Source organism: Mobula hypostoma, chromosome 11 (genome assembly GCF_963921235.1).
Source record: "Mobula hypostoma chromosome 11, sMobHyp1.1, whole genome shotgun sequence".
Taxonomy (NCBI): Eukaryota; Metazoa; Chordata; class Chondrichthyes; order Myliobatiformes; family Myliobatidae; genus Mobula; species Mobula hypostoma.
Window position 1 is genome coordinate 52,673,727 of NC_086107.1, and position 144,179 is coordinate 52,817,905.

The window sequence follows — 144,179 nt, forward strand, 5'->3', positions numbered from 1 at the left end:
GGAAAATGCAGGCATGCTCTCCCAGTCCAATAACCTCAGATTTGAAGACTTAATTACATTCAGGCCATCTCAGTTGGATAGCTGACACCTGAAAGAAGTACTTTATTTCAAGCTCCTTCATGGAAGGAGGTTGCCAAGGAAACAGATGAAAGATGAAACTGATAAAGAAGTGTAACATCCCACTGACATGTAGGATTCCCTGGCACATAACCTTTGTGATGGGACTGACAACCACAGTACAATTTTTGGAAGCATACAGAAATCCAACTGAAAAGGACAAAGAGGACATTCCATCTTCCAAACTACCACCCACCTGCTTCGTGATCTCCTCCTGCTGTGCCTGTAGCAAAGTCTTGTCGGTTTCACACTAACCTCACTTCAGAACCCGTAAGTAGAAGAAAGTTATGCTCCACCCCTGAGGACCAGCCTGGGGGAGACGGCACAACTTAACTTTCCATTATTACTGATGGCTCTCACCCTCACCCTCACCCCACCTCTGTAATCTCCTCAGCCTCAATCACGTCTGTCCATCATCCTAATCAATACCCTTACTGCACCCATCACCTGCCCAAATGCTCATCCAAACATCTTCCCTCCTATCAACTGTCTGACCAGCTCTATATTTTCGCCTATTAGCCCTGTTTGCAACATTTTCCTTGCCTTCCAAGATCTTCTGCCCAACCTATTCTCAGCATCAGAATAACCCAAAATCCATCTTTCAAAAATATCCTCCTGATCCTTTCCAACCATCTACCCAATAACTTTCACCTGCCTGGCACCTGCACCATCTGCACAATCCACATCTGCTCAAGACCCCCAAGTAATCTGCATGATCCTCATCATCTGACAAGTATTCCTGAATCATTTGTACAACCCAAGCCTACTTAACAACTCCCATTACCTGTGTGAAGCCCTTCCTCTGGGCTCTCTGCAGCAGACAATTGTGGAGAAAATTGTCCATTTTACCGCAAATGATACACTGGACTTCATGCAGCAGAATTTTGCAGGCCAGTGCAGTTATTGCTCTGGGGCAAACTTCGCATGTGAACTATAAACTGGGAAGCCCCATTTTAGGTGGTGAACATTGTAGTTTCTGGAATGTTTGCTGGACCTTCCTGCAGATGACACGTGGCAATTAGTGAGCAATGAGAGTTTAAATGTCAGTGGTAGCTAGGCTGCCGATGAAGTAGATGCATGATCCTGATGCTCAGCCTCTTGTGTGTCGTTGCAGTCCATTTCGGTAGTTATGTGCAGAGTATTTCCTCATTTTGCTGGCTTATACCTTGAAGATGCAGGAACAACTCTGGGAAGTTATTAATTACTTGCCACAGTACAGCTCTGGTACCACCCCTAAGATGTTAGGATTGAAAATTTAGCATTGGTAATACCACTGACTGAATCAGGGATGGGATCACTCAGCCCTGTCTACAACACACTTCTGTGGATGCTCAGTGTGGATGCAGTTCTGTTGTGGTTGACATCTGATTTCCAGGTGCATTGAGTGCTGCTCTCAACTTGCCGGCATTAGTACAGTGATATTTAACCAATTTCCCCCGGGATCAATAAAGTATGACTATGACTATGACTGTGACTATAAATCCTTCTTGTACATTTTACTGACTCTCTCAGCTCTCCAATATCTTGTTTGAACAGGCATTTTTTTTTCACAGGAATCTAAATACCAAACATATGTCACTGCTAATCCTGCTACCTATTGTCTAAGGCCCATTTTTGCACTTTGCAGTGAGTTGTTCAGCAATGCAGGGATATAGAAATTTCTTTAGAAAAACAATACTACTTTTTAAACAAAATGACCATCTTGCTAATGGACTGCATTCTTTAAGTAAGTTATTTAAGACCTTTGGTTTTCTCTCCTTTCCTTGTACTTTGCATCAGTTGCCATACATGAAGCAACATATATCATCCACTGCTTTTGCAACACACAGCCTGTTTTAGGTTCCACAATGTGGACAAATCATCAGCCTGCACTGAAGGTACTGCTCCATCCACTAGAGGGAGCTGCTCTTACACTCCCATTGGATGGAAGTGTCCCTTTGGTTGTCAACATAGAATTCAGAGTATTGCCACAGTATTGTTGCTTTAGTTAGCTGACAATAGGAATGTATCCAGTTCTACTAAGTAGCTAGTTTGTGATCTAGATGCATTTTTTTTCTTGCTCTGTGGTGCTGACACTAACCGTACTGTGATACGATAGGGTCTTTAAAGCACAATGTGCGCATTTTTAAATCCTAAAGCAAACCTTTTGGAAACTAATTAACAGGAATTGTGCTAAATAACAAGCAGCAGATATGGAGAGAGCTCCTGCTGTTGTTAATTACATTTGTTAAAGAACCCACATTTTGCAAATGACCACTAGAGGTTGAGTTAATTGGCAGCTATTTGATGCAGTATCATAGCAAAAATATAGAATTAGTCATTTTATTAGAAACAACAATGTCATTGTGCTCCTGCTTTGTACAGACTGTGAAAAGAGACATGAGTAAAGGGAACCTTTGTTTCAGAGGATGACAGACCATGTGAAAGGATGCATGGCAAACAATGAAATGGGGAACCTGCTGATCATGGTTACAGTAGGCAGAAATGATGCTCAACAAAAACGAGTCAATGCTGGCTTGGTTCATTATCTTAAGTGTACAATCTGCTCCAAAACAACATAGAAACTTTTTTTTAAGCAGGTCATTTCTAAACTGCTACAGAACCAATCATTTCTCAGGTCTATTTCTGAGAATGTTTATTATTTTCTGTTTTCCCAGATTCTCAGAACTTGATTTTATTCACTTTCGGAATCACCAAATGCGTACATAATTTTTTTAAAGTTCGCTGCCTCTGAGGTTTTGCTGGTGTATGTGGGATGAGGTAGGTGGCAGGAAGATGTGTTGGCAATGGTGGCAGGTGAAGATAGGGAACATGGATTAGGAGTAGCCACGAGTTACTTCCCTGCATCGTTCGAAGCAGATGGAGTCACAGAAGAGGAAAACATTCATCCTGCTTTGCCCCTGAAATGAGGTCAGTTAATGTATATGGATAGATGTCGAGTCAGATACAAGTTGGACTAGACAAGATTGCAGGTTTCAATTCCTGAAGTGTAATAAGGAACCGGATAGATTTTCATGACGATCTTGTGGTTCCATGGTTGCCATTACTGAAGCTAATTTCTTTGTTCCACTTACAGGTACTGAAAGTTAAATTCCTCTACTGCTGTGTTGGGGGACAAGCAGCATGGGGACACCTTTTATGTCTTGCTAAGGTGCCTTGCTAAATTGTTCTAATTTTTATTTATTTTATTTAGGGATACAAGGTGAAACAGGTTCTTCCATTCCTTCGAGCTGCACTGCCAGTAACCCACTGATTTAACCATAACCTAATCACAGGACGATTTACAATGACCAGTGAACCTACTAACAGTATGTCTTTGGACTGTGGGAGGAAACCGGACCACCCAGAAGAACCCCAAGCATTCCATGGGCAGACATACAAACTCCTTATGGTGGATGCCGGAATTGAACTCCGACGCCCCCTAGCTGCAATGGCATTGCACTAACCACTTCACTACCATGTTCTACCACCAAGTTCTTTGAGGCATTATCAAAGTATTAGTCTTCTCCTTGACCACATCCACCAAGTAGACTTGGTAACAGAGATAACACGTTGGCCAGCATTTCTCCTAGTCCAGGATTACTAAGACTCCCCAATGCCATGATATTATCACTCTAGGTTCTGATCACTGTGCTGTGGTTCCTGTTGGTGTGACTACAGTACCTGAGTGCCACTTGGCAGAGATCTGTGAGCTGTGGTTTTGAATGTGGATTCTGCCACATCTGCAAGGTTCTATTCTGCATTGGGGGGGGTGGTGGTGAAGGAGTACAGAGGTGGGGTAGGTGGTATGGGAGGAGTTGCATTCAGCCCAGCCCCAGACCAAGTGACTTTTTTTTCCACTGCTGCCACATTAATGGAACTGAAGGAAACAGTTTTTCAAATATTTCCTTTGATCAGGGTGTCTGCATTATTTTAAGTCTATTTTACTCAATTGAGTTAGCTCAGTGACTTAAGAACAAAACCAGGGTTAAAAACAAAAGAAATAAGAGCAGGAACAGGAACAGGCCTGGCAGCCCCTGGGGTCTGCTCCATCATTCAGTAAGCTCACTGCTGATCCAATCTTGTCTGAGCTGTATTTCCTGCCTGTTCCCCATAAACAATGACTCCTTCACAGTTCAAAAATCTACCTACTGCAGTTAGATAGGGGACAGGTGGAATGATTGCTTTAAATACTCTCAATGCCTTTCCTCCTTGACAAACACCTTCCATCCCAATAAACAGTAATGGCTGCAGCAAACCACATCAGCCATATCTTGACTAAAATTTAAATGTTCTCACAGCTATTTTTTATAACTGTTTTGCACAGCTTAGCAGAACACAACAATGGTGTCACAACACTGAGAACGGTCTATGAACACAATCAAGCTGAGGTCTTTGTCTCATATCTAATTAAAATGGAGTCTGCTCCATTGACATCAGATGTCTGCCAAGGCCTGTATTGGAGTTGGCAAGAGTGAAGGGGAAAAGAGCAATTTGATTCAAGGTGCTCTTCACCAGCTTTCAATTGACAATTGGATCTGTCATCAGGTCATGCTGAGATGCACACAGACTCTGAAAGGAAACTGGAATTCCAAAGCCATATTGGAATTCAAAGAAAGACAAGAAGAGAGAGAAGCGAGAATTCTTGGAGTGGCCTCATTTGTGGAGGTAAGCGTCTAACCATAGATCACCAGACTTCTTCAAGGACCTAGGGTGTGAAAAGTAATATATTAGATGAATAGCCTTGACTTACAACATAGTTATTTATTGAGATACAGCATTGAATAGGCCCTGCGAGCTGCGCTGCCCAGCAACCCCCGATTTAACCTTAGCCTAATCATGGGACAATTTAAATTAACTAATTAATGTAATAACCAGTACATCTTTGGATTGTGGGAGAAAACCAGAGCACCCAGAGAAAACCCACATGGTCACAGGGAGAATGTACAAACTCCTTACAGGCAGTGGAAGTATCAGATAAGCTTACGTGGAAAACTTAACAATTAAATAATTCCCACAAGAAATATTAAGTGGCATTCACTGGGGACACCTAATGAATACTCTACAAATAATTTTTACAGTAATCTTTCTTCACAGGTACCTACCTTTCAGCTACTACCAGACATCCAGCTCCTTCCCACTTAGATGGCATACATGCCGACCTGGAAAGCTAGCAAACTTTAGCCTACATCTATCGGTAACAAACCAAGTGCCAGCTTCGGAAAAACTGACAATTCAGTTCAGCATCCCAGGGAGTCCATAATTCTTTGGTTCACTTTTTGATCTAGGTGAACATTCATCTCCTTCATACATCATCATATGATCACAAAGATTTCAGCATTTGCCCTCTTATCTCTATCCTTCCCATGACCTGGAGTCTCAAACATTCCTTGCTGGTGAAGCGGTGATCACTTGTACTTTTCCAAATTAGTGTACTATATTCAATTCTGACAATGTGACCTCATCTATGGAGCAGAAGCCAAATTCAGATTGGGTGACTCTAGAAGAGCACCTCCATTCAGACTGTCAGGGTGACCTTGAGCTTCCAGCTGCCTGTCACTTTATATTTTCCATCCCATCCTCACACTGGCCTCAACCTCCAATGTAGCAACAAAATGCTGGAGGTTCTCTTGCAGGTAAGGCAGCATCAGTAGAGGGAAATGGACAGTTGAGAGTTTGGGCCGAGTCCTTTCATCTGGACTGATAGGTAGAGGGGAGACGGCCAAGTGGAGGGAAGGGATGGAGCAAGAGCTCTCTCTCTCTACAGTCTTTCAATCCAGGTGAAGAGTTTTGGCATGAAATGTCGACTGTCCATTTCCTTCCATAGATGTTGCCTGACCTTCCATATTCCTCTAGTGAGTTGCTCCAGACTCCAGCATCTGCTGTCTCCTGTGACTCCAAGGTCCAATGTTACTCAAGCTTACATCATTCTGTCTTCCAATCATACATGGTACATCCTTCAAACCTCAACAATGAATTCAGCTATTTCCAATAACCACCCTTTCCAGTTTGTACAGGAATTGGCCAATGCTGATGAAAAGTTCTTATGAAGAATCACTGACCTGAAACATTGACTCTGTTTCTCTTTTTGCAGGTTTTTTCCGAACTGCTCAATGTCTCCAGTAGTTTGGTCATTTTTTTATTTCTTATGAGAGGACATCTTGTACCTTGATTGTTTTTCTCTTTTCAGATCTGCTGTCTGACCTACTGCATGTCCCCAGCAGACATTATTTATTACAATCTACTAGCAACTGTAATATTGTATCTCACATTTGCAGATTTGCTTTTATTCTGTGTTCTCTTTCAGAACCTCCTATGTACATCTCTTTCAGGCTGATAGGCCGGAATTAATGAACCTCCATACCCTCTCTCAGCTGACACCACTTCCGTTCTTTAATCTTTATTGATTTCAACCCCAGCACAGATTTTGTCCTCTCCATTACCCATTCCTCTCCCCCACCAATTTCTCTTCAACTTAAAATATGCTTGATTTCTAACTTTATCTTATTTCCAGTGAAAAGTCATCAACTTGAACTTATTTGTTTCCCACTCTAAGTACCGTTTGACCTGTCGTGTTTCCAACAGTCTCTATTTCCATGTCACTTGGTATGTAAATGGCAGTTTTAATTAACTTCTTTAGGCTGCCTAGATCATTGACTAAACCTGTGTGAGTCTGCTTGCTTGCACAGGACAATGCACACAACTTTGAAAGTAACAGGTTAACTGCAAAGTTTTAACTCTGTGATACAGGAAATAAAGGAACAAAGGGCATTCATATATTGAAGTTCTCTTCCTGATAACTTTGAAGTAGAAGTTAGCTTCAATTTTAGATTTCTCAATTAGAGTTAAGATGGGGACCTGTGTGTGGAAAGTGGACATGTTATGGTGATAACAGTGCACTCATTGCTCACCCTATAATATCCTTGAAACCCTGGGACAAGGGCTTCACCTGGTAGTTCAGTCCATGTTTGTCACACAACGATTTCACTAAAGGTGCAATCTTGTAGTAGTTATGACGAGGCATCGTGGGGAAAAGACTGCAAAAGAAAAATATTTCAAAGAGAAACTTGGGTATTGTCTTTTGTAAAGAAACCTGATGACAGAAAGATACTGTGACAGGAGCCAGGATCTTATAGCCTTTCGTATGGCTCATTTCTTTTTATTATACCCTTGGGGATACTCAACAGTCTAAACTTAATCCTCTTGTCAGAATTGGACTGCTGGTGGAATTATAATTTCTGTGGTGAACTTGTTGCCCATTTTGCCCTGGTTGCCCTTCGATTGGATGGCTCATTGCTTTAAGGCAACCAATGTCCTTTATCTCAGTGCTGGACAATGGATGCAGCAAATATAGATCGGTGAAGAACAAAAGACAAGAAGGAATAACCTTAATTGCACTGAAGAGCTATTCCACCCTGCCCAACAACCTGCTCACCTGTTGGTTAAGTCAGACAACATATTCCGAGTGTGCCACTTACCAATGACAGAGTAAGGAGGCCTCAACAGAGCCTCCCATGGGCAGACCTGGGAACATTTCACTATCCAATCTCCCCAGTGTGAGGATCAACCCCAGCCAGGTGCATCACTTCAAATTAACTGCAATCTTACTGAACAGTGCAGGAGAATGGAGAGAGAGAGAGAGAGAGAGAGAGAGTGTGGTCCACTCCTGCTCTGTCCATATGTTCAGGGTCTACACTGACATAATTGGAAAGTGACATTCTCTTTTTTTGTAACTAAGCACACAAACATCTACTATGTTTGAAAGAAATCCAAAGGCCTACATGCCTAGGGGAGCCTCCATTTTGCACCATTAGTACTTAAGAAGTTACACCTAACAAAATATTTCCCAGGTCATTTTTATTTATTAACCATTGCTTAGAGGAAGTTCTGATGATTTCTTGGTGTTGCTATAGTTCATGTTGTCATATAGGCTTACATTTATCAAACGAAGCATAATTTAATGCTGTGGAGCATCTCTTGCATACCCTATAATACCCTTAAAGCCTGACAACAAAGGATACAACTGATAGCTCAGACCATGCTTGTCATACAACAACTTCACTAAAGGAGCAATCTCGTGATAATTGAGACAAGGATTCATGGGGGAAGAGACTGAGATCATGTGCATGCATAGCTGACAGGTGTCCACACTAGCTTCAGAGTGTAGGATCTCCTACATACAAACACTTAGTATTGCTGGCATTGATTTATTTGCTCAGGGTATGAAAGGAAGAGAATTTCTCCCTCAGCAACATAACTTTTCCCATTATTGGAAACACAAGTGGTGATGACATATTTCAATAAAGACAGACAGCAGGGATATGATTGGATGAGATCGGCTTTTACCCAGTTTGGATATGAAAAACTTAATGATTGAGAGACCACTTGCAAGTACGTACAATTATCGGGCTCAGAACATGTGGTAATAGAATGTATGAATCAGGAATTCATGATTTGTGTTCAGAAGGAAACAAAGAAATAAAAGAATAAGTCAGCACAAAAAAAGATGCAGAGGAGGTTTTCAAGAACACTGCTAGGGCTGGAGAACTGAAGTTATGAGGATAAGTCTAGCTCGGATGTCATTGTCTTCTCTGGAAAAGATAATAGGTGTGATTTGATTGAGGTATGTGATATTATGATGGAACTTTGTCAGGGTAAACAGGAAGATCTAAACCTCAGCAGAAAGGTTAGTAATTAAGAGGACATAGATTCAGATTAATTGGTAGAAGGATTAAATGGGAAATGAAAAATGATGTTTACCCCATGAGCAGTTGGGAGGTAGAGGGAGAGGCAGATACCCTTCATTGTTATGGAAGGACCAATGATGAACTATTGATGGGGAGTGAGGAATCAAAACTGCTCTAATTTTGGGCAGCATGGGCACAAGGCCAAATAGCCTCTTCTGTGCCATAAATTTCTAAGAGTTTGTGAAATGTAGGCAAAGGAAAGATACTTAAATCTACTCAGAAATAAAGCAAAGGGATCTTGTTGCTTTGAATGTGTCAGTAAAATCAGTAAGACTGGCATTTGGACTTCAAATTGTTATTGTTACGTAACCATGGGCACTGTTCTACTTCCAGTTTATCACAGCACCATGCATTCATGGAACATTTTACTGCTGATCAGAATTCAAATCCACAAAAGGAACCGGCCTCCTCGTAATACAAAATGTTTTCTGTTTGAAAGAGGAGAGTACTTACTGGTGCTCAATCTGGAAGTTGAGATGACCACTGAACCAGTCATTGAAGAAGGATTGTTCAATATTACACGTGGAGTCCAACTGGAGAAACAACACAGTGGTATATCATAAGACAGCAGGTCAAACAACAATCTGAACTCAACTGGCATCCAGACTGGCATTTGGACTTCAAACTGTTGTAGATTTCTACCATTTGCCTTAAGACTCATGCTGTTGGCCTCCTATATCAGTTGTTGGTTCAATATCAGGTCAGAACGCTGGCTGCTAGGCCTATTATAAATCTATACTATATATCTTATTGGTCTGATGCAGGGCATCAGGTGGGCTTGCTCATTGAAGTGCAGTGTGATTTCTCTGATGTTTCTTTGGCCAAATAGCCTGTGTTTCAGAAAACAGACAGCTCTGTATTGATCATCAAAGCATCTCAAAGGCATGTGTTTTGGAAATGTGTTCCTTGTCATAACTAACTTGCTGTACAGTTGCAACACCGTCAGCATTGACATACGAGATTGGCATACTCAAGTTGAGTTGCCAACTTCAGATCCACTTTCAGTTTCCAGGAGTCCACCTGAAGGACCACTGTATCTCGTGAAGCATGTCAGGGAGAAAGGGAGCTCAGATACAGCAGGGCTGAATCACCACAACGTGCGGCACAGGCAATGCTTGTGATTCACTGAACCCAGAAAATTAAGAAGCAATTTAAGTATTGAAAATGGAGGAATGTTAAAGATAATATTTCCTTGAGATGAATCTGGAACAAAGGTACATTTTAAAATGATATTCAAAGGTTAGGGCAAGTGCTTCTATAGATAAAGAAGTGTTGGAAAATGGAAGACCGCTTCCCCCCCCCCCCACCCCCAAAGAAACTATTGAGATTCGGTCCACTGAAGATTTCAATAGAAACTGGTGGGTTTTCATCAGGTGAGGATGCCAAGGGTGACAGAGACAGAGTTCATCCATAGTCTAATTGAGTAGAACAGGTTTGAAATGTTGTATGAACTTCATTGCTCCTGTGTAATACACCTTGACTCAGTAAATTGTAATGTTAGAGAGTCGTATGTCATACTAGCAGTTTTTCAGAGAAAGAACTTGGCCTATCACGCAGGGAATGTGAAGCTAATGTAATGCCACACTGTCACCTAGTGGGTGACTTCTCAAACCAAACATCTGTTTGAAAAAGTGTAATATCAAAGCACATGGGGAAAGAGGGGAGTACGGATACAATTTGGGGCATGCTGAGAAACAATGGTGAAAGGGACGAAGAATGTAGTCCAGTTCATCAGTGTTGTGTATTAATATTTCAGTAATATTTGAGTGATCTAGTCAATGCATTGTTTGATTAAGCATTCTTTGTTTATATATTTCATTATGACTATATGTAAAGTACTTGAATTGTATATGTCATGACGCTACCATGTTATAATTTAAGCGACGTGCAACATAAAGAAGAGAGTTAGACTTGCATAACCACCTCTTGTTTAGTTTAATGTTTTGAAGCTACAAAACATAACAGTGGTGATGAGGTAGTTTAAAACAAACTTCAGATGGCTACTGATGTTGTTGAAACCCAGTGAGATATTCAAGTTTTTTTTTTAAAGTGTAGCGAGGAACAGTAAAGAACAATATGGCTTTGTGCAAAACACTGGAACCAGAGATGCAATTTTCATGCTACGGATGATCTGTGAATGAGCCATCCAGGTACAAAAAGACATCTACCTATGCTTTATTGACTATAAAAAAGCTTTTGACACTGTCAGACAGCAAGGTCTTCTGGAAATGCTTCAAGATCCTGACATAGATGGGAAAGATATACGTTTCTTAAGAACCTTATACTGGGACCAGACAGCATCCATCAGAATAGAAGGAGAAGTGAGTGAGTATGTGAATATCATGAGAGGAGTCAGGCAAGGTTGTGTCTTTAAAAGTGATACTGCTGTTGATTGCAGAACACTTTAGGCTTCATAAGCGGAATCAAAAAGGAAGAGGAGTCCACTTCAGCATACACAGCTGAAATGAAGAGATTATTTGAGCATTGTCAGTTTGGAAATGGGCTTAATGATGGACTGAGAGATCATTTAGTTTGTGGAATCTTACAAAAAAGCATTCAAAAACAGCTCTGAACTGAAGCACATCTCACATTTAAAAGAGCAGTTGAAATTACTTTATCAATGGTTACAGCAGCCAGTGATGCAATTGAGTTGCAGTCAGGAATAACAGTGACTGTAAATGAAATTGCAACGTACAAACTGAAACCTGCCTGGCTGAACAAATTGTACTACCATTATGGCAGGGGCTCACATACGCAAGACCAAAGCAGGTTTAAGGGTGAAACTTGCAGGAAATGCAACAAAATAGGACACATACAAAGAGCATGTCATGCAGACAAAAATAAATATACTACACAGGGAAGAGAAAAAGCTAAAAGGTCAAGTTGCACTAATCTTCATGCTGTTAATGAAAAATCTGAATGATTAAAGTGACGTGGGACTGGCTAGTCTTGTGACTTACAATGTGAAAACTAAAAATGGACAAGCAAACACGAGAAAATCTGCAGATGCTGGAAATTCAAGCAACACACACAAAATGCTGGTGGAATGCAGCAGACCAGGCAGCATCTATAGTGTGATGGGGTCCTGAATTACCCTTATGAACTGTGCTTTTGGAAAGAGAGACAGAGAGGTGTCCAACACAGACACCTTGTTAATGAGAGAGAGAGAAAGGGGGGGGGGCGAAGACAGCTTTGAGATAGTGTTATGGTTTTTCAGCAGCATGTTTACACTTTTGCAAGGACACAAGCAGCTTCCAAGTTCTTACAGAGAAGGGAGGAGTTGCTTGATGGACAGCTAGAATTCAGCACGGTGAGATAAATAGGTCAGCTGTTAGACCTACAGACACGTGGTTTTGGACACTGAATGAGCTTTGTTGTGCCCACCAAAAAGGTGGGTTTTGGAGGATCAATCAAGAGAATCAATCAGTGGCTCTCGCGGTGTGAAAAGGGTGTGACCGGTGGGGAGTTACTCGTGTGTCCGACACTTGCCTGGGCTGATAATTCCATCACAGAAGAACGGTCCCCTTTGTTGTGGTAACAGTCTGTGACTTCTAAAGGATTTCGGAAGACAACGGGAAGATCGACGGTGTCAGCTCACCTGAAGACTCAAATCTCTCCCTCCCTCTCTCTTTCCATCACTACTCAACTCGAACTGAATTGAACTTTACCCATCATCGTAAGACTGTATTCATTTACCCCTAGACTTGAAGAAGCTTGGTTTTCACATATTTCCACACTTACTTATATAAAACAGGTTAGCAATGATTATATATATCTGCAATTATATTACTGTATTGCACAGTAAGTAATAAATACCATTAGTTAATAGCAATACTGGACTCCAACATGTTTTCCATTTCTGCTGGTTCTTTAACCCGTCATGGGGTACGTGACAATAGCAAGAAATGCAGTCGACATTTCAGGTCGAGACCCTTTGTCAGGACTAATGGAAAAAAGAGATAGTAAGAGAATTGAGAGGGGGAGGGGGAGACCCAAAATGATAGGAGAAGATAGGCAGGGGAGGGATGAAGCCAAGAGCTGGGAAGTTGATTGGCAAAAGGGATACAAAGCTGGAGAAGAGGAGTATCATGGGATGGAAGGCCTTGGAAGAAAGAAAGGGGGAGGGGAGCACCAGAGGACAATGGAGAACAGGCAAGGAGTTATTGTGAGAGGGAAAGAGAGATAAATAAATAATAAATTAAGGATAGGGCAAGAAGGGTAGGAGGGTCATTAACAGAAGTTAGAGAAATCAATGTTCATGCCATCAGGTTGGAGGCTACCCAGACGGAATATAAGGTGTTGTTCCTCCAACCTGAGTGTGGCTTCATCTTGACAGTAGAGGAGGCCATGGATTGACATATCGGAATGGGACGTGGAATTAAAATGTGTGGCCACTGGGAGATCCTGCTTCCTCTGGTGGACAGAGCGTAGGTGTTCAGCGAAACGGTCTCCCAGTCTGTGTAAGGTCTCACCAATATACAGAAGGCCACACAGGGAGCACCAGACACAGTATATCACTCCAGCAGACTCACAGGTGAAGTGTCGCCTCACCTGGAAGGACTGTCTGGGGCCCTGAATGCTGGTGAGGGAGGAAGTGTAAGGGCAGGTGTAGCACTTGTTCCGCTTACAAGGATAAGTGCCAGGAGGAGATCGGTGGGAAGGGATGGGGGGGGGGGGAACGAATGGACAAGGGAGTTGCGTAGGGAGCCGTTCCTGCAGAAAGCAGTAAGTGGGGGGGGGAGGGAAAGATGTGCAAGCAATGGACAAGCATAGTGGCTTGTGCCAGAAGTGAGTGGGAAATTAATTAAAATCGAATTGGACACTGGCTCGGCTGTTTCAGTCATTCCACAAAATAAGATCGTATGGCATTTCAAAGATACTAAACTGAAGCCTGCAGAATCCAACTAAGAAGGTACTAGCCACACGGGGCTTGTATTTGATAAAAACAGGAGGGCCAGCATTATGGGGACATGGATGGCTGAGACAACCACAACTTGACTGAAGATCCATCCAGAATTTGCATGTCATTTACCCTGCAATAGAGTCAACCGAAAGCGAATTAACTGATGCCGCAACCATAACACTGCTGTACATCATGAAACACTGCCCAGCAGAGGGTAAACAGGTATTGGTGCCAACCACCGGCTCTGGTGGGAAAGCGTATTGGACCGAGGAAGAACCATGCTGCTCAGAGAAATTGTGAAAGTGACAGAAGCAGTGGTCCGACTCCAACAGTTTGGTAGGCAACATATCTGAGAAAGCTGATGTTAATCAAGCAGTTACTTGCAAAATGTGGCTTGGTTTTAAGCTGGAAGAGCACTGAAGGAGCTTCAGGCAAGTTGCAAGCATTTGGCTTTTGCGAGTATAAAGAGTCGGACTCTACTCTGCGTGCGTTAAAGTTACTGCATGAACTTCAAGTGAGAGACAAAAAGCTGCTTGTAAAAGTTGATGCAAAGACCAAAGCCCAGCTGGACGAATGGAAGGCCAAAAAGAAAGCAGTCAATGGAGATACGAAAACAGAAGATTCATTAGTTGATGTTGTGGATGAGGAAACCAAGAGGAGGGATCAGATTGTAAAGGAAGCAATAGAAAGATTAACAAGGGAATACTCCAGTGAACTAAATGGACCTTCCCAGGATCATGATGCACAATCTAGAAGAAAAAGGAGGGAGAAGAAAGATGTTTAGAGCTATCAGAACCACTTCTTACAGTCTCGGAATCAACTCCTTCAACCACCATGGAGGAAGCCCCATGACCTGAGATTATTTTCACAGCCACAAGTCTCACCTGCTAGGAAGAGTGATCTCCCTTGTCAAGAAAGACATCATCTTAAAACAGTAAGAACACCTCCAAAGTGATTAAACCTTTAGGCCTGAATGGGACAATTTAAAATTAACTATGCTATGGAAGTCTGTATAGTAGTCACATTATACAGTATAGTATTCTGTGTACATACTGTAGTTGAAATGCATTCTCTATTGAGCTGGAGTTTATAGCTAAGCAGGGAGGAGTGTTGTGTATCAATATTTCAGTAATTTGAGCAATGTTGCAAATATATTGTTTAATTAAGCATTCTTTCTTTATATAATTCACCACGGTTATATGTAAAAGAAATGTGAATTGCATATGTTAGAACACCACCAAGTGGTGCTGGCTTAAAGTAAAGAACAGTTAGACTTGCAATCCCAGCTCTCTTGTTTTCCTTTGAATTAGTTAAATGCTTTGAAGTTACAAAATATAACAATCAGGTCTCCTTTAACTTGGCCCATTATAATCCATACACACTATCTCAACTGCTGCTGCCTGGCCTGCTGAGTTCCTCCAGCATTTTGTGTGTGTATGTTACACTATCCATTGGGTGTCAAGCAGTTTCCTGGAAGAGAAACAGAAGATACCATGCCATCTTGAGAAATATTCTGGGATTTCTCATAATCAATATCATCGGTATACGAGGGGTGATTGATAACTTCGTGGCCTAAGGTAGAAGGAGTCAATTTTAGAAAACGTAGCAATTTATTTTTCCTACATTTACACACTTACTCCAGTGGTCGTGGAGCATACAGATCCCTTCTTTGTAGAAGTGGTCCGCAGCAGGGGTGAATGATAAGTTCGTGGCCTAAGGTAGAAGGAGATGTTATTAACTTCAAACTTTCTGCATTATCACTCAAAGAGATGAACTGCACGTGCATGTAACGAGAGTCTTGGACCTCAAGGTGGTCCACAGCTGGGCTGATTGATAAGTTCGTGGCCTAAGGTAGAAGGAGGTGAGTTATACAGCTCTCATTACATGCACGTGCAGTTCAACTCTGAGTGAAAATGCAGAAAGTTTGAAGTTAATAACTCATCTCCCTCTACCTTAGGCTACGAACTTATCAATCGCCCCTGCTGTGGACCACTTCTGGAGGTCCAAGATGCCGACTTCTACAAAGAAGTGATCCGTATGCTCCATGACCGCTGGACTCAGTGTGTAAATGTAGGAAAAATAAATGTGCTACATTTTCTAAAATTGACTCCTTCTACCTTAGGCCACAAACTTATCAATCACCCCTTGTACTCACCTAAACATTGAAGCATCACTGAAATTAGATTTTTCTGCCCTGCATTTTTAGAATATTTTACAATATACAGTGGGACTGATCCTTGACAGCTTTACATCTTTTTTATCATTATGCAAATGTGTGTTCTTTCATTTAGTATCATCTCATTATTTTTGCAAGTAACATGACACTCTTAAGCTTACCATCCATAATTGCATACCATTCTCAGGCTCCACGTCTTGGATCTGCGTATTTATGCCTACATTTTCCATGAAATTTTAATTTACTTTAAAGATTCTAATCATGTTGATTAGCATTTTAATGAATTGCCTTCATTCTGAAGAACAAAGTCACTGAAATTTGAGGTTGAAATAGATAACAGAAACAGCTTTATAATTTAATTTGATTCCCAGGACAAAGAATACCTTCCATTAATAATTGAAGATCTTTCTCCACAGATTAATGAGAGATCAAGTAGACAATATCTCAACATGATAATGGAGCCATAGATACGAAGCTCTCTATGGGAGTGCCTGATTGATTTATGCTGTTATCACAGGATCACCTTCCAGGGTCTCCAACAAGTAGCACTTCCCCATTTGAAACTTAACAGTGATGTGATCGTTTACTCTCATATGACTGATCTCAAATTCCCCACACCTCACTGTCACCCCAGGAGTCCTATAACAAACCTTTAATAAAAGGTAAAAGGAACAAACAATGGACAGATCTTATTACTGAGCTTCTACTGATGTAACCATAGTAACAACCAATCAAGATCACTATCTAGAAACCAGGTGGCCAATTTGATATTGGCACTCAGCAAAATGGAGAGGCAATAGTTCTGATGCATCTCTTGAGCAATAACTATGACCTAATGAGGCTGCAGTTTCTTAAGAGTAAACATTTTCAACATCCTTATGACTGGAAAAAATATGTTGATGTGGGAACTTCCATAAAAGCCCAAGAAGATACTCCAATATGACCATTAAACGAAGATTACCTGCATAGTGAGCCAGTCCTTGTGCTTTTCATTATCGATCTCCATTGGAATATGGTTCATCTGCGTCACCCACACAAACCAATGGCTTTCAATGAATCTGAAGAGAAACAAGTACGAGTTAAGTATTAAATGTCAATCTCTGACGACCTAACCTGGTCCCAACATAATCGATACTGTGGCAATATCATTAGGAGTATGAGGAAATTTGGTTGGTCATCTGAAACACTTGCAAATTTCCACAGATGTACTGTGGAGAGCATTCTAACAGGCTGCATCACCATCTACTATGGGGGTTGGTGTCACTACACAGGATCAAAGTAAGCTGCAGAGAGTTGTAAAATTAGCCAGGTCCATCATGGGCACTAGCCTCCGTAGCATCCAAGACATCTTCAAGGAGCAGTGCCTCAAAAACATGGTGTCCATCATTAAGGATCTCCACCACCCCACCCCACCCCACCACCACCCAGGACATGCCTTCTTATTGTTACTAGCAGGGAGGAGGTACAGAAGCCCAAAGACACACACTCAGTGAAAATCAGGAACAGCTTCTTCCCCTTTGCCATTCAATTTCCCAGATTAGATTTTATTAGATTACATTATAAGGACACTCAGTCCTCGTTTATTGTCATTTAGAAATGCATGCATTAAAAAATGATACAACTTTCCTCCAGAATGATATCACAAGAAAACACAAGACAAACCAAGGCTAAAACAGACAAAACCACATAACTATAACATACAGTTACAACAGTGCAAAGCAATACCATAACTTGATAAAGAGCAGACCAAAGGCACGGTTAAAAAGAAGTCTCAAAGTCCCGATAGACTCATTATCTCACGCAGGCGGCAGAAGGGAGAAACTCTCCCTGCCATGAACCTCCAAGCACCACCAACTTGCTGATGCAGCACCATTGGAAGCACCCGACCGCAGCGGACTCTGAGTCCGTCCGAAAACTTCGAGCCTCCGACCAGCCCCTCCGACACAGCCTCTCCGAGCACCAACCTCCGCCGAGCACTTCGACCCCACCCCGGCCACCGAGCAACAAGTGAAGCCGAGGACTCGGGGCCTTCTCCGGAGATTCTGGACCACACAGTAGCAGCAGCAGCGAAGCAGGCATTTCGGAAGTTTCACCAGATGTTCCTCTGTACTCTCACATCCGTCTCCATTAAATCAGGATTGTGCACGGCACCCTACTTGACAAATAACAGACAGCACCACCGGAGTGGCCGCTGCGAGCTGCGTCGCGCTATCATCTTCTCCTCCTGCCTTTAAGGGATTTAATTTGGCTTTTTAACACTGATCAACAGAAAAGACTCTTCATGTCAAAGTGAAAGCCAATGGTGATGTGATGAGCTGTCCCCTTACTTTCTTTGGGGATTGGAAAAATTGTTGAGCTTTCTTCTCCAGTGAACTTGTTTAGTTGTCCACCACCATTCACAAGTGGATGTGGCAGGACTGAGGAGCTTTGATCTGATCTGTAGGTCATGGAATTACTTTGCTCTGTTTATTGCTGTTTAGGTTGTTTAGTACACAAGTAGTGCTGTCTTGGAACTTCACCAGGTTGGTTCCTCAATTTGAGGTATCTCTGGCTCTGCAACTGGCATGTCCTCCTGTAGTCTTCGATGAGTCTATCAGGTCAATCTCCTGGTGTGCTGTGAATGAGAGAGCGAGGGGCGTGCCAGACCAAAAGGCTACAGACTCTGGCTCGCATTCCTGAGTTGTTAGATTGTTCCAGTAGGCATGGTGGTCATGCCACACTACCTAATAAAGTGCATTTTCACTGCAAAGATGGAATTTTGTCTCCATGAGGAATGTGTGGTAGTCACACATACTGGTACTATCATGGACAGGTGCAACAGTTAGGATGAGATCAATTAAGAATTTCCCTCTTGTTGTGTCTCTCACTAGCTGCTACAGACCCAATCTAGCAGGAACATCCTTAAGCACTCTGCCAGCTTGGTCAGTAGTCATTCTTTTGAGCCAGCCTTGGTGATGGATGTTGAAGTCCCCTACCTATAGTGTGTTCTGTGCTCCTGCCAATCTCAGTACTTCACCAACATGGAGTAGTATTGATTTTTCAGCCAAGGAGAGGTGGTAATCAGCATAGGTTTTGTTGCCCTAGTTTAACCTGATGCCATGAGAGTCCATGGATCTGGAGTCAACAGTGAGGGCAGCTCCCTCCTGAGTGTACACCACTGTGCAGCCTCTCTTGGATCTCTCAGCAGGATAGCACACACCCAGGGATGGAGATGTTGGTGCCTGGAACATTGAACATAAACTACAATTCCACGAGTATGACCATGGCCGGTCATTGCTTGTCTAGCCTGTGAGCCAGCTCTCCCAATTCCTGCACAAGCCTCCAGATGTTGCTAAGGAGGACTTTACAGAGTTAACAAGATAGTTTTTGCCATTGTCATTTCCAGTACCTAGGTCTCTTCCAATTCTGTTAGAACTGATATTAGTGAAAATGAAGGGAGAAAGGCAAAGGGGATTTTGGTCTCTCCTCCCTACTCTGAACATTTACATTAACCCACAAATATTTCTGATTTTAAATATGGCAATACCTTGATTTATAAACAGAATAATTTTAACACCGGTAATATTAACTCAATCAAAAGAACTTCTGTACGACACATACCTAACAAAAAGAACGAAGACGATGGAACCAAAAAATCCATAGAAAGGGATGTAGGTGTTGAAATAGCGGATGTAGTACGTTGTTGCCCAGGCAAGGTCCTGCAAAGTGGAGAAGATGCAGACCGAACTGCGTTAAAGGATTATGATATTATTACTGATTTACAGTTCACGCAACAAATAAGTTAATAAAATATAATTCAAAGTGCATATAAATGTTATTGCTCTGATGTTCATCCAGTACAATAAATGTAGGCAATGCTATGCTTAGGGTCCCAACTCGGGCAATTCAAGTTATGCCACTAAAACAACTTCTATAAGAAATGTTGTGTTAACCAAAGCCAAAGGCCCACAGTGGAAATAGCTGTGGAGATGCCTTTGGAACCAGGCTGCATTTCACTCGCCTGGGCTTCCTGGCATTTCCTTCCTCCTAGTTCCCCAAAACTTGATTCTAATGGCTTAATCTGCTGTGATTCCATAGTTACTTTGCAATCTAGTTGCATCACTTTGTGATGTGAAATCTAGCATACCCTTGATGCCCTGAACAGCTGTGTTTGCACATCTGCTGGGGTACTCAGGATTCCTTAAATAACAAGGAATGGCAATTACTAGGCCAGGGTGCCAAACAAAACCTGATGATTCGTTTCAGAGAGGAAGGAGGGCAGACAAGTCCAGTCAACCGAATCTTTTCATGAATTGGCTCTAGGTAGTGCTGCGAGTCCCCAGTCTCAACTTTGTATCGAGCTATCATGGAAAGTGATGCAGGAAGAAAAAATGGAAAATATAAGGTTCAAACTAGATGGAACTGGGAAGTAGAAGGAGGAAAACTAAACCTTGTATTAAGCATTGTAATGTACGTACCACCCAATCACGTCGGGTAATCATAGTCATCATTATTTGAATGTAGAAATATACTGGAATTAGTAGGGGTGGGCCAACTGTAAGAGAAAGCAGCAAGTGAGAGGGCCAGATATGCAGAGATATCACAACATGAAATAACCAACACAGCTTGTAATATCACATTAACTGCTCAAGACATACTTACTGAGGAAAAAGTACTCATGCTGATGGTTGTAGGGCAAATACTTGATCTTCTTTTTTCCAAACTACAGGTAGAACAGAGGATTGAGGTGGAATCAGGTCTTCGGTACACAATTCACTGAGTACATTATTCTAAATATATCAGGTCCTACTTTCCAAAATGGAGCATAGAACAGGACCCCTCAGAAACAGATCCTTTGGCTCACAATGTCTGTGCCAATCATGATGCTAATTTAAGTCACTCACATACTTGCACATGATCTGTATCCTGTTCATGTGCCTGTCTAAATGCTGTTTAAACATTGCTATTGTATTTGCTTCTACCATCGCCCCTGGCAACAAGAACAAAACTTGCCTCATAAATCTCCACCCTGGGAAAATAAATACTTTGACTATCTATCCTATGTATGCCCCTCAAAATTTTATATACTTCTATCAAGTCACTACTGAACCCCGGATAATCTCTAACTCTCCTTATAACTAGTACTCTATTCCAGGCAATAATGTGTTGAACCTCTCCTGCACCCTCTCCAAAGCCTCCGGATCCTTCCTGTAATGTAGTAATCCCGGCCTGCATACAGTAATCCAAATGTGATCTTTTTATACAGCTGCAACATGACTACCTAGAGACTATACCCAACACCTAAAATGATGAAAGTAAGCATACCACATGCCTTCTTCACCATTCTTTCTACGTGTAATGTCCCTTTTAGGGAGTTACAGATTTGCATGCCAAGGTCCCTCTGTACATTGATGCTCCGAAGAGACCCACCATTTACTGTATACTTGCCTCTTGCATTTGATGTCTCAAACTTCAACACCAGTGATATGTATATTTCTCCTGATTGTGCTTTATGCATGTCTTTGCCAAGCTGGCTACAATTCCCACATCATGGCCTAAGCTGTACATATGCTGTTTCCGTTAAAAAAACAGTAAAGTTCCAATTACACAAAAATCCATCAACAGTTTTGCCTCTTCGGTTCCCTCGGACAGATTTAACTGAGCACGCTCTGAAATACTGTTTGTCCGTAAGTACAAGTCCTGTGCCTTTAGCGCAATTTGACCAGCCCAGAACGTAATCCTGGCAGATTTCTATCGAACTGAGGCTCCACTTGACAGAAAAGGAAATTTAAAATTCAACTTTTGGCACTGGTAAAGGAGTCCCTTGTATTTCATGAGAATTTCCCTTAGTTGCACACAGACCATCTTTGCTGAGTGGTTTACCCTATTTGACGGCTTCTCTACAGATATTAGACAAAGGTTCAATGTTACTCCCGTATCAATTGACACTTCATTGTGTTGCAAATTGTTAATGACTCATTTCCAAATGACATTGTTTATGCACTGCAGCAGTCAGTCAACCAGGATCTTTTATAAACCTACCGACTCCCATGGTTATCTCGACCATACCTTTTCCCACCCTATCTTCTGTAGAAGTGCTCTTCCCTTTACTCAGTTTCTTCGTCTCCACCACATCTGTTCCCAGGATGTAGCTTTCTATTCCAGATCATCAGAGATGTCCTCCCTTTTTAAAGAATGGGGTTTTCCTCCCTCTTCTGATGCCACCCTCACCTGCAACTCCTCCATTTCCTGTACATCCATGCTCGCCCCATCTTCCCACCACTGTAATAGTGATAGAGGCCCTCTCGCCCTTAACTACCACCCCATCAGCCTCCGCAAACAACACATTATCCTCTGCACCTTCTGCTAACTCCAAAGGGATCCTACCACTAAAAATATCTTTACCTCTTTCATCACTCCCCCCCACCCCCAGCTTTCCGCAGGGTTCGCTCCCTCGCGATTCCCTCATTCATTCTTCCCTCCCCACTAATCTCCTTATCCCTGCAAATGGCCTAAGTGCTACACCTGCCCATACACCTCCTCCCTCACCTCCATTCAGGGCCCCAGGCAGTCCTTCCAGGTGAGGCAGCACTGTACCTGTGAATCTGCTGGGGTCGTCTATTGTGTCTGGGGCTCCTGATGAGGCCTCCTCTATACTGGTGAGGTCACTTCGTCAAGTACCTCTGTACCATCAACTACAAGTGGGACTTCCCAGTGGATATACCTTTTATTTCTGATTCCCATTCCCGTTCCGATGTGTCAATCCATGGCCTCCTCTTGTGTCAAGATGAGGCCACCCTCAAGGTGGAGCAGCAACATCTTATATTCTGTCTGTGTACCCTCCAACCTGAAGGCATGAATTTTGATTTCTCCTTCCAGTGAACCAATTTCCCCTCCCTCCCCCTTCCTCTATTCCCCAATCTGACCTTTCACTTCTTCTCACCTGCCCAGTGCTTCCCCTGGGTCCCCTCCTCCTTCCATTTCTCCAATTGTCCACTCTCCTCTCCTATCAGATTCTTTCTTTTCCAGCCCTTGACCTCTCCCACCGACCCGGCTTCACCTAACACTTTCCAGCTAGTCTCTTTCTGCTCTCTTCCCACTCAGCTTTTTATTCTGGCATCTTCACCCTTCCTTATCAGTCTTGAAGAAGGGTCTCGGCCCAAAACATTGACTGTTTACTCCTTTCCATTGATGCTGCCTGACCTGCTGAGTGCCTCCAGCGTTTTGTGTGTGTTGCTTTGGATTTCCAGCATCTACAGACTTTCACGTGTCAGTCAGTCATCAGTTCTGAGATTGGAATCTTAGTCACCCAACTACAGCCAACGTGGACAGCAGACAGGCTCATGGGGCTACTACTCCCTCTTCTTATGGGATGAAGACGCTGACATCCATTTTGCTAGTGTACTTCCTATGTGCTAGAAGGAACGTAGCGTACAACTAGAGGGAGCAGAGTCGTTGTCATGGACACTAGGAGTAGAATTGGAGTTGGGAAAACTGTAATTGGGCTTCAGCCAGCACTTGTCCTAATGAAACAGGCAAGATCCTGAGGGAACGACTCCTATGATTGATCCATCTCCTCCGCACTGACAATATATGTTCTCTGCAACACTCACAACACGCTGGAGGAACTTAACAAATCGGGCAGCATCCGTGGAAATGATCAGTCAACGTTTCGGGCCGGAACCCTTCATCAGGACTGAAGAGGGAAGGGGCACAGGCCCTATAAAGAAGGTGGGGGAGGGTGGGAAGGAGAAGGCTGGTAGGGAAAGACAAAGGGGTGGGGGACGGCAAGCAGGGAGGTGATAGGCAGGAAAGGTGAAGAAGGAATAGGGTAAAGCGCAATGGGTAGTAGAAGGAGGCGGAACCATGAGGGAGGTAGTAGGCAGCTGGGGGAGGGGGCAGAGTGAAACTGGGATAGGGGAAGGGAGGGGGAGGGAATTACTGGAAGTTGGAGAATTGAATATTCATACCAAGGGGCTGGAGACTACCTAGACAAACCTTTATCCCTTTATCTTTCCCCTCACTGGTTTTTCACCTGGAACCTACCAGCCTTCTCCTTCCCACCCTCCCCCCACCTTCTTTATAGGTCCTCTGCCCCTTCCCTCTTCAGTCCTGACGAAGGGTTCCGGCCCGAAACGTTGACTGATCGTTTCCACGGATGCTGCCCGACCTGCTGAGTTCCTCCAGTGTGTTGTGAGCATTGCTTTGACCCCAGCATCTGCAGAGTATTTTGTGTTTAATATATGTTCTCTGTTCTATATGCTTCCTTTTACTTTCTAACTAAATTTGCAACATCTTTCATCATCCAAGGTCTTGAATCTTACTATCCTTTAATTTCTAACTCACAGGAGCGTATTGGTTGTGAATGACCAGTTGGCCTTTAAGCAACTCCCACGTGTCACATGCTGACTTACCCAAGAATAGCCATTTCCATCTACTCTCCCCAGCTCCTGTCTAATACCATCGCAATCAGTATTTCCCTAATTTAGCACTTTCTCCTGAAGACCAGTCTTATCCTTACCACAGCTATCCGAAAACTTATGGAATTAAGATCACCGTTCTCAAAATGCTCTTCCATTGAAACTCCAATGCTTTTTTTGCACTGAGTCACTGCCACTTGATTGGCTGATTAGATATTTCCATCAACAAGCAGGTGCACAGATATATCTAATAAGAATGTGTAAGTCATTTCTCAATGTTCACCCAGTAATAAAGCCTCTCATTTTAATACACAGTTTGCACGTCGCAATGGACAGTCAACAGTCTTTGATGTGCCTCCAGTCTCTTTTCATACTTCCTCTCTATTGGCCTCTATTTTTATTTAAATTTCAAAATGAAATAGGATTACCTCCACAGGTTGAATGTTGCCCAGCACAAACACTTTAAGCATGTTCACATCAGGGTCCTTATTAAAGATGTTGGGCTTAGCGTGGTGCTGGAAGTGTCGGTGATTCCACCAGTTTCCAGATGCTCCCTGAGAAAAGAGATGTAGAATCACACAACAGACGTAAAGCACGGTCATCTCTACGAATCTTCACTCTACCTTTCACATTGCTACCACACCTGTTTACAATAATCCAAAGTCTTTATTGACGAACTTCAAATTTTCTCACAAACCATGCAGGTTTTGGACTCCCAGCAGGTTTAGTGCCTCACATTTGGTGAGAATCTACAACTGGTTTTTTGTCAGGATCATCATCAAACAATGAACACCACTGCAACCCATCTCCAATCGCTTTACCTAGGGCATGGCGATGCCACCAACAGCACCACCAGAAATAGCAACATTGCTTAATCCAGAGGATAAACAAATGCCTTATAACCTTTTGTTCAAACCCAAAAAGTGCAGTAAGACTGAGGATCATAAAGACTTCAGCAATGGCTGATTAAGGAATTTATAAGGCAAAGCAGAAGATGAAAGTAATCTAATTGAAGACGTAAAAACGGACACAGATATGTAAAAAAGAGGGCAGAAACCAATATAATTCCCTTAAAGATCTAGCCCACAAAATTATATTAGAAAACAAGGAACAAGCAAAGAAACTATGCAAATATTTTGAGTCAGCCTTTGCAGATGAAGACATACAAAAATTCCCGGAAATAGTGGAGAATTGCAGATCCAGAATAGATGAAAGGCTGGATGAAATTAACCTTAGTTATAAAGGTTGCATTGAAGAAATTAATAAGACTGAAGGCCCATACATCCCTGGACCTAATGACATGCATCACAAGGTTTTCAATAAGGTAGCTATGGAAAGAATGGGTGCACTGTCTGTCATCTTTTAAAATTCAAGATTCTGGAACTTGTTTGGAGATTGTGAACACATCCTCACTATTCAATAATGGAAGAGGAGAGAAAACAGGAAACCACAGACTTGTTTGCCTAGCATCATTGGAGGCAAAATGCTACCATCCATTATTAAGGATATGTTGACAGGGCACTTGGAAAATAATAAGATCGGGCAAAATCAACATAAACTTACGAAAGAAGAATCATGACGGGGTAGTATATATGCAAAATCCAATATTTTAACCACAGAATAGACAAGAGGAAGCCAATATTGTGGTGCATATGGACTTCAAGAATGTCTTCTGCAAGCTACCATACAAGAGGAATTGAACAATTCAGCAAGTATGGAAACTTGGGTTTGGGGCAACATACTAGCATTGATTAATGAACAGGAAATAATGGGCCATTTTCAGTTTGGTGAACTTTATCCAATGAAGTGGTACCAGGATTTCTACTACCATCCCCAAGCTGTTCTCAAGTTATATTGATGATTAAGACAAAGAACCATGTATAATCTATCCATACTTACTGATGATACTAAACTCAGCGCATTCTGGGTTGTGAGGAAGATGCAGAGAGGCTTCAAGATGCTAAAGACAGGTAACCTTTAGTTTTGATATGTTTATACGGACCATTTGAATGGATGAGAAAGAACTTTAAAAAGTAGCTGTTTAGTTTCTGAGTAATAGAAAAGTACAGCACAGAAACAGGACCTTCGGCCCATCTAGTCCTTGCTGAACCATTTAAACTACCTACTTCCAACGACCTGCACCTGAATAATTGCCCTGCATTCCCCTCCCATCCATCTGCCTATCCAAACTTCTCTGAAATGTTGAAATCGAGCTTGCATGCCCCACTTGCGCTCGCATCTTGTTCCACACTCTCACGACCTTGGAATGAAGGAAGTTCCCCTCATGTTCCCCATAAACTTCTCATGTTTCACTCTTAACCCATGACCTCTAGTTGTAGTTCCACCCCACCTCAGTGGAAAAATCTGCCTGCATTTACCCTATCTATACCCCTCATAATTTTATTTCCCTCTATCAAATCCCACTTGAATCTTCTACGCTCCAAGAAATAAAGTCCTAACCTATTCCAGCTTTCCTTATAACTCAGGTTGTCCAATCGTGGCAATATCCTTCCAAATTTCCTTGGTACTCTTTCGACATTACTTGCATCTTTCTTGTAGGTAGGTGACCAAAACTGCACACAGTATTCTAAATTAGGCCTCACTAATGTTTTATACAACATCATCATAACATCCCATCTCCTATACTCAGTACTTTGATTTATGAAGGCCAATGTACCAAAAGCTTTCTTCATGACCCTATATACCAGTACCACCACTTTCAATGAATTATGGATGTGTATTCCCAGATCCCTTTGTTCTATTGCACTTCTCAGTGTCCTACTATTCACTGTAAGACCTCCCCTGGATGGTACTATCAAAGTGCAACAGCACGTACTTGTGTGCATTAAATTCCATCTGGCAATTTTCCAGCCCATTTTTTCCAGCTGGTCCAGGTCCCACTGATAGTCATCTATGCTGTTCACAACACCCCAAATCTTGGTATTATCATTGATATAGATGACAAATGAGAATGAACCCAATACTGATCCCTGCAGCACTCCACTGGTCACAAGCATCCAGTCAGAAAGGCAACCATCTATTATCACTCTCTGGCGTCTCCTACAAAACCAATGTCTAATCCAATTTGCTACCTCATTTTGAATGCCAAGCAACTGAACATTCTTGAACAACCTCCATGTGGTATTTGGTCAAAGGCTTGCTAAAGTCCATGTAGACAACATTCACTGCTTTGCCTTCATCAACTTTCCTGGTAACTTCCTCAAAAAACTCTACAAGATTGGTTAGACATGGCCATACCACGCACAAAGCTATGCTGACTATCCCTAATCAGTGCATGCCTATCCGAATACTCACATATTGAGCCCCTTAGAATATCTTCCAATAACCTTCCCACCACTGATGTCAGGCTCACTGGCCTATAACTTCCTGGTTTACTTTTAGAACCTTTCTTAAACAGCATAACACATTAGTTCTCCTCCAATCCTCCAGAACTTCACTTGTTGTTAGGGATGATTTAAATATCTCTGCTGGGCCTCTGAAATTTCTGCACTTGCCTTCCACAGGTTCCAGGGGAAGACCTTGTTAAGTCCTAGGGATTTATCCACCCTAATTTACCTCAGGACAGCAAACATCTCTTCCTTTCAAATCTGTATAGGGTCCCTGACCTCATTACTGCTTTGCCTCACTTCTATAGACTCTGTGTCCATCTCCTGAGTAAATACAGATGCAAAAAAAAAAAATGCATCTAAGATCTCCCCATCTCTTTTGGCTCCACACAAAGATTACCATTCTGATCTTCCAGATGACTAATTTTGTCCCTTGCAATCCTTTTGTACAACATATTTGTAGAATCCCGTGGGATCCTCCTTCACCTTGTCCGCTGGGGCAACCTCATGCCTTCTTTTAGCCCTCTTGATTTCTTTCTTAAGTGTTCTCTTGCATTTATTATACTCCATAAGCACCTCATTTGTTCCTAGTTTCCTATACCTGCTATGTACCTCCTTTTTTCTCTTAACCAGGGCCTCAATATCTCTTGAAAACCAACGTTCCCTAAACCTGTTACCCTTACTTTTTTTATTCTTTCAGGCACATATAACCTTAACACTCTCAAAATTTCACTTTTGAACGCCTCCCACATATCAAGTCTCCTTTGCCAAAAAACAGCCTGTCCCAATCCACCCTTACCAGATCCTTTCTGATACCATCAAAATCAGCCTTTCCCCAATCTAGAATCTCAACCTGGAGACCAAGCCTATCTTTTACCATATTTACTTTGAAACTAATGGCATTATGATCACTAGGTGCAAAGTGTTCCCCTACACAAACTTCTGTCACTTGCCCTGTCTCATTCCCTAACAGGAGAAAAAGTGGCACATACTCTTTTGTTGGGACTTGTATGTACTGATTAAGAAAACTTCCTTGAATACTCTTTCTCATCTAGTTCTTTTAGAGCAGCGGTCCCCAACCACCGGGCCGCAGAGCATGCGCTACCAGGCCGCGAGGAAACGATATGATTTGGTCAGCTGCACCTTTCCTCATTCCCTGTCACTGCCACTGATCAGCCATTATGCATGCGAGGTCATGACCCGCGCGTCATCCGTGTCAGGGCGGGAAGGCGATCAACTCCTCGAGCTTGCAAATGACGACGGGCTGAAAAGTATGTTTGACATAACATCTCTGTTGGCATTTTGGATCAAAGTCAAGGCTAAATATCCTGAGATAGCCATGAAAGCACTGAAAACGTTGTTTCCATTTCCAACATTTTTCTGCGAAGCGGAGTTTTCTGCAATGAATGCAACGAAAACTAAATTGCAGAATAGACTGGACATAAGGAACCGCCTTCGAGTATCGCTGTCTCCCATCACCCCTCGGCGGGACCGTCTTGTTGCAGGGAAACAAGCCCAGGGCTCCCACTGATTCAGCGATATTGGTGTGTTGCAATAATTTTGTATATTCATATGGGGAAAATATGTGCTGTGCGTTTAATATCCAAATATTACTTAAAATGTTATGATGCTATTGACTAATAAGTGACCTATATAACCATATAACAATTACAGCACGGAAACAGGCGATCTCAGCCCTTCTAGTCCGTGCCGAATGCTACTTTCACCTAGTCCCACCGACCTGCACTCAGCTCATAACCCTCCATTCCTTTCCTGTCCATATACCTATCCAATTTTTCTTTAAATGATCATATCGAACCTGCTTCTGCCACTTCTACTGGAAGTTTGTTCAACACTTCAAGCTCCCCTGATGATTGATCTACCATTATACCCATGCGAGGAAAATATGCGCTGTGTTTAATATTAAATTCATTAGATAAACCCTTTTAGAAACAAAATTGAGTGTATTACCCACTTATCACTTATATTCCGGTAGTGATTAACACCCACCCCCATGAACAGAATCGCCAAAAAGGATTTGCTTGGGGGGGGGCGCGCGGGAGGAATCGGCAGGTCACGACGCACATGCACATTGGTGGCCGCGCAAGGCTTCATGGTCATTGTAGTCTTTTGGGTAAACAACGCATTTGACTGCTACTCTTGTTCGTTGGCAACCCTACCACCAGCCCCCCCCCCCCCCACTGGTCGGCCGGTCCGCAAGAATATTTTGTCAATATTAAACCGGTCCGCAGTGCAAAAAAGGTTGGGGACCCCTGTTTTAGAGTATGGGTCAATAGGTGGAAAGTTCAAATCACCCACTATAACTTTCTTATGTTTCTTGCAACAGTCTGCAATGTCTCTAGAAATTTGTTCCTCTAAATCCCATGGACTGTTGCATGGTCTATAATATAACCCCATTAACAAGGTCATATCTTTCTTATTCCTCAGTTCCACCCAGAACACCTCACTACACAAGTTCTCCAGTCTGTCATGAATACTGCTGTGACATTTTCCTGACTAATAATGACACTCTCCTCCTTTAATCCCTCCTGTTCTGTCACGTCTAAAACAGCAGAATCCCAGAATACTGAGCTGCCAGTCCTGCCCCTCCTGCAACCAAGTCTTACTAATGGCTACAATATCATAATTCCGTGTGTTGATCCATGCCCTGAGCTCATCTGCCTTTCGTACAATATTTCTTTCATTGAAATATATGCAACTCTGAACATTAGTAGCACCACATTCAGCCCTTTGGTTCATGACTTTGTCTCCACAACCTCTCCACTCTCCGTTCTGGCACTCTGATTCCCATCCCTCATCATGTCTAGTTTAACCTCAACACCCCCCCCCCCCCACAATGCAGCACTACCAAAGGATTCTGCTTGGATGTGAGGCCCCTCCCAGGTGAGGTGCAAACTGTCTCTTCTGTACAGGTCCCACCTTCCCTAGAGGAGACCCCAATGATCCAAAAATCTGACACCTTCCTTCCTACACCAAATCCTTAGCCACATGCTAAACTGTATGATATTCCTATTGCTGCCTTTACTAATCCGTGGCATGGGTAATAATCCTGAGATCACAACCATGGAGGTCCTGTCCTATAACTTAACATCTAATTCCCTAGGATCCCTTTGTAGAACCTTGTCACTCTTCCTACCTATGTTATTGGCACCTACATGCACCACGATCTCTGGCTGCTCACTCTCCCACTTAAGAATGCAGAGGACTTGATCTAAGGTGTCCCAGACCCTGGCACCTGGGAGGAAGCATACCATCTGGGAATCTCGTTCTCATCTACTGAACCTTTCTATTCCCCTAATGAACAAATCCCCTATCACCACAGCTCACCTCTTCTCCCCACTTCCTTTCTGAGTCACAGAGCCCGACTCAGTACCAGAGGCCTGACCGCTGTGACTTTCCTCTGCTAGGACAGTACGCAAAGTGGTATACCTGTCATTCAGGGGGATAGCCACAGGGGTACCCTGCGCAGTCTGTTTAACTACTTTCACCTTCCTGACTTTCCCTTTCCCCTTGCCCAGTTTCCCGTGTCCTGCACCTTAGGCGTAACTACCTCTCTACATATCCTAACTATGACCCCCCCTCAGAGACAATGGAGGACTCCCTGCCTTCCCACATCCCACATGAGGAGCATTCAACTGTCCTGCCTGGCATTCCTACTGTTCCTACAGTGCAAATATTAAGAAGGAAAACAATAAATGAACTGGGGGGGGGGGGGAATCTATCTGCAGCTTCTTTGCCTTCTCTCACACAAATTTTGCCTTGTTGAAGCCTTGAAAACCTAAAGCCTCAAATAACCACTCAAACACTGTCAATTTCAAAAAAAACCACTCCACTTGCCCCTGCCTTATTTTAATTTGTTCTTGAGAATCAATCTGGATCGCTGATTGGCCATTGTTCAAAACTTTCAAGAAAACTTTACACAAAGTAATGATTACCTTCATGTGACCTATCAAGAATTTGTGTAGCAGGTGATTCCATTTTGTTTTCCGGAATACAGACAGATGTCCAAAGTCATGTTGAAGCCAGCCTGATTGAGCCTGGAATCCATAGAAAAAGATAATTACTTTGCAATAATGCAGTGGGATAGGAAAACAGATTTCATTATTTTTACTATTTATAGTCAGTAATAAAACCCTAGTATTGAAATTTGATCATATATTGCCGCTTTTTGTATTTCAATATTAAAATTCACTGGAATGAACCTTGATAACAACTTTTTCTGCATCCTTACAACTTATTCCAGAAATTCACCTTGACTTTTCCTGTAATGATTCATCCTTATTCACTTGACGCAATTTCCATGTCAGTCATTCAAGGGAAGTACACAGCATTCCTCAGACAACAAATCATTTGAAACACAGCAGTGCATATTAGACTATGTAGCCCTGGGAGAAATCGTCATTGAGAGTTCCCTGGACAATTAGCCTTCAGAATGCAGTCTTGGATTAGACACTGTGTAAGGTAATGTCCATGTTTACATGTTTAGCTTGAATCATTTGCATCATATCTACAACATTTAAAAACCCCACTATGCCCACCACTACCTTTTCATCTCACTCTTGTCCCTTCAAGTCCCAAAATAACACTGGGGTTCCTCCGTCAAAACACCATCCCCTTCTCGCAATTCCTCCGTCTCCACCGCATCTGCTCTCAGGATGAGGCTTTTCATTCCAGGATGAGGGAGATGTCCTCCTTTTTTAAAGAAAGGGGCTTCCCTTCCTCCACTATCAACTGTGCCCTCAAACGCATCTTCCCCATTTCACGTACATTTGCTCTCACTCCATCCTCCCACCACCCCACTAGGAATAGGATTCCCCTGGTACTCACCTACCACCCCACCAGCCTCCGGGTCCAACATATTATTCTCCGTAACTTCCGCCACCTCCAACGGGATCCCACCACTAAGCACATCTTTCCCTCCCCCCCCCTCTGCTTTCAGCAGGGATCGCTCCCTACGCAACTCCCTTGTCCATTCAATCCCCCCCATCCCTCCCCACTGATCTCCCTCCTGGCACTTATCCTTGTAAGCGGAACAAGTGTTACACATGCCCTTACACTTCCTCCCTGACCACCATTCAGGGCCCCAAACAGTCCTTCCAGGTGAGGCGACACTTCACCTGTGAGTTGGCTGGGGTGACATACTGCGTCCGGTGCTCCCGATGTGGCCTTCTATATATTAGCGAGACCCGACGCAGACTGGGAGACCGCTTTGCTGAACACCTACGCTCTGTCCGCCAGAGAAAGCAGGATCTCCCAGTGGCCACACATTTTAATTCCACATCCCATTCCCATTCTGAAATGTCTATCCACGGCCTCCTCTACCATAAAGATGAAGCCACACTCAGGTTGGAGGAACAACACCTTATATTCCGTCTGGTTAGCCTCCAACCTGATGGCATGAACATCGACTTCTCTAACTTCCGCTAATGCCCCACCTCCCCCTTGTACCCCATCTGTTATTTATTTTTATACACACTTTCTTTCCTCACTCTCCTTTTTCTCCCTCTGTCCCTCTGACTATACCCCTTGCCCATCCTCTGGGTTCCCCCCCTCCCCTCTTGTCTTTCTCCCTGGGCCTCCTGTCCCATGATCCTCTCGTATCCCCTTTGCCAATCACCTGTCCAGCTCTTGGCTCCATCGCTCCCCCTCCTGTCTTCTCCTATCATTTTGGATCTCCCCCTCCCCCTCCCACTTTCAAATCTCTTACTAACTCTTCCTTCAGTTAGTTCTGACGAAGGGTCTCGGCCTGAAACGTCGACTGTACCTCTTCCTAGAGATGCTGCCTGGCCTGCCGCGTTCACCAGCAACTTTGATGTGTGTTGCTTGGGGTTCCTTCCCTACTTCTGCCACATTTCTGATCCCACATCCTTAATCCTTGGCTTTAACCTTTCTTTGTAACTCTAACATCCTACTCCACCTGCTGTCATTATCCCCTCCCCCTCCCTCTTTCAAATCTCTTACTATTTCTTCTTTCAGTTATTCCTGATGAAGTGCCTGGGCCCAAAACGTCGACTGTACCTCTTCCTATAGATGCTGCCTGGCCTGCTGCGTTCTCCAGCATTTTCTCTGTGTTGCTGTCATTATCTATTGTGCTAATCCATCCTACCTCCATTTCCATCTCCCGATCCTCTGCCTACAACTACCCATGCCTTGATAACCTAAACCCATCCTCATTCCCCTGTGGCACATTTTCAAAATTGTAATATAATACGCATCATCCTTTGGAATGGCAACTGCATGCCCATCTACCAATATCAGAACACACTAAAATTTATCAGCAAATGATCCTCCTAGATAAATAGATCAATTGCTCTCATCACTAACCACCCAGACCAACTAGCTCATCTGACAAGAAAACTTCATATAATTTCATTACAGTTATTTCTCCTTCCCAAAGTAGAGACAAAGTATTCAACTAAGATTTTTGAATAATTCTTATAAACATGCAGGAATGCCTTTAATGACTATGCAGAATTAAGCATCAGAATCAGGTTTAAAATCATCGACATATGTCATGAAATTTGTTGTTAGGTGGCAGCAATTTATGTACTGCAATGCACAATACTAAAAACTGTGAATTACAATATATATATATGAAATAGTTAAATTTAACAAGTATTGCTAAAAAAGTAGTGAGGTAGTGTTCATGGGTTCAATGTCCATTCAGGAACCTGATGACAGAGGGGAAGAAGCTGTTCCTGAATTGTTAAAACGGTTTTAACTAGGAGATTTTTAAGAGTCAAGTTTATAATGAATCAGGAATTACCATAATTAGTTACCAAGGAGATAGCTAGAATCTGAGTGAGTGTCAATGGAATTCTCAGAGGTACAATACATATCGGATACTGTAGTGCAGGAGGAGGGAAATCAGCACCAAGTCTGTGCCGGTTTCAAAAGGAATATATTTAATTAGTTGTGTACCATTGACCTTCTCCACACAATCTTAATTGGATTTTGCTTCTTTTTAGGATATTTAGTCACTCCTTTAAAAAAAATCTTGGTTGTTTCTATTTCTATCTGTTTCACATAAGTCATTCCAGTAGCACATCTTTGCAGAAAATTTTGCCTCCCTCTTTTCTTTTGTGTTAATCTAATATTAACATCCTTTTTGTTACTGACCAAAGAAAGGGTCTCATCCGAAAGCTCCACTGTTTTTTCATTTCTATGGATGCTGACTTGCTCAGTTCCTCCAGTATTTTGTGTGTGTGGCAGTGAAAATAGTTGTTCAGTTTGCATTCACAAAATCCTCCAAGATTATGAACGCTTCTGTTGCCTCAAACAGACAATGGTTTGAATACGTTTCAGTATCTTCAAGCTGATTTCAGAAGTTGTCTGATAAAAATCCTGCAGTTTAATATTAGAAAGGCTTAGGATATAAGCAAAAGAATAAGGCTGCTCTTTTCCAACTGCTCCATGGAAAACCTCTGGTAGGGAAACACACTGGTATTTTGCATTAAATCATAAATTCACTTTCTAAATAGATTCTATTTTTCTTGAATAAAGCTATATGAAATTTGCAAGTGACAATTTCCTTTTAAAAAATCTGATCATATGAAGCTTCATTAATCAATAGCTTTTTAAGGGATCCCACATGGTAGCTACTTACTCCCTTTAAATCATTTGTATGATTAGAAAAAAAGAAAGAGTATTTTGATGATTGAATGGAGTAGGATTGGTTAGGTTACATGCCTCTGAATCGTGTGTAACAATTAGCTTTTTCTTCAAGATATCTAATCAAAATCTAATGAATGAATGAATAAAAAAATGAAAGGGAGAAGATGGCGGCGCGATGCAGCGCGTGCGGCCTCTCCGGTGAAATGATATCGTATTTGTTAAATAGGGGTCGTGCACAATCCTGATTTGATGGAGACGGACGTGAGAAGCACAGAGGAACATCTGGAGAAACTTCTGAAATGCCCGGTTCACTGCCGCTGCTACTGTGCAATCCAGAATCTCCGGAGGGAAGGCCCCAATTCTTCGGCTTTGCCTGTTGCTGGCGGCTGGGGTTGGGGTCGAAGTGCTCAGCAGAGATGGTGCTCCGCAAGATGGTGTCGGAGAGCTGGTAGGAGGCTCGAAGGTTTCGGACGGACTGAGAGTCGGACTGTGGTCAGGTGCTTCCAGGATGCTGCATTGGCAAGTTTGTGGCGCTGGAAGCTCATGGCAGGGAGAGTTTCTCCCTTCTACCGTTTGCGTGAGATGATGGGACTTTCGAGAGACTTTGAGAATTTTTTTACCGTGCCCATGGTCTGTTCTTCTATCAAATTATGGTATTGCTTGCACTGTTGTAACTATATAATTATATGGTTTTTGTCAGTCTTTCAGTCTTGGTCTGTCTTGTGTTTCTGTGATATCACACTGGAGGAACATTGTATCATTTCTTAATGCATGCATTACTAAGTGACAATAAAAGAGGACTGCGTGTCCTCATAATTTAATCTAATCTAATCTAATAAAAAAACGAAAGGACCAGTGAGTTAAATACTCCGCTACGTTCAAGTGTTAGGGTCTATCCTGGAGTTAGGGAATATAGCAAATGTTAATTTCAACAGCAATCAGTCTTCAGATCTGAATGTGGATTGTAGATTGAAGTTAAAATGCACCTCCAAACTATGGTCTTCCTGGAGCTACAGAATGGGGACAATTGCATACCAAGAAACACCCCAGTTATCTGAGATGTCTGCATATGCACGAATGCAGCTCAGAGACAGTAAGAGTTAACATTCAATTCAGAGTGTTTTGAGTGCGGGTGTGAAGATGTAGGTGCTTGAATCAAAGAAAGCGTTATGAATGCATTGTAACAATAGAATTGTTCTGTTGTTACCTTTGATCTTTAGCATGTAAAAATGTCATGTAATATTGGGTCAGGAGGCCTCTCCTAAGAGTGTCTCCAGTATGATGTCTGCTTCTTCTTCTGAATAAAGACTTCTATATCCACCAGTTTCAGTGTCTCCTGGTGACTTTGTTCAATCACGGCACAGGTATTCCACTGTTCACCTTTAATCCTCACTTCATTAATCTGATCCTATGACTATGACAGCCCCTTACCTGTGAGGTTGCCAGGATTAAGGCAGCAATGAGAGTTGGAATCCAGCCAGTCCCAAAATATGACAAAGTAAACCAGGCCAAAACCTCCAAGACAAAGAGGTGAGCAAGGTAGAGGGAGAAAAACACTAGGTCTGTGTTAAACAGTTTCATATCCTCTGCTGTCTTCCGTAATGCCCGAAAATCGTCAATCAACTCACGCTGTAAAGAAAAAAGTTCATTGGAAACGTCAGTAAACTGTTTTCAACCACTTGGTTTTGATAAATTATTTGTATATCATTTCAAATGTTAATCCTGGGAATTAATGACTTACACAAGGTTTGGAGAAAAGTTGAACAGCAACATGTTCCTTTCCCATCTATGGAAAAGCCCATCATAGAACTATTAAAGTACTTAATGTCTTTCAAGCGGAGACAGGTTTGTTTCAAGTTAGGATTTTTTTTGCTATTAATCTTAAGTATATCTAGGATTTTACGGGTGAAGTCCATCAAAATAACTTGTGGTACTTGGAAGAGGTTGGTAAAAACATAAAATTTAAACTAAAAGCCAAGTAGTGAGCACGCTGGAAATCTGAAAGAAAACAAAGTGTTGGAAATACTTCGCAGGTTGGGCATCACCAGAGACAAGAGAAGCAGAATTAATGTTTTATATTTTGCCTTTCATAAAAAGAAGAAATTCTGGTAAACCTGAAAGCTCTACTATAGGAGCAGAATTAGGCCATTCAGCCCATTGAGTCTGCTCCGCCATTCCATCATGGCTGATCCTGGATCCCATTCAACCCCATACACCTGCCTCCTTGCCATAACCTTTGATATCCTGACCAGTCAGGAAAGTCAATTTTCGTTTTAAATATTCCCACGGTCTTGGTCTCCACAGCTGTCTGTGGCAGAGCATTCCACAGATTAACCACTTTCTGGCTGAAAAAAACTCCTTCTTACCTCTGTTCTAAAGGGTTGCCCCTCAATTTTGAGGCTATGCCCTCTAATTCAGGACACTCCCACCACAGGAAACATCCTCTGCACATCCACCGTATCTAGACCTTTGAACATTAAGTAGGTTTCAGTGAGATCTCCCCACATTCTTCTAAGTTCCAGTGAATACAGGCCCAAAGCTGCCAAACACTCCATATATGTTAACCCCTTCATTTGCAGAATCATCCTCGTGAACCTCCTCTGGACTCTTTCTAATGACAACACATCCAAGTGTGGTCTGATCTGTGTCTTTTAAAGCCTCAGCATTATATCCTTGCTTTAATATTCTTTTTTAAAAAATTATTTATTTTATTTTTATTTATTACAAACAAACAAAAAGAAACACAAAAAAAACAGCACATCCACAAAAACCACAACCATAACAAAATCAAATTAAATATTGAGCAGCAAAAGGGAGAAAAATATAAAGGCAAAAGTAAACATACACAGCAGAGGTGCACCGCACCAAAAAACCTCAGTCCTCACCCCGTAAGAAAGTCCAATACAGGGCCCCATATCCTTTCAAAGATGTCCCCTCTGTCCTCATTACATAGTCTCATTCTCTCCAAATGTAAAGTATTTGCCAGTTCTCTCAGTCACAGATCGTACGCAGGCACAGAGTCCATTTTCCACATTTGCAGGATTAACTTCTTAGCAATCACCATTCCAAACAATACAGCCATTTTTTCATACATTTTGGCTGAAGATAGGGAGCTTGCTGCTCCAAGGGTGGCTATGAGCGGGTCTGGTTCCCTCCGCTTCCCAAAAGCCTCAGAGAAACAGTGAAAAATACTTTTCCAGTATGCATAAAGCTTACAACATGACCAGAATGAATGTGACAAGTTACTGTTCACAAATTTACATCTATTACAAACTGGTGAAACACCAGGGTGGAAACTGTGCAACTTTTCTTTGGAATAATGAAGTTATGTATTGTTTTAAATTGTATAAGTCTGTGTCTGACGTTGACTGAACGACCATGTATACTCTTTAAACACTCATCCCAGACCTCCTCTGTCAGTTCTATACCCAATTCATCCACCCATGCCTGTTTAAAACCTGCAGTATTCACCCGAGCTCCATTATGTAGGATCCGATAAAAATAGGATACTGCACTACGAGTAACAGGATCAAATTTATTTATTGCCTCCAGGGACTCATGTTTGTCTAAAACTTCGAAGTTAGGTATATACTTCCTAACATAATCTTGAATTTGTAAATATCTAAAAAAAACTAGATGTAGGGATATTGTAAACTGCTTGTAACTGCGCTAATGAGGCAAAGCTTCCATTAATATATAGGTCACCTACACTACAGATGCCTCTCTGTCTCCAGATAGAAAAAACAGTATCATTCAGGCCAGGTAAAAAGGAATGATTGTCACAAATTGGAGTGTCACTATAAGTTTTTGGGGCCTTAATGTGTAGTTGAATCTGCTTCCAAATTCTTACAGTGCTGCCGACCACAAAACTGTTACTAAAATGTGAGTTATTAACTGCAGTGGGGCTATTAAGGAGAGCTGGTAAGGAAGTCTTCTTACAGAGCATTTGCTCTATGAGTAACCATGGTGGGCACGAGTCTGAGGTAGAGGCTGGGCCTTTTTTCCACCATGCAAGAATGGATAGGTGAGCAGCCCAGTAATATATTTTAACGTTTGGTAGGGCAAAACCACCTGTTTCCTTGGGCTTTGACAAGTGTTTTTTAGTAATTCTAATGGCTTTATAATTCCAAATGAAAGGTATAATAATTGAATCCAATTGCTTAAAATACGACAGGGGAATAAAACATGGAATTGACTGGAAAAGATGAAGAAATCGTGGCAGTACAATCATCTTGATTTCGTTAACCCTCCTCACTAATGAAACTGGAAGGGTTTTCCAAAAGTCATGTAGGGTCTTGGTATGGAGTAGACGTGTGTCCCGGGAGCTGCGCCTACCTTCACTTTTTGCCTCACCCAAATAGCAGTTAACTCTTATTTTTTAAGTGACTGAAGTGAGGTGTAATGGACTGAACGAAATGACGAAGCCAGGTAAAGGGAAGAAACAAGAAAAGGGCACAGGAGAAGATGATTCTGGCGAGGGCTCTGCGAAGCTAGCGGGCCCAGGAGAAGCTAAAGCCAGTGCTGCTAGCGCCCCGGGCCCAACAACCATTGAAGAAGACCTTGTGGTGGTAAACAAGCTGTGCAGTTTGGTAGATGGGAGACATGCTGAGCATAATAAGTCAATCATGAACCTAACAGCAGCTCTAACCGAAGTCAGTAAGTGTGTTTCTTTAATGGAGGATACCGCCGACTTGTATGAGAGGCGAATCGATGAGTTGGAGAGGCGGCTTGTATCCCAAAACACGCAGCTACAGGCTAAGGTGGATAACGTTGAAGCTCGGTCTCACAGTCAAAACATTCGCATTATCGGGGTTCAGGGGAAAGCCGAAGACAATAAGCCAACGGAATTTGTAGCCACGATGCTTCTGAAGTTGCTGGGGGAAGAACATTTCCACCAGCCGATTGAAGTGGACCGTGCCCACCGGAGCCTAGCACCTGCTAAAAATGGCAGGCCAAGAGCTATTATTGCGAGGATACACCACTACCAGGTTAAAGAGCTGGTGCTACAGTTGTGCAGGGAGAGAGCTCCACTGATATATAATGGATGTCCGGTGTTCATTTACCCGGATTTAACCTCAGCTACCATGAGGAAATGTCAGGATTTTCAGCACATTAAGGAGAAATGCAAAGCCTGGAAAATTAGGTGTGGATTCCGGTATCCCGCGAGGTTTGTGGTTACACTTAACAATACCACCAGTACATTCAGCACTGCAGCCGTAGCGGAGGAGTTCCCAAGCTGAGAAGTTAAAGATTGACATTCGGACACCCTATCAACCTAAAAACAGATTAACGCTGGGTTCGTCGTTGATCGATAGCGGCTTCATCTGCAGACTGTTTGTTATGTTCAGCTCATGAGGAACTGAAAAATAAGCTCACACTAAGATGTGGGTGAGGACTGATTGTTATTGTTTATTTTTATATTTCATAGTGTATTTGTGAAGAGGTGTTTCTCCCGTGTTTAGTGAGTAATGGGTAGTTATCTCGCTATTCCGGGGCATGTGTTGGCTCTTGGATATAGCTTTGACTCTAGGTTAGGGGTATGGAAGTACTACTCCTGGTGTGTTTTTATTATTGGGAGGGTTTCTTGTGTTTCTCAAGGGGTTGTTACAGCACATCTATTTGTTCGAGTTACAGTTTGTGTTATGCCACGACCATATTATTTTTGTTAAGCAACAGATATGACATCTAATTCACAGCATTGGTGAGACTAAACTTGTCAGCTGGAATGTACGGGGGATAAATAGTCCACTGAAGAGAGGGAAGGTGTATGCACATCTTCGTACACTCAAAGCTGACACTTGCTTTCTCCAAGAAACGCACATTAAGAAAACAGCAGCGAAAGTGCTTTGTCCCTCCTGGGTATCTCAGGTCTACCAGTCGAATTTTAGTACTAAAACTAGAGGTGTTGCAATCCTAATAAAAAAAAATACCGTTTATTCACACACAAACTATCGCTGACCTGAGGGGCAGATATGTAATAGTAAGTGGAATATTAAATTCTATACCATTGACACTAGTGAATGTGTACGGGCCCAACTTTGATGATCCAATTTTTTTTCAGAACCTCTTTAAGGCCATGCCTAATCTGTCTGACTTTAACATAATTGTAGCAGGAGACTTTAATTGCATCTTAAACTCCCTCCTAGAAAGACAATGTCCCCGAGTTTGTTCACTTAAAAATAGTGTAACACTTAATAATCTCATGCAATCGTATAACATAGTAGATATTTGGAGGCTTCTTAATCCTATGAAGAAGGATTTTTCATATTTCTCCACAGTATATAAATCTAGGATTATTTTCTGCTAGATTCGAAATTGGTCTCGTCAGTAGTTGGTTGTACTTACCATGATATATTTATATTGGATCATACTCCTGTCTCCCTTATACTCAAATTGAACCACAAAAGAGGTGAATATAGTTGGTGTTTAAATAATACTTTGCTAAAGGATAAGGATTTTTGCTCTTACCTTTCAGATAAAATAGATCTATACTTGCTTTAATATTCTATTCCTCTTAAATGAATGCCAACATTGCACCTGCCTTCTTTACCACAGACTCAACTTGTAAATTAATCTTCTAATTAATCATTCCTGCCTGTGGCCATCAAACTTTACAACTCCTCCCTTGGAGGGTCAGACATCCTGAGCCAATAGGCCGGTCCTGGACTTATTTCATAATTTACTGGTATAATTTACATATTACTATTTAACTATTTATGGTTCTATTACTATTTATTATTTATGGAACAACTGTAATGAAAACCAATTTCCCCCGGGATTAATAAAGTATGACTATGACTAAGTCCACATCCTTAAGTCCACGACTCCTAAGTCCCATGGCACTTCTGATGTTTGAATTTTCTCCCCATTTATATAATAGTCTGCACTTTTGTTCCTTTTACCAAAATGTATTATCATGAATTTCCCAACACCGTACTCCATCTGCTACTTTTTTCCTCATTCTTCCAATTGGTCTAAATCCTTTGCAATCACGTTGCTTCCTCAGCACTACCTACTCCTCCACCTATAGTTGTACCATATGCAAACTTTGCCACAAAGCCAGCAATTCAATTATCTAAATCATTGACAAACAATGTGAAAAGCTGCAGTCCCAATACTGACCCCTGAAGAACACCACTAGTCACTGGCAGTCAACCAGAAAAGGCCCCTTTATTCTCACTCGCTGCTTCCTGCCTGTCAGCCGTTCCTCTATCCATACCAGTATTTTTCCTGTAATGCCATGGGATTTTATATTGTTAAGCAGCCTCATGTATAGCACCTTACCAAATGCCTTCTGAAAATCCAAGTAAGTGACATCCACTGCCTCTTCTTTGTCCGCCCTGCTTGTTATTTCCTCAAAGAACTCTAACATATTTGTCAGGCAAGATTTCCCTTTACAGAAACCACGATGACTTTGACTTATTTTATCATTAGTGTCCAAGTACCCCAAAATCTCATCCTTAATACTGGACTCCAACACTTCCCGAACACTGAGGTTAGGCTAACTGACCTATAATTTCTTTTCTTTTGCCTTCCTCCCTTCTTAAAGATTGGAGTGAGATTTGCAATTTTCCAGTTCTCTGGGACTATGCCAGAATCAAATGATTCTTGAAAGGTCATAACCAGTGCATCTGTTATCTCTTCAGCAACCTCTTTCAGAACTTTGGGATGTGGTCCATTTGGTCCAGGTGACTTACCCACCTTAAGACCTTTGAGTTTGCCTGGCACTTTTCCCTTTGTAATAGCAATGGCACTCATTCCTGTTCCCTGACACTCATGGACCTCTGGCCCACTGCTAGTGTCTTCCACAGTGAAGGCTGATACAAGGTACTTCTTAAGTTCATCTGCTATTTCTTTCTCACCCATTACTACCTCACCAGCATCATTTTCCAGTGATCCGATATCAACTCTCACAAAGGGGTAACTGGATGACTGAAAGTACCTTGTGTAGTTGAAATCTACTGCTATCGACTCTGCATTAGTATACTAAATATTTTAGTCAGTTATTTAATGATGTTCTTGTCCTTCTTCTGCATGCTGACTGACCTTAACACTGCTCTTGACTTATGCATGCAGATAAAAATGCCTCCAAATTTCCACAGGAATTATTTTCATTTTCACTTTTATGCTCATTGGGCCTTTATGGTTGGAGTCACTTTGGAGACCTGATATCAGCATATACTTAAACTCTTGGTGGCAACCAAAACAATGAATACAACTAAATTCTTTATTAATAACACTTTTTCTTGTAAAGTTTATGGTAAACAATCACTGCAAACAATGAAGAGGTGAGTTGAGGATTGAAGCATGTGGGTGCAAGGCAAAGTCAAGAAGTCGTGCAATATTCGAGGTAAAGTCGGAGCAGAGGAGAGGCAGATTCAAGGCCTGTCCACTCAAACCAAGAGCAAGCTTTGATCCTTCTAAGCGCCAGACCGATCTGGAATGGCTGGGTATAGGCTGAAACGTGACAGCCAGGCCCAACGTGTCTCCATGTGACAGGGCCCAACTCCTAGTGGGAGAAATGATCTAGTGTTTGGATGAATTAAATGTCGGGCCAGATGGATTGAAAAGACCTGTGTCGGGACAAAACGCAAGGTTCAGGCTGGTTCTATTCGCTTCTCTGCAACATTTACTCGGCTCTGTGCTGAACTGAGGCTGGGGCTGTGGCCTGCTCTGGCTGGTCCGAGCTTTGAGTCTATGAACTCACTTTTGTTCTGAAAGCTATTTACTTACTTTTATTGCTTGCATGATTAGTCTTTTTTTCACTCTGCACATTGGGTGTTTGACAGTCTTTTTTAATGGGTTCTTTTGGGGTTTCCAGACATCCCACCTCTCCCGGAACTTCCGGGAGTCTCCTGCATATTAATAGTGGCTCCCTGATGCCCGCAAATTATATACAATATCACGGAAATCAATTTTTTTGAGAGCGAGCGAGAGAAAAGCAAGAGCGAGAGCGAGCGAGAGAGAAAGCAATCGAGAGCGCACGAGCGACCACGAGAGAGAGAGAGAGAGAAAGCGCGCCATTGCAGTGTTCCAGAAAAAAATGTACATCACCCCAGACTACACTAAAGTGTACCCCTGCCTAATAGGGGTCAAAATAATGACAGTGTTGCTCGCTGCACTGTTTGCAACAATGACTTTTCTATTGCCCAATGGTGAGTTAAGACTATAAAAGACATGTTGAGGTGAGTTTAACAGGTGTCATTCGTTCATTAGCATAGCTAACGTTATTTAAACTAGCTGGCCAGCTGCTAAGGAGCTACTCTATTACAGACCCACCTCTCCCAGAAGTCTCCTACAAATAGATGGTGCTACCTCCCTGAAATGAGTTTTTGCAGGGTGGGATGTCTGCATTTCTTTGTTCTGTGGCTGCCAGTAAGGAAGCAAATCTCAAGGTTGTATACCTAGACATACTTTGATAATAAATGTACCTTGAACTCTGAAGTATTGCTGTGACAAACATGTGAGAATAATTATGGTTTGTCCTTCTTAATTTGACATTTATCTGGTTGAATGATTTTATTAGAATCAGAATCAGGTTTATTATCACTGGCATGTGACATGAAATTGTTCAGCTGAACAATGTGCATAGAGAAAAAATGTGTTGTTTTACTAAAATAGCTCACCAATTCTGCTTTTTTTTTAAAAGAAAATATCTTTGAACAGATATCTTTAATTTGCTTAAGCAAGAATATTCTCTTAGTCTTATGTTCTGGCACCTTACAGCTGTAGGCCCATTCCAACAATCATTTGGTCCCACCTCACAAGGTAGAGAGTATAGCTTGTGAACAGGAGACTAAGATTTTAGGCAGCCATCTAAACATAACATTTCAACTCCACAGCAAAGAATGGTTATCTCATTACAAACAGCAATAACTAAGACAGTAAATGATTCCATCTATTAAAGTACTGCTCACATTATTTTTAAAGGAACTGCCACAACATGACTCCTGCTGAAGAGTTGCCTAACCAAACACATAAGGAATTGTGCAAAACCTCCTCTGTTTTAGCCATGGAAAAAGGAAGTTCATTATCCTCAAAATGTCGGTTTCCACTGAGGTGAGGGAGTCTGGAATACCTTCCAAGCATCTGCCATCAGTACCAGGTCATTTAGTTGTAGATTTCAGATTATTCCAACCTGCCTCAATAAATCACCACCTTCTCACTCCTGTTCCCTGTGCTGTACCATTTGTGTTTTATTGTTGAAAAACTGAGCATGGGTCCATCTCAGAGCAAATTGTGCAGGTGCATGACTTGTCACCACCAGTATGTGGCCTAGCACATCTAATGCAGACCCCTACCTGATCACTCCACATGGGATTTAAACTCACTCTGTCATAAACTCAAGTGGGAAGAGAGTTGGAGAGCCCCAATATCCCTCACCACCCCACTCCAAAACACAATCTTCACTTCTCAGACTTTCGGACCTTCTAAATTTTTCTTGCACTTTTCTCTCATTGCTCTATTTTTGCCACCTCAGAAACAGCCAGCTCAATACTCTCTTGGTTAAGTGCACTTTCCTCTCTATCGAACAGGTACTGAATCTGATCTGCTAATATGTGATGGGGCTGCGTCAAGGGTATTTAAGTCCGCAGTAACTGATCTGACATGAATAGAGAGAATGGAGCTTGCTTGGGACCTTCTCAGTGTACGTGTGTGATTGTCATGCGCTGGGAGCCAGAAGTGTATGCGATCCTAGGGCTGGCATTCATGACATTAAATGAGCACAAAGAACTCCTAAATATTAATAGGACTACAATGATTGAGGAACTGGCACCTATCCACTCTCACACAGGCTGTAGATTACAACACAATGGCAGCTTGAATTTCTTTTTGGCCAGTTTTTGTTAAAAAAAACCTTCTTGAAGCAGGAGACAGGGTGTAGTTACTCATCTTATTCACTCCCAGATAAATAGCAAGGACCTACTTGGAGTAAAGTCTAGTTGGGGGGGGGGCCAGAGGGTGTTATTTTTTACACAGAGTGGTGGCACAACCAGGGTGGTGGTAGAGGCAGATACATGAAGAACATTTAACGAGTCTAAGAGACCTTTAGATAAGCACATGGATTGAAGGAAAAAAAGAGAGGGCAATCTGAGGGGGAAGGGTTAGATTTATCTTGGAGTAGGTTAAAGGATCAGTCGAAATGGCTTGTACTGTGCTGTTCCATTTTCATTTCTAGAGGGATCAGAAACCAAGGGGGAATAGATTTAAAGTGATTGATGGAAGGATACGCATAAAACAGCCATGAACTGTGCGTAAGTGGAACAATGATTGTTATTTAAACTGCCTTATTTTTCTGCTATATGACGCTCAGTAGCAATATCTCATCTGGTGTGATGGATATTCGCTTCCTGGACCAGGGGCCTATTGTTTTGTCCAGCTCAGCTTTCTAAACACAGAAGCCACTTGTAATAGCAGGGTAATTTAAGCTTCCAACTATATTTGTTTAGCTTCTGATAAACAGGAGCCAGTCTTCAGTTCTTAAAATGTAAATGGAAAACAGTAACCAGATTGAAGTTAAAACAAGGCACTGTCTATAGAGCAGCTTTGCAAACAAGCTCTGTTTTATCTGTAGGAAGTAGGATGTTAATTACTGCATCTGGCTTATTGCTGCTTAAGAGGTTCAGTATATGACAATGGGTTATTTAATTTGGCTTGTTTCAAAACAGACAATGCTGACTAAGATGCTTGCAGACCAGATGGAGAAAAATCACTTAGCATATTAACAACTGATCTATTAATAAATTGAGAGCTTTGTGGACTCAAGGAAGTTAGCTTCACAGCATTAATTGTGGGTAGCTGGGAAGTGTAGCTCCAACAAGCTTTTAGACTGTTTGTGTAAAAAAGGTATCTGAGAAAACATATACTTGAGAAGTCACCCAACTGGCAAAGAAACTATATAAATGTAGAGAGCAGTTCAGGCTTATTAAGAAGATTGAAAGAAACACTGGTTGAAATAGAATCCATTCCTCCGGCTTTGATTTCTGCGACAGATGATTCGTTCATCTGCAACACGGGTATGTTTTTTCAGTTTATAGGAATTGTGTTTTGGAAATCCTTCGAGTTTTAGAAATAGTTTATAATTAGGAACTGTTTAAGATAGATATCTTCTGTGTGTTTTAAATAAACTGTGTTTTAAATTACTTCGTTAGCTGGAAATATCTTCTCCCTGGTGGGGGAACCCACTGCTCAAATAGTGCGTATTGACAACTAGACTCACCATGGAGAATAAACAGGGAAGTGAGCAAGTCTTTGAAGATTAGGAGGTTACAGTATAATCTCCCGTTAGTAATAGACTAAGACAACTGTGCTGTTCCATACAGCGCTATATGAGGTAATTCCTACCATTATCCATTAGGCTCTATAATGAATCAACCTATAGCAGGAGAAATGATGACCCCCTTCTGTTAGACTGTTTGAGGTAACTTATTTTTTATTCTTGCTTACTTCTCTTCTAATAATTCTATATCTGTACACTTGTAAAGCTACTATGACACTGTAATCTCCTTTGGGATCAATAAGGTATCTATCTACCTATTTATCTATCTATCTTTAGTGAGGGTACTCATGGCTACGTATATCGGATAGGCCTTAACATCTTCACTTGAGTTTAGGATTTCATGGTCAGCAAACCCAATACCATCACACTGGAACACAGAACTAAGCTTACTGTTTTTTTTCAAATACTAAATACTGTGCACCAAATACACTAATATGAACAAAGCATTGTAGGTTCAAACATTGTTCATTCAAATACAATATCTGAATTCAGTTTCATTGCCATCATTGTGCTGGTGTACATTATTAATGTGCTGGTGTTCTGTAACATGGGATGGCAGGAGGTTTTGTGATACATGTTATTCTCTGTACAATAGGCCTCAGCAAGAAAGATGCAAAATTATAGGGTACAGTAGTGCAGAAAGCAATTCTGGAAAAGGCTAATGCATGGGAGAATATAAAGCTAAGTTAGAGAAGGGAGAAAAAACATTTTTAATGCTGTAAAGGTTTCTGCCTCTGGCATTCTTTAGCATTCTTTCAAGTGATAACTTCCAAACCACTACCACTTACAGAATGAAGATCTTTCACACATCTCCCCTCTCATCCTTCCACTGCCTATACCTCCATGTGCACTGCTTCAAATGCAAGTTTATCCTTCTTTAAACACAGAGGCCAAAACTGTGGGCAGGTGCAGTTTTACTGATGCCCTGAGAAATTGCATCAAAACTTTCCTAATTTTTTACCATGTGTTCCTTGCAATAATGAGGCACATTCCATTAGCCTTCCAAATTGCTTGCCGTACTTGTGTGAAGTGCTTCATGTATGAGGACTCAGATGCTTTTCTACCTCAACAATTTGCAAGCTTACTCCACTTAAACAACAAATTGCTTCTTCATTTTTCCTTATGTGCCATTTGACAATTCACTTAGCCTGTTTACATCTTCTTTGCAGGTTCCTTGCCTTTTTCTCTCAACTTGCTAACCCACCTTTCATCAGAAAATTTGGCTACAGTATGCTTGATCCCTTCATTGAAGTCATCAATGTAAATAGTTGAGGCCTAGCATTGATCCCTGTGGCGTCCCGTTAATTGATGATGGCTAATTTATCTCAACCCCTTGTTTTTTGTTAGTCAAACATTTATCTCTCTGTGGCAATGTTAACCCAACCACATACACTTCTTTCTTATTAAATAATCCATTATATGGCAACTTACCAAATGACTTCTGTAAATCCAAGCTAACCTGCCTACCCAACTGTTGTTCCAATTCTTAGTAAATTTTCTTTGCATCCTCTCCAGTCACAACCAGATCCTTCTTGTTATGTGGTGACCAGAACTGTACATAGTATTCAAGAGTGGTCTAATTGTTATAGATAAAGTTCAAACATAACCGCCCTGCTCTATAAAGCAAACATCCCTTACACCTTATCCTACTACCTTTAAGGATATGTCTCACTTTGTACCACTCAGGAGTCATGGAATTCCGTATCAATGAATCTGGAGCTCAGTGCAAACAAACTGTTAGTTCAAGAGCCAATTATTACTCTATTGGGTTCCAAGCTGTTATATTCCTCAGTAAATTAACATCGAAAGACTACATAGGTTGGAAGTTTGAAATCAAAATAGAAAAGACTGGAAAGCCTTACACAATGGAATTCAGAAGAATGAAGGGAGATCTCAATCAAACCTATTGAATGTTGAAAGACCTGGATAGGGTGGACATGCAGAGCATGTTTCCAGTAGTTTGAGAGTCTATGACCACAGAGCACAGCCTCAGAATAGAAGGAAGTCCCAATAGAATGGAGATGAGGAGGAATTTCTTTAGCCCAGGGGTTCCCGACATTTTAATGTTGTGGACCAATATCATTACGCAAAGGGTTTGTGGACCCCAGGTTGGTAACACCTGCTATAGCCAGCGGGTGATGAAACTCTAACATTCATTGTCACATTTGGCTGTGGAAGCAGTCATTGGTATATTTAAAACAGATTAGTAAAGGTGTCAAGGGTTATGGAGAGAAGACAGGAGAATGGGATTGAGAGTGATAATAAATCAACCACATTCAATTGTAACAGCTGACTCGCTGGGCCAAATGGCCTGATTTTGCTCCTATGTCTATTTTATATGGAGTCATAGAAAAGTAAAGCACAGAAACAGCCCCTTTGGCCCATCTGGTCCCTCCTGAACTATTTAAACTGCCTCCTCCCATCGACCTGCACCTGGGCCATAGTCCTCCGTACCCCAACCATCCATGTATCTATCCAAACTTCTTGTAAGCATTGAAATCGAGCTCGCATGCACCACCTGTACTGGCAGCTCATTCCATGCTCTCATGACTCTCTGAGCAAAGAAATTTCCCCTCATGTTCCCCTTAAACTTTTCACCTTTCACCCTTAACCGATGACCTCTAATTGTAGTTCCACTTAACCTCAGTGCAAAAACCCTGCTTGATTTGCCCTCTCTATCAAATCTCCTCTCAGTCTTCTACGTTCCAAGGAATGAAGTCCTAACCTATTTAATCTTTCATTATAACTCAGGTCCCCCAGTTCCAGCAACGTCCTTGTAACTTTTTTCCGTAATCTTATATTTATATTTTTCCTGTAGATCAGTAGCCAAAACTGCACACAATACTCAAAATTAGGCCTCACCAACATCTTATACACCTTCAATATAACATCCCATCTCCTGCACTCAATATTTTGATTTATGAAAGTCAGTGTGCCAAAAGCTTTCTTTATGACCCTTTCTGCCTGTGACACTACTTTTAGCGAATTGTGGACCTTTATTCCCAGATCCCTTTGTTCACCAGACTCCACAGTGTCCTACCATTAACTGTATAAAACCTACCCTGGTTGGTCCCACTGAAGTGCAACACCTCGCACTTGTCTGAATTAAATTCCATCATAGTAAGGGAAGCAGTTTCACATATGAGGGCATAGACTCATTTTGATAAAGAATCTTTGATGTAAAACATTAACTGTTTATCTTCCATCATCATTGTCTAACCTGATGAGTTCAGTGGATTCCAGTTAATTGGGCCATCGGTTAATCCTGGCAGCCTCCTATTTGGAACAACTCTTAAAGAACAGAAACTAAATAAGAAAATAGTCAGGATTCCCTTTGTTTATTTGGGACACTATGTTACTTAACTGGGACAGGAGACTGTTTTCAAACAGCTTCTAACTAGCATCATTCACGTGCACTTGTGTAGTTGTTAGACAATATATCATAAACAATTATTAAATAGCATCAGGTACATGTGCTTATATTCATAAAGCTGTGATCTTCGTCACTGTTAGTTGGTGAGAAATAAGCGGTAAGACAATTCAGTAATATTTTGCTCACCGTGTTTTCAAGCATTCAAGCTTGGAGATTCAAGAAACAGCTGGGAGTGAAATTTAAACAATTTCACTACTTCAGCAAGTTAGGAACTATAAAGAATTTGATGACATCATCTTGAATGTTGCAATGAAAATGAAAATTTGGAGGATGCAATTGTTGAAAGAAATTTCTGCACTCGGAGTCTGCACTGATTTGGTAATTTACAGTCAATCAAAAGAACACAGCAGCATACAATTTCTCCATTAATAACTATTGATGAGTTGGTAATAATATCATCTCCTCCTCTCTGATGATCAACACTGGCACACCTCAGGGGTGTGTGCTTAACCCACTGATCTACTCTCTCTACACCCAAGATTGTGCGGCTAGGTCAACTCAAGTGCCATTTATAAATTTGCTGATTGTTGGCAGAATCTCAGGAGGGGGCAAGAGGGTGTACAGGATGATGTCAAGAGGGTGTACAGGAGCAAGGTGTCCCAGCTAGTTGAGTGGTGTTGCAGCAATAACCTTACACTCAACGTTACTAAGACCAAAGAGCTGATTGTAGACTTCAGGAAGGGTAAGACGAGGGAACAAACCAATCGTCACTGAGGGATCAGAAGTGGAGAGAGTGAGAAATTTCAAGTTCCTGGGTGTCAAGATCTCTGAGGATCTAACCTGGTCCCAACATACCGATGTAGTAATAAAGGCAAGACAGCGGATATATTTCATTAGGAGTCTGAGGAGATTTGGTTTGTCACCCAAAGCACTCAAAAACTTCTACAGATGTACTGTGGAGAGCTTTCTGCCAGGCTACATCACTGTCTGGTATGGAGAGGCTATTGCACAGGATCAAAAGAAGCTACAGAAAGTTGCAAAATTAGTCAGCTCCATCTTGGTTACTAGCCTCCGTAGTATCCAAGACATCTTCAAGGAGCGGTACCTCAGAAAGGCAGTATCCATCATTAAGGACTCTCATTATCCAGTACGTGCCCTCTCCTCATTGCTACCATCAGGAAGGAGGTACAAAAGCCTAAGGCACACAGTGATTCCGGAGCAGCCTCTGCCCCTCTGCCACCCAATTCCTAAATGGACATTGAACCCATAAACACTACCTCACTTTTTCTATATTGTTTTTGCACTATTTTTAATTTAACTGTTTAAATACGTTCATATATATAAACATATATACTTATAAACTTCTTTTTACTGTAATGGATTTTTTTCCTATACTATCATGTATTCCATTGTGCTGCTACACACTAAGTTGACAAATTTCACAACATATGCAGGTAATATTAAACCTGATTCTGATTCTATTAAAGTTCAAATACATTTATTATCGAAGTATGTATACTATATATATCCTTGAGATTCATCTCCTTACAGGTGGCCACAAACAACGAAACGCAATGGAACCCATTAGAAAAGGACCATCAAACACTATAGAGAGATAGAGAAAGAGCTAGAGAGAGAACAAATCCTGCAAATAATAGAAGTAAGCAAGTAACATTCAGAATTGAAGTTCACAAGAATGAGTCCACAGCCACGAAGCCAGTCACAGCCGATCCAAGAGCTGCTTAGTTGCAGTTCACAGCCTCAGTTCAGTGTAGAGTCAAGTAAACCTCACAGTCAGCGAGCTGAACACCAACCCCAATACTCCGATCTTTTCAATCTGGCCCAGTGCTTAAATCAGACAATCACTGGTTCGTTCTTCGCTCTCAAACCCAGGCCCAGCGGCTTTGTTATGATCTTGGGCCTGAGGCCTGCTGCCTTGATTCAATCCATAGCCGACCTTTCCAATTTGGTCCAGCACTTAAATTGGTCAAACCTCAGCTTGTTCCTCATTCTCAGGTGCAGGCCTCGCCGCCTCGCCTTGCTTCTGCCACGCCAAATTGCCTCCGGGTCCACTCCAGCAGCCAAGCATTGGCTTGTTGCCCACTCTTGGGCCTGGGCTCAGCCACCACAATTTGGGTCAAACACGTCACACCGCAGCTGTCCTGCGCCTCCAAGACTTCAGTTCACACCGTAAAAATGCTTGGTCATACAGGCGGTTCAAAAGCTCGACTCCGAAAGGAACATCACAGGCTATTGCTTGCAGTGATCATTTTTGAGAAAAATTGTGATTAGTAAAGTAGTTAATAGTTGTTTTTGGTGATAGCAAGACTTCGTTGTGTTTCACCAGCGCCATCTTAAACTGGAAGTTTTATAGTACTGTACTGTATTTGTACGGTACTAACTTGTTCTATATTTAATTTAAGTACAAAATTTGTTACTCAGTTAGAATTAGTTTGTGTTTTTTATACTTTTTAAATTATTTCCATGAAACTTCAGCTAATTAGGGCAGCTCCTTAATTGAGCCAAAATGTACTGGCCCCGGTGTTTCCCAAATAACCAGAATCCACTGTATATGCAGCATTTTCTCTCTTTTTTATTTTATAATTCCATATTTAAAAAGATGGTCACTGACATTTTAATAAGCCTAGTAAAATCCATTGCAAAAAATTAGACAGATTATTGACAAGTAAAATTTTCACTTAAAATCAGATTAATATCTATTTATTTCAGTATTTTCTAGGCAGTTGAAACTGTACCCAAAGAGCTCACAAAAAAGTTGGTTGAGTGTATCACTTCAAAAACTCTGCATTAAGTTCCTCTTGAATCTGAACAAATAGGCATGCGTTCTTACTTCTGGTCTCAAGATCAATCTAGACTCAATACCCACTTTATTAGGTACCTCCTTTATCTAATACAGTGGCCACTGAATGTACATTCACAGATTTCTACTGCTGTAGCCCACCCACTTCAAACTTTGATGCTCTTCTGTACACCACTTCTATAACGAGTGGTTATTTGAGTTACTGTTGCCTTCCTGTCGGCTTGAACCAGTCTGGCCATTCTTCTCTGATCACGTTCATTAACAAGGCACTTTCACCCATGGAACTGCCAGTCACTAAATGCTTTGCTTCTTGCACCATTCTCTGTAAACTTTAGACTGTTGTGCATGCAAGTCCCAGGAGATCAGCAGTTTCCGAGATACTCAATCCACCCCATCTGGCACCAACAACCATTCCAGGGTCAAAATCACTTAGATCACATTTCTTCCCTATTCTGATGTTTGGTCTGAACACCGACTAAACCTCTTAACCATGACTGCATGCTTTTATGCTTTGAGGTACTGCCACATGATTGGCTGATAAGATACTTGCATTATGAGCAGGTAAACGGGTGTACCTAGTAAAGTGGACACTGGGAGTAAGTTCAAGGCTTTCTTCATTATTCCTAGACAAGCCCAGCGTTTGCAAGAAACTTCGCAGGACATGACATCACATGCCATTGATGGCCAATTGCTGGTCACATCAACAGCGCTATCAAAATAGCTGCTGTGTCTGCAATGTAATTGACACCTCCTCCTGGTAATTCATTTGCTTTTGAGATATAGCGCTTCTTTGTTCCTAGCAGACATCTCCTATTTTTGCTTCAAATTCATTTCATACCTTAATATGGGATCTTGCACTGGCACAAAAACTAAACTAAATTCTCCTCTTGGATGTGTAGTAGTCTGACCATTAGCACAAAAGGTCAGAATCAATCAGGTTTATTATCACTGGCATGTGACATGAAGTTTGTTAACGTAGCACCAGCAGTTCAATGCAACACATAATCTAGCAGAGAAAATAATAATAATAATAAATAAACAAGTAACTCGATTACGTATATTGAATAGATTAAAAAAGTGCAAAAACAGAAATACTGTATTTTTTTTTAAGTGAGGCAGTGTCCAAAGATTTCATTTAGGAATCGAATGGCAGAGAGGAAGAAGCTGTTCCTGAATCGCTACAAGGACCTACAAAGACTGATACATGAACAATTAGCATGGATGTTAATTTTTGTAACCAAGGAAGGAATTTGACTCTCACTTTCTAGAGAAACGTGAATGCCCGTTTAAAGTAAAGGAATCAGCTGCAGAATACTTAAAAGCATATTCATTTCAATTTCCTGTGTTATTTTCATTTAGTCATTAATCTTTTCAAACTAAACCAAAAAAAATGTAAAAGGAAGCAAGAAAGAATGTAAAATTTGGTAAAAATGTTAAATAAAAAATTGAAGGGTCTTGTCAAAATGTCGACTGTTTACTCCCCTCCATAGTTGCTACCTGACTTGTTGAGTTCCTCCAGCATTCTGCGTGTGTCAGTAAAATTAAAATATTGTATGTGCTAAATTTAGGTCAAAAGAACCATTGTGATTTCATCTGATTACATTTCACCTTTTTCTGGCGATCCTGGCTGGGCTCCCCTGGAGCTAACTCGCCAATAAGGAGAGGTTTCAGAAACTTACGGACAAAGGTAAGGTCTGGATGGAAAGCCCGGAATGCATCCTGCAACAAAACAGCACAAGCAATAAGAAGTCAAAATAAGACTTTTCAGAGAAAGAAGAGTGTACTTCTAATTCAGTAAAACTATTGTGACTATCAAGGCATATGACATTAGAAATGGATAAATTTAACAATTATTATTTTGCAACACCATCAAAGGCTCCCTGAAGCCGTACTGCAGTGGCTTTGGGCAGTGTAGAGTTCTATCCATCTGATAGTCCCCACCAGGTACAAACTCTACAGTGTAACAAGTCACAGAAATGGCAATCTTAAAATGCCAAACCTTTGCCAGCTACTGAGCTTGGGAAACTGATGTAGGTCGACTCATTCTACACATAATCCTCATACAGGAGGCAAAACTACAGCGGCATCCAAATCGTTGCTATTTAAATTATCTTTTCCACTGCAATTAAAATATTAAGTGACTAAGCTACCCTCTTCCCAGATATTCCCCAGGATATAGTCCTTGTTTTTAAATAAACTTTCAATTATCATGTTCCTGTACACAGTGTGGGAACATTTTTTTTTCTCTCTCTCTCTCTCTTCCTCTCTCCCTTCCTCTCTCTCCCTCCTTCCCTCTCTCCTTCTCACCCCTCTCCCTCACCTCTCTCCCACACACAGAACCAAGCTTAATATCACTGACATATATAATGAAATTTATTGTTTGTGTCAGCAGTACAGTGCAATACATGAACATTACTATAAATTGCAATAATATATATTTAAAATATATATGTGCGAAAAGACAGTGAAATAATGAGGCAGTTTTCAGGAGTTCATGGACCATTCAGAAATCTGAATGTGGAAGGGGTAGGATCGGTTCCTAAAATGTTGATTGTGTGCCTTTAGGCTCTTGTACTTCCTCCTTGATGGTGGTAATAAAAAGTGGGCAGGTCCTGGATGATGGATGCTGACAACTTGAGGCATTGCCTTTTGAAGATGCCCTCCATGGTGGGGTGCTGGGGAGTCTGATGCCCATGATGGAGCTAGGTGAGTTTACAACCCTCTGCAGCTTTTTACAAATCCTGCGCATTGCCCCCCCCCCGCATACCAGACAGTGATGCAACCAGTGAGAATGCTCTCCACAGTACATCTGTAGAAAATTGCGAGACTTTGGTGGTACACAAAATCTCCTCAAACTCCTAATGAAATACAGCTGCTAGTGAGCTTTCTTTATAATTGCATCAATATGTTGGGCCCAGGATAGATCTTCAGAGATATTGACATGCTGCAACTTGAAGCTGCTCACCCTTTCCACTGCAGACCCCTCAGAGAGACTTGCTGCATGTTCTCCCAATTTCCCCTTCCTAAAGTACACTTACAATCCCTTGGTCTTACTGACTCTGAGTGCAAGGTTGGGGTTGTGACACCAGTCAAACAGCTGATCTATCTCACTCCTGCATGCCTCCTCGTCACCATCTGAGACTTTACCAGCACTGGTGTCAGAGAGTAGAGCAGTGAGCTAAGGACACATCCTTGAGGTACATCTGTGCTGATTGTCGGTGAGAAGGAGCTGGTATTTCCCATCTGCACTGAATACAGTGAGAAAATCAAAAATCCAGTTACAGAGGAAGGTACAGCAGACATCCCACCTCTCCTGGAAGTTCCGGGAGTCTCCTGCATATTAATAGTGGCTCCCTGATGCCCACAAATTATATACAATATCCCGGAAATCAATTGTTTTGAGAGCGAGAGAGAGAGAGAGAGAGAGAGAGAGAGAGAGAGAGAGAAAGCAAGAGAGAGAGAGCGAGTGAGAGACAGCGAGCGAGAGAGCATGCGAGAGAGTGACTGAGAGAGCGAGCGAGTGTGAGCGAGAGAGCAAATGAGAGAGCGAGAGAGAGAGAGAGAGAGAGTGAGCAAGAGAGAGAGAGAGCAAGCGAGAGAGCACGCCATGGCAGAGTGTTCTAAAAAAAGAAAATATAAAACGTATGTCACCCCAGACTACCCTAAAGTGTACCTCCTGCCTAATAGGGGTCAAAAATAATGACAGTGTTGTTCGCTGCACTGTTTGCAACAGTGACTTTTCTATTGCTCAGGGTGGGTTAAGACTGCAAAAGACATGTTGAGTTGAGTTTAACAGGTGTCATTCGTTCATTAGCATAGCTAACATTATTTAAACTAGCTGGCTAGCTGCTAAGGAGCTACTCTATTGCAGACATCCCACCTCTCCTGGAAGTTCCCGGAGTCTCCCGCAAATTGATGGTGCTACCTCCCTGAAATGAGTTTTTGCAGGGTGGGATGTCTGGTAGAGAGGCCTGGGCTTTGATGTTTATTGATTAGCACTGAGGGGATGGTGGTGTTGAATGCTGAGCTGTCATCAATAAACAGCGGCCTGACATAGGGATTGCTGTTGTCCAGGTGATCAAAGAATGAGTAGAGAGCCACTGAGATTGCATCTGCTGTAGACCTATTGTGGAGATAGGCGTATTGCAGCAGGTGAAAGCTCTTGGTCAGGCAGGTGTTAATTCTGGCCGTGAATAATCACTCAAAGCACTTCATCACAGTGGATGCAAGGGCGACTGGGCAACAGCTCACCCAGCTCTTCTTGTGCACTGATATGATTGATGTCCTTTTGAACACCCGCCCCCCCCGTACAGTTTCAAAACATTTTTTCTGACAATAACTTAACTCTTCTTCTCACTCCCACCACCTACTCATCATCTGTTAATCCGGTAGAAAGTAAAGAAAATGTTGCAATGCTTGTGTTCAGGTTTTCAAGCTACCAGTTCCATTTGCAGTGCACTTCAAAGCCTTTTACCAGGGCACTGCTGTGTAGCACCTTCAAGTAATGTGACCAAAGTGTATAAATCTCAGGATGACATCTGGAACTGCCAAACTGTTCCCAATGGCAACCAGCAGTGCCAGTCAAAATTAACCTTGAGGTTCATTTTGAGCATCTAATCCAGTTGTTCCAGTTCAGGTGAAACACTGGCATCTACCTGACAACGAGGAAGGGTATATTCCATTCACAAGCAGCAGGGCAAATCTGTCCATCTAATTCCTGGGCTGTAAGTCTATGTTCAGTCATCATCAACGTGATAGAAACCTTTATTGCTACTGCTATCAAGTAGCACTTACTGACCAATAACCTACATACCATTGCCCATGTTGGGCTTCACCAGGACCACTCAGCTGCTGATCTCATCACAGCCTTAGTCCATTCCAGAGGTGAGATAAGGGTGTCTGTTCTGAACATCAGGGCAGCAGCTGATTGAGTGTGGCATCAAGCTGCCCTGCTAGAACTGAAGTCAATCGACATAAAGGAGAAAGTACTTCACACGAAAGTATATATGGTTGTGGTGTTAGAGATCATTCATCCCATCCCTTGGCTATCCCTGCAAAACAACACATACAAAATGCTGGAGGAACTCAGCAGATCAGGCAGCATTTATGGAAGATCATAGTGTCAAGATTTCATCAAGGTCTTGGCCCAAAACCTCAACTGTTTCTTTTCTTCCATGAGTTGCTGCCTGACCTGCCGAGTTCCTCCGACATTTTGTTAGGTGTTGTGAGAGATTCTCCAGCATCTGCAGAACCTCTTGTGTCTATCACTGCAATGCTCTAGACCCAACCATCTTCAGCTGCTTCTCCAGTGACCTTCCTTCCACTGCAACATCAAAAGTTGGGATGTTTGCTGATAGTTGCTCAATGTTGAAGTTCATTCAGAACTCATCGGCAAATGAAACAGCCATGCCAGCATGCACCAAGCTCTAGACAACATTCAGACATGGGCAAGTAAGAGGCAAGTGGCATTGTTCCACAAAGTACCATGGGATGGCCATCGAGAGAGAGCAAGAAAGAGTGAGGAAGGGAGGGAGGGAGGGAGAGAGGGATGAACCACCATTGATGTTCATTGCAATTACATTAGTAATTCTTCACTGTGCAAGACACCAACAGTATGCCAGAAATTCGAAGGTGTCAGAGGGCAAAAATGAGTGCAGTTGTTATTAGTAAGATGCTTGGGAAGCTGAAAGGTCTGAAGGTAGATAAGTCACCTGGACCAGATGGACTACACCCAAGGGTTCTGAAGGAGGTGGCTAAAGAGATTGTGGAGGCATTAGTGGTGATCTTTCAAGAATCACCAGATTCTAGAGTGTTTTCAGAGGACTGCGAATGTTCAAATGTCACTCCACTCTTTAAGAAGGGAGAGAGGCAGGCATAAGATAGGAAATTTTAGGCCATCTAGCCCGACTTCAGTGATTCAGAAGATGTTAGAGTCCATTATTAAGGATCAGGTTTCGGGGTACTTGGAAGCACATGATAAAATATGGCCAACGTCAGAATGGTTTTCTTAATGGGAAATCTTGCCTGACAAAACAGTTGGAATTCTTTGAGGCAAGTTAGACAAAGGAGAGTCTGCGGTTGTTGTTTCTTGGATTTTCAGAAGGCCTTTGACAAGGTGCCAAATATAAGGCTGCTTAACAAGATAAGAGTTCATGACATTACAGGAAAGATACTAGCGTGGTCAGAAGATTGGCTGACTGGCAGGAGGTAGAATGGAATAAAAAGGGCCTTTTCTGGTTGTCTGCCAGTGACTGGTGAAGTTCCGCAGGGGTCAGTACTGGGACAGCTTCTTTTCACGTTATATGTAAATGATCTGCATGACAGAATTCATGGCTTTGTGGCCACGTTTACGGACAATACAAAGATAGATGGAGGTAGTGTTGAGAAAGCAGGGAGTCTGCAGGAAGGTAAAATTAGGAGAATGTGCAAAGAAGTGGCAGATGGAATGCAGTGTAGGGATGTGGTAGAAGGATTAAAGGTGTAGACTATTTTCTAAATGAGGAGTAAATTCAGAAATCGGAGGTGTAAAGGAACTTGAAAGTCCTGGTGTAGGATTCCCTAAAGGTTAACTTGGAAGTTGTGCTGGTAGTAGGGAAAGCATATGCAATGTTAGCATACACTGAGATGACTAAAATATAAAAGCTCGAAAGGGAATCGTCAGATATTCCCATTTAGGACTGTTACAGCTGAGCTCCACCCTCAGCCATTGGTACTCCAGTAAGCAAAATCGCTTTTTAAAAAAATTGAACAATCCTCAAATTCGGCAGACTCCAGACTGCAGAACGGCCAGGTAGCAAGTGCAGTTTCCCTTTAAGAAAGCTCTGCCATTAGGCTCAATATAATTGACTTCAACCTGAAATTTGATAAGGAGAAAGTAAAGTCTGATGTAGCAGTATTTTAGTGGAGTGAAGAAAATTACAGTGGTATGAGAGAGGAGTTGGCCAAAGGACATTGGAAGGAGATGTTGGCAGGGATGACAGCACAGCAGCAATGGCTTGAGTTTCTGGGTAAAATTGGGATGCTGTAGGGTAGATGTATTCCAAACACAAAGAAATGCTCAAATGGCAAAACAGTACAAGTGTGGCTGACAAGGGAAATCAAAACGAATGTAAAAACAAAAGAGAGGGTATACAACAAAGCACAAATTAGCAGGAAGATAGACGATTGGGACACTTCATAAACCAACAGAAAGCAACTAAAAGAATCATTAGAAGAGAAAAGATGAAATATGAAAGCAAGCTTGCAAACAATATCAAGGTGGATAGAAAAAGCCTTTTCAAATATATAAAAAATGAGAGTGGTTATAGGTCCACTAGGAAATGAGCCTGGAGAGATAATAACAAGGGACAAGGAGATGGCAGATGAACTAATTGAGTATTTTCACTGTGGAAGACACTACCAGTGTGCCAGATGTTGAAGGGTATGAGGGAAGAGAGTGCAGTTACTATTATAAGGGAGAAGGTGCTCAAAAAGCTGAAAGGCCTAAAGTTTCATAAGTCACCTGCACCAGACGAACTGCTCACTAGGGTTCTGAAAGAGGTGGCAGTAGAGATTGTAGATGCATTAGAAATGATCTTTCAAGAATCATTGGACTCTGGCATGTTTCCAGAAGACTAGAAAATTAACAAATGTCACTCCACTCTTTAAGAAAGGAGGAAGGCAGCAGAAAGGAAATTATAGATCGGTTAGCATGACCTCAGTGGTTGGGAAGATTTTGGAGTCAATTGTTAAGGATGAGGTAATGGAGTACTTGGTGACACAGGACAAGATAGGACAAAGACAGCATGGTTTCCATCAGGGAAAATTTTGCCTGATGAACCTGTTGGAATTCTGTGAGGAGATTACAAGTAGGATGGATAAAGGGGATGCAGTGGATGTTGTATATTTGGATTTTCAGAAGGCCTTTGACAAGGTGGCACACATGAGGCTGCTTACCAAGTTAAGAGCCTATGGTACTACAGGAAAGTTATTAGCATGGTTAGAGCATTGGCTGATTGGTTGGAGGTAGTGCGTGGGAATAAAAAGACCCTTTTCTGTTGGTTGCCAGTGACTACTGATGTTCCACAAGGGTCGGTGTTGGGACCACTTGATTTAAAGCTGTATAACAATGGTTTAGACAAAGGAATTGATGTCTTTGTTGCAAAGTTTACAGATGATATGAAGATTGGTGGAGGGGCAGATATTGTTGAGGAAACAGGTAGGCTGCATAAAGACTTAAGACAGATTAGGAGAATGGGCAAGAAAGTGGCAAATGAAATACAATGTTGGAAAATGCATGGTCATGCACTTTGGTAGAAAAAATAAATATACAGATTATTTTCTAAACAGGGGGAAAATCCAAAAATCTGAGATGCAAAAGGATTTGCCAGTCCTTGTGCAGAACACCCTAAAGGTTAACTTGCAGGTAGAATCGGCGGTGAGGAAGACAAGTGCAATGTTAGCATTCATTTCCAGAGGTCTAGGATACAAGAGCAGGGATGCAATGCTGAGGCTTTATAAGGCATTGGTGAGGTTGCACCTTGCGTATTGTGAACAGTTTTGGGCTCCTTATCTAAGAAAAGATGTGCTGGCATTGAAGAGGGTCCAGAGGAGGTTCCTAAGGATGATTCTGGGAAGGAAAGGGTTATCATACAAGGAAGGTTTGATGGCTCTGAGCCTGTACTCGCTGGAATTCAGAAGGATGAGGATGATCTCATTGAAACCTTTTGAATGTTGAAAGGCCTAGACAGAGTAGATGTGGAAAGTATGTTTCCCATGGTGGGAGAGTCTAGGACAACAGGGCACAGCCTCAGGATAGAGGGCCGTCCATTTAAAATAGAGATGTGTACAAATTTCTTTAGCCAAAGGGTGGTGAATTTGTGGAATTTGTTACCACAGGCAGCTGTGGAGGCCAGGTTGTTGGGTGTATTTAAGGCAGAGATTGATAAGTTCTTGACACAGCATTAAACGTTATGGGGAGAAGGCCAGGGAGAGGGGCTGAGGAGGGGAAAAAAAGATCAACCATGTTTGAATGGCGGAGCAGACTTGATGAGCCAAATGGTTTAATTCTGCTCCTACATCTTATGGCCTTTTTGCTCATCCATGTGCCTGTCCAAGAGTCTCTTAAATGTCCCTAATGTATCTGCCTCTATCACCACCTCCAGAAGTGCAACCAGTCTCTATATGAAAAACCTATCTCTGACATCCCTCCCCACATACACTTTCCTCCAAACACCTTAAAGTATATCCTTTAATATAAAGCACTGCCCCACTGGTAAAAAGGCACTAGTTTCCCACTCGATCTATGCCTCTTATACACGGTTCGGCTCTTATACACCTCTATCAAGTCTCCTCTTATCCTCCTTCACTCCAAAGAGAAAGGCCCTAGCTCATTCAACCTTTCCTCACATGTTCTCCAATCTAACCAACATCCTGGTAAATCTTTTCTGCACTTTCTCTAAAGCTTTCTCCATAGCTTCCACTTCCTTGGTAAAAAGAAGGAAGGAATTGAAACATGTGCAGAGGAAGATCAAGATGACTAAAGAGGAATACAGAAGAGAGCTGGAGAACAAGCTTGGGCAGAGGTGTGGAGACGCATGAAGAACATCAATGGCTTCAATCAGTCTAGCTGTAGAGCCTCAGAATGCAGCCGTGAATGGGCTAATGAGTTACACCAATTCTTCAATAGATTTGACAACTGCCCTCCTGTTCACACCCCTCAGCACACCAGTCCAGGTGCCGAGGCACCCAATGCTCTCACAGTGCCAATACCTCCCCTCCTCCCTCCTCCCCCCTCCAATACAACATATGGATGAACAACACAGGCTTCCCTTGTCTATGTCCCTCTTTGCCCTGCACCTACCATCCATACCTCCACAAACCAACTACTATCATCCTAATCCTCACCTCCCCAGCCCCCACTTTCCACCAACTCCCTAGTCACCATGGACTCACCTTCACTACCGAGCAGGTGAGAAGGGGTCTGGGGAAGCTCAGACACGGCAAAGCATTGGGACTGGATGGTGTGAACGCCAAGGGCCTGAAGGAGTGTGTTCAGCAGCTGTGTGGAGTTCTCCAGCACATTTTCAGTCTGAGTCTCAGCCTGGAAGGGTCCCGACTGTGTAGAATACATCATGTGGGGTCCCAGTACCCAAGAAGGGCCAACCGAAAGTCTTGAATGACTATCATCAGTGACCCTGACCTCACACATCATGAAGAACCTGGAGAAGCTGGTCCTGACTCACCTCTGACCCTTGGTCAGATCAACACTCGATCCCCTGCAGTTTGCTACCAGGAGCACATCATTGATGCTGTCATCTATCTGCTGAACAGAGCCTACTCCCATTTTGATAAGCAGGGCAGCACTGTAAGGATCATGTGTTTTGATTTCTCAAGTGCCTTCAATACCATACAGCCCTCATAGTTGGGAGACCAGCTCCATTTATTGCAGATTGGCATTTCCACTGTATCCTGGATAATGGACAACTGACTGGCAGACTAGTTTGTGCATCTTCAGGGTTGTGTGTCAGATGTGGCTATAAGCAGCACCAGGGCCCCAGAGGGGCCTGTATTGGCTCCCTTCCTGTTTACCCTGTATACCTCAGACTTTAGATACAACGCTGAGTCATGTCATCTGCAGAAATTCTCTGATATCTCTGCAATAGTTGTGTATATAAAGGGAGGATGGGAGGATGAATACAGGGCCCTGGTGGAGAACTTTGTCAAATGGTGCAAGCTGAATCATCTGCAGTTCAACATCAGTAAGACAAAGGAAATGGTGATGGACTTTAAGAAGACTAAGCCTGCATTGCTCCTGTTACTATTGATGGTGAGGATGTGGATGTGGATGTGGTGAGGACCTACAAGTACCTGGGGTGCACCTGGATGAAAAACATGAATGGAGAACCAACACAGAAGCTGTGTACAAGAAGGGCAAGAGTCACCTCTACTTCCTGAAGAGATTAACGTCCTTTGGAGTATGCAAGCCTTTCTTTCACATGTTCTACCAGTCTGTTGTTGCCAGTACAATCTTCTATGCTGTGGTGTGCTGGGGCAATGACATCAACACAAGTGATGCCAACAGACTCAATAAACTGATTAGAAAGGCTGGCTCTGTAATAGGAGTCAAACTGGACACACTGGAGGCTGTGATAGAACAAGGGGCCCCACAGAAAATATTGACAATTCTGGACAATGTTTCTCACCCTTTGCATGCCACCTTGGCTGAACAGAGGAGCACTTTTAGTAATAGACTAAGACAATTGTGCTGCTCCAAAGAGCACTATATGAGGTCATTCTTACCTTCAGCCATTAAGCTCTATAATGAGTCAACCTATATCTGGCCAAGTAATAACCCCCCCCCCCCAACTAGACTGTTTGAGGTAACTTTTTTTTTATTCTTTCTACTTCTCTTCTAATATTTATATTTGTGCACTCGTAATGCTACTGTGATATTGTAATTTCCTTTGGGATCAATAAAGTATTATCTGTCTAATGAGGTGACCAGAACTGAACACAATACTCCAAGTGTGGTCTTTTTTTTTTATTAAGTGCAATCGTGAACAATAGCCAGATCAGAAATGCTGATCAAGTCAACTAGTTCCCACAGAGAACTCTGATAGGCCAGTCAGATGGTTCACATATGTACAATTAAGAAACATTAAAAAATAGTAGAAATACTGGAGTCATGATGATCATGATGAAGTCTGCTGGAGAGAGACATTTATACACATGCTGTCCTCCATAATTCAAAGAGATTGAAGGATAAGGTTGCAGGATGACAAAATGTGGCAGGAGAACTTGGAACTAAAAACTAATCCATACCGTGAGAAAACAGCACACATTCTAACCGGAGTTTTAAAAGAGCTGCAACATCACCTCATGACTCTTGAGTTCAATTCCCCAACTAACAATGGGCAATATACCATACACCTTCTTAACCACCTATCATCTTGCATGGCAACTTTGAGGGATCTCTGGATGTGGACCCCAAGATCCCTCTGTTCCTCCACACTGCTAGAATCCTGCCATTAATCCTGAATTCTGCCTTCAGGTTTGATCTTCCAAAATATATCACTTCATACTTTTCTGAACTAAAGTCCATCTGCCACTCACAGCATAGCTCTGTATTCTTTCAATATTCTGTTGAACATCAACCTTCTATACTATACACAATATCACCAACCACTGTCATCTGTGGACTTACTAACTTTCTACATTATCCACTACCATCGTGTCATCTGCAGACATACTAACCCCACCCATCCATTTCATCATCTAAGTCATTTATAAAAACTACAAAGAGCAGGGGTCCCAGAACAGATCCCTGTGGAGCACCACTGGTCACTGACATCCAGGCAGAATACGCTCCACCTACTACAAACTTCTGGCAGCTGTGGGCAAGCCAATTCCGAATCCACAAGTTTCCCTAGATCCTTCATCTCCAGACTTTCTGAATGAGCCAACTATGGGGAACGTTGTTGAATGCCTTACTAAAATCCATATACACCACCTCCACTGTTCTATCTTCATCAATATGTTTTGTCATTATTATTTCTAAAACTTTCACAGCCAAAGTTAGAACTTCCTTGGAACTCCCCGTCAGGAAATGTAGAGCAAACTTGACTCAAAATCAGGGCAGTGGAGACAATTCAGCGATGAGCAGTATCTTCGATAATAGACTGCAAAAATAACAAGCCACAAGGGGCCACAGAATGAGAGAGAACAGATACTGAACACCACAGGCAACAAAGTAACTGAAGGGTAGAAGCAACTGGTTGAGGCTGGCAGGTTCAATAGATAAACAAGGACTGTGGACGAGAGCTGGGTTTAAATAGGCTACAGGTGATGAATTGGGAAGGATTTGCAGGTGATGAATTGGAAATGAGCTGCAGCTGAATCCTGTTAGCCAGGTAGAGACCAGCAAGTGCCTGTCTGTGCAAGCATGACAGGACCCCTCCTCTTATGACATGCACCAGAAGACCCAGTATGATGCAGATGGGTCCGGAGGAACTCTTTGATGAGCGATGGATCCAAGAAGAAACTGGATGGCACCCTAGACCTCTCCTCTGGACCACCCTACCCAGTCGCCCAGGTACTACACACCTCATCCACAATGAAATGAATCCATCAATCAGCGACCCATGTACAATCCTGGGCTCCGAAAGTGCAGGCTGAGATCAGATGAGTGGTCCTTGGACAATGGGCTTGACGCAGTAAATGTGGAAGGTAGCTATGATCCTGAGGGATGGTGGTAACTGCAGACGGTAAGTGACTGGACTGATGCGATGGGTAATCTTGAATGGAGCAATGAACTAGGGCAGGAGCTTGTAGGTGTTGGTGTGCAGGGCTAGATCTCGAATTGACAGCCAGACAAGGGTCCCCAGGCTGGAGTAGTCTGCCTGCTCACTGCTGGCAGTTGTCCGTGGTTAGCAGCTAGGATGGCCCTCCCACACCTTTCCGGTATTCCAGCAGTGGCAATCCAGGGCCTGGAAGATGGGGTCTCCATCGTTGGCTCTTCCATGGAGAACAGAGGAGGTTGGTAGCCATAGAGCATTTCAAAGGGGGCATACCTATGGCAGAGAAGGTGTGTAGGTCAGGAGACAGTTTGGTCCAGACCAGATACATCTTCCATATGGAAGCATTAGAGGCAGCAAAGCATCACAGATACTTCTCTACTTGCTGATTGGCACTTTCTGACTGACCACTGGTGTGCGGATGACAGTCAGAGGACAAACTCACTGAGATGTGGAAGAGGGAGCAGAAGGCTCGCCAGAGGCAGGAGATAAATTGTTGGCCTTGGTCTGGCATAATGTCCTAAGGGAAACCATGGAGGCGAACTACATGTTGAAGAAGCAAGTTCCCTGATGGTAGACAATGAAGTGGGTTGCCTTGGAGAACCAGTGCTCTACCATCGTGATCATCATGGCCCGTCAGAAGGTGGCACACCCGTGATGAAATCCATGGCAATGTGGGACCACAGGCATTGACGGATTGGTAGGGTTGCAGGAGAGGAACTGCCATACATCTGCAGTCCTAGTAGGCCACCAAAACTGGCATCGCAGAAAATCCAGAGTCCATTCTGCACCTGGATGGCCGGAGAGGGGTGAGGAGAGGGACCACTGGAATGCCTCAGGATGCAAGGCCCCCAGCAGGTACATGCAGTGGTCAGGTGTGTCAGCCAGAGCAGGCTCGTGTCTAGGGCCTGACAGACCTGGTCCTCAAGAACCAGTTGTTGCTACTATATTTTCCCTTTTTGTGTATTTTCACAGTTTGTAATCCTTTGCACATTAGTTGTTTGTCCATCCTGTTGTGTGCAGTCTTTCATTGATTCTATTGCATTTCTTGGATTAACTCTGTATGCCCACAAGAAAATGAATATTGGGGTTGTATTTGGTGACATATATGTACTTTCATAATAAATTTACTTTGTACTTTGGTCTGGTGGTCGTTCCAGATCAGGAAGGGCTCAATATTTCCCATCAGCCAATGACTCCAAGGCCCATTGAGTGGAGAGTAGCTCCCTGTCTCTTACTACATAACAGTGTTGTGTACAGTTGAACTTGCTCGAGAAGAAGGCACAAGAGTGTGTCTTCCCACCCTGTTCTCGCTGGGACAGGATGGCCCTGGCGCCCACCTCGGATGCATCCACATCTACCACTAAAGGTCCTGAGGGGTTCAGATGGTGGAGAATGGAAGTGGTGGGGAAGCACCTCTTAAGCTCCTTGAAAGTAGGGTCTAAGGCAGGCAACCAAGTTATCCATAAGGGAGGTGAGAGGAGTGGCAATTTGGCTGAGTTCCAGATGAAACAGCAGAAGAAGTTGGAATAGCCCACGAAGCTCTGTAGCTGTTTGAGGGAATATAGTCAGGGCCATGCCCACACCTTCTCTGTGTCCAAGTTGTTACACCAGTGATGCTCATGCTGTTGGGGAGATAAGGGGGCTCTCCTTAACTGCATGGCCCCCGGAGGCATTGCTGATGAGGGTCCTCTACTATGACATGGAACTGGGGTTCAGCCTGGTGATCTGGAGGCTGCTTCCAGGAGACACCTGTCAACATGAAGGGCCAGAGTGAGGATGTTTTCAAGGTCGTGGGCACTTTCAACTTGTCTTTCAAATGCTGCAAGAGGCCACGATGATATTGGCCAACAGCACTTCCACATTCCAGCCACAGTCCACCGCGATGGTCCTGAATTCCACGGTGTAATCCAGCACCGAGCGTGAGCCTTGACGCAGGTGAAGTATCTGACTCGCTGCCTCCCTTCCACTTCCTAGATGGTCAAAAACCCTGCACATCTCAGTGGCGAATACCTCGTTTTTGTTTCAAATGGTGGTTTTAATGTCCCAGTTAGCGTCAGCCCAGGTTAGGGCTTGCCCAGTCGAGAGAGAGGTGATGAAGACAATCTTGACACGTTTCATACAATACAGAAATGAATGCAGCTCCAAGTGTAAGATGCACTGGGACAGGAAGTTGTGGCATTAGATTGGGGAAATCCAGCGAAGCTTTTGGGCACTGGAATCTGGGGCTCCGAGGGAAAGGTTGACTGCTTCTCATTTTTCCTTCTCTCACTTACAACTTTTTTAACATCCAACTGTCCCATCACAGCTCCACCATTTGCCTTGCCTGTTTCCTCCTTCCATCTTTGCAGTATCATTTGTCATGCAGGGAAATGACCAGAATTTAAAAACATTTGCCCATCTCAGGAATGTGGAAATCACCATCTGAATAGCAACCCTTCCACCAGATAATCACAATCTTGGCATCATTTTTAATTCCCATGTGAAGTACAATCAGCCTCTTGTTATTGCAACCTGCTGACCTTCAGCCGGCTGCCAATTGCCTGGAATGTACGTCTCACATTGAGGCTCCTGTGTTTTAAGTTTCTCCTCTTGCTCTCAAGTTCCGTGTTTTGTGCTCACTTAAATTAATTTATCCTTCTTTTCTGTGATATTTAAAATATTTTTCATCTTCCAAGCATTTCTTTCTGCATTATACAGTCAGGGGCTTCAGGCCAAACAACGTAAAGCGACAGCAGAGGCCCCATGTCAAGTGCCTGGGGGAGCAGCAGAAGTTCTGTGTCAATTCCTGGGTTGGATACCTTCCATTTGTAGTGTAAACTTTCCACCACAGTGAATGTAGTTCAGTTTCATGTCACACCCACTCAGTGGGGATTATGGAATAGTGATTAGGAGGTGTAATCCAGATTGATTGTCCCCTGTGAAACCAATTCCAGCTTCCTCCCCCTGCCTTGCCAGTGGGCAGTGAGCCTCTGCACCACTAAACTGTAAGGCACTGTGTCAATGCAGTCTTGGTGACCGAGGTGGAGACGTTCAATATTTGAGAGCGGAGGTGCCCCAGACATAATGCATAAGGAGTGGTAATAGATAAGTGGAGTTTTAAATTCCAGCAATTGTCCCAATGAACTAATGGCAGAAGTATTCATATGAATGAGCAACATTTAAATACCATACCCACAAAGATCGTTAGTCTCAGGTATTACCGTGTGCACATGGTCCTCCCTCACCTATCAGCAATCCCCATTAATCATGTCCTGCAATGGAATCTTGCAAATTTTATATTACTCCCACACACACACACGTACAGCATCTTGAATAGCTTGTACACATGGCCAGTACATGATAACCGGTAATGAAGGAGCAGGAACGTACTGCCCTGCCCTTGCAGGATAGAGTGGTGCACAACTAGCAGCTGCAACCCAGGGCACGCGCTGCATCCCCTCACACAGAGGAGGGCTGATGAGCTTTATTTGTCACGTGCACATCAAAGACATACGGTGAAAGAGCGTCATTTCTCATCAAAGACCAACACAGTCTCTGGATTGTGCTGGGCCAGTCCACAAGTGTCACCACACTTCTGGTGCCAACCGACGATAGAGATCTTAGTAGCACGGTGCCATGAGAACAATCTATCCGTCAAAGTCAGCAAAACAAAAGAGCTGGTCATTGACTTCAGCATGGGGGTGGGGACTGTGTACGGGCTCCTGTTTTCATCAATGGCGCTGAGATTGAGAGGATTGAGAGCTCCAAGTACCTAGGAGTGAGCATCACCAATTGCCTACCCTGATCCAACCACGTAGTAGATGGCATGGCCAAGAACATTTACCAACGCCTCTACTTGCTCAAGAAGCTAAATAAATTTGGCATGTCCCTGTCAACCCTTACCAAGTTTTATTGATGCACCATAGGAAGCATTCTATCAGAATGCATCGCTCCTTGGTACAGCAACTGCTCTGCCTATGACCTCAAGAAACTGCGGAGTTGTGCACATCACTGACACCAGTCTCCCCTCCGTGGACCCTGTACTTCTCACTGTCTCAGTAAAGCAGCCGGCAGAATCAAATACTCTTCCCACCCGTCTCCCCTCTCTTATCAGCAGAAGATACAACAGTCTGAAAGCGTGTTCCACCAGACTCAAAGGAGCTCTACCTCAGTGTTATCAGCATATTGAATGGTTCCCTAGTATAGTTGACGAACTCTTTACCTCGCAATGTACCTTGCTATGATCTTGCACCTTATTGTCTCCCTGTTATGATATGCACCCGACCACACCATCTCCTGGGTTTAGACGCTCCAAACCTCCAGAATATGAATAGCTGGTGTAGCCCCTTTAAAGACTCAGGCCTGCTCCACTAATTGGCAGCAGTGTGTTGATGCCAGAATTTTAATATTTAATATCTAAACTGAGATTCAGTGCTCAATCATCAGCTCAACTTTGGATTCTCATATAGCGTCCAGTCTAGAACCCTGTCCTGTTTTCAGCCTTGCATTGTGTTCCGATTCCAGTCTCGGATATTCCGGCACTTGGGTCTAACCATCCTCGCCTAGGTCTGTCGTCACACTACCTGCATTCCACTCTCTGTGTAGCTGTCACACTTTATTCCGCAACAGCTACACAAAAAGTTTAGCCGTTTCAGATTGAAGTCTATTACCAAGATGTACTGCGTAATAATTTGTTTTCTATGAAATGTTCGCAAGATAAACTTTTTACTGTACCTTAGTACACGTGACAATGTTCAATTCAAATTTCAATATTATTTAAACACCAAAGTATAAAAGCGAATTCTCAAATTACTTTAAATATATTTCAAAACATTTACCAAAGAAAAATATCGTAGTTCGAAACAACTGAAGTGTCTTATTCTGGAAGACTGTCATTGATATTCATTTTGAAAGGACAATGGCCTTTTGGTATAAAAGCTCATGTTAGTGATTAGAGTAATGCTATCACAGCTTGAGCAATCAGTGATCGGGATTCAATTCCTGCCACTGTCTCTGAGAGTCTGTATGTTCCTCACATCATTGCATGACTTTCATCTGGTGCTCCACTTTCCTCTCTTATGCCAAACGTGTACGGTTAGGCCAGGCAGCAGCTCTAGGAAGAGGTACAGTCAACGTTTCAGGCTGAGACCCTTCGTCAGGACTAACTGAAGGAAGAGTTAGTAAGAGATTTGAAAGTTGGAGGGGGAGGGGGAGATCCAAAATGATAGGAGAAGACAGGAGGGGGAGGGATGGAGCCAAGAGCTGGACAGGTGATTGGCAAAAGGGATAGAAGAGGATCATGGGACAGGAGGTCCGGGAAGAAAGACGGGGGGGGGGAACCCAGAGGATGGGCAAGGGGTATAGTCAGAGGGACAGAGGGAGAAAAAGGAGAGTGAGAGAAAGAATGTGTGTATAAAAATAAACAACAGATGGGGTACGAGAGGGAGGTGGGGCATTAGCGGAAGTTAGAGAAGTCAATGTTCATGCCATCAGGTTGGAGGCTACCCAGACGGAATATAAGGTGTTGTTCCTCCAACCTGAGTGTGGCTTCATCTTTACAGTAGAGGAGGCTGTGGATAGACATGTCAGAATGGGAATGGGATGTGGAATTAAAATGTGTGGCCACTGGGAGATCCTGCTTTCTCTGGCGGACAGAGCATAGATGTTCAGCAAAGCGGTCTCCCAGTCTGCGTCGGGTCTCGCCAATATATAGAAGGCCACAGTCCTGACGAAGGGTCTCGGCCTGAAACGTCGACTGCGCCTCTTCCTAGAGATGCTGCCTGGCCTGCTGCATTCACCAGCAACTTTGATGTGGGTTGCTTGAATTTCCAGCATCTGCAGAATTCCTGTTGTGTACGGTTAGGTTTAGTGAGTTGTGGGCATGCTATGCTGGCAGCCAGAGGCATGATGGGCTGCATGACGCAATCCTCACTGACTCAATTCGTTGCAAAGTACATGTGACAAATAAAGGTAATCCTTATCTTTAGTTTTAGCTCAAAGATTTTCAGCGATGACCTTCTTTCTGTCATAAGGTCTGATGTGGGAAGATTCACTGATAACTGCACAATGTTCAGCTCTATTAGTAACACCTCAACAGAGAACATAGAACATAGAAATCTACGGCATATTACAGGCCCTTTGGCTCACAATGTTATGCCGACCGTGTAATCTACTCTAGAAACTGCCTAGAAGTTCCCTACTGCATAGCCCTCTATTTTTCTAAGCTCCATGTATCTAAGAGGCTCTTAAAAGACCCTATTGTATCTGCTTCCACTGCCGGCACTGCGTCCCATGTACCCGCCACTCTGTGTGTGAAAAACTTAGCTCTTAGCTTTGAAGTACCTACTTCCAAGCACCTTAAAACTATGCCCCCTTGTGTTAGCCATTTCAGCCCTGAGAAAAAGCCTCTGACTATCCACACGATTAATGCCCCTCATCATCTTATGCACGTCTATCAGGTCACCAACCGTCCTCTGTCGCTCCAAGGAGAAAAGGCCAAGTTCACTCAACCTATTCTCATAAGGTATCTCAGATAATGAATAATCTGTGGATGTTTGTAGGCATGGACAACATTCAAACTTGCCTGATGAGTGGCAAGTAACATTAGCAGCACAAAAGCTTGGCACTTCCTCTTGATATTCTGTGGTCCTACCTGTGTTGAATTCCCCTGCTCCCAATAACCTGGAAGGCCAACTTGGAGCAAAGCTTTAACCAGTCCAAAGTCATGTTCTGGCTTCAAGAGCAAAGCACCTGCTAATTCTCCAAATTCTTTGCAGTGACTCCAAGGAACAAGTCAGGAACACTGTCCATTTTGGCTGGAGGAATACAATTTGAACACCATTAAACAGGCCAAAGTTGTCCACGTGCTTTCCTCCTTTGGCTGTTGGCTGCTGTCTCTGTTATATTAATTTGTTTAGTCATGTCTCTGAATAAATATTTGAACTGCAGGGATATACTGTACAGTCTAGTGCCTTTTTTAGATACCATGTGAGATCATCAATCTTGGTTCTGTCCCTGAAATTATCAGATACCCTACAATAATCACTTTCCACTTCATTTCCCCTCGCAGTATCTTTCTGACCGTCTTTATCTTCATCCCTATATTTATAGTATCTGTTGGACAGGATCAGTTTCAGAAGATCCTCATTCTCCATTTCACCTGGGATCCCCTTGCATTTTACACTGTTACTCCAATCTGTTTACAATCCTATAAAAGGTGTAACCAGGGCCAGAAGACAAATGGACCAGATTCCCACTACTCTGGCACCAAAAACAGCATGGGGAAAGGTACTTGCTGTCAAGGTATAGAAAGATAACAGAATAAAAAGAGAAAGCACAACGGAGGCAGACAGAGCCAAAGAGTGATGAGAATGACAACAGCTGAAAATTATGCATGAAGAAGGTGGTGGAGATTTTCAGCCAACGAAAATTTTAACTGAACAGACTATAACACAGGAGGCAGTTTATAACAAATCTACAAAGCACACAGAGAAAACAATGAAATTCATGATTGGGTGACTTCTGTTAGATTGCTTTATTTGTCAGCTTGACTTGTCCGAGGACAGTGCACTTAACTTGTGAAATTGGCTTGGAATTTGGCAGCTTCTCTTTATCAAAAGTGATGAGTTGCAATGTTTTGCTGACTTGTGCAACCTGTGCTGACCCTTTGCAAGGTTTCTATGAGCTGGACTTCAGAATGCCTATTGCCACACAGAAGGAAACTAATCCAGCAGGTGATGAGTACACGAACAATGGACGGATAGACAGATCCACTTGAGAATCTGCATTCTGCTTTACATGGGCTCAGGGAAGGGAACAGGATGGTCCAAGCTTCATCAACACCAAATGCATTTCTTGGACCAACTGGTATTTTATTAGCTGTCATGCATAATTTTCATATGCAATATTTTCAGTATAGAAATTTATAGAATAATATTTACATTTTATCCTCTGAGGTTTAATTTAAGTTCAAACTAATTAATTAATGTTTTACAAACGTGAGGAAGTCTGCAGGTGTTGGAAATCCAAAGCACACAAAATGCTGGAGGAATTTAGCAGGTTATGCAGCTTCATGGAAAAGAATGAAGAGTCGACGTTTCAGCACTCCTGGTAAGTGTCAACTGTTCACTCTTTACCACTGATGCGGCCTGGCCTGCTGAGGTCCTCCAGCATTCTGTGTGTTGCTAGTTAATGTTTTAATCTGCTTTATTATTATTTAGTACTTCATTGGTGCCTAGTGTTTAAATCCTTGGACACGAATGTCATGAATTTGATCTCAGATACCGGAGAAGAAATGCAGGGGTAGTACGGTAGGGTTGCAATTAGTGTCACACCACGTCAGCACCAACGACCCGGGTTCAATTCCACCGCGGTCTGCAAGGAGTTTATACGTTCTCCCCGTGACCGCGTGGGTTTCCTCCGGCAGCTCTGGTTTCCTCTCACATTCCACAGATGTACAGGTAGTAGATTAATTGGTCACAAGTGTCTGGGCAGCAAGGTCTCATTGGGGCAGAAGGGCCAGTTACAATGCCGAATCTCAAAATAAGTAAATAGGAAGGTGATCATTGTGGAAGCTAATATCTCAGTGAGGGTTCACATATATACACAGTGTGATTCAGATACCACTTCTGTCACACTTAATGCCTTTAAGATAATTATTACCACACTAGCTTTTAGTGGATAAGAAAGAATTACCTTGAATGTACAACATATATATACATTTCTAAATCTCAGTGGATAAATTTCCAAAACCTTACTTTCAATGGAAATCTGAAGCTTCTAACAATCTTCACCTTTTTTATTAAATTTACCATTCAGAAAGTCTGTCATTACATTTCACATGTCACAACTTCACAAACCCTAGTAACTACAGTAACATCAGTTGAGCATAAAAATTAATCTTTGTCCACAACTTGGAACATTTTTCAAGGAAGCAATTCAAATTTCCTTTATGTGATATTGCCAAATGAACCTATATATTTCACTCTTTAACAGCCACAGCGTTATTACACAGATTATGTAAAATATAAATGGCATTCAGAGAAAACAGTGACTGGGTTATCATAAACACAGAGATTCTGCAGATGCTGGAAATCCAGAGCAACACACACAAAATGCTGGAAGAACTCAGCAGGTCAGGCAGCATCTATGGAGAGGAATAAACAGTCAGCTTCTTGGGCCGAGACCCTTCATCAGGACTGAGTTATCATACCAATCTTGGAAGAGCTATTAAACCTACAATACCCACTTGTCAGGTATATTTTGTGCTGGGACCTTCCGCAACAAAGTTCCATTTTGCATAAGGTCTAAAGCACCATGCTCAATATAATCCAGTTAGCTCACTTTGCTCTCACTAAGTCCCTTCGTCAGCATGCTGCACAAAACCTTGTGGACTGCAGACAAAGTTGCCCGAAGAGACACCCAAGTCAGGGGTGAGGATGGTGAGGAGAAGACTGAAGCTTCAGAGAGCGAGTGGAAAATCAGGTTCGAAAGGCAGGGTAAGGGATGAGGGTGGTGAAGTCATGATCACCTACTGTGGGGGTGGGGGGGCGGGGAGAGGATGGAGAATACAGCCCAAAAGTTGAGTATTGCTGATGGAACAGGGTGCTTAAGAAAATTCCAAAGCAAGGGGTAAATAAATTTTTAACATTTACTTAGGTAACTTTGTACTCAACATCAGTAATCCAAATAACTGATTGTGGACTCTAGAAAGGTTAAGACGAGGGAACACGCACCAGTCCTTATCCAGGGATCAGAAGTAGAAAGAGTGAGCAGCTTCAAGTTCCTGACTGTCAATATCTCTGAGGACCTATCCCCATCCCAACATATTGATGCAACTACAAGGGAGGGATAAGAAGATTTGGTATGTTACCACAACAATTCTGTTATTTTTGCAACTTTCCAAAATCTGTCTCCTGATCTGTTCCTCGGTGTCTCTGTTGCTATGAGTTGGCAGGGGGGTGTATAGAATACTAACGCAGTAGACAACCTCTCCTCGACATTCTCCCTATCTGTAATTGTGATTCTATCCCTGATCAGCAATACCACTCCTCTATCTCTTTTACCTCCCTCTGTGTTCCTTCAGAAACATCTAAATTCTGGAACATCCAGCAGCCATTCCTGCCCCTACGACAACCGAGTCTTCGTAATGGCCACAACATCCTAGTTCCATGTACTGACCCATGCTCCATGTTCCTGATATTTCTAACATTAAAGTAAATACTCTTTAACCCATCCTACCCACTGCGGTTTGCTGTATCAATTGCCTATCCTTCCTCACCGACTCTCAGCACCTTGCAACTACCTGTATACCAAATGCCCCTTCCTCTGACCTAACACTCTAGTTCCCATCCCCCTGCCAAACTAGTTTAAACCCTTCTCAACAGTTCTAGCAAACCTGCCCACGAGAATACCAGACCCCTGAAGATCAGGTATAACATATCCTTTTTGTACAGGTCATATCTTCCCCAGAAGGGAGCCCAATGCTCCAGGAATATGAAACCCCGTTCCCTACACCAAATCCTCAGACACACATTCATCTGCAAACTCATCCTATTCTTACTCTCACAGGCAGCAATGCAGAGATTACTAACCTTGAGGTCCTGCTTTTCTTACTTAGCTCCCTATCTTCAGGATCTCATCCCTTTTCATTCTTACTGTATGTCATCGGTAGCGTGGTTGACTGCCCACCCTCCCCCTGTGGAATGCTATCATCCAAGATGTCCCTGACCTTGGCAACATCCCATCCGGGTGTCTCCTTCACATCCATAAAATCTGACAGTGATAAGCTATGTGGCATTTCCATGTCGTTTGAAAAATGACTGAGTAATATGCTCAAGTCCAACCCTTAAATTTTGTGTTTGTCTAATTCTTCTTTGGGTAGCCACAACAATAATTGAAATGAAAGCACATCACCCGGGTTGCTCATCTTTTACCAACTTCACTTGGTTGACCCCTGCAGAGCAGAAATGCTTCAGACTTTCTCCATATTGAACCATCTCTGCTGGTGAAACAACTATGACAATACCATAGGTGCTGCTCAGATAAGGAGAGAAAAAAAATAACCATAAATGTTATTGAATCAGGAGTCGACAAGTTATCCAACCTGTTCCAAAGCAACTCACACAAAATGCTGGAGGAACTCAGCAGGTCAAGCAGCATCAATGGAAATGAATAAATAGTTAACGTTTTGGGCTAAGACCCTTCTTCAGGACTGATGCTGCTCCAGCATTTTGTCTGTGTTGCTTTGGATTTCTACAGTTTTTCTTGCGTTTACCAAACCTGTTCCATCAGCCAATTAAATTGGGGCTGACTAACGCCTCAAATGCATGTCACAACCCGCAAAACTACCACATCCAGTTAAAAAATTTCATTCGATCAGCCTCTGTGAACTTTTAAATGTTCCATATTTACAAAACCTTTTTTTGCAGTGAACTATTTCCCAATTTCACCCTTGAGTGGTCCATTTCTAACTTTATTAAATACTGAACTAAACTGGGTTCTTCATCAGAAGAATATATTTTGCAATATGCAATCTTTTTAATGAATCAGAATTAGAATCAGGTTTGTTATTACTGTCTTATATGATGTGAAATTTGTTGTTTTGCAGCAGCAGTACAGTGCAAAGACAGGAAATTATTATTAATTGTGAGATAAACAGCGCAACAAAAAGGGATGACAATCTGATAGTGGAGGGGAAGAAGCTTTTTTTGAATTGCTGAGTGTAGCCCTCCTCCCTGAAGGTAATAAGAAGAGGGCATGTCCCAGACTGTGAGGGTCTACAGTGATGAATGCCACCTTCTCGAGGCATTGCCTCTCAACGATGTTCTCAATGGTGGGGGGGTACGCGGAGGTGTTCAACTGATTGAAGCCCTTTACAGCCTGCTTCAATCATCATGAGCAGTTGCTTGCTTTGGTGATGCAGAACCAGGTTTAAAAACAGCTTGGCATCTTTTGAGGCTTTTTGGCGGGCTTCAATCATTGAGATGTATCAGGAACTTGGCAAAGGTCAATAAAGAGAAGTTAGGTTTAAGCGGAGTGGCCATTGTGAGAGCTGCCACCATGAGAGTAGACAGTGTTAAAGTGATTAGCTTAAGGCTTTGGCTCAAGAGGCTTAGGTGAGAGGAGGCAGAGGCTCCAGGTGAGTTTCTAATAAGTTTTTCTACTTCTTTGTCTATTAATGCAGAGCTACTGCAGTGAGAATGGGTCCAGGGTTAGTGCTGTGTCCTTCATGTGAGGTGTGGAAACTCTGGGAGGTCTCCAAAATCTCTGATAACTACATAAGCCTGTTATGGGAACTGTACTTCCCTCAATCGCAGGACTCTGCAGAGAATGGTGCGGACAGCCCAGGACATCTGTAGATGTGAACTTCCCATTCCCACTATTCAGGACATTTACAGAGACAGGTGTGTAAAAAGGGCCCAAAAGATCATCAGAGACCAGAGTCACCCCAATTACAAACTGTTCCAGCTGTTACCATCCGGAAAACGGTACCGCAGCATAAACACCAGCACCAACAGGCTCCAGGACAGCTTCTTCCACCAGGCCATCAGACTGCTTAACTTATGCTGACACAACTGTATTTCTATGTCATATTGACTATCCTGTTGTACATGCTGTTTATTATAAATTACTATAATTACACATTTAGATGGAAACATAACGTAAAGATCTTTACTCCTCATCTATATGAAGGACATAAGTAATAAAGTCAATTCAATCCGCACAAAGTACATCTGACTGAAGCTCCTTATAAACCATGTTAAGGACCTGGAGCTGCAGCTGGATGACCTTCAGCTCATACCGGAAAATGAAAACGTGATAGAGAGGAGCTACAGAGAAGCAGACAACCCTAAGTTTCAGGAAGCAGGTAGCTGGGTTACTTCAGGGGAGGGAGAGGGTATTGGCAGACATTGCAAAGTACCCCTGTGGCCATTCCTCTCAATAATATGTGTATCACTTTGGATACTGTGGGGGGATGATTAACAGAAGAAAGCCACGGTCATCAAGTATCTGGCTCTGTGTTTCAGTACAGAAGGGGAAAGAGTACAGTGGAGACAGTCAATATTTAAAGAGGCAGACGGATGATTCAGTGGATGTGAAAGAGACACCCAACTGGTATTTAAACGCAAACAACAGGAATTCTGCAGATGCTGGAAATTCAAGCAACATACATCAAAGTTGCTGGTGAACGCAGCAGGCCAAGCAGCATCTATAGGAAGAAGCGCAGTCGACGTTTCAGGACGAAGGGTCTCGGCCTGAAACGTCGACTGCGCTTCTTCCTATAGATGCTGCTTGGCCTGCTGCGTTCACCAGCAACTTTGATGTATGTTACCCAACTGGTATGTTGCCTCTCAGGTAACATAAGTCAGGGATGTTTCAAATCAGGTCCACAGCATTCTAACAGGGGAGGGTGAGCAGCCGTAGCCATGGTACATATTGGTACCAATGACATAGGGAGGACAAGGGATGGGGTCCTGAAGAGAGAATAATAGTTAGGTAGAAAGCTGAAAAACAGGACCTCAAGGGTAGTCATTCCTGGATTGCTGCCTACGCCACACAGCAGTAAAGGTAATAGGATGATTTGTCAGGTGGATGTGCGGCTGAAGAATTGGTGCAAGGGCAGGGTTTCACATGGTATTCTATGAACGTAAGACATAGCAGGAGCACTATATCCTTTGGTCCATCGAGTCTGCTCCACCATTCCATCATGGCTGATTTATTATCCCTCTCAATCCCATTCTCCTGTCTTCTCCCTGTAAACCTTGACATCCTGACTAATCAAGAACCTATCAACCTCTACTTGAAATATACTCAATGACTCAGCATCCATAGCTGTCTAAAGCACTGAATTCCATAGATTCAATACCCTCTGGCTAAAGAAATTCCTCCTCATTTCTGTTCTAAATTGATTTTCCTCTATTCTGAGGTTGTGCCCTCTGATCATAGACTTAGCCACTATAGGAACTATTACTCCCCACAGCCACTCTATCTAAGCTTTCCATTATTCAAAAGACTTCAATAACCACCCCCCCCCCCATTCTTCTAAACTCCAGCAAGTACAGTCACACAGCCATGAAATGCTCTTCATTTTAACCCTTTACTTCTTGGAATCATTCTCACAAACCTCCTCTGAACCCTCTCCAAAGCCAGCATATTTTTTCCTTAGACGAGGGGCCCAAACAGCTCACATTCTGCTAATGTGTCTAATTCCTTCTGCAGAATCTCTGCTTCTTCAACTATACCTGCCCCTCCCCCTATCAACTTGGTCCCAAAGCCATAAATTCCATTATCCAAATGACTGGCATACAACGTGAAAGAAGCTGTCCCAACACCATCCTCTGCGAAACACTACTAGTCACCATCAGTCAACCAGCAAGATTTTCACTTAAGGAAACCATGCTGACTTTGGCCTATTTTACCACAACCTCCAAGCATCCTGAAACATTATCCTTAAGTGCAACTTCTTCCCAATCACTGAAGTTAGGCTAACTGGTCTATAATTTCGTTTCTTCTGCCTCCTTCCCTTCACAAAGAGTGGTGAGACATTTGCAATTTTCCAGTCCTCCGGAACCATGCCAGAGTCCAGTGATTCTTGGAAGATCACTTCTAATGCCTCCACAATCTCTTCAGATACCCCCTTCACAATCCTGGAGTGGAGTCCATCTAGTCCAGGTGACTGATCTACCTTCAAACTGTTCAGCGTCACAAGCACCTTCTCCTTAGTTACAACAACCACCCTCACTTCTGCCACCTGACATTCTCCAATTTTTGGTATGCTACCGATATCCTTTTTTATATTCGTAGCTAGTTCATATTTTATCTTTTCTCTCCTTATTGCTTTTTAGTTGCCTTCCATTGGTTTTTTAAAGCTTTCCAATCCTCTAACTTCCACTACTTTTCACTATATTATATGCCATCTCTTTTCCTTTTATGCTCTCTTTGACTTCCCTTGTCAGCTGCAGTTGCCTCTGCCTCCCTTTAGAATATTTCATCTTTGGGATGTATCCATCCTACATCTTCTGAATTACTCCCAGAAACTCAGCCACTGCTGTTCTGTCATCATCCTTGTTAGAGTTCCTTTCCAATCAATTTTGGCCAGCTCCTCTCTCATGCCTCTGTAATTCCCTTTACTCCACTGGAATATTGATACATCTCACTTCATCTTCTCCCTCTCAAAATGCAGGGTGAATTCTATCATATTATGCTCACTCCCTCCCAAAGCTTCCTTTACCTTATACTCTCTAATCAAATCTGGTTCATTACACAACACCCAATCCAGAATTGCCTTTCCCTTAGTGGGCTCAACCACAAACAGCTCTAAAAACCTATCCCATAATCATTTGACAAATTGCTTCTTTCGGGATCTAGCACCAATTTGATTTTCCCAATCTACCTACATATTGAAATCCCCCCATCACTATTGTAACATTGGCCTTTTTACATGCCTTTTCTATCTCCCATTGTAGTTTCTACTCCACATCCTGGCTACTCTTCAGCGGCCTGTAAATAACTCTCATCAGGGTGTTTTTCTCCTTGCTTTTTAACTCTGTCTATAAGGATTCTGCACCTTCTAATTCTAAGTCACTTCTTTCTAAGGATTTCATTTCATATTTTACCAACAGAGCCATCTTACCGCATCTGCCTTCCTGCTATCCTTTTGCTACAACGTGTATCCTTGGACGTTAAGCTCCCAACTATGACCTTCTTTCTGCCATGACTCAGTGATGCCATAATGTTATACCTGCCAATTTCTAACTGTGCTACAAGATCATCTATTTCATTCTGTATACTGTGTGCATTCAGATATAACTCCTTCAGTTCAGTATTCATTGGTCTTTTCAATTTTGCTCCCATGTTACTGGAAGTTCAGTTCTTATCCTTTTCTAATCTTTTAGTATTTTTATTAATTCTGGAGACTTTCCTGCACTCTCCTTTCCTTTTACTTGATCCTCACTTTTCCAAACTGTTGAACCGTAGTATCGCCTACTATTCAGTTTAAAGACACACTTTACCCATCCCACTGACTGTATTTTTGCCCTGTCAACTGCCTATCCATCCTCTCGGTCTTTGGATCATTGGAATCACTTCTGGCGAAGGTATGACTTGAACTGGGTTATACCTTAAAAACAAGGACAGGCAAATGATAAGGAAAATTTGCAGTGTGCGATGAATTGAAGTGTAACACGGGGAAAAATTGAAAAGGGCAATGAATATTGGACTGAAAGTATTATGTATCAACCAATTTTAGTTTTATCCAACTTGTTTAAACAAGTTAAGTTGCCAGCATTATTTAATGAGGCATGTATCATTCTTTTAGCGAAAAAAGGCAAAGATCCATCAGAGTGTTCTTCATACAGGCCGATTTCTTTGCTAAATGTTGATGTTAAAATTCTGGCTAAAGTTTTGGCCCGCAGATTGGAGAACATTCTACCCTTCATTATTTCTGAAGACCAAACTGGTTTTATTAAAAATCGTCTCCCTTTTTTTTAAATATATGGCATCTATTTAATATCTTATACTCACCTTCCGCTGGGATTCCTGAATGTGTCATTTCTCTAGATGTGGAGAAAGCATTCGATCGTGCGGAGTGGTATTATATTTTTGCGGTTTTAGAAAAATTTGATTTTGAACAAAGTTTTATTACGTGGATTAAATTATTATATTCACACCCCACTGCTTCTGTCTTGGCCAACTCTCAGCAATCCCAACCTTTCAACCTTAAATGTGGCACCCGGCAAGGGTGCCCTTTAAGTCCCTTATTTTTTGATCTGGCCATAGATCCATTGGCGATTGCGTTTTGTAGCTGTGCTGAATTGACGGGGATAGTGGGGGGGGGGGCGGTGTTGAGCACAAAGTCTCTCTTTATGCTGATGATCTTTTACTTTTTATATCAAATCTGACTACCTCCTTATCCCCAATGTTTTCACTCCTTAATAAATTTAGCCAGCTTTCCAGATATACACTTAACTTACATAAGAGTGAACTCTTTCCAATAAACAGAGAAGCACAAATATTAGAATTTCATAACCTCCCTTTTAAAGTAGTAAATAATCAATTTACTTACCTTGGCATTACAGTAACAAGGAATTAAAAGCGTCTTTTTGGAGAAAATTTCACTAATTTTTAAATCATACAAAACAAAGTCTAGTACAGTGGTCACCTCTGTCTATGTCTCTAATAGGTCAAATTAATGTTGTTAAAATGTATATTCTTCCTAGATCTTAATACTTATTTCAATCTTTACCAATTTTCATTTCTAAAGCTTTTTTTGACTCGTTAGATTCCATTACTTCATCCTATCTATGGAAGAACAAACGTCCTAGACTAAATAAAGCTCACCTTCAAAAACCTAAAAGGGTAGGTGGTATGGCCTTGCCCTATTTTCGTTTCTATTACTGGGCAGCCAACATACGTTGTCTTATCTTTTGGTCTTAATTTTATAATCAGTCTAACTGCCCAATATGGGTGGCAATGGAGTTGAACTCTTATAAGAATCTCTCCATTTCCGCACTTCTTGGATCCGCACTTCCTTGCCATCTTGCCCAAAGCAATTGTTAATCCTGTCATCAGACACACTCTGAGAATATGGGCTCAGTTCAGAAAATATAATGGTCTTTACGGTTTCTCTCTCTCTAGTCCAATTCTACATAATCATCTTTTTCAGCCTTCTATGCAGGATTTCACATTTCAAGACTGGCACAGAAAGGGCATTAGGTGCTTTGAACATCTTTTCAAAGACAATCGCTTTGCAACTTTTGAACAACTGTCTAAAAAGTTCAACCTACCCAACGCTCATTTCTTCAGGTATCTCCAAATTAGACATTTTATCAACCCTTTAGTACCAAACTTTCCTGAGGTACCCGATAAAAATGTTGTGAACTTGTTTCTTTGTATGAACCCATTGGGTAGAGGTTTAATATCCACTATTCGAGATATGTTCGCGATTTTGAGGCGAACCCCTTTTGACAAAATTAAAACTGCCTGGAAGCATGATTTAAATTTTCCTCTGTCCGACGAGGTTTGGGATTCAATTCTCAAGTCAGTTAATTCAACTGCTTTATGTGCTCGTCACTGCCTTTTACAGTTCAAAGTTGTACATGGGGCTCATATGTCTAAAACTAAATTATCACGGTTCTATCCTGATATTAGTCTCTGTCGTGACGTGTAAAGGGGGCGAGGCTTCCCTTATTCATATGTACTGGGCTTGTCCTAGCTCGGAGAAATTCTAGAGAAACGTTTTTTTAACTTTATCCCATATACTTAATTGCTATTTGGAACCTAACCCTCTGATTGCTCTTTTCGGCACCTCCGGAGAAGTTGACATCCATCTGCGTTCGACTAAACGTCATACATTGTCTTTTGCTTCTCTTTTGGCCAGACGTGCAGAACTCCTTAGGTGGAGAAATGTTGCCCCACCCACTCATGCTCAATGGCTCAGAGACATTATGTCCTTGAAAAGATTCATTATTCACTTCTTAATTCGAATATAAAGTTCCAAAAAATGTGGGGACCTTTTCTTGACTATTTTCATAATTCCTGTTCAGATTAAGTGTTCATCCCTTCTTTTTTTTCTTTTGCATTTAAATCCCCTACTTTCAGCCTTTTTTGGTTAAGACTTACGGTTTTTTTTGATGTGTAGACATATTATAGCTCAGGCAGTAGGCAATATACCTTTTTTTAATAAATACAGCTCTGTGGTGATAGAAGTTCTGATTAACTTTTCTATATATCGTAGGGTTGGCTTGGAGTTGGGTAGTGGGAGGGGGGGTGATAACTAACTTCATACGTTTCTACTATGGGGGCTTTTCCTTAACTATTATGAACTGTACGTTTGATATGTTTGTTTTGCACTGTATAAACCTCTTTTTTTACTGTTTTTTTTTGTTGTTGCATTGTAGAAACTTATAAAAAAATTAATTTAAAAAGAAGTATTATATTTGAATGCACACGGTATACAGAGTAAGGTATATGATCTCGTAGCACAGTTAGAAATTGACAGGCATAACGTGGGCATCACTAAGGCTGGGTGATAAAAGATCATAGTTGGGAGCTTAACATCCAAGGATATACATTGTATCAAAAGAACAGGTAAGTAGGCTGAGGGGCTGGCATGGCTCTGTTGGTAAAACATTAAATCAAATCCTTAGAAAGAGGCAATGTAGGATCGGGAGGTGTAAAATCTTTGTGGGTAGAGTTAAGAAACTCTAAGGGTAAAAAAAAACCTGAATGGAGTCACATATAGGACAGTGAATGTAAGATACAAATTACAACAGGAGATAGTGATGGGAAATTTCAATATGCTGGTACATTCGGAAAATCAGCATGGTGCTGGATCCCAAAAGAAGGAACTTTCCCAGGCTCTTACAACACATTGTTCTGAACTTTTTATCAGAACTATCACACAAAAGATCTTTGATCTGAAATATTGACTCTGTAAAGAGTTTTACTCTCTGGAAACTGCAGATGTTGGAATCAGGAGCAAAATAAACACCCTTCTGGAGGAACTCAGTGAGTCAGGAAGGATCAGGTAGAGAGAAATTGACAGTTGACCTTTTGGGTTCGGTCCAAATGAAAATTTATGACTTGAAACGATGATTGTTTACTCTACAGATGCTACCTGACCCCCTAAGTTCTACGTTCAAAGTCAATTTATTATCAAAGTATATACATACCACTGTACACTACCTTGAGATTCATTTTCTTACAGGCAGTTATAGGGAAGTAAAGAAATACAATAGAATTTATGAAAAACTATACATAACAAAGACTGACAAACAACCAATGTGCAAAAGAAGACAAATTGTGCAAAGAATATAAATAAATAATATTGAGAACATGAGATGTGCACAGTCCCTGAAAGTGAGTCTATAGTTTGTGGAGTCAGTTCCTCCAGCAGTTCAATTCTTATCTTATTCCTCCTGCTCCCCCTCATAACTTTTTATGCCTCTATCAGGTCACTCTTCATCCTCCTTTATTCCAGGCAAAAGAAAACCCAACCTGTCCACTCTCTCCCCATAACTAAAGTCCTCCAGTCCGTGTAACATACTGGCGCATCTCTTCTGCACTCTCTCTGGAGCAATGGCATAACTCAGATACAGCCTGAATTCAGCAAATGGGAATGATGTAGATGGGCAAAGAGTTGGCATTAATGTGGCAGCGCAAGTACTCATTTCTATGCTGTTACAATTCCACGACTCTAATAGGTTAGATAAGGGAAAACCAGACACAGGGTGCATTTGGACTTTTAGATGGCTTCGACATATGGTCCCACATGAGAGTTTAGTGTACAGCATTAAAGGGGTGGTATTGGAAGCAATATACTAGCATGGGTTGAAAATTGCTTGACAGACAACGAAGTTTATGACCCCCAAGGTCTCAAGAAGTAAAGTCAAACTATATGACACAAATTTTATCATGAAAAATCTAAAACAAGAAGGATAAGGAGCATTCACGAAAAGCTGGGGAGAGAGGTTCCACTGATAAGAGCAAGTACTGATGTCCTGATACTCACTAGTAGTGGTGGAATTACAATGATAACAATTGAAATATTTAAAATACAGCCACCTATCATTAAAATAAACCTAAAGCAACAGCTAGCAATTCAAATTGATGCTGATAAGAGGTTGCTGTATTATGTTAATTCTAGAAATCAGCCTGCTGTTATCTCCTCATGTGGACGTTCCGCTTGCTCTGGCTGCGGCCACAAGCCAGAGAGACCAGAAGAGGTTTGTTCATGGCTCTGTGTGATAAAGTCTTAAGGGGGTTCTCAGATTCCTATAAATAATGGTTAAGGTTGAGTCTGTGTATTCCGGTTTGAGAATGGCTGCAGCGTGTTTGAGCAGCTGCTCTTTGGAGTGAGATAAGGCCTAAAAGCTCACAAAACCCACACAAGGATGTCTTTTGACTTTTCACACTTTTTGGTTTTGACAAAAGACGATTGCAGTTGAAGATTAGACAGGACATTCCTTTCTTAATTAAAGCATAAAAGTTGGTAGATGTTCTTATCTTTGTAATTAAGTTGTGGCTCCAACAAACCAGGTAGGGCATACCTTTCTTAATTAAAGTGGCTGGAATGTCTATCAAACTGATTGTCCTTTTGTACCAATAATCCACTTACTTGACTGGAATATCTATTTTGTTTGAGGTAATTAAGTGGTCTTTGTCTCGGACTATCACTGTTGCTGGGCATGTGACTGTGGGGGTTAGCTAGAAATTGCTTTCTGCATACGTGATAAAGATGGTATAAAAACTCTGTATCTCTGTGCTTCGTGGCTGACTCTGTGAGAGTGCAGAAGGAGGGTTCTCTCTCGTAGCTTGCTACTAATAAAGGTGGAAAAGAATCAACTGTGGTACTTGTTTCATTACATCGGGTTGATCACCATTAACAACTTGGCAAGCCAGCCAGGAGTCCAAACTAGTGATCCCTGTGAAAGGGCATCAGCGATAATCTGTGTGGCGATGAACTGAGATGGACGGGCCCACAAGGTAAGATTCAGCTTGATCCCTCTCACTAGCCAGTTACACGGAAAATCCATTCGTCTGACGGGCGACTCTCTTATGGACTCCTGCAGAACCTAATTAAGGATCACCCGAGTGCCATGGTAACAGCAGGGTTTGAGTCCTCTGCTAAGTAAAAGGGAAAGAGCCGGGTTCGAGTCCTCTGATAAACAAAGAGAGTCGGGTTCGAGTCCCAGTTTGAGGCCACCTCTTGAGTATCGACACCCTGCCTTGGTTAAAGGTGCTTCCCTTGGCCCTATATCACATGAGAATTACCCCACACTCTGCCACATGGGCATCCACAGCGGAGATCGTCTATGGCCGACCAGGACGAACACCCTGGGATGCCAATACGACACCCCCGACTCAGGTGGATCTCCACATCACGGGGGCGGGGGGAGGAATTACAGAAATATTTTTGCCAGTTAACATCCCCTTTAAAGTTTCTCCACTCTCAGGTGCAGAACACCTTTAAGGAACCCAGGGAGCAAGAGGCAGACCGGCCAGACCTAAGGACTGGAGACCCAGTGTTAATTCGTGACTGGGAACGACCCAAGCAAAGGTCCCCTTCAGGTCCTGCTGCAAACGCCCACAGCCGTTGTAGGTTACAAGGCCAGAAACATTGGATACACTGCAGCGACTGCAAGAGATGGTTCCAAGCCCAAGATTAATCATTTACAGACTTATCTCTTTGTATTATGTTGATTTTAATGCTTTGGAAGATAACCTGCTTTATCAAACACATAATCGATTGCATGATAACCACACTGCATGCTATCCTTTGGCACAACCTGTAGAAGCACTGTTTGTAGCTAACCCATCAGGGCTATTCTGGAAGGAGCATGACCTAACAGTGAAGGGTGGATCAGGGGCAGAATGTAGAGGGAGACGGGGAAAATTTCAGATAGGGTCATGGGGACAATGTATTGAGAGTCTAATCGATACGTCTGTAGACAGCCATGCCAGTGGTAAACAGAACCCTGGGTGCCCGGGGACCCGCGAGTGGCATGGGGTAAGGGACGGGGGAGAGTGGGCAAGAGCACAAGGGACTACCCGTTCTGTTTCACGGGGAAAGGATGGGGGTGCGTCACAGCCCAGGTACCCCGAGAAATACCTTGCGTGGAGAAGCATTGTTTGGACCACCAATGTAAGATAACTAAGGGGAAGTTCTCTTGCGAATGTATCCATGAGCAATGCGTGCCCCTTCAAAGGGAATTCAGTATGTATGTGGATATTGTAATGGGACTCATGTGTCAGCTGGCTCAGGGACTTTTGAATACTCCTCCCTGTACCCCAAGAACCATTTATGTTATGATAAAATGTTAACTGATAACAACACTTGCTATCGAGCCAAAAAAGAGGATACGTATTCTTGTTCAATAGCACCTATACTACGGCTACCACCAACCTACCCCCACTCTTCGCAATCAGGGCAATCGGTCCCCTTTCTGTTCCCTGCCCCCAGAAGGCCCACATCCTACAGCGACTGACAGCCCGATCTGTGAGTGAGGAATTCTGTGCAGATTGGAAAGATCCTATTCCTCTGAGCTCCTCTTTGGGCCATGGGTTTCTGAGTACTCTCTCTTTAGGGGGTTTGGCAGGAACCATAGCTGCAAAGAATCGTAACTACCTCATTTGTGGGCTGACGGCACTGGGAAACAGCACTATGAAAGGATTGGAGGCTATCAACCAGGAGATGGCAGAACTACAACTCTATGCACAGCAGACTCGATATGCGGTGGATTACCAGTTAGCACAACAGGGAGGAGTATGTGCGATTGTGGGAGACGAGTGTGTTACCCATGTTAGGGATGAGTCCTATAATGCATCTCATGCTATCCATGGAATCCAGGAGCAACTAGACAGTTTTAGACAAGTACCCAATGGAGGGGATGGGTGGTTAGGCTGGTTACTAGGAGGATCTTGGACATCTTATTTGCTACACGGAGCAATAATATTATCATAGCATGCTGCGTATTGCTGACTTGCGTTAACACCTGGTGTAAGGTCTTTATGAAAAAGCTCTCTGATCCATTCTCAGCACTACTTTAGGTTATCATGGAACGATAAAAGAAAGGAATGAGATGGTAAAGAGTTAATTTTGTCCCGCTGACATGTAAGAACTTAGCTGTTAAGCTACAGGTTTCCTTGTCTCACTTGCAGGACGTAGTAATCTAATTACACTTTGTTCTCAATTATCTAATCGCGCACATTGTTCCGGGTGTCTGAACTTTACTTCTGTTTGAGGTGATCAAGTGGTCTTTGTCTCGGACTATCACTGTTGCTGGGCATGTGACTGTGGGGGGCGGCTAAAGAATTGTTTTCTGCATACGTGACAAAGATGGTATAAAAACTCTGTATCTCTGTGCTTCGGCAGAGAGAACTCAGCGGCTGACTCTGTGAGAGTGCAGAAGGAGGGCTCTCTCTTGTAGCTTGCTACTAATAACAGTGGAAAAGAATCAACTGTGGTACTTGTTTCATTACATCGGGTTGATCACCGTTGACAACAGGACAATTTACAAAGACCCATTAACCTACCAACTGGTACATCTTTGGACTGTGGGAGGAAACTGAAGCACCCAGAGGAAACCCACGCAGTCAATGAAAAAGCATACATACTGTTCACAAACAACGGTGGGAATTGAACCTAGGTCACTGGTACTGTAAGACGCTGTGCTAACCACCACGCTGTCTCTGGTAGGTCGTTCCCACCTCCCAATCAAAAGCAAACTAGACATGCAAAGAGTTGATATTGGACCACAACTACTGCAAGGGCGAATAAATAAGTTTAAGCCAAGCAGCAATTTGTGGGAGCAGCCATGGTTGGAGTCAGACAGGGTTAGAGTGTGGAACAGAGGCCTTGGCTCAAGAGGCTTCACCGAAAAGAGGCAGGGGTTAGGTTGAGGATTCTGTCAGGTTTCACTTTATTTGTCTATTAGTTCCTCACTAGAGTAGTCAGAATGGATCCTAGAACAAAGGTGTGCTCCTCATGCGAGAACTCCCAGTCTCCCTGACTGCTACATCTGCAAGAAGTGCATCTGGGTACAGATCCTTGCAGGTCACATCAGGGAACTGCAGCTGCAGCTGGATGACTTTCAGTTCAGCTGGGAAAATAAGAAAGTAATCGCCAAGAGGTACCAGGAGGTAGTCAGATCTAACTTGCAAAAGGCAGGTGGCTGGGGGACTGTCAGGAGAGGGAAAGGGAATAGAACAGTGCAGAGTATCCCTGTGGCCATTTCCCTCAATAACAAATATCCTGCTTTGGACACTGTGGGAGGGGTGACCTATCAGGGAAAGCCACAGCGACCAGGTCTCTGGGAACGTGAGAGGAGGAGTGCAGTGGTGCTAGGGGATTTTGCGGCTGTGAACGAAACTCCTGAAAGGTTTGTTGCCTCCCAGGTGCCACGTCAAGGGATATCTCAAATTTTAAGGGGGAGGGTGAGCAGCTTAATATGTGGTACATATTGGTACTAATGACATAGGTAGGAAAGGGGATGAGGTACTGAAGAGAAAATATACTAAGTTAGGTAGGAAGCTGAAAAGCAGGACCTCAAAGGTGGTAATCTCTGGATCGCTGCCTGTAGCATGCACCACTGATGGTAAGAATTGGATGCTTTGGCAGATGAATGTGTGGCTGAAGAATTGGTGTAGGGGTTGGGTTACAGTTTTGTGGATCACTGGGATCTCTTCTGGGGAAGCTGTAACCCAAACAAAAGGGATGGGTTACACCTGAACTTGAGGAGCAAGTTTGCTAGACCTGTGGGGAGGTTTTAAACTAGTGTGGCAGAGGTATGAGTCACAAGGGCAGGAATGGCTGTGTGAGTTGCAGGGTTTAAACGTTTCAAAAGGATCAGGGAGAGATGCAATAAGAGGTGGGGGACTGCAATTGCAATCTGGGATAGTATTATAACTGCAGAAAGGGATGATGTCATGACAGGATCATTAGAATCAGGAAGGGAGTATTCGATAAACCCCGAATAGCAACAGAAATACTGAGGGGCAAATTGGCAGGCAGGCTTGGAAAGGCGCAAAAATAACAGGATTGTTGTCATGGGTGACTTCAACTTCTATAAAATTGATTGGCACCTCCTTAATGTTAAAAGATTAGATGGAGTGGATTTTGTTAGTATGTCCAGGAAGGATTCCTGACACATTATGTACACAGGCTGACTAGAAGAGAGGCCATACTGGATCTGGTATTAGACAATGAAACTGGTCAGGAGACAGATCTCTTGGTTGGTGAGTATTTTGGGACAGTGACCACAACTCCCTAACCTTCAATATAGCCTTTTTTTATAGATACAGCAGATGGTAAGGGGAAGTGTCTAATTGGTGGGGATGGGTGCAAATTAAGGTTTAGGAATCAAGGACCAGGCAGAGCTTCAGAGAGTTACAAGGTAATCAGAAGTTTATCACCACCAGGACTACACATCATCTCTGAAGCGTCCTTCCTGTAGCTATCCAGCTTCTCAACAAAACTCACTCAGGTGTCCCTGCACAACACCCTTTAAATGGTCTTTCTTGCTGTGCTTGTTCTGTTGATAATTATTTAGATTGTTCATATGTTCCACATTTATTGAAGTTTAGTTATTGACATTTGTGATAATTGTTGATTGCTCATGGCTGTTTGCATTATTACCTTGCAAATTGTTGGTTGCTGTTGCGTTGTCTGTTATGATATTGTCCTGTGATTTATGTTTGGCACCAAACTACATTCAGTTCTGAACGCAAACAACAGGAATTCTGCAGATGCTGGAAATTCAAGCAACACACATCAAAGTTGCTGGTGAACATAGCAGGCCAGGTAGCATCTCTAGGAAGAGGTGCAGTCGACGTTTCAGGCCGAGACCCTTCGTCAGGACTAACTGAAGGAAGAGTGAGTAAGAGATTTGAAAGTTGGAAAGGGAGGGGGAGATCCAAAATGATAGGAGAAGACAGGAGGGGGAGGGATGGAGCCAAGAGCTGGACAGGTGATTGGCAAAAGGGATACAGAGGATCATGGGACAGGAGGTCCGGGAAGAAAGACAAGGGGGGGGGGAACCCAGAGGATGGGCAAGGGGTATAGTCAGAGTGACAGAGGGAGAAAAAGGAGAGTGAGAGTGGCCTCCTCTACTGTAGCCAGAGAAAGCAGGATCTCCCAGTGGCCACACATTTTAATTCCACATCCCATTCCCATTCTGACATGTCTATCCATGGCCTCCTCTACTGTAAAGATGAAGCCACACTCAAGTTGGAGGAACAACACCTTATATTCCGTCTGGGTAGCCTCCAACCTGATGGCATGAACATCGACTTCTCTAACTTCCGCTAAGGCCCCACCTCCCCCTCGTACCCCATCTGTTACTTATTTTTATACACACATTCTTTCTCTCACTCTCCTTTTTCTCCCTCTGTCCCTCTGAATATACCCCTTGCCCATCCTCTGGGTTCCCCGCCCCCCCCCGGTCTTTCTTCCTGGACCTCCTGTCCCATGATCCTCTCGTATCCCTTTTGCCAATCACCTGTCCAGCTCTTGGCTCCATCCCTCCCCCTCCTGTCTTCTCCTATCATTTTGCATCTCCCCCTCCCCCTCCAGCTTTCAAATCCCTTACTCACTCTTCCTTCAGTTAGTCCTGACGAAGGGTCTCGGCCTGAAACGTCGACTGCACCTCTTCCTAGAGGTGCTGCCTGGCCTGCTGCGTTCACCAGCAACTTTGATGTGTGTTGCTACAATCAGTTCTGGTATGTTTCATATACTGGCAATAAAGTGATTCTGAAAGACACTTAAAAATTGTTTTATAAGAGCTGGAAAGGGACATGAGAAGGTCTTGGTGAGTGGGATTCAGGAAAACCCCAAGATGTTCTACACACATGTGAAGTACAAGAGGATGGTTAAAGTGAAGGTAGAACCAATCAGGAATAAAGAAAATGTGCTGGAGTTGGAGGAGGTAGAGGAGGTTCTTGATGAATACTTTGCTTTAGTATTCACCAATGAGAGGGACTTTGACAAATATGAGGTCAATGTAGTACAGGCTCATATGCTGGAACATGTTGATCTTAAGAAAGAGGATGTGCCAGGACTCTTGAAAAACATTGAGATAGATAGATCCCCAGGCTGGATGGAATATACCTCCCGGTTACTACCAGAAGTGAGGGAGGAGATCTGCTGCAACTTTGGTGAGGTTCTTTATATCCTTACTGGCCACAGGAGTGCCACCAACAGACTGGAGTGTAGCAAATGATATTTCTTTTTTCAAGGAAGGTAATATGGATAACCATGGGAATTATAGACCAGCGAGTCTTATGTCGGTGATGGGCAAACTATTCCTGTTTCTTCGAGACAGGACTAACAGGCATTAGGAAAAAGTACAGTCTGATCAGTGATAGTCAATATGGCTTTGTGAGGACCAGATCGTGTCTCACGAGCCTGATTTGAGGAAGTGGCAAACCAAACTGATGAAGGCAGAGCAGTAGATGTGGTGTATATGGATTTAAGTAAGGCCGTTGACAAGGTTCCCCATCATAGGCTCATTCAGAAAGTCTGGAGGAAATGGATCCAGGGAAACTTGGCTGTGTGGATATAGAACTGGCTTGTCCACAGAAGGCAGAGGGTGGTTGTAGATGCAACATATTCTGCTAGGAGTTTGGGACCAGTGGTGTGCCACAGGGATCCATTCTGGGACCCTGCTCTTTGTGATTTTTTTCAATAATTTGGATGAGGAAGTGAAAGGGTCAGTTAGTATGTTAGCAGTTGACACAAAAGATGGTGGTGTTGTGGATAGATTAAAAGGTTGTTGTAGGTTATAAAGGGTCATTGATAGGATGCAGAGTTTGCTGAGAAGTACTGATGGAGTTCAAACCCAGAAGAGTGTGAAGTGGTTCATTTTGGAATCTAAAGTAAAATACATGGTTAATGGGAAGATTCTTAATAGTGTGAGAAACAGCGAGATCTTAAGGTCACGTCCACAGATTCTCAACGTTGCTGTGCAAGTTGATTGGGTGGTTAAAAAGGCAAATACTGTGTTGACTTCCATTAGTCAGGGGATTGAATTCAGGAGCCACGAGGTACTCTTGCAGCTCTATAAAAGTGGTTAGAGCACATTTGGAATATTGCTTTTCAGTTCTGGTCACCTCATTATAGAAACAATGTGGAAGCTTTAGAGAGGGTGCAGAGGAGATTTACCAGGATGCCACCTGGATTGGAGAGCACGTCTTATAAGGATAGGTTGAGTGAGCTAGGACTTTTCTCTTTGGAACGAAGGAGGATTAGAAGTGTACAAGCTAATAAGAGGCATTAGAAGCATAAATAGTGTGGACAACCAAGGATAATTTCCCACCCCAGGGCAGAAATAAGGTGGCGTAACTTTTAAGGTGTCTGAAGGGAATTATAGGCAGGGGTGTCAATGGTAGAGTTCTTTTACACAGAGAGTAGTAGGTGCATAGAACACGTTGTCAGGGCTGGTGGCAGATGCAGATACATTCAGGACACTTTGACACTCTTGGATCAGTACATTAATTGCATGTCAAATTTAGCGTGATGTGGAAGAGAGTATTTAAAAGGGCCAGCACAACATTGTGAGCCGATGGGCCTGTACTGTTCTATGTTCCATGTTCTAATTGGCTGCTTTATTTCAATAGCCCAGACTTGGGCAGGGAAATCAAAAAAAGGAAGTGTACAGATAATACAGCACATCACTGTAGTAAACAATTAATAGGATAGGAGCAGATCTCACAAGGAATAAAAAGACTCATGAAATCTATAAGCACAAGGATGCAAAGCAATGTTCCTGAAGGATAGGTCTTCAGGCTGCTCTACTCCTCCCTGACAGTTATACGAGAAGAGGGCATGTTCTGGATGGTGAAAGTCCTTAATGATGGATGGCACCTTCTTGAGGTACTCCCTTTGACGATGTCCTCAATGTGCCTGTGATGAAGCTGGCTGAGTCTACAGTCATCTGGAGCCTCTTGCAATCCTGTGCATTTGACGCTCCAAACCAGGCGGTGATGCAACTAGTCAGTATACTCTCCACCATACATCTACAGAAACTCGCTAGAGTCTTTGGTGACATACCAAATCTCCGTAAGACCATAAGACACAGGAGCAGAATTAGGCCATTCAGCCCATCGAGTCTGTTCCACCATTCCATCATGGCAGATCCCTGATCCCCACTCAACCCCATACACCTGGCTTCCCGCTATATCTTTTGATGCCCTGACCGATCAGGAAATGATCAACTTCAACCTTAAATATACGCATGACAGTCTGTGGCAGAGCATTCCACAGATTCAATACTCTCTGACTAAAAAAATCCTCATCTCCATTTTAAAAAGTTGCCCCTCAAATTTGAGGCTGTGCCCTCTAGTTTCATGCACCCTTACTATAAGGAACATCCTCTCCACATCCACCCTATCAGTAGGTTTCAATGAGATCCTCCCACATTCTTCTAAATTCCAGTGAGTACAGGCCCAAAGCTGCCAAGTGCTCCTCATATGTTAACCCCTTCATTTGAGGAATCATCCTTGTGAACCTCCTCTGGACACTCTCCAATGACAAAACATCCTTTCTGAGATATGGGGCCCAAAACTATTGACAATGCTCTAAGTCAGGGCATCAAAGGTAATGGTGAGAAGGCAGGTGTGTGGGGTTGAGTGGGATCCGGGATCAGCCATGGTGGAATGGTGGAGCAAACTCATGGGTTGAATGGCCTAATTCTGCTCTAATGTCTTATGGTCTTAATCACGGCCTGACTAGTGTCTTATAAAGACTCAGCATTATCTCCTTGCTTTTATATTCTATTCCCTTTGAAATAAATGCCAACATTGCAATTGCCTTCTTTACCACAGACTCAACCTTTAAACTAACCTTCTGGGAGTCTTGCACAATGACTCCTAAGGCCCCCTGCACCTCTGATGTTTGAACCTTCTCTCCATTTAGATAATAGTCCGCACCATTGTTCCTTTTAGCAAAATATATTATCATTCATTTCCCAACACTGTATTCGATCTGCCACTTTTTTGGCCATTCTTCCAATTTGTCTAAGTCCTGCTGCAATTGCATTGCTTCCTCAGCGCTACCTAACCCTCCACCTATCTTCATATCATCCCCAAACTTTACCACAAAGCCATCAATTCCATTATCCCAATCACTGATAAACAATGTGAATAAAGTAGCTGTTCCAATACTGACCCCTGAAGAACAGCACTAGTCATTGGCAGCCAACCAGAAAAGGCCCCTTTTATTCCAACTCACTGCCTCCTGTTATTCATCTGTCCATGCCAGTATCTTTCCTGTAACGCCATAGGATTTTATCTTGTTAAGCAGCCTCATGTGTGGCATGTTATCAAATGCCTTCTGAAAATCCAAGTAAATGACATCTCCTCAAATTCATAAATAAGTTGAGCTGTGGTGTGCCCTTTTTTGTGATTAATCACTGTGTTGGTCCCAGTACATATCCTCTGAGATGTTAACACCCAGGAGGTTAAAGCTATTCACCTTTTTCACCCGAGGACTAGTGCATGTTCTCTTGACTTCCCCTTCCTGAAGTCCACGATCAATTCCTTGACTTGCTGACACCCAGTGTGAAGTTGTTGTTGCAATACCACTCGATCAGCAGATCTATCTCACTCCTCTCCACCTCCTCATCACCATCTGAGATGTTAACACTGACAAGGTCATCTGTAAGGATCGTGTTTGAGTTGTGCTTAGCCACAGTCATGAGGGTAGAGAGAGTACAGAAGTGGCCTAAACACAGATCGCTGAGGTGCACCTGTGTGAATTGTCCAATGTCACCATGGATCCACACTGACTGTGGTATCCTGATGAGGAAGTCAAGGGAAATGAAGGATGTCTCTTCAAAGTCGCAGGATGAGTTAGTAAGAATGACTTAGAAAGTAATATGGCATACTTGGCTTTATAATTTGGCGACAGAAAAGTAAGTACATCATTCAAACCTGTAAGGCCTCCACTGGTGTACTGACCTGAACGCCTCACTCTATAAATCCCTGAAGAAGATTAAGAGAAAGTTTGGCCAAGAAGAGACAGAACTGGGAGTTGTTCTCTTAGCAAAGGAAGTTAACAAGAGATGTAAAAGTTATCAAAACTGTGAAGGCCATAACTGAGTCAGCACAGAGAACTTATTTCAGACAGAAAGTAAGTCAATAGGCAAAGATAATAGATTCAAAATGAACAATAAAACAAACTTGAGGGAAAATGTGAAAATTTTCCCCATAAACACAGCTGGGAAGACCAGGAAATCAGTGTTTGACAATGTGGTAAAATCAGGTTTCACAACACTCTTTACAATGCACTTGGACATGTATTTGAACAGGACTTGTCAGCAGAACCGAGGGATTTGAAGAATTGTTTCAGAATCAGCCATATTCAGAACTGCCAAATGGCCCCCTGCTGTAAGATTCCACTATTTTCTGAAAGGCATCATCCATACACTGTCTCAGCTGTAATAGACAGTGGAGGGGACAACTCAGCATAGAACAGAAACTTACTCAGCAACTGTGACACACTTACCCATGAATTTAACAAGAGCAGTTTCAAAACAAGATTTAAAAGGTCACTGAAAACTACATGGGTAATGACAACTTCATTCAGTTTGGGTAATTGCACCATGAGTCCAGAGCCAGGGACCCTACGTCATCACTTCATCTGAGGAGTAAGAGGAAAGGCTAAATGGCTTTTCAGTTAATGACTAAGTCAATTTCATTTGTCTGTAATTTAACAACCCAACTTCTCTTATAGTCAGCTGTATAATACCCAAATTTGCTGTAGTTTCACGGATTAATACACCAGCCAAATGTATTTCACTGTAAGTTTATGGGATGAAGTTGTCCACAATAAGATTCCAATCTAAAACAACATTAGAGCTTTCTGTAGAGAGTACCATCCACTGTAGATCATTCTGCTCTTTCGATAAATCCACTTGCAGATGACGAAAGGTAGCTGACTGAAAATTAGAATGTCACTGTAAAGTTCTGAAACAGTCTACTGAAATGTAGTCTCCATATTTTCATAGGGTAGAATGGAGTCTTATTCTATATATAATCCATATTTAACAGGTCCAGGAGTATTGTTGAGCAGAATAAAACAATTATATTTGGAGTGCACTTATAGTCTTAGAATCAATTCTATTTGACCATGTACTGGTCAGTGATGTGATGGTGACAAAGTGCAGAAGAGGAATAACATGGGAGCAAATGGAGTGAGAAACAAAAGGAGTGCACAATTACTTGAAAGATAAAGATGTTGCCTTTGAATTTATCAAAGGAATACATGAACTATAAATACATTACAGTTTCCATGGTTACTGCCACAACTGCCCAGCAGATTACAGAACACCGATGCAACAAAAAATAAAATTAAAACATCTAGTCTCCACTTCTGGAGCAGCAGATGTGACTAGTAGAAAATGCAACTACAGTTAAAAGATGGACTGACCGGCAGGAGGCAAAGAGTGGGAATAAAGGAGGCATTTCAGTTGGCTGCTGACGACTAGTGGTGTTCCACAGGGGTCGGTGTTGGGACCGCATCTCTTCACATTATTTGTTTGGCGGAATTGTGGTTAAGTTTGAGGATTATACAAAGATAAACGGGGGGGGGTGGGGGACGGGGACAGATAGTGTAGAGGAAATAGGGAGTCTGCAGATGGACTTAGACACACTGGGAGAATGGGCAAATGTGGCAGATGGAATACAATATAGGGAAGTGTATGGTCATGCACTTTGCTAAAAGGAATAAAGGCGTAACCTATTTTCTAAACAGGGAGACAATTTAGAAATCAGAGAAGCAAAGCGATTTGGGAGTCCTCATGCAGGAATCCCTAAAGGTTAACTTGCAGGTTTGCGTTGGTGGTAAGGAAGGCAAACACATTGTTAGCATTCATTTTGAGAGGACCAGAATATAAAAGCAAGGTTTGTAATGTTGAGGCTTTATAAGACACTGGTGAGGCCTTACTTGGAGAATTATGAGCAGTTTTGGGCCCCTTATTTACAAAAGGATGTGCTGAAACTGGAGAGGGTTCAAATGAGGTTTACGAAAATGATTCTGAGATTGAAAGGTATATCATATGAGGAGCATTAAATGGCTCTGGTCCTGTACTCATGGCAGTTTAGATGAAAGAGAGGATCTCATTTAAAGCTATCAAATATTGAAAGACCTAGATAGAGTGTACATGGAATGGATGTTTCCTATAGTTGCAGAGTCCAGGATCAGAGGGAACAGCCTCAGAATACAAGATGCCCCTTCAGAATAGAGATGAGGAGGAATTTATTTAGCTAGAGGAATATGTTGTGGAATACATTGCCACAGATGCCTGTGGAGGCCATGTCATTGGGTGCATTTAAGGAGGAAGGTGATAGGTTCTTGATTAGTACGAGTGTCAAAGATTACGTGGAGAAGGCAGGAGAATGGTTTGACAGAGATATAAATCAGTTATGATGGGATGGAGGAGCAGACTTGATGGGCTGAATGGCCTAATTCTGCTCCTTTGTCTTATGGTTACAGGGACTTACTTACTAACCGTTATGCCACTGGCATTTAGGGCAGCAATGAAGGGCCTCCATCTCTGGCAGTGTTCAGGGCTTCCTTCATCATGTCAGTAGCTTCCTCTCAGTTTTCACTACTGTAAGTCATGCCAGTTCTAGCTGGAGACTCAGCAATACCGTCACACTCAGATGCAGGATTCTTCATTGCTGTTTCCATAACAATTTTGTTTTATGAATCAGTGTTGTTAGTCCTGAGCTGAACCCCCAAACCTGGAGGACTGGTGGACCACTCTTAGTCTAGCCTCTACCCTTTGACCTGTTTAGCATGGGTGACCCTACAAGAGAAGCAAAGCATAAATCCCTGACCACAGCCAACGTAGCTCTCTGGGTCATTGAGGCATGCAAATCTCCGAACCCTATGATAAGGTTGTGGTCCTCTTGGAGGGGTTACAGGTAGAAGGCAGGAGAATAGGGCAGAGTGCAACAATGATGAATGGCAGAACATACCCGATGGGCCCAATGGCCTAATTCTGTTCCTCCATCTTATGGTCTTACGGTTTTATGGAAAAGAAAGCATGAGCAGAGGAGGCAACTTGTGAATTGTTCAGGCAATTGGGGTACAGATTGAATCTAGAAGACAGATCCTTTGATGCGTTGTTTCACTGAGGAACACCTACAGCAAGAGCCAAATGCATATCAGTTTTCCAAAAATTTGAAAAGGATTTGGAATGCAGTGCTAACATGGTGAGTGATTAAGCAAAAATCATTACTCTTGATGAAAGTCCCAAGATAGATGACAATCCAATTGTTGGTATCCTTTGCATTCTATGAAAAAGAGAATGAAATTGCAAGAGGTGCTGGAAAACCTGCATTGAATGTGTGTAGGTAATTGTCTCTTTCTCACTGTATGGATTGGCTAAGTTCCCAAAATTAGCGAGTCTGGACATCTAACTATATCTTTTGACTGAGGAATTATAATAAATAAAGTTAACTGCTTTTGCCAAATGCAAATAAAAACACTCTTGAAATGAACCAACAGTAGAATCTGACAAATCTAGTAGTACCCATGCTACACCTGAGATGACAGCATTACAAGGACACTTAATCATCCATCATATCTAAATAACTCAGTGGAATCTCTTCAATACAACCTACATTGATGCTAGAAAGTTTGTGAACCCTGTAGAATTTTCTCTATTCTGCATAAATATGACCTAAAGTGTAATCAGATCTTCATGCAAGTCCTAAAACTAGATAGAGTACCCAATGAAATAAATAACACAAAAACCATATACTTGTTCATTTATTTATTGAGAAAAATTATCCAATATCAATGTATTTGTTGGAAAAAGTATGTGAACCTTTGCATTCAGTATTTGGTGTGACCCCCTTGTTCAGCAATAACTACAACCAAACATAACTGTTAATCAGTCCTACACAGGAAGAATTTTAGACTCTTCCTCCTTACAAAACTGCTTCATCTCTGGGATGTTGGTGGGCTTCCTTGCATGAACTGCTTGCTTCAGGTCCTTCTACAACTTTTCTATAGGATTAAGGTCAGGACTTTGACTTAGGCATTCCAAAACACATTTTTTTTTTCTCTTTAAACCACTCTGTTGTTGATTTAATCTTGTCTTTCGGATCATTGTCTTGCTGCATTAACCAATTCTATTAAGCTTCAAGTGATGGACTGCTACCCTGACATTTTCCTATAAAATGTCTTGATACAATTTTGAATTCATTGTTCCCTCAATGATTGCAAGCTGTCCAGGAGCTGAAGGAGCAAAGCAGCCCCAAACCATAATGCTCCTTCCACCATGCTTCACGGGATGAGGTTTTGGTGTTGGTCTGCAGTGCCCTTTTCCCTCCAAACATAGCAATGTACATTTCTGCCAAAAAGTTTAACTTTTGTCTCATCTGTCCACAGAACATTGTCCCAGGAGCATTGCAGAACATCCAGGTGGTCTTTTGCAAACCTCGCCGTGCAGCAATGTTTTTTTTGGCGAACACCTCCTCAGTGTTCTTCCATGAACACAATTCTTGATCAATGTCTTCCTTATAATGAACACATGAACAGACACTTTAGCAAGTTCTAGGGACTTCTGTAGGTCTTTTGCTGTTACCCTTCATTCTTTATTACCTCCTTCCACATGGCACATTGTGCTTTTGGTGTTATCTTTGCAGGATGCCCACTCCTAGGGACAGCACCAACAGTACTGAGTTTCTTCCATTTGTAGACAATTTCTCTTACTGTGGACTAATGAATACTCAGGTCTTTAGAAATGCTTTTGTAGCCTTTTCCAGCTTCATGCATCTCTACAATTCTTCTAAAGTGCACTGAATGTTGTTTTGATCTTTCTTGAGAGGAGCAGGCTTTGTCGGCAACTTGACTTTGTGTGTCTTTTTCATAGGGCCGCACACCTCTACAACCCACACCTCCAATCTCATCTCATTGACTGAAACTCCTGACTTCAAATAGCTTCTGTGGAAGGTAGTACTCCAGAGGTTCACATACTTTTTCCAATAAATACATGTAATATTGGATCATTTGTTTCAATAAATAAATGAACAAGTATAATTTCTTCCTGTTATTTATTTAATTGAGTTCTCTTAATCTAGTTTTAGGACTTAAGTGAAGATCTGATCACAATTTTGCAGAAAAATTTTATTTATGCAGAAAAAGAGAAAGTTCTACGGGGTTGACAAACTTTCTAGCACCACTGTATGGTATATATACATACACAAGTACAACAACATTTCATTAGATCAGTTCATGAACACTGTTCCCTCTAAGCTGCGCAATTAGGCAGCCACATAGTAACTGAAATGCTCCCCCACACATAGACTTTGTTGCCACACAGCTGGAATTTTATTTTATATAATATTAACATAATTTTGAAATTATGCTAATGTAATTTTGAACTGTTAATATAATTGTGGAATACTGTGTAATTAATGTTGTATTAACATAATCCATAAATTTTCTAAATAATAAATGTATCACAATATTTTAGAGCAACATATTCACATTGTCATTGTTTCAAGTTACAACACTTAGAAATTGTAACAATAAAAACAGAATGGAAGCCTGTAGCTCATTGTTACTAAACTGCTGGCCTGCTGAATGCCAATGCCATCCAGTCAAAACATTTTTTTTGCCACTGTGCCAGTCAGTCATTTCGACTGCCTGACATTGTTTACGTGTTGTAACTTGTGGTTTGTGTTTAATGTGCATATTACAAACAAAAAAATCAAGTGCCACACAGTTTTCAGACCATGTAAAAGTTTCCTGCTCAGAGCAATGGTTGGTCCGCACAGCTGTTAAAAAACGAGGGAATATTGTACCATGAATATGGTATCCCAATCCTATGATGGCTGCTTTACCCATGAAGGAGGCAATCTGGTGCAATTCGAAGTTTCCCATGAATTAGCCAATCTCAAGATGTAACTATAAGTCAGAACTCAATAATCAATATTGTGCTAAAAGTCCAAACCATTAGATATTAGTTATATACCTGAAATATACTATCTCCCATAAATGAAGAGTCTGGTAATACACACAGTCTAAGTTCACATAAACCACGGACATCTGTGGAACTATGTCCCAGCAAAAATACAGCAATTTCAACAGGGGATGGGAATTGGACACAGTAAAAAGGTGGTTATGTGTAGCAATTTGAAAATTTCAGATTATTAGCAATAATTTACTCCAGAGAAACCAATTAAATTAATATATTATAATAGTAAAATAATAATTTTACCTGAATGAATTAAGTAGTACTTAATAGAGTCAAATATTGTCATAAGTAAGTAAAACAATTTCGGCTTTTTAATGTAACATGAAATGAGAGGGTTTTGGAGATTACGTTCTAAATCAGAATTAATTTATCGGTGACGTTGATGATGATACTGAACAACGTGACTGAAAACATCATCTTATCGTGTGGGATTCCTGGGTTTTTGAAGATTTTGAAGTGAATATTTTTGAAACTGCAAACAGCGAACCCATTCACGCGTTTTGTGAAAACCATAATGATCGCCTTGAAGATTATGCTTGATTGCATATTTTAAACGATCCCCTTTCCCGATTAAGTTCTGTTTTCACCAGGAGCATTTTAGTATTCACATGTAAACCTGGCTTGGTGTTGTAGCTCCGACAGCTCGCCCCTCAAAAGAACAAGCACGATGTCACAGCTTCATATGACCGAGAGTAACTCTGCATTCTTGAACTCAAGTAACCCCGGGCCCCTGCCAAAATCTGGTGCTCCGTGCCTCGTATTGAAAAAAAATTCAAACCTGTAAAGCAGCTTGCACTCATCTGGGGTTAAAAACACCAGAATTTTGGAAAGAACGCCAATAAATGTTGTTAGACTCAAATATTACAACAAAGAATTCTTGGGCCACAATATACCGGCACAAGTGGCAGAAAATGCATCCCTCCATGAATGGAACGCGTTTATTTGACACGCGTTCAGCTTCTCTTTAATACACATCGAGACGATCTCCTTACCGTGGCGTCCTCTCCGGCATAGTGACTGATAACCCGTATCCCTCCCGGATGTTTTAGAGCCCAGTTGGTGATGTTGTATACCTTCCTATCAATCACTAGCCACTTGTCCGTCCTGCTATTGTGCTTCTGGATCTCTTCCCACGTGTAATGGGTTAGTTTTTTCTCGCATTCTCCCTCTTCTTCTCCTTGTTCTCCACCTTTCCCCATGCTAGCCTTTCTCTACTTGCTCCTTCACGTTAGTTTCTCTCTCTCTCTTTCTTTCTCTCACTCGCTCTCTCTCTGGCGCCTTTTCACACTCGCTCTCTCTTTCTTTCTCTCACACACTCGCTCTCTCTCTTTCTCTCCCACACACTCGCTCTCTCTCTTTCTCTCTCACACACTCGCTCTCTCTTTCTCTCCCACACACTCGCTCTCTCTTTCTCTCACACACACTCTCTCTCTCACTTTCCCTCCCTCCTCTCTCTCTCTCTCTCTCTCTTTACCTGTTATCTAAGCTCTAGCTCTTCATCTTATACTTCCAGCCCGCCCAGCAACATCCTACAAGAATTAACCATTAATACGATGCTGTATCCTAGGGTGATCAGCAGAGTTTTTGGACCAATCAAGTCGCTGTATCACTGCTCTCATCGGCAGGCATTGGTTCAGTCCTGATCTTTCGAACTAGTTGGAGGCTGATACTTATTTAAGAGTTTTCAAGTGAATCTCAATCCAACGAAATTGCGGCTGAAGCAGTTTTAGTAAAGTCCCTTTCCCGATTTGCACAAATTACTAGTCTTCCCAATTTTTTAAAATTTCTTCCTCCTTTGAGTCCGGCCACACGGGAACGCTTCATGGGCAGATTCAAATGCTACCGACCCGCTGCTCCGGGGCGCCATCAATTTGGATTGCTTCAACTCCGCGTTACAAACTGTAATTATATTTATGCTAATGCATACACCTCATGTTGAAGCTGAAATGCTTTTCCCAGCCCGAACTCTTTCCACATTGTCCGGAGGGAATCGAACTGTAACGGGACAGCTCGCTGCACAAATGCTCCGGAAAAATCCATTCAACGTTGACATTGTGATGATAGCATTCAAAAACGTTATCAAGTGATTTATTTTCATTGTTGCTACAATGAAACTGAACCACAAACACGAGAAATTTTGCAGATGCTGGAAATTCAAGCAACACACATCAAAGTTGCTGGTGAACGCAGCAGGCCAGGCAGCATCTCTAGGAAGAGGTACAGTCCACGTTTCAGGCCGAGACCCTTCCCCTGAAACGTCGACTGTACCTCTTCCCAGAGATGCTACCTGGCCTGCTGCGTTCACCAGCAACTTTGATGTATGAAACTGAACTGTACTGTTTTCGAAACGCAAGAAGCAAAAATCCGCAGGTGTGGAGAGGAAACAAAATCAAAGTGCTGGAAATACTCAGTGGGCAGCTTCTGTGAAGGGAGGGAGCGGTGAGTTAGTATTTCAGAGCAATGACCGTCCAATAATCAGAACTGGAATTCTGAGAAACCAAAATGGAGATGCTGGAACCTAAAATTAAAATGAAAATGCTGAAAGAACTCAGCCAGTCAGACAGCTGAACTTCCTGGGGGTCCCTCACCTGAAACATGAACTCTTTTTTGTTCCTGGAGATGCTGCTTGAATGGCTGAGCTCTTCAGGCATGTGTTTTTTAAAAAAAATATTGAGAACACAACCATACATTGCCCAGAGATAGAGCGCTGGAGAGGGATGTCACTGGAGACCATGGTTGCCTAGGTAGCATACTGCTTTCTGTGATGGCAATCAGACAGAAAAGAAACGAAAGAATGTGGGTAGAACCATGGAAATGGGTGTTTGTCAAAACATGCTGTGAATGCCCTGCCAATCAAACACTTGTTGCTACAGGCGAAGATTTCATGACTGAACTGGCCACCTCTAACATGAACAGGGAAAAAAAAACATGGTTACCTGAAATTATGCAATTCATTCTCTCAAGCCAGGGCAGGAAGTGAAGTACCCTGAGCCTGCTTTGGGTATAGTGGAACCTGGCATGAAGTGGATGATTAGGTGGGAGGAGGTTTATGAAGGAGCCCCCCCACCCTGTCCACTTTCCACAGGGTACCACCAAATACATCTTTAACTCCCCCAACTCTCCCCCCTCCACCTTCTGCATGGACTGTTCTCTCCATGCTTCCGTTATCCATTCACCCCTCCCCACTGATTTCCCTCCGGGCACTTCTCCCTGCAAGCAGAGCAAGTGTTGCTCCTGCCTATTGGTCTCCTCCCTCACCACCATTCAGGGCCCCAAACAGTCCTTCCATTACTTCACCTGTAATTCTGTCGGGATCGTCTACTGCATCTGGTGCAGCCTCCTCTACATCAATGAGGCCCAACGTAGATTGGGGAACCGCTTTGTCGAACACCTTCATTCCATACATAACAAGCAGGATATCACGGTGTCCAACCATTTTAATTCTTTTTCCCGTTCCCAGTCTGACATGTGGCCTCCTGTGGTGCCATGTTGAGGCCACTCTCAGGCTGGAGGAGCAACACCTCATATTTCATCGCGCTAGCCTCCAACCTTACAGATGAACATCAATTTCTATAACTTACAGTAATTTCTCCATCTCCGTCTGATTTTTCATTCCCCATTCTGGCTTTTCTCTTACCCCTTCTCACTTGTCTATTACCTCTCTCTGGTTCCCCTCTTCCTTCCCTTTTTCCCATGGTCCATTCTCCTCTCCTATCAGATTCCTTCTTCATCAGCTCTTTAAGTTTTCCACCTGCCGGCTCCCAGCTTCTCACTTCATCCCTATTCCCTCACGCACATACCTTCCCCTTCACCTGGCATCACCTATCACCTTCCAGCTTGTACTGCTGCCCCACCCCCCACATTCTTATTCTGCCTTTTCCTCCCTTCCTTTCCATGATGAAGGGTCTCGTTCCTTTCCATAGACGCCACCTGGTCCGCCGAGTTCCTCCAGCATGTTGTATTTGTTTCTCTATCTCAGCACTACTTACACTGAGTCCTAAAAGCATCGTCAGTGTGCCTTTTCATCCATCCAACAATCTCTTTGACCCCCTACCTCAGGCAGGGGGAACTATCGCATTAGGGCAAGAACTGTCAGGATGGGAAAGAGTTTCTTCCCCCAGGCTGTAAGACTACGGAGCTCCGGAGGAGGCCAGGAATTGGGGTTGAGGAGGAGAGAAAAAAAGGATCAGCCATGATTGAGCGCAGAGCAGACTCGATAGGCCAGATGGTCTATTTCTGCTCCTATGTTTTATGGTCTTATTTATGAATCTTATCATATCGTTTCATCACATTTCAAGCTCCAGTAGCGTTAAATTTTTACTTTTTAACTTGTATATGCACCTTATTACTTGTTACTTTATTTGTGGTAATATACCTTATGTGTTATTTGTGAGTTATGTGTACTGTGTTATGCACTTTGGTCTGGAGGGACAATGGAACATTGTTTCATTTGGCAGTATAAATATGTACAGGTGAATGACAATGAACTGAACTTCAATTTGCAGCATCTCCTGTGTTTACATAAGGAGGGAACTGTTTGTGGGGGTTGGCAAAAGGAAATAAAGGTATGGACTATTTCCTTAATGGGTAGAAAATCCAGAAAATCAGAGGTACAAAGGAACTTGGGAGTCCTCGTGCAGGATTCCCTAAAAGGTAACTTGCAGGTTGAGTAAGTGGTAAGGAAGGCAAATGCAATGCTAGCATTCATTTTCAGAGGACTGGAATACTAAAGTAAGGATATAATGCTAAGGCTATATAAGACATTGTTCAGAGCATATTTAGAGTATTATGAACAGTTTTGCTCCCTTTATCTGAGAAAAACTGTGTTGGCATTGGAGAGGGTCCAAAGGAGGTTCATGAGAATGATCCCAGGAATGAAAGGGTTAACATATGAGGAGCGCTTGATGGCTCTGGGCGGGTTCTTGCTGGAGTTTTCAAGAATGACAGGGGGATCTCATTGAAACCTATTGAATATAGAGTGGATGTGAAGAGGATGTTTCCTATAGTGGGGGAGTTCAGGACCGGAGGGCACAACCTCAGAACAGAAGGACATCCATTTAGAACAGAGATGAGGAAATTTTTCTTTAGGTAGAGGGTGGTGAATCTCTGGATGGTTGTGCAGGACAAGTAATTGGGTATATTTAAGGTGGAGTTTGATGGGTTCTTCATTAATCAGAGTGTCAAAGGTTACCGGAAAGCAGGAGAATAGGGTTGAGAAGGATAATAAATCAGCCATGATGGAAATCTGGAGCAAACTCATTGGGCAGAATAGCCTAATTCTGCTCCTATGTCTTTTGGTCTTATAAGCAAGGAGTTGCAATCACATATGTTGCATGGCTGAGATTAGAGCACATAGGGAGGTGGTCAGTGCTCAGACAGGAAACTAGTCTCCACAAGAGAAAGAAAGCTCATTTTCCAGGTTTGACAGTCTATAAATAATGGGGCTGTTGGTCCACTCCACAGTCGCACTGCCACGTCTGTGACTGACAGTGAGCGGAAGATCGGTAGAAGGCCATGATACTTGCTGAGCCGAGCTGCAGCTCACAATGGCCTGGAAAGTGACCCACGGCTACAAATGTAGCGAGCAGTACAGAGCCATGAACAAACCTCTTCCGATCTCCTTGGTGCGTGGCTGCAGCCAGAGCAAGCGGAACATCCATATGAGGAGATAACCGCAGGCCGATTTCATAACATAATACAGCAACCTCTTATCGGCATCACCTTGAATTGCGAGTTGTTGCTTTAGATATATTTTAATGATAGGTGGCTGTATTTTAAATATTTCAATTGTTATCATTGTAATTCCACCACTACTAGTGAGTATCAGGTCACTAGTACTTGCTCTCATCATTGGAACCTCTCTCCCCACCTTTTGGTGAATGTTCCTTATCCTTCTTGTTTTAAGCTTTTCATGATAAAATTTGTGTCATATAGTTTGACTTTATTTCTTGGGACCTTGAGGGTGATAAACTTTGTTGTCTGTCAAGCAATTTTCAACCCATGCTAATATATTGCTTCCAATACCTCCCCTTTAATGTTGTACTCTAAACTCGAAGCCATCTAAAAGTCCAAATGCACCCTGTGTCTGGTTTTCCCTTATCTAATCTATTAGAGTCATGGAATTGTAACAGCATAGAAATGAGTACCTGCGCTGCCACATTAATGCCAACTCTTTGCCCATCTACATCATTCCCATTTGCTGAATTCAGGCTGTATCTGAGTTATGCCATTGCTCCAGAGAGAGTGCAGAAGAGATGCGCCAGTATGTTACACAGACTGGAGAACTTTAGTTATGGGGAGAGAGTGGATAGGCTGGGTTTTCTTTTGCCTGGAATAAAGGAGGATGAAGAATGACCTGATAGAGACATACAAAGTTACGAGGGGAGCAGGCGGAATAAGATAGGAATTGAACTGCTGGAGGAACTGACTCCACAAACTACAGACTCACTTTCAGGGACTGTACACATCTCATGTTCTCAATATTATTTATTTACTTTATATTATTTGCACAACTTGTCTTCTTTTGCACATTGGTTGTTTGTCAGTCTTTGTTATGTATAGTTTTTCATAACATATAGTTTTTTATATGTATTTCTTTACTTTCCTGTAAATGCCTGCAAGAAAATGAATCTCGAGGTAGTATACAGTGGTATATATGTATTTAGATTAGATTATGAGAACACTCAGTCGTCGTTTATTGTCATTTAGAAATGCATGCATTAAAAAATGATACAATGTTCCTCCAGAATGATATCACAAAAAAAAACGGGACAAACCAAGTCTAAAACTGACAAAACCACATAATTATAACATATAGTTACAACAGTGCAAAGCAATACCGTAATTTGATAAGGAGCAGACCATGGGCACGGTAAAAAAAAAGTCTCAAAGTCGCAATTGACTCATCATCTAACGCAGGCCGCAGAAGGGACAAACTTTCCCTGCCATGAATCTCCAAGCGCCGACAAGTTGCCAATGCACTGGAAGCTCCCAACCGCAGCCGACCCTGAGTCCGTCTGAAAACTTCGAGCCTCCGACCAGCCCCTCCGATACCGCCACTCTGAGCACCATCCTCTGCCGAGTACTTCGACCCCGCCCCGGCCGCTGAGCAACAAGCAAAGCCGAGGACTCACTGATAATAATTCTGATAATAAATTGACTTTGAACATAGAATTTAGTGGGTCAGATAGCGTCTGTAAAGGCAAGTAAACAATCATTGTTTCAAGTCATGAATGTTCATCTGGACTGAACCCAAAAAGGTCAACTGTCAATTTCTCTCTACCTGATCCTTCCTGACTCACTGAGTTCCTCCAGAGGTGTGTTTATTTTGCTCCTGATTCCAACATCTGCAGTTTCCAGAGAGTAAAATTCTTTACAGAGCCAACATTTCAGATCAAAGATCTTTTGTGTGATAGTTCTGATAAAAAGTTCAGAACAATGTGTTGTAAGAGCCTGGGAAACAAGATTGAACTTCTACGTGGAGATGTGGCATACCTAGCTGATCTGTATGACAAAATGAACATTCTAAATATAAAACCTCAGGGTGAGAATTTCAGTTTAATCCATGCAAAAAGTCAGTGCCCACTTTTATCAGAAAATTGGAAATATATAAGCAAAACATTGGGAAAAATATGTTCTCACAGTTTCCCTGGATGGAAAGTATGGCATTGTCTTTCACAGATGGTGATTTGCAAAAGTACTGCTTACACCTGCAGTCACTGAAGAAGGATTTTCGGAATCAATTCAAGGATTTGAATGATCTGGAAATTCCAGACAGGGGAATTAACCCATTCCTTGGCAAGGTAGAAGAACAGGAAGAGAGCTTGCAAGAACAAATTGTCAAAATTCAGAATGACGAAGAAGCAAAAACACTTTTCAAAAATGTCATCTTTTGTTGTATGTGGCAACACTGTTATATGAAGTTTCCTGGTCTTTGAAGCAGAGCCAAACTGACTGCTCTTCATTGCATTTCCATCCTCTTACCCTGTTGAAAGAGGCTTCAGTGCAGTGAAACACATACTCACAAAAAACAGAAACCGCTTGAACACTGTTACATACGGGCACTTAAGGCTTTTGTTGTCACAACTTTAATCAGACATTTCAACTCTTGCTAAAAATTGTCAAGCTCAAGGATCAGATTGATATCGAAGCTGCTGTACAGCGCAGAGGTATTGCATAAGCTAGGTTTAAAGACAAATAAAAATTTAAAGCAGAATAATTTTTCTCATGTTAGTATACGGTAGACATGTTTTACACTATGGGGGCACCGGAATGTATATTGTGCCTAAGAGGGGCATTGGCAAATATGAAGGTCCTTTAGGGGGGTGTTCAGTAAAAAAAAAAGGATGGGAAATACTGGTTCTGAGGAATACAGAATTGATACAGGTGCATGTATTAGTATAGATGGATAGGATGGTTAGCATAGATGTGACTGGCTGAAGGGCCTATTCTTATGCTGTAAAACTCTATGACTCTAATAAGAGATTGTTACAACTCATTCAGGATACAACAGTGAGAGAAATAAGAGGATGCACAATAACTTTAAAGCACCAGTCAATTTATTCAGTACTTGAGGAAACCGAAGCATACAATACTTGTCTAACATAACACCTGCAAGACCTGAGTCTACTGCAGAGAGACTCCGTTCCCTCTTCTGTCGCCGACACCGCTCACCATACATCCGGTGGTGAAGCCCCTCCGTAAGGTGAGGAGTGGTTGTGTTTGCCCTCAATTATACTCCTAGGAGGATGGGATACCTCGCCCCTTGTCCAAACGAATTCTCCTTCTCCACAGGTTGCCGCCGCAACTGTGCCCTGGCAGCGTTCTGCTTGATTTCAGCAAGACAGGAGAGTTCCACAATATAGTAAATTTCACAGAGCAACCATTTAACCGTGTCTTGTGATTCGTGTCTTGAAATGTTTCAACGAGTTCAGCTACCCCTCACTCAACTGAGCACAGGATGTTTGCCCACTGTTTGGCTTTCCACTTTATCCAACTGTACATTTCATCCCTCGAAATATCTGAGCAGCTCAGCACATCTACAAGCGCTAATACAAGTGCGTGACATTCGGCCCCCACAATTCCGAACATGATCTTACATTTAGCTCAAGTACTTTTGTGTTCTTCTCTCTCTCTCTGGTTGTATGACGGTTCACACCACCCCTTAAACAGAACCCTTTAACAGTTCCATCAGTGGCTGTGGCTGACTTTTCTTAACAACTTCATTCCCCTTGGGGAGCTGGAACCGGTGCTCCCATGCCCGAGTGCATGGGGACTCGGGAGCAAACGTGTTCAATCGATAAGCGTGTTCGTAAGTTTAGAGAAGGTATTAGTCAATGATGTGTCAGGAATCACTGTTGTCATTGTGGCGAGGAGTAGCAGCGATGTCATAGCCATTTCTGCAATGTAGGAAAGTATCCTATCACTACCTTTCAGTCATTGGGTGTTAAAGGAAGACTTTTTTCCTTCCTGACACTACCCAGCATGTATTACCAGGTCCACACACTACTACTGGCAGCATGCCACTCTATACCCACGGAGTGCATGTTCTGGATAGGCTCCTGCATTTTGTCAAGGCTTACTAACCATCCTCAGCTCTGCAGATGGGTCACTGCATGCTCCAACACCTTGGCCAATACTGCCTTCCTGGGCCCCTGCAATACTATGTCTATGTAATGGGATACAGAAGTGTTGGGTCAAGCAAGATCCCCTGCAAATCTCGAGCCATTATCCCAGGGCACAAGGTTGAACTATGTACATATCACTGGGGAAGGAGGCAGGGAATTCCAGTCAATTGGGTCATTGATTAATCGGAGCAGCCTTATTTGGGACAACTCTTAAAGCACCAAACTAATGAAGAACATTAACAGGATTCCCTTCATTTATTTGCAACACTATGCCACTTAAATTGGGTCAGGAGGCTTGCTAATAGTGGTTGTAAGATGCTACACGGTACTTGGACTGAACAGTTTTTAAATAGCATCAGTTGTGTGTATTTGTGTTCAAAAAGCAGTGATTGTTGTCACTAATCATTGCTGAGAAATAAGCAGTAAGACAATTTAGAACTGTTTTGCTCACTGTGGGTTCAAGCATTCAGATTTGGAGATGCCAGAAATGGCCAGGAGTGAAATTGAAACAATTCCACTACTTCAATTTAGGAACTATGAAGAATTTGAAGGTAATGACTATCATCTTGAATGTTACAATGAAAATGAAGATTTGAAGGATGCAAACATTCATAACATTGTATGAAGACAGTCCTTTATCTGTCCTAGGTGTCTGCCTGAATTTGTTCTTTGAGTACACTGGATGAATTCCTCTGTTGATAACTATTAGGAAATAATACATAGTTTTATAGTATTTTAGTACTCTTATTGGTGTTCTAATTTGTTCTGTATTTCATTTAAATACATAATTTGTTACTCAGTTTGTCTTTTTTACACCTTTTTAATTATTCCCATGAATCATAATCTAATTGAGGCAATCGCTTAGTTGGCCAAAATGTACTGGCCCTGATGTAATCCCAAAAACAATCCACTGTATTGTCTCTCTGCACAAGTAATGGTGAATTAGTCTTGGGATCCAGAACATAAAGGGATGGAGAAAAAGGCATTTGGCAGATCAATGACAGCATACCCATGTTTCCATTCCTTCCCTCCGATGTCCTCCACTGTGGTACCATATCAGGGACAGCAGCGGTCAAGGGGTGAAGCATATTTGTTCAGTTGTCTGGAATTAATAGTCATCCAACAAGTCCCATCTCCCTTTCATATCGGCCTTACTGGACTATTGTACAGGGGCGTAGCTAGCCAGATCACTGCCTCCTGCAACAGGGTGCCTATGGTTTCCCCAATTTCCTTCATGCCTCCTGGAACTCGGTACTGTTTAGTGTTTAACCACCCTTGGTAGGAGGGAGAATCACTAAAGACTTCTATAGGGCCTGTTAAACCAAAGTGTTCACCCTCTTATCCCAAAGACAAAGTGTCCCTAATTAGTGTTGAGTGATAATCCTCTCAATATTCATTTGTGAGATGCGGCTACCAACACCGGCATTTGCCCTGGTTTCCCTGACCCAATCACCATTCTCACTATCACCTGTCATGCAGGAACAAGTAAACCCCCTAAACCCTCAGTCGTTACCCAGTGGACCCCCATTTATCGAGGTCCCCTAGTATGATCATGTCCTTGGCTCCTGTATCTACCAACACCATCTATGCTTGTTTCTCCTTCCCCACTAATTGGCCATCGGAACATGAGGTCTCAGATCTCCTTGCTGGGAAAGGGTCACCGAGCATTTCTGCTGGGAGCCCAGCCCTGACCCCCATAGGAGTGGGGATGGGGCCTGCCATCCTACACACCCTTTGGGCACAAGGTCCTAAATCATTTAGGGGTGGTATAGATAGCAACAGGGGTATCTCTCTCACTGGGGGGCAGGGTGTCCCTTTCTTCCCCCTGTGAGGGTCTCCAGGGTCCTCTGGTGTACAATGTTCTTTCCAAACAGCGTATAGTGTGGAGGTGGCTATACCATCCACCCGTTCCTTGGCCAGCCTCCAGCCTTCTCTTTGTGTGATAGACGTGACCCCCCCCCCCCCCTTTAGCCTTCTCAATCTTATGCACCCGGCCATCCTCCCAGCTCCTGGAAACAAGCTCTAACCAGTCTATGAGTTGCATGACAGTACTCAATTCTTTATCTACAGTGGGATCCAGCAGAGTAGTACTACTCCCTTCAGGCAGGAGGCTGCTGATTTCACCAGGTACCCTACCATGGTGAACTCTTGATACTCTGGCATGTCACCCCCCCCCCCCAATAAATCCCAGTGATCAGGGCCCACTGATGGAGAGTTTTAGTCCCTTCCTCCTCTGTGTTCAACTCTTCTCAAGATTTTAAATCCCAATCCAACAGAGAGGGGCATTTAACCTTTACCATGGCCAATACCCTCTCCCATATAGACTTATCCATCCTGACCATTCCCCCTCGGCTACTGTTTACCCCACAGTTTGATAACAAACCTCCTGGGACCACCATTTCCTTTACATTTTATACAGAACCAAAATAAAATTCTTGATTCAACTGGAAGAGGTACAGTCGACGTTTTGGCCCGAGATCCTGATGAAGGGTCTCAGCCCGAAACGTCGAGTGTATCTCTTCCTAGAGATGCTGCCTGGCCTGCTGCGTTCACCAGCAACTTTTATGTGTGTTGCTTGAATTTCCAGCATCTGCAGATTTCCTCGTGTTTGCGTTCTTGATTCAACATAGTGATTGTGGATGGAGGAGGAACAATCTGGGGTGCCATCATTTCGGCTTCAGGAAAAGAAAAATCAGGGAGGGACTTGTCTTAGAGAATTCTCCAGCTTCTGATAATAGGTCCTGATGGGAACCAGCGATCTTAGTAAAGTGGTTTACATTTTGACAGCTGTAAAATTAGACCCTTTCCATAAAATAATGCAAAATAGATCCAGACAACTTAGTTCTGGACTGGTGTATCTCCACTTCTGGAAAAAGCTCCTTATTTGCAATATTCATGTCTTCAAGCAATTTGTGGATTAAGGAAAAGAAATGTTCGATGCTACAACAGTTGTTTGGTGTTTAAGTCCAATTCTAATTCTTTCTGTTTTATTATCAGTTTGTATCATGATTACCACATGTAACCAATGAAGATAATCATTCACTCTATCTAACCATGAAGTTATCTATCAGGTCTCAGATTTAATCAAAGGCTATACTCTCAAGTTTCCCATAATAATAATTTACCCTTTTCATTTGAACACACAAATCAGATAAACTGCTAGCACTGGAAACATGAAATAAAACCAGAAAATACCAGAAACGTTTAGGTCAGGTGGCAGCTGTGGAAGGAGAAATGGGTTAATTTTTTTTAAAGCTTTTTCATTTTTTTTACATGCTATGTATAGAGTTCTCGTAACTAGGGAGTGGAGGTCTGGGTGTGAGGTTACGCTCCCACTACTATTAAATGCTCCCAGTGCTGTGTGTCTGAAATAGCCTCTGCCAACCAAGCCCAGCTCCCAGCCATCATGTGAGGCTTAGCTACTCAGACTGGCAGAGCTATTTCTACTGACAGGAGAAGGGACAAAGGCAGATTACTGTCGCCTTAAAGCCAGTCACTTTGGGCAGATGGGGCTCGTCAGCCGTGGTTGGCAGCTCATCTTGGAGAAGGAAAACTCTTCTCTCAAACCTTCATTGCCTTGCAGCCATACCCACTCCTGGGGAAGGTTTTGGGAGTAAACTCTGAGGGAAGTTCCAAAGCTGATGTTCCTAAGGCAGTAACTGTATCAGCCTCTGCCATTTCTTTGGATTCATCAGCTGTGTGGAGGGGGGAGCCTGCTCTCCATACTGGGCAACAGCTTGCTCTCCATATTGCACCACCCTGGCTTGTGTATCTAGACAGCTGGGATGCAATAACCATGGTCTATTCCAACCGACGAAGGCCTCATATGTCTATTTGATATTTTGTATTGAAGAATTCAGAATTAATTTCAGTCCCATGTAATCTAATGTAATGCAATATGTTTCAGAATTTCATCCAATGGATTCAGCCTTAGTTTGAAGCGGGGGGTGGGGGTGCAGTGGGGAGGAGGGAAGCACCATATACTTTAACTGAAATATGCAGCCTTCTGTCAGATAATCAGCAATTTATCGCATGACAATGTTACTCTTTGGGTGGATCACATAATGTAACTGAAAACAGAAACATTGTTTAAAGTGTAACTTTCAATGTTAATAAAGTGAAAACGAGGACAGAAATTGAGTTTGAGAATTTGTACAAAGTGCTAAAATGTAACTTGTATCTCTGAAGTCAAAGAAAGGGTGATCTAGCCATTGAGACTTACGTTACAGAAACATTAATCCCATTAATTTTTTTGAAAAATATTTTTCTCTCACATACAAGGTAGAGTGTTCTTGCCACATTTGTGGGTGCTTTAGGAAAGGGTGTTTTAAAATAAAAATTATGTAAACTAGAAAATTATGGTATCGATTCCTATTTAAAGGCATCTGTTAGTCTTGCGAGACCATGGATCTGCACCTGGAAAGTCTTCACTCTCCAGGGCACAGGCCTGGGCAAGGTTGTATGGAAGACCAGCAGTTGCCCATGCTGCAAGTCTCCCCTCTCCATGACACCGATGTTGTCCAAGGGAAGGGCATTACGACCCATACAGCTCGGCACCAGTGTTGTCGCAGAGCAATGTGTGATTAAGTGCCTTGCTCAAGGACACAACACGTTCTCTTGGCTGGGGCTCGAACTCACGACCTTCAGGTAGCTAGTCCAATGCCTTAACCACTTGGCCATGTGCCCACTGATTACTATCTAGATAGACATAAAAAGAGGCAGATCTAGGGCAGACAGATGGGATTATATCAGTACGGGTATAGTGAGCCAAAGGACCCATTTCTATGCTGTACAACTCTATGACTCGGTGTTGAATGCCTGTAATGCCTTGGGGTAGTACATGGTGACATAATGTACTTTGAGAATAAATTTACTTTGTACTTTGAACTTTTTTGCTGTTGTTTAGTGCAAGATTGTTTTTATGAAACCACTCTACATCACTCCTGTACACCTCCTCATTGCCACCTGCAAACAACACTGGAGAATTTATAGATGGTGTCTGAGCCTGCCTAGTCACACAGAGTAGAGAGGGTAGAGCAATGGACTAGCACACACCCTTGAGGTGCACCTGTGTTGATTATCATTAGTGAGGACATTGAGGAGGAGGAGGGTGGAATCAGAATAGTGAAGTACATGAACATGTTGTTGAATGCAGAGCAGACCCGATGGGCTGAATACTTTCCATCTTTCATCTTTAGGGAGTCCCCACCTCAAATACAAACTTGCTGTAAAGACTCTCTCCACTCTGCTAACAGGTGGAGGCTGTAGTCAAGGTTTGGTGACTAAAGTCCCCGCTAAGAAGTTTAAGATGGCATTCTTAAATTATTGTTGGCACTGTATTTTCCCATTCTGTCTGATATCATGTTATCTCATATTGTCTCCAGTAGTTCCACTTTAAAATGCACCCCTTCCAATCTTGGGTCCTTTTATTTTTCATTTCCATCTCCAGAGTAATACTCAGACAATTACTGCCAGTAGACTATGCAATTGTGATGATAATCATTATCAAGGCCCAATTCTGCCCTTACCCCACTGAATAAGAATCAGGAACAAGATCACTGTCTGTTTCCCTTGTTCCTCCTTTACTCAGGAGCACTCAGTCAAATTGTCATATCTGCGTTGTCACCGTGTCGTTGAGCAACCCATTCAGTTTAAACCGGTAACTTGAGACTTTTTGTTTTGTATGGCCTAGCTACACCAGCCTTTATCAGTTCTGAATTGTATAATTAACTTAAATATAAGAACATGTTAAATATGTGGTCCAACCTTTTATTTTCTATCCTTAATTTATTTCTCTTTCAGGGAGACAATTTTAAAATGGAAGGTTTAAGTGGAAGGACATTTTTAAGTCTGTCTTTCATTGGTATATAATGATACCTGATTGTCATAAAATTAAAACACCATAATCTAAAACTATATCTTATTGAGTTCCAAATCTAAATATTATAGCAAATGTTTACTGGCTCCAGTTTGGGCTTGTCCTCTGTCTGGAACTAGAATACAATTATTTAGTGTCATTATAATAATAACTTTGTGTCTTCAGCAAATTATACTGTAAAGCAATGACATAGTTAGAAGTGTGAATGAGAAATGGGAGGGGGAGTAGAAATAATTAGATTCTAAATATAAAAGCCTGTGTTCTATTTCCATATAATTACAGAAACTTTAACATAGAAAAGTCATAGAGTGATGGAAAAGTACAGCACAGAAACAGGTACTTCAGCCAACTAGTCCCTGCCAAACTATTTAAATTGCCTAGCTCATTGAGCTGCAACAGGACTATAGCCCTCCAAACCCCTACCATCCATTTACTTATCTAAACTTGTCTTAAATTTTGAATTGAAGCTCATGTGCACCATTTGTGCCAGCAACTTGTTCCACACTCTCACGTACTTCTGAGTGAAGAAGTTTCCCCACAACTTCCCCGTAAACTTTTCACTTTTCACCCCTAACGCATGACCTCAGTGGAAAAAGCCTGCTTGCATTTACCCTACCTATGCCCCTCATAATGTTGTAAATCTCCATCAAATCTCCCCTCAGTCTGGTAAGTTCCAAGGAATAAAGTTCCTACCTGTTCTATCTTTCCTTATAACTCAGGTCCTCCTGTTCTGGCAATATCCGTGTCGTCGTCAGGGACTCTGGAGGTCTCCTTGTCTTCCCACATCCCACAAGAGGAATATTCAACTATCCCTACCAGCATCCCTACTGTTCCAACTCAGGAAATACAAAGAAGGAAAAACAATAAATAAACTGTGGGGGAAAATCTACCTACGGTTTTTTCCTTTCTCTTACCCAACCTCTCCTCGCTGAAGCCTCAAAAACACCTGTCTAGCACTGCCCACTCCAAAGATGGCTGCTCTACTTTCCCCTGCCTTATTTTAATTTGCTTATGGCAGTCAATCCTGAACGCTGATTGGCATCTGCTCAACACACCAAACTGCAGCAAGTCAATGATTTTTCTACTCAATTGACAAACCTGAGTGAGCTATGCCTCCTCACGTTTCGGATCCCTACTGGCCACTGATCAAAATTGCTCCTCAAGGTGCATATTGAACTTCTCCTGAATTCAGTATGCATCTCCATGGTTTTCAGGGCATTCAGCTCCAAGTTGTTACGATTACACCAGGACATTAGCTTGTTTACTTCCCGGTGATAGTTGGAATTGTTGCCTCTGATGATTAGTCCAATGACAGTGATGTCATCTACAAACTTTATCAGTTTAACTGATGGACCCTGGAGATTCAGTTGTCAGTGTATACAGAAAGTAGGAGAGGGGAGAGAACCCACTCCTGTGGCATATCAGTGCTGAGTGAGCAGGATGCTCACATACTACCTCCTGTCAAAGAGGGAGTTTGTGATTCACCTGCAGATGACACCTGGTATGTTAAATTGGGAGAGGTTCTCTTGCAGAAACTCAGGGATGATGGTTTTGAAGGATGAACCAGGGGAGTCGAGGTGCTGTAGTATGAATTCAAGACTGAAGTTAACTGCATCATCTACAGATCTGTTGCCACTGAAGGTGAACTGCAGCAGATGGAGAAAATTTTGAGTTATGGATTTGAGAAATGACATGACCAGCCTTTCAAAAGTCTCTCATTAGTCTCATGACTAATGAGAGTGCAACTGTCCTGTAGTTATTGAATGCAGTGATCTTAGATTTTATTCGAGGGACTGGAATAGTGACAGAATTCATGAAACATGCTGGAACAGTGCATAGTTTAAGACAGTAATTGAACATGTCTGTGGAGGCTGTAGACAGCTGGTTAGTGCAGCATTTAAGGATGATAGGGGAAACAGTCAGTCTTCATGATAGCTTGCTTCCTCACCTCCTCTTAAGAAGCTGGCCTCCATCATTAAAGACCCTCAACATCCAGGACATGCCCTCTTCATGCTTCTATCATCTGGGAGGAGGTAGGCCTGAAGACTCAAACACTTCTTCTCCTCCGCCATCAGATTTCTGAACAGTCCATGAAACCTACAAACGCCACCTCATTATTTCATCTTTTGCACAATTTATTTATATATGTAAATTATTATAATTTTTTATCTATGCGCTGTAATGCTGCTGAAAAACAACAACATTTCACCAACACTTCATCAGCCAACCCAGTGGGCAGTGTTAACGGTGATGTCAATCACATTGAAAGACAGCCAAAACTGACTAGTCCCCAGAAACAGCATCACCTTGGGAACTCCAAGGAACTGCAAAGTGATACTGACTCAATGGAGACCCCTAGTGCTCAAGTGATGATGATAGTAATTGGTCTGGCAGCCATGGAAAGACTTGCCCCAGTAAAAACTAAGAAAGTGAAAACATGTAAGACTGATGATACTGAGTATGAAAGGAAACAGGAGGTTTGTCAGCAACCACCAGATCCGGAAAAAATGACAAATGGTCCAAACCTGAAAAAGGAAGCTTAAAGATTTGGGCTGAACTTAAACAAATTAAGACTATATGAATTGTACCTATATGACGGCATTCAGATTTTAGCTATCATGCTAACAACAAAGGAAATAAATCAGTGAACTCAGCGAATTAAAGATAGTATCGGAGAGGATAAACAGGATTTACCAGCTGTTTGGGAAACAATTAATGCGTGGTTGGAGGGAAAAGGCCCAGACCAGACTGATTGGAAGAAAGTGTTTGATTGCAAACAAAAGCCTTCAGAGGATGTTTCTGAATGTGAAGACCGCTATATGACAGTTTGGCACAGTTACTCAGGAGTCTCAGGAATAAACAAAGATAATATCAAAGGCACTCTACATGGCTCTCTCATGTCAATTTTGACACCAGATGTTGCCAAAATGATGAAGTTAACAAAAGCTGATTGAAATGGAACTGCTGATTCCCACAACGAACTAGTACAAGCTGCCAAACAATTGGAGTGGGATATCAACGTCCAAATAAAATCAGTACAGATGGGTCAACAGTCTCCAGCTGCTAACCAACAGAACAAGCAGAATTGACTATGCAAATTATGTGGTAGAAGAGGACATTGGGTGAGATCTTATTGGCATAAGAAATCAACTTCAACAGAAAGTCAACAACAACCTCAACAGCGAGCTCTCCACCTTACCTCACAAGCGAAGGAAAATGTTGAACCAACGGCACAACTTCAGATGTAATGGAGAGGTTGTCAAAGTTGTGAAAATGATTACGACCAGCCCTGCGGTCTTTGTCTGCAGTGGTAGAGCATAAATCAGACAGCTTATAAATGCTGTTGTCAGTGGACACAGAAGACTATGATGATCTTAACTGTGCAAGAACAATAACATGCCAAAAAGATGCAAAGTGTTATAAAGAAGTGCCTTTATTGGACCCAGATCTGATTCTGTATAATGGCTTCTCAACCATTGAGTGACGAATTCAAATGGCTGGTTGGGCTGTTGTCCCAGGAAGAGAAGTGGTAGCCTCAGGAAATGGCTCCTGGTACTCCTGCACAGCTGAAAGCTTGAATTGAAACCTGTAGGAAGATCAGCTAACATCTACACTGATTTTCAGTAAGCTTTCAAAGTTGTTCGTCACTTTGGAAATTTATGGAGACAAAGTGGATTTCTTACAGCCATGGGAACTCCAATCAAGAATGGCAAAATTGTATACGATCCCCCGGAAGTCATGTAAGAACTATCAGAAGTTTCAGCTTTAAATGTAAATGTCACTCCAAACCAGCCTTTCTCAACCTTTTTGCCCTGGAGAAGCCCTTGAAATAACTTTTAGATCTCAGGCAACCCCTGCCTAAAAATTATTATATCTAGAGCTCATAGAATGTTAGTGTCTTCAGTAAGTTGTAGATATAATAATCACTGGGAACCCAAGCCATCCCAACCACAATCTATTCCAGCTGCTACCATCTGGGAAGCCGTATTGCAGCATTGAAGCCAGGACCAACAGGCTCCGGGACAGCTTCTTCCACCAGGCCATCAAACTGATGAACTCACGCTGATTTGAGTGTACTCTATATTACATTGACTGTTCTATTTATTATAAATTATTATAAATTACTATGATTGCACATTGCACATTTAGATGGAGACATAATGTAAAGATTTTTACTCCTCATATATGTGAAGTATATAAGAAATAAAGTCAATTCAATTCAATTCAAAAATAATTATCGATGTTCTTTTGAGTAGAGAATGAATTTTTAGCCAACCTTTCTTGAAAAAAATGATAATTAAGCTTAGCTTACCTTTCTTGAAATTTCTCTTTCTTTCTCCTTCATACATTTTAAAGACTCATAAGGTAAACATAACAAACTTCTCAATTCTGGGTCGAACTTGAGATAAGTACACATGGATTTCAGCTTTAACTGAAATGAGACAATTTCTATCCTTGCTCAGGATGCTTGATAAACAAGAAAAAACTTGCTCACATATGTAAGAAGTTGACAACTGCAACAAAATGTTCATGGCTTTCCTATGAATGACAGGATGTTCTTCGTTCACAGAAATCCAGAACTTGTCCAGGGGCAGGTCAGTAAAACACATCTTGAGTGCATAATCAGAGTGCAGCTCACAAAGTTCTTCCTCTTATCTCAAAGTCAAGTTTTCAGGCTGAGCAGAAGATTCATAGAAAGGGTTCCTGAACCAATCATATACTTGTTTTGAAAGGGAGGAATTTTGTTCTGCAATTTTTCCAGGTGGTTTTCAGTAAGATTCGAGACTTTCTGATCCTTCCTCACTCTCAAGCCCAAGCATCAGTGGAAACATTATAGCATGGTTTTTTGAAAGATTCAGTTTCCATTTAAATCCAAGAATCTTGTCACTTGAAATCAAAATGTTTTCTCCAGGACCTTGCAGAGACTTGTTCAACTGGTTCATATGATGAAAAATGTCTGCTAAGTAGCTAATTTCTTCAGCCATTCTTCATCTTCAAAACACTCAGCAAAATCTGGCCTACTATTTTCTGAAAGTACTCCTGCAATTCACCTTTCAGCTCAAACACTCTGTTGCGAACTCTTCCTCTGCTAAGCCACAAGATTTCTGATTGTAGCAGGATATTGATGTGCTCTTTGTCCAGGTTTTCACACAGGTTTTTAAACATTCTTGAATGACCTGGTCTTAAAGCTACTAAATAATTTGCTTCCAGAATCTTTTTACTGACTGTGACTTTATTTTCAAAAGCTTTAATCTGTTTTGAGATTCCAATAGTCGTTTAGAATAATCAGCACTTCTACATGTCATATGTTAAGTGTCTTTTCAATTTTGATGGAGCCATTGCTACATTTGTAAGTTGTTTGCCTCAGTCTAGGCACAGTGGAATAGGACAACTTGGATCACTGTCCATATGAAACCCATTGATAAGTAGCTTTCATTGTAAAGATATGGTACCGGCTGATTACTTTAGACCTGCCCACTGTTTTTGTCTCCAGGACCCAGAAGTGGCTGGTGGACTTCTGGGGCAGCAGGAGGCATTGGGTCTCTGCTGTGGTCCTGAGTCTTCCAATTGTGGAGAGCGGTCTGCCATTAGTGTGCATTTGTATGCACTTGGCGGCTCTCCGCCTCAGGAACCTGCGGAGATACCTGTATAGCGACCACCCCCTGAAAGTGCACTGGCAACGCATCTTTTCCACCGGGCACACTGCCTGCAGGAGGGCATGGGACTTCCGGCGGAGAGCATCAGCTGTGCCACTCTGAGGGAACTGCCTTGCTTTTACCAAGGGCTGTCGAGGGTAGGGGATCTAGTCTCATCCAGACAGAGTGCACCTGCGTCGGGGGGGGGCAGTGCTCTAGCTGTGAGGGGGCTGGTCTCCATCCAATCATGGTGGGTGTCGAAGGGGCTCAGGAAAGTGAAGGGGTTCTGGCTGCAACACCACACCTGAAGGGCTGGAAGTGTTCGTTGGACCCAGGCCTCGGGATACCACGCAGGAGGGGGTCTCACATAACGTGAGCCATCTCGTGGGGATCCCCACTGGGTTCTTCCGTGATGCTCCAGAGCGTTTCTTGTACGGACTGCTCTTGTATACCTTTCACTTCCTTGCCTTCGTCTGCCGACTGGACTCGCCTTGGTGGTCTGTTCTACCATCTGGCACCAGAGATAGTCCCCGGTGGAAATCTGTTTATACAGGGTCTTTCCCCTCTACTTTGGGGACCTGGGGTGGAAGGTGTTGCACAGGGCAGTACAGTGACTGACACCCCGTCCACTTGTCCATTGTGTGGCTGGGAGGAGACAGTGTACCACACTTATATGGAGTGTGAGAGGTTGCAGCCCCTGTTTGAATATCTGAAGGGGCTGCTGCTCAGGTTCTGGCTGCACTTCAGCCCCCCCCCCCTTGTATATGGGCACCCAGTACTTGTGGGGGGGGGGTGAGTCACGATGAGGATCTACTGGTGGGCTTGCTCCTGGGCCTGGCGAAGATGGCCATTCACAGTTCTAGGCAGCGGAAATTCCAGGGCTGACAGAGAGCCCTTCTTCCGAGGAAATCTACGTGGCGGGCTGTCCTCGGAGATGGAGCATGTGGTCACATTGGGTACAGTGGGGATTTCCGGGAGCGGTGGGTCCCTTGGGGAATTGACTGTTTTATAGACAGTAAACATAATTTGAATTTATTCACTATCTTGTAGATATGTACTATTTGTACTTTGTGTATTTATTGTGTAAGTAAACTTTCATAATTTTGTAAAAAAAGACATACATTTTTGTATCCATTGTTGCACTACTGCAGTGAAATGACTCATAAGATTGTAATTCTTCATCATTAACCTTATCAGAATTATCCATAGGCCCAGGCCTAGAATCCCCCTCTCCAAAAATCACCACACTGGACTGTCTTTAGAATGAAAATTTCCCTCCAGTTTTCTACTACACCAGAAGTTTGTTCACTCCCGTAAGTCAGTCGGTGGCGCATAAGGGGATGTTGGGGGAGGTAGAGGCAGACATCACAGCCCAAGTTGTGTGAGTCCATTCAATGCTCAGAAAATGTACTTCACGCTCCTCATCAGCTCTCCAATTATCAACCGCCTCCCCTATCTCACGTCAAAAACTGAGAATGGACTCAATCAAATAAATATGTTCCTACTGCACACGGCCATACCGAGCTGAGAGATGTCTAACGAGATTACTAATGGGGCTGCTTGGTCACTGCCCACCACTGCGAGCATTAGCACTACGCATTGCACAAAGTTCAAAAAAGATGTTTTTTTTAAAATCACAATCCATCACGGAACCCAGTTGAGAAACCCTGCTCTAAAATAACCAGAATGGAAAACTGTAGAAATGTATTTGCAGACAAAACTGCAAAAGAGGCAGCTGAAGAAGAAATAAAGAAAATTGAAGAAATGGAAGAAAACCCAATAACCTGAGAGTTACGAGAGAGGAGGCAGCGCACAGGTCCAGGAGCGGAGTTTAAAAGGGGAAAGCTTCGCGAGAACTCGGCTATTACCGGAGCACCAATTGGAGAACAGGGAAGGTTCAGGCATAAAAGGGAGACACTGTCTATTGGAGCGGTCATCAGTGGAGTGGTCTGAGACAGAGTGGAGGGCTTTGGCTCATTCGGGCTTCGGCGAGGTAAGTGGGTAAGTGGACTTCGTTTTTTGCTCCTTACTTTTTTTTTGAGGAATAGAGGGTTAGTACTTTGCTCTGGGTGTCAAATGTAGGAATTCTGCGAACCTGCCAGTCTCCCAGTTGGCTACATCTGCTCCAGGTGTACCGAGATGCAGCTCCTCAGAGACCATGTTAGGGATTTGGAGCTGCGGCTCGATGACCTACAACTTATTAGGGAAAGTGAGCAGGAGATAGAGAGGAGCTACAGGGACTTAGTCACCCCGAGGCTGCAGGAATTAGATAAGTAGGTGGCGGTCAGAGAAGGGAAGGGAAGAGCTCAGACAGTGGAGAGCATCCCTGTGGCCATCCTCCTCTGTAATGGTGACCTGACAGAGGACGACCATGGCGATTGGGTCTCTGGCACTGAGCTTGGATCTGTGGTGCAGAAGGGAGAGAAGAAGATGAGGAATGAGGTAGACATAGGGGATTCCATAGTGAGGGGGACAGACAAGAGATTCTGTCAGCCTGATAAAGATACCCGCATGACATGTTTCCTCCCAGGTGCCAGGGTACGGGATGTCTCGGATTGGGTGCAGAGTATTCTGAAGAGGGAGGGTGAAAAGCCAGAAGTCTTGGTACACATTGGTACCAATGACATAGGTAGAAAAAGGGAGGAGGTCCTGCAGAGAGAATTCAGGGAGTGAGGTAGGAAGCTAAAAAGCAGGACCTCCAGGGTAGTAATCTCAGGATTGCTGCCTGTGTCATATGCTAACGAGCACAAGAATAGCATGATCAGGCACATTAATGCGTGGCTGAGAGACTAGTGTAGGGGGCAGGGCTTCAGATTCCTGGATCACTGGGGCCTCTTCTGGGGGAGGTATGACCTGTACGTAAAGGGTAGATTACACCTGAACCCAAAGGGGTCCAATATCCTGGCAGGCAGATTTAATAGAGCTGTTAGGGAGGGTTTAAACTAATTTGGCAGGGGGATGGGAACTGCAGTGATGGGGCTGAGGGAGGGGAAAACAGAAATAAATCGAAGATAGCGTGCAACAGAGATGGTAGAAAGGAAAGGCAGAAGATGAGGCATAATTGCAGCCAGTGGGATGAGTTACAGGGCAATAGAAGTGTAGTGCAGTTAAAATAGAAAGCAACAAATACTGGACTGAAAGTGTTATAGTTGAATGCACACAGCATAAGAAATAAAATGCACAATCTTGAAATTCAGCTACAGATTGGCAAGTATGACGTAGTGGCCATCTCTGAAACTTGGCTAAAGGATGGCTGCCATTGGGAGCCGAACGTCCGAGGATATACAGTGCATCAGAAAGATAGGTTAGTAGGCAGAGGGGGTGGTGTGGCCCTGTGTATAAGAAATAATATTGAATCATTCGAAAGGGTTGACATAGGATTGGAAGGTGTAGAGTTTCTATGGGTTTAGTTAAGGACCCTGATGGCAGTTGTATACAGGCCTCCAAACAGCAGCCAGGATGTGCATTACAAATTACAGCAGGAGACAGTAAAGGCATGTCAGAAGGGCAATGTCATGATAGTCACTGGGGATTTTAACAAGAAAGTGTATTGGGAAAACCAGGCCAGTACTGGACCTCAAGAGAGAGAATTTGTAGAATGTCTAAGGGGTGGCTTTTTCAGAACAGCTTGTTGTTGAGCCCACTAGGAGATCAGCTGTGTTGGATTGGGTGTTGTGCAATGATCCAGAGGTTATAAGAGAGCTTAAAGTTAAGGAATCCTTAGGGAAGAGTGATCACAATATGATCAAGTTCACTTTGAAATTTGAGACAGAGAAACTAAATTCCAATGTGTCGGTATTTCAGTGGAATAAAGGAAATTACAATGGCATGAGAGGGGAACTGGCCAAGGTTGACGGGAAAGGCACACTGGCAGAAGGACAGCAGAGCAGCAATGGCTGGAGTTTCTTTGAAAAATGAGGGAAGTGCAAGACAGATATATTCCAAATAAGAAGAAATTTTCAAAGGGAAGAAGGATACCGCCGTGGCTGAGAAGTGAAGTCAGAGCCAAAGTAAAAGCAAAAGAGAGGGCATATAAGGAAGCCAAAGCTATTAGAAAGATAGAGGATTGAGAAGCTTTTAAAAACTTGCAGAAGGAAACTAAGAAGGTCATTAGGAAAGAAAAGATGAATTATGAAAGGAAGCTGGTGACTAATATCAAAGAAGATACTAAAAGTTTTTATAAATATATAAGGGGTAAAAGAGAGCTGAGGGTAGATAGAGGACCAATAGAAAATGATGCTGGAGATATTGTAATGAGAGATGTAGAGATGGCAGAGGGACTGAACGCGTATTTTGCATCAGTCTTCACAGTGGAAGACATCTGTGGTATACCGGACATTCAGAAATGTCAGGGAAGTGAAGTATGTGCAATGAAAATTATGACTGAGAAGGTGTTCAGGAAGCTTAATGATCTGAGGGAGGACACATCTCCTGGAATCAAGTCAAGTCAAGTCAAGTCACTTTTTATTGTCATTTCAACCATAACTGCTGGTACAGAACATAGTAAAAGTGAGACAATGTTTTCCAGGGTCATGGTGCTATAAGAAACAATACAAAAACTACACTGAACTACATAAGAAAAAACACAAAAGCTACAGTAGACTACAGTTCTACCCAGGACTGCATAAAGTGCACAAAACAGTGCAGGCATTACAATAAATAATAAACAAGACAGTAGGCACAGTGGAGGGTATAGTAGTTTGGTGTCAAGCCAGGCTCTTGGTATTGAGAAGTCTGATGGCTTGGGGGAAGAAACTGTTACATAGTCTGGTCATGAGAGCCCGAATGCTTCGGTGCCTTTTGCCAGATGGCAGGAGGGAGAAGAGTTTATATGAGGGGTGCGTGGGGTCCTTCATAATGCTGTTTGCTTTGCAGATGCAGCATGTGGTGTAAATGTCTGTAATGGCGGGAAGAGAGACCCCAATGATCTTCTCAGCTGACCTCACCATCCGCTGCAGGGTCTTGCGATCCGAGATGGTGCAATTTCCAAGCCAGGCCGTGATGCTGCTGCTCAGGATGCTCTCAATACAACCTCTGTAGAATGTGGTGAGGATGGGGGCTAGGAGATGGATTTTTCTCAGCCTTTGCAGAAATCAGAGACGCTGCTGGGCTTTCTTTGCTATGGAGTTGGTGTTGAGGGACCAGGTGAGATTCTCCGCCAGGTGAACACCAAGAGCACCCTTAGGTTCTGAAAGAAACAGTTGGAGAGATTGTGGAGGCATTAACAATGATACTTGAAGAATCGATAGATTCTGGCATTGTAGCAGATGACTGGAAAACTGCAAATGTTACTCCGCTATTTAAGAAGGGTGGGAGGCAGCAGAAAGGAAACTATAGACCTGTTAGTCTGACATCAGTGGTTGGGAAGTTGTTGGAAACAATTGTTCGGGTTGAGATTACGGAGTACCCGGAGAAATATGACAAGATGGGCCAAAGCCTGCATGGTTTCCTGAAAGAAAAATCCTGCCTGACTAACCTACTGCAGTTTTTTGAGGAAATTACAAGCAGGGTAGACAAAGGAGATACAGTGGATGTGGTGTACTTGGATTTCCAGAAGGCCTTTTACAAAGTGTCACACATGAGGCTGCTTCGCAAGATAAGAGCCCATGGAATTACAGGTAAGTTACTAGCATGGGTGGAACATTGGTTGATCGGCAGAAAGCAGAGAGTGGGAATAAAGGGATCCTATTCTGGCTGGCTGCCAGTTACCAGTGGAGTTCCACAGTGGTTGGGGTTGGGACCGCTGCTTTTTACTATATATGTCAATGATTTGGACTATGGTATTAAGGGATTTGTGGCTAAATTTGCTGATGATACAAAGATAGGTGGAGCAGCGGGTAGTGTCGAGGAAACAGAGAGCCTGCAGAGAGACTAAGGTAGTTTAGGGGAATGGACAAAGAAGTGGCAAATGAAATACAATGTTGGAAAGTGTATGGTCATGCACTTTGGTGGAAGAAATAAATGGGCAGACTATTATTTAGATGGGGAGAGAATTCAAAATGCAGAGATGCAAAAGGACTTGGGAGTCCTGGTGCAGGATACCCTGAAGGTTAACCTCACGGTTGAGTCAGTGGTGAAGAAGCGAATGCAATGTTGGTATTCATTTCCAGAGGTATAGAATATAAGAGCAGAGATGTTTTGTTGAGGCTCTATAAGGCACTCATGAGACCACACTAGGAGTATTGTGTGCAGTTTTGGGCTCCTTATTTTAGAAAGGATATACTGATATTGGAGAAGGTTCTGAGAAGATTCACGAGAATGATTCCAGGAATGAAAGGATTACTGTATGAGGAACACCTGGTAGCTCCTGGGCTGTATTCCTTGGAGTTCAGGAGAATGAGGGGGAATCTTATTGAAATATTCCGAATGTCAAAAGGCCTGAACAGATTAGATATGGCAAAGTAATTTCCCATGGTAGGGAAGTCTAGGACAAGAGGGCATGACATCAGGATTGAAGGACGTCCATTTAGAACAGAGATGTAGAGAAATTACTTTAGTCGGAGTGTGGTATGTCTGGGAATTTGTTGCCACAAGTGGCTGTGGAGGCCAAGTCATTGGGTGCATTTAAGGCAGAGATAGATAGGCTCTTGATTAGCCAGGGCACCAAGGGGTATAGGGAGAAGGCAGGGGAGTGGGGATGACTGGAAGAATTAGATCAGCCCACGATTGAATGGCAGAGCAGACTCAATCAGCCGAATGGTTAAGACCACTCTGCCGATGATATTCTATGGTCTGAGTCAAAGTGGTAGGGCTTTGACTCATTCGGGCATCGGCGAGGTAAGTGGACTTCATTTTTTCCTTACATTTTTTGAGGTCTATGGCATTCAAGTTTGGCGACACAGCTCTATACAAGAAAACCAGGTATGATTTGTGGAGGGCTATTTCAAGAGCAAAGAAACAATTCCGAGTGAAGTTGTGGCACCATTGAATGTGTGTCAACTCATACAGGGTTTGCAAGACCCAGCAGCATGGATAGCAGTGATTCTTCACTCCTAGATGAGCTCAACGCCTTCTATGCTTACTTACTTTATACTTTATTGTCACCAAACAATTGATACTAGACCATACAATCATCACAGCGATATTTGATTCTGCGCTTCCCGCTCCCTGGATTACAAATTGATAGTAAATATTAAAAATTTAAATTATAGATCATAAATAGAAAGTAGAAAAATGGAAAGTAAGGTTGTGCAAAAAAACCGAGAGGCAGGTCTGGATATTTGGAGGGTACGGCCCAGATCTGGGTCAGGATCCATTCAGCAGTCTTATCACAGTTGGAAAGAAGCTGTTCCCAAATCTGGCCATACGAGTCTTCAAGCTCCTGAGCCTTCTCCCGGAGGGAAGAGGGACGAAAAGTGTGTTGGCTGGGTGGGTTGTGTCCAGAATAAACCCTGAATAAACCTACAGCTATGAGGATCCCTGCAGCACCCAGTGACCCTGTGATCTCTGCCTCGGAAGCCGATGTCAGGCTGTTGTTCGAGAGGGTGAACCGTCGCTAGGTGACAGGCCCTGATGGACTACCTGGTAAGGTTCTAAAAACCTGTGTCAACCATCTGGTGGGTGTGTTCAAAGACATTTTCCATCTCTCATTGCTACGGTCAGAAATTGCCACCTGCTTCAAAAGGACAACAATCATACCAGTGCCCAAGAAGAGCAGGGTGAGATGCTTTAATGATTTTCATACAATAGCACTCACATCTATGGTGATGAAGTGCTTTGAGAGGTTGGTTATGGCTAGAACCAACTCCTGCCTCAGTAGGACCTGGACCCACAGCAATTTGCCTCATGCCATAATAGGTCTACAGCAGATGCAATCTAATTGGCTCTCCACGCGACCTTGGATTACCTGGACAATATAAATACCTATGTCAAGATGCTGTTTTTTGACTACAGCTCAGCATTTAACACCATCATTCCTACAGTTCTGATTGAAAAGCTCCAAAAACTGGGCCTCTGTACCTCCCTCTGCAACTGGATAATTGATTTCCTAACCAGAAGTCCACATTCTTTGCGGATTGGAAATAACTTCTCCACCTCGCTGACCATCAACACTGCTTATCACACTGCTCTACTCTCTCTGCACGCATTACTGTGTTGCTAGACACAGTTCAAATGCCATCTCTGAGTTTGCTTACGATACAACCATTGTTGGCAGAACCTCGGGTGAAGATGAGAGGCTGTACAGGAGCGAGATATACCAACTAGTTGAGTGGTGTCGCAGCAACAACCTTGCACCCAATGTCAGTCAGACCAAAGAAATGACCAAAGGTACTAGTGCTACAAAGTTAACATATTTCACATCATATGCTGGTGATACGAAACCTGATTCTAATTTTGATTATAAGATTTGTCATGTATTTCTCACGGTATGTGGTGGCTCATCCCCACTTACAGGCAGAAAGTGGTACAGCAGTTAACCTAATGGTTTATTACCTTTCTCAATTTCCATTGGCTAAGTATTAGCACAATACTAATGTGTCATAATTGTGTTAATTATATTGCCTATTAACCAGTTTATTTCAATCTAAGTAATTTCTCTTATCTCGATTATAAAAGTGATGTGTTTTTCACATGCACCATCATTATTCTTCTTGTTTTCACACTCTTAGCCATTCATTTACCTCTCAGCATCCTTCCTCAGTTCTTTATTTAGTTTACTTCATATTTGTGTGTTTGTTTGTACAAACAAACAAAAATAAACATCATTAGAATTAAGACTGCTCATCATTCCTGACTCCCGGAAGAACCCCAAGTATCAGAAAATAAACAGAGATCCAGCAGGGATTACAGGCTTAATTTAAGAAATAAATTACTTATTATAAGCATTTGAGCCTCCGTGCCTCATAATTGGCTACAACGATCATGTAATCACCTCACCTCTTGCTGACACACCGTCCTCTTAGACTTTGCTTGAATCACGTTAGCTAGTTCAATTCTCATACTCTAATCACACTGTAACATATTTCATGTAAATTAGGGTATGGCATTCAATGGAGTAAAGTTCAGAATCTGCTCTTTCAAATGGTCTTGCCCACATTTCTCTAGCCCCCAGCCCAACCGAGATATCACTAATCAACTTTATATACCTTTAGGCAGAGAGTCAGGTTTTGCCTGAGCTATAATGATGTCATAACTTTCCCTTTCATTAATCGCAGCGCTTGAGTTTGGACTTAAACAACAAGTGATTGGTTGTGGTCGTTAATCCATAATGAAAGTGGATTAGCAGAGGCAGACCAAACAAAAAGACATATAGACAGTATAGTGTGGAGTATCTGAAATATAGATTTACACCAGCACCAAGCAACCAACAACAGCCAATAGATGTGGCCTTTTATATATTGGTGAGACCCGACGCAGACTGGGAGACCGCTTTGCTGAACATCTACGCTCTGTCCGCCAGAGAAAGCAGGATCTCCCAGTGGCCACACATTTTAATTCCACATCTCATTCCCATTCTGACATGTCTATCCATGGCCTCCTCTACTGTAAAGATGAAGCCACACTCAGGTTGGAGGAACAACACCTTATATTCCGTCTGGGTAGCCTCCAACCTGATGGCATGAACATCGACTTCTCTAACTTCCGCTAAGGCCCCACCTCCCCCTCGTACCCCATCTGTTACTTATTTTTATGCACACATTCTTTCTCTCACTCTCCTTTTTCTCCCTCTGTCCCTCTGAATATACCTCTTGCCCATCCTCTGGGTCACCCCCCTCCTTGTCTTTCTTCCCGGACCTCCTGTCCCATGATCCTCTCGTATCCCCTTTTGCCTATCACCTGTCCAGCTCTTGGCTCCATCCCTACCCCTCCTGTCTTCTCCTATCATTTTGGATCTCCCCCTCCCCCTCCAACTTTCAAATCCCTTACTCACTCTTCCTTCAGTTAGTCCTGACGAAGGGTCTCGGCCTGAAACGTCGACTGCACCTCTTCCTACAGATGCTGCCTGGCCTGCTGCGTTCACCAGCAACTTTGATGTGTGTTGCTTGAATTTCCAGCATCTGCAGAATTCCTGTTGTTTACAACAAAACAGTGATGCTTTGCGTGCTTTGTACAACATTTCATTGCTTATTGCTACACCGGGAGAGCACCCTGCAATTGGGGAAGAACTGACTCTGCCAGCAGTAGGGGAGGTTCTGAGTACGGTTTTGCATAAGTCACCAGACCAAATAATTAAAGCGATTCCACTCAGTGACAACTCTGTTCAAAGTCTGAGAATGTGGAAGACACATTGTGCAACATACTAAGGACAACAGAATTTCTCTGCAGTTGAATGAGTCAAATTTGCCAGGCAATGAATCATTGCTTCTTCGTTATGTTTTCTTCATAAAAGATGAAAGCATGGTTCAAGAGTTGTCTTTGCAAGGAGACTAGAAACAGATACAGGACTGGGGGGGGGGCGGGGTTCAATATTTCAAATTGTTGAGCACTTTTTCAAAGAGAAGGACATTCAACAACATTCCTGTTTGTGCACCAGTTGAAACACCATCAATGACAGGACACCACAGGGTTATTACTTTCTTGGAAAAAGCTGTACCTAACATATTTACTAATCAGTGTGTAATTCACAGACAACATCTTATAAGCAATTATCTACACAAATCATTATCACAGTTATCACAGTGGTAAATAAAACCAAGAACCGTGCCCTCAATTCTCAACTATTTTGAGAGCTTTGTATTGAGAATGATGAACAGTTTGAATGCTTGCTATTGCACACAGAAGTCAGATGGCTCTCAAAAGGAAACTGCCTGAAACACTTTTATGCACTTTTTGAAACTGTGATAAAATTCTTTGAAGACTTGTATGCTTCATTCAGTAATCAACTGAAGAATATTAGGCATTATATTGCTTATTTGTCAGAATTGTTCAAAACATTTAATAAAATAAATCTTCACTTGCAAGGAAATGATGTGAATCTTATCAGAGTCAAACCAGTCATCTCCACATTTCTGTCCAAGTTAACTATTTAAGTGCAGCATTGGCCATCGTGAGCTTTTCCAATTTCTGAGCCTCTCTGAGTTGAAAGAGAAAGAAAGAATATCAGTTGATGATCTTCAGGCATACTGTGCCCACCTGGAGCTGTATAAAGACATGTCCAACCGATTTAAGGATCTTCTCTTGATCCAAATTCCAGATTGGGTAATAAATCCATTCCTGAACACTTGTAATGAGGAATTAACAGGAAGGACAGAGGAAGAACTGATCTCGCTACAAAATTACTTTAAGCTGAAGCTGAGGTTCAAATAATAATTTCAAGTCTTTTGATTGCAGATAGAAATCTCTAAACGCTATCCTGCACTGTGGAAAAATGTCAAGATGTTCTTTATTGCCTTTACAACATCATATTTAGCAGAGCGCGGTTTCAGATCAGTTGCCCAACTTCTTTCAAAGCAAGGAAACAGACTGCAAATTACTGAACGTGGGGATCTGAGACTACTTCTGAGAGACATTCTGCTTGATGTTGAGAAGCTGGTATCACTGCACCAAGCCCATCCATCTCATTGAAAGGTGAAAAGCAATGAAGTAGTTGCACCACTAATATATGCTCTAAAATTCTTGATGAAAATTGTTTTACTGTAATTAAACAAATAATTTTATTTGTAGCTTTAAATAGATTTGATTTATTTTGTAATTATTTGTCACTGCTTTGATTTGCAGTTCCTATTTTCTTTTACTGTGCACCATAAATCAAAATTCTTTATAATTTTTATATAATGGCCGGAGAGAGATGTGGTTTGGAAGTCAAGGGAACCACTGCCCTATCACTACTGTACTCCTCTTCTTCACCCTTCTCTTCTGAGCCACTGATCCCAACTCAGTGCCAGAAATTCGGTCTCTGACACAGATCCTACTGGCTGTTGATGGAGTAGCAGCGCTTTTATAGGTGCTCCTACTCTTTTTAATTTACTGCTTCCAACTTGTTTTGAAAACTTACTTTTAAATGCAATACTGCTTTATGATGAGTTGAGCTAAAGCTACTAAAAAAGAAGAGGACCCTCCGGTAACTTGGGAATCTATTATGGTGACGTTTCGGCATCATAAAAATGAACTTTCGGAGGAGTTACAGCAACTCAGCGCTGAATTTAAACGGATGGATGGAAAATTGGATGCTATTCAAAAAACTTTAACTGAACACAATAAACGGATAAAAGAGAACGAAGACATTTTGACGACATTAGACTCTAAGATTGACAACCTGGAACAGATCTGTGATAAACAGTTAAAGGTTAATGAATTATTAAGACAGAAGATTATCAACTTAGAAAATAGAAACAGAAGAAATAATCTACGTTTTCTGGGTTTTAAAGAGTCATTGGAAGGCAATCAGCTTTCGGAATTTTTTGCAAACTTTTTGGCTAATTTATTTCCGAATATTTTAAAATCTCCAACTAAAATAGATCGAGCTCACAGATCGCCTGTACCAAGACCTCCTCTGGGAGGACAACACCACTCAGTGATAATTTGTCTTCATGACTTTCAAACAAAGGAACTTTTAATTCGTGAATCTCGTCGGAAAGGTATGATTGATTATGAAGACCAGAAGTTCAGAATTGTGGAAGGTTTTTCACCCGAGGTGTTTAATGCTTCATGTTTAAAAAAGTCATGTCTGAGCTGTATAATGAAGGTTTTAAACCCTCTTTTCGTTACCCTGCTCGTCTTAGAATCGCTCGACCGAAGAGGTGCAGGATTTCTTGAACCCGAATCTATTTCAGAAGTTTAACTGTTCAATAACTCTTTACACAAATTTATGTTGCGTCTGCTTGATGGATCCTTTTTTTAGAATCAGTAGTTTAACTGTTCATTACTTTCTCTTATGAACAATTTTTTTTTACTTTTGATATACCTTCGTATCTAAATTTTTTGTACTTTTATTTCCTTGTTTAGAAAATTAAGGATTTAATATTAGTAAGTTTTCTTTGAGTTAATACTTTCTACGTTAATGTATGTTGAGCGTTCATATTTCTTTCTAATTTTTTATACTATAATTTTTTATGAGTTTTTTAATATGTTTGATTTTCCTCTGTTTTTCTGTTGTGTCTTGTTGGAATGCACTTTTGCCTTGAAAATTTTTCTTTTGGAGCTCAGCCAGTAAATTGTTTTGGGAGGGATGGTAGGTTTAGCTGTCAGCTGACCTTTGGTCGATTTTCCCTCTTTGGGCGGGGGGTGGGTGTGGTTTTCTTTTTTCTATCAGCTGTTTGGTTCTCTTAGCTTCATTTGTTGCTTGGTTATTTTTTCTTAAAGCTCATTGTTTGGATTTAATATATATTCCAGCGGTTCTTATTCAAACATCTCCTTTAAGCAATATTTAAAATGGACCATATTTTAATTTACTTAGTTTTAGTGTGAAAGGATTAAACCGTCCTATGAAATGTAATAAGTTATTTAATTATATTAAGAAATTGAATGTCTCAATTACATTTTTTACAAGAAGCACATGTTCATAAATGTGATAATTTACATCTTTTCAGCCATTGGAAGGGTTTATCCTTCCATTCCTCCTTTCAGGCTAAGGCAAGAGGTGTTTCGATTCTTATAGACAATTCAGTTTCTTTCATTCAACATAATGTAGTGACTGATACCAATGGGTGTTTTGTTATAGTCTCAGAGAAATTAGATAATAAATTAATGGTTTTTGCTAATTTGCATGCCCCAAATATAGTTGATCTAGGCTTTTTTGAATGTTTTTTTTTCGCTTTTACCAGATTTGAGTTTATATTCTTTGGTTTTACGAGGAGACTTCAACTTTTGTTTAGATCCTGTTTTATATCATTCTTCTTCTAAACAATTGACATGTAGTAGATCTGTTGATGTTTGGCACTTCTGGCATCCAACAGATAGAGCGTACTCGTTTTTTTTCTCAAGTTCATCATATGTATTCCAGGCTTGATTTTTTTTTTTGTTGATAGCCAATTGATTCCATTAGTTCGATCCTGTGACTATAAAGAAATAGCTGTTTCAGATCATGCTCCTGTGTTTTGATCTTTAAATCTTCTGGGTGTCTCCAGGATAAACAGATTCTGGTGTTTTAATCCAACTCTGTTACATGATAAGGATTTTTTTTAATTTTTGGAGAGAAAAATTATTCTCATTTTGGAAGAGAATACACTAGAAGAGACTTCTAGTCCTATTTTATGGGATGCTTTTAAGGCTTATATTAGAGGACAAATTATTTCTTTTACCGCAAGTGTTAAGAAAAAAGCTAATAAGGATAGAATTGAATTAGTCAATCAGTTGAAACAATTAGACCAAAAATATGTTTTGGTTCCAGATCCTGCTTTATGTAAAATTGTGTTGAAATTAAAACTAAATATGATCTGCTTTTAACTTATCCAATTGAAACTCAACTTTTAAAAGATAAAAGTCAGTTTTACGTTCATAGAGATAAAACGGGTAAACTATTGGCTAACCATTTAAAGACCTTTATAGTTAAAAGCCAAATTAAAGAAATTTGTAAAGCTAAACGTGATAAAACATCTGATCATTTAGAAATAAATGCTACTTTTAGAGAATTCTATTCTAAACTTTATAGTTCTGATCCTCCTAAAGATAATACTGTAATGAATAATTTCTTAGATCAATTAAACATTCCTACACTTTCTGATGATAATCGAAAATTGCTGGATCAACCCATTTCTTAAGAGGAAATTGCTGAGGTTGTTTACTCTTTGCACTTGGGGAAGACACCAGGTCCTGATGGATTTTCTGGAGAGTTTTATAAGGCTTTTTCCTCTTTGCGTATACCTCACTTATACTCAGTCCTTTTGGACTTTTTAAAATTAGGTAGGTTGCCACAATCTTTTTCTGAAGCCTCTACTTCGCTTATTCTTAAAAAGAATAAGGATCCAACTGAATGTTCTTCTTATAGACCAATTTCCTTACTTAATGTTGATACTAAAATTTTATCTAAACGTTTGGCTTGTAGGATTGAAAATATTTTGCCATCTATTATTTCTGATGATCAGACTGGATTTATCAAAAATCGATACTCTCACTTTAATATTCATCATTTATTGAATGTTATTTATTCTCCTTCTAAAGAGATATCGGAATGTATGATATCCTTAGTTGCTGAGAAAGCCTTTGATCGGGTTGAATGGAATTATTTATTTAAAGCTTCAGAAAAATTTAACTTTGGTCCCGATTTTATTCAATGGATTAAATTACTTTATCTGTCTCTCTCCGCTCAGGTTCTTACTAACTCTCAGAATTCTAAACCATTTAAACTTCGACGTGGAACCAGACAAGGTTGTCCTTTGAGACCTTTGCCTTTTGATTTGGTCTTAGAACCTTTAACTATTGCTTTCCAGGAATCTAATGATATCACTGGTATTTTAAGGAGGGGTATTACTCACAAAATGTCACTTTATGCTGATGACCTTTTGCTCTACATTTCTAATGTGGAGTCTTCTTTACCTTCCATACTTTCTTTACTTTCCTGCTTTAGTCAGTTTTTAGGATATAAACTTAACTTTCTTAAGAGTGAACTTTTTCCTTTGAATAATTTGGTATTAGTTAACACTAACCTTCCTTTTAAAATGGTAAGAAATCAGTTTACTTACTTGGGCGTAACAATTACTCAGAATTATAAATTCCTTTTTAAAGGCAATTTTTTTACACTTCTGAATTATGTTAAGAAGGCACTATCAAATTGGTCACCCCTCTCTTTATCATTGATTGGCCGAATTAATTCTATTAAAATGAATATTTTGCCTAAATTTTTATATTTATTTCAGGTCATACCTGTTTTTATTCCTTTTTTTCATTCTCTGGATTCTATTATATCTTCGTATGTATGGAAAAATAAAATTGCTCGATTAAATAAAGTTCATCTTCAAAAAGCTAAAAAGAATGGAGGTTTAGCTTTACCCAGTTTTAGGTTTTATTACTAGGCAGTCAATATACGGAATCTTATGTTTTGGTTATATTATATTAATCGAGAGGACTGTCCGGTCTGGGTTTCTTTAAAAGCTAATTCTGTTAATAAATTTTCTATCATTTCTCTTCTCCGATCCTCGATTCCTTTATCTTTAAGTAATTTAACTGATAATTTTGTAGTTAAACACACCCTGAGGATTTGGGTGCAATTTAGAAAATATTTTGTTTTATTGAGTTTTTCACTTTCAAATCCCAGTTTTTCTAACTATCTTTTTAAACCTTCTACAACTGATGTTGTTTTTAAAGAGTGGAATAGATTGGATATAAAACGTTTTCAGGATTTGTTTGTTGGAGATAGTCTCTCTTCATTTGATCAATTGTCAGCTAAGTATAGCTTACCCAAAACCCACTTCTTTTGATATCGTCACCGAGGAAGACATTAGAAGGGCCTTCCTGAAGACAAATCCAAGGAAGACGATGGGCCCAGATGGCGTCCCAGGACGGGTTCTCCGGGCCTGTGCAAGCGAGCTAGCTGGAGTGTTTGCTGACATCTTCAACTGCTCCTTGCTTCAGTCTAAGATCCCCTCGTGTCTTAAGAAGGCAACGATAATCCCAGTGCTGAAGAAGAGCAAGGTGGCATGCCTGAATGACTATCGACCTGTGGCTCTGACATCAATTGCTATGAAGTGCTTCGAGAGATTGGTTTTGGCACACATCAACCATAGCCTACTGGTCAACCTTGACGCTTTGCAATTCACCTACCAGAGCAACAGGTCAATGGCAGATGCCATCTCTCTGGCCCTACATTCCTCCTTAGAACACCTGGGGAATAAAGACGCATAAGTAAGGCTCCTTTTCATTGACTACAGCTCTGCCTTTAATGCCATCATTCCAAATAAACTGATTCCTAAGCTCCGGAACCTGGGCCTTAGCACTCAGATTTGCAACTGGATCTTCAACTTCCTCACAGACAGGACCCAGGCTGTAAAAATAGGGGACAAGCTCTCCTCTACAATCACTCTGAGCACCGGTGCCCCACAAGGCTGTGTACTCAGCCCCCTGCTGTACTCACTGTTCACCCATGATTGTGTAGCCAAGTTTCCATCAAGCTCAATATATAAGTTTGCTGATGACACAACAATTGTAGGCCGTATCTCAGGTAATGATGAGTTTGAGTACAGAGAGGAAATTAAGAACTTGTTGGCATGGTGCAAAGACAATAACCTATCCCTCAACGTCAGCAAGACGAAGGAATTGGTTGTTGACTTCAGAAGGAGTAGCGGACCGCACGACCCAATTTACATCGGTGGTGCACAAGTGGAACAGGTCAAAAGCTTTCAGTTTTTCGGGGTCAATATCAGAAATGACCTGACTTGGTCCAACCAAGCGGAGTTCACTGCCAAGAAGGCCCACCAGCGCCTTTACTTCCTGAGAAAACTAAAGAAGTGTGTCCTGTCCCCTAAAACCCTCACTAATTTTTATAGATGCACCGTAGAAAGCATTCTTCTAGGGTGCATCACATCCTGGTATGGAGGTTGTCCTGTCGAAGACTGAAAGAAGCTGCAAAAGATCGTGGACACGGCGCAGCACATCACACAAACCAATCTTCCGTCCTTGGACTCACTTTACACCACACGCTGCTGTGCTGTCAGGATAATCAAGGACACGACCCACCCAGCCAACAGACTTTTTGTCCCTCTTCCCTCTGGGAGAAGGCTCAGGAGCTTGAAGACTCGTACGGCCAGATTTGGGAACAGCTTCTTTCCAACTGTGATAAGACTGCTGAACAGATCCTGACCTGGATCTGGGCTATACCCTCCAAATATCCGGACCTGCCTCTCGGTTTTTTTGCACTACCTTACTTTCCATTTTTCTATTTTCTATTCATGATTTATAATCTAAATTTTTATATTTACTACTTTTTACTATTTTTCAATATTTTTAATATTTAATATTTGTAATCCAGGGAGCAGGAAGCGCAGAATCAAATATCACTGTGGTGATTGTACATTCTAGTATCAATTGTTTGGCGACAATAAAGTATAAATTATATACAAATTAGAGATTTTTTTGCGATCTCAAGCACATACATTTCCTAAAAGTCCAGATAAGAATTTACTTGATACAATTTTTAACTTGAAACTCTTCCATAATGGATCAATATCTAATAGTTATGGTATGTTGTTGGGAATGAGAAGTATTCCTTTAAATAAAATTAAAAATCTCTGGGAACAAGATTTACAGATTCCAATTTCTGAGGATACTTGGAATGAAATTTTTAAATTGCTATGTGCCCGTCATTCCCTTCTACAATTTAAAGTGGTTCAGAGGACCCACATGACTAAAGGTAAGCTCTCTTGCTTTTATTTGGATATATCTCCCTATTGTTATAGATGTAACAATGGAGAAGCTTCACTAATTCATATGTTTTGGAATTGTCCGAGTCTTGAAAAATATTAGAAGGAAGTATTTCAAACTTTTTCAGTGCTTTTTAAAGTAAAATTTAAACCTAATGCTTTGAGTGCCTTATTTGGTATCGTTGGAGGAAATGATATTATTTTGGAGACACATGATTTGCATATTTTGGCCTTTATGTCTCTTATAGCCAGGAGGGCATTGTTGCTGAAGTGGAAGGATGCC

The 144,179-nt window shown here is 42.2% G+C and overlaps 1 protein-coding gene across 2 annotated transcripts; it reads right to left on the reverse strand.

Annotated features, from left to right (window-relative positions):
- Positions 1-4,665: 4,665 nt before the first annotated feature.
- On the reverse strand, positions 4,666-106,041 carry fads2 (fatty acid desaturase 2). Of its 2 annotated transcripts, XM_063062037.1 has the most exons (12): positions 105,516-106,040; positions 55,386-55,496; positions 36,735-36,932; positions 31,625-31,726; positions 24,750-24,875; positions 20,564-20,624; positions 20,380-20,456; positions 19,523-19,620; positions 16,884-16,980; positions 9,297-9,376; positions 7,008-7,133; positions 4,666-4,804 (listed from the first exon to the last, which is right to left on the reverse strand). In XM_063062037.1, the coding sequence occupies exons 1-12, from the start codon at positions 105,720-105,722 to the stop codon at positions 4,753-4,755; spliced, it is 1,335 nt and encodes a 444-aa protein (XP_062918107.1). In that variant the 5' UTR covers positions 105,723-106,040; the 3' UTR covers positions 4,666-4,752. The 2 variants fall into 2 exon arrangements, with proteins under 2 accessions (XP_062918107.1, XP_062918108.1); XM_063062038.1 differs by lacking the exon at positions 55,386-55,496 and having other exon boundaries at positions 105,516-106,041.
- Positions 106,042-144,179: the final 38,138 nt, after the last annotated feature.

Coding starts and splice junctions, on each gene's coding strand:
- fads2 (XM_063062037.1), bottom strand. CDS start 105,722: ATGGGGAAAGGTGGAGAACAAGGAGAAGAAGAGGGAGAATGCGAGAAA. Junction 9,377..16,883: donor AGGACTGGCTCACTATGCAG/GTAATCTTCGTT, acceptor TTGTTTCTCCAG/TTGGACTCCACGTGTAATAT. Junction 4,805..7,007: donor GGTTTCAAGGATATTATAGG/GTGAGCAATGAG, acceptor TTCACACCCTAG/GTCCTTGAAGAAGTCTGGTG.